The 121,896-nt window shown below is 46.4% G+C and overlaps 1 protein-coding gene across 3 annotated transcripts; it reads right to left on the bottom strand.

Moving 5' to 3' along the window:
- Nucleotides 1-14,749: 14,749 nt before the first annotated feature.
- Nucleotides 14,750-63,968, bottom strand: LOC115094422 (interaptin-like). 3 transcript variants are annotated; one of them, XM_029607462.1, is made up of 7 exons: nt 63,413-63,968; nt 32,762-32,927; nt 24,730-24,873; nt 21,519-21,647; nt 20,943-21,200; nt 18,664-18,789; nt 14,750-18,189 (listed from the first exon to the last, which is right to left on the bottom strand). In XM_029607462.1, the coding sequence occupies exons 1-7, from the start codon at nt 63,526-63,528 to the stop codon at nt 17,905-17,907; spliced, it is 1,224 nt and encodes a 407-aa protein (XP_029463322.1). In that variant the 5' UTR covers nt 63,529-63,968; the 3' UTR covers nt 14,750-17,904. The 3 variants fall into 3 exon arrangements, with proteins under 3 accessions (XP_029463322.1, XP_029463323.1, XP_029463324.1); XM_029607463.1 differs by lacking the exon at nt 63,413-63,968 and adding an exon at nt 47,439-47,582; XM_029607464.1 differs by lacking the exons at nt 32,762-32,927; nt 63,413-63,968 and adding an exon at nt 47,439-49,202.
- Between the last annotated feature and the right edge of the window lie 57,928 nt (nt 63,969-121,896).

Raw genomic sequence — 121,896 nt, 5'->3', positions numbered from 1 at the left:
TGTTTCGAAACGAACTATCCCTATGGAGGGAGGAGCGGCCTTAAAGGATGTGCATGATAGGCGGATGGAGTCCATCCTTAAGCAAGCCTTAGATGTGACAGCAATGATCTTAAAGATTGCTTCTTGCTGTGCCCTGGTGGCTTGCTCATGCCTGCTACTCTCTCTAGAGAGATGGATGACTTAGAGGCGTATTCTAGAGAAGATATGGAGCCTCTGCTGCCTTTTTAGCTGATGTGGGCTCTGACCTAGTCTGTACCTCGGCCAGCGGCATGGTCTCAGTGATAGCAGCCAGAAGACAGCTATGGCTGTGAAATTGGTCAGCAGATGTGACCTTTAAGGCAAACCTCACAAAGATGCCCTTTAAGAGATCTCTTCGGAAGCAAATTGGAAAAGCTGCCAAGTAAGTGGGGTGAATCTCCAGTGCCCTGGCTACCAGAAGATAAGAGAAAGCAGTCACAGCACCCTTTAGCTATGAGGAGTTGATTCAGGGGCACACAACTCTTTTGGCCCTACAGAAACTCAACATTTCAGAGGTCTCAGTCCTTTTGGAGCTGACAGCCCAAGAGGAGGGGTAGGTTCAGCCCGAACTCTCCAATGAAGTTTTGCCAACCCATCCACGGAATAAGGAAATAGGGAGTCGACTATCCCTCTTCTACCAGTGGTAGGTCAAGATCACGTCAAACAAATGGGTACTGGATGTCATATGAGAAGAATACCCACTCGAGTTTCACAGTACTCCTCGGGACAGGTTCATGATGTCTCCTTGTCACTCCTAGCACAAGAAGGAGGCAGTGGAGTTTACCTTGATAAGGCTCCTCAAATTGAGGGCTATAATCCTCGTACCTGTGTCCCAGGAAAATATGGGGTGGTATTCCATCGTACCCAAGAAGGGAGGGTTCCTTTCGCCCCATCCTGGACCTCAAGAGTGTCAACTAACACCTACAGGTAATTCACTTTCTACATGGAAACTCTGCGCTCTGTGATTAATGGCTTTATAACTGGGAGAGTTTCTAACCTCCCTGAACCTCTCCAAGACCTACCTTCATATTCCAATCCAGCAAGAACATCAGCGTTTCCTGTGCTTTGTGGTATTGGGCCACCATTATCAGTTCCAGGCACAGCCCTTCGGCCTGGCCACCGCCCCCAGAACATTTTCCAAGATTATGAAGGTTGTAGCAGTGGCACTGAGGAAAAAGGGAATCCTGTACTTGGTTGACTGGTTGATCCGGGTGAAGTCATAGGAAGAGAGTCTCTGGCTGACTAGCAGGGTGTTGTCCCTGCTTCAGGAGCTTGGTTGGGTCATAAATATGGACAAAAGCAGCCTTAAACACTCCCAGTCCTTGAAATATCTGGGAGTCCGTTTTGACACTAAGCAGGGCAAGTTCGTCCTTCTGCCTTCACAGGTAAGGAAGTTGATATCCCAAGTGTGTCGGTTGACAAAAATGATACGCCCCAAGGTCTGGACCTATCTTCAGTTCCTCTGATGGTGTCAACCCTGGAAGTAGTACCATGAGTGAGGGCACATATGCGGCCACTTCAACGCTCCCCCAGCTAGATAAATTATATACTATGAACATTTTGCCTCTTATGGCGATTACTAAGGACAAGCTTCTTGTGTGGCAGCATTTACTGCTTTCACTGACTGGGCGTATAAATCTTTTTAAGATGATATTGCTCTTGAAATGGCTGTACATCATCCAACTCTTGCCAATTAAGTTAAAATGTCCAGAAAGTGGAACATATGATTAGGGTTTGTTTTTTTATATGGAATGGTAAAAAACCCAGAATAGTTTTTCAGTGGCTTAAACAGAAGAGGACCTGTGGAGGTTTAAGTGGGCCAGACATGGAGCACTACAATCTGGCCAGTTTGTTATGGGTTGTCTGTGACTGGATCTTTGAGGATGCAAAATATGTTTTCATAAAAAGTGAGAAATTGTTGGTTAAGCCATTGGATTTAAAATGTGTTGCATGCTAATGCAAGTATAATAGCTAAAAGAAATCTGAATAATATTATGGCATCTCCCTTATATTGGGAGTGGCAGAAAGCAATGGGGTAGATTTTAAAAGCCCTGCGCGCCTATTTTGCATAGGCCGCCGGCGTGCGCAAAGCCCCGGGATGCACGTAAGTCCTGGGGCTTCGTAAAAGGGGCGTGTCAGCAGTCCGGGGGCATGTCCAGGGGTGTGGTGACGGTTCAGGGGCGGGCTGGGAGGGCGGTCCCGTGTCCCCCAGCACTGCGGCCTGTGCCGGGGGATGGCGAGGCGCCGTGCGCAAGTTACGCCTGCCTCAAGCAGGTGTAACTTGTACAACAAAGGTGGGGGGGGGGATTTAGGTAGGGCTGGGGGGTGGGTTAGGGAGGGGAAGGTGGGGGGACTCTGAGGGAACGGAGGCAGGCTGCGCGGCTCAGCATGCGCAGGCTGCCAATTTTGCGCAGCCTTGTGCGTGCCGAACCCGGATTTTATAGGCTACGTGCGTATCTTATAAAATCCTCGTACTTTTTTAAGATCTATCCCAATGCGTATATTGCATTTGGTTAACTCTAGCTCACCATTTTTACCAATTCAGGGCAACATGGATTTTTCTCCTGGTTCACAATCAAAACTATTTTCCTCTTGGTACACAAACACCTGAATTTTCAAATGCCGGCACATGTAAAATCCGGCAGATACATGCAGGGCTGGGCACATTTTAAAAATGGCTTGGCCACACGCATATCTGCTGGTACGCTCAGAAGTGCCAGAAGATCAAAACGTGGTGAGCTGCAAGTATTAAAACAAAAAAATTGGGGATAGAGAGGGGGAAAAGGTAGGAGGGGTAGTTAGGGGGATAGGGAAGTTCCCTCCAAGTCCATTCATTAATTGGAGTGGACTGGGAGGGAATTGGGGAAGTTCTACTCGCGTCACCGCACGTTGGTTTTTAAAATTCCACCCCCTTTTCTTTCATTTATGGAATTGCAAAATCAATTTGGATTGGAAGGTAGGCATGTTTTTCCATATATTCAGTTGATACATTGTTCTTTGCCACAAGGGTCTTGTATACAGGCACAGATTGTAAAAGTGTGAGATTTTTTTTTTATATTGAAAGAAGATCTGTATTACTGTTATGATTTACAATCGCAAAGAATACCAATGTGCCCAAAACATTTACCCCATTCACCAAGAACCTATGGAATAAGTGATCTTTTTACTCGGCTTCATTGACCATCATAATAGGCTTCATCATATAGCATGGTTTCACTTTCCCACTCCGCCTTATATTTAATCATTGGTCAATACCAAAGTGGTGGATGGAGTAAATGTTTGGTCAATACCAAAGTGGTGAATGGAGTAAATGTTTTGGGCACATTGGTATTCCTTGCGATTGTGAGTCAGTATTTACCAAAGGTCCATTCCAAAGTATAAGTGATCCAAGGTCTGTGGTTTTAGTAGTGAGTAGTCACTGTTATATGATACAGACTTTCAGATACTTGAAAGGTTTTAATGATCCATGGTCAATAACAGACCTTTTCCATTGGAAACAATTTAGTAGAACTAGGGGTCACAATTTGAAACTCCAGGGAGGAAGAACCAATGTCAGAAAATATTTCTTCACAGAGTGAGTGGTGGATGCCTGGAATTACCTTCCGGAGGAAATGGTGAAGACTAAAACAGTGAAGGATTTCAAAGGGGCAAGGGATAAACACTGTGGATCACTAAAGACTAGAAGATGGGAATGAATGAAAAACAGCATGGAGGTAGTGGGCCTGAGGGTAACCTGCACGGAGCGGCAGTTACTACCACGGGAAGCTTGCTGGGCAGACTGGATGGACCATTTGGTCTTTTTCTGCTGTCATTATTATGTTATATAATGATCTACAAAATTTGTGCAAGGTTAATGAATGTGAGGTTGTAAGGAATAGATAGGTTAATAAGGGTTCCTTTTATGTTACGATGAAAGAGATACAGTCCTGTTTCACTGGGTTGAAGGGTATTTTACCCAATATGTACTTGAGAGAATTGCAATTCAAATTCTTACATAGGGCCTATATTTCTGCATCAGTGGCTTTTCATGCTAAATTGGCTGATTCTGTGTTATGTGTTTAATATAATCAGTACAAAGGCTCACTAACCCATGTTTTTTGGGTATGTGATGCTACCTTAATGTTTTCGGAAGAGGGTCATACAGTATCTGGGCAAGCTAGTGGGTTATATAATATCTTTATTACCTGAGTTGATATTATTTGAAATGGATATTTCCAAACATTAATAAAGGGAGATTTATTTTTTTTTTTTTGCACGTAAAGCTTTTCTATTTGGGGAAAAAAAATCAATACGGTTGGTGTGGCAAGAAAATGTGTTGCCTTCTTATTGGCAATGGAGAAATTCTTTACATGATATGATGTATATGGAATCCAGGGTTGTAACTAATAATGTTAGTCTCGCAAAGAAGAAAAAGTGTCTAATGGTCTAGGAAAGTATATTCATAACCTGTCTCCTAGGGTGAGGAGTTTAATTCTAAACACTTTGTAAATTTCAAATGAAACATATGTATAGTATAACATACACTTCCTTAACTTTACTATGAATTGTGGTGGGGTGCAGGATGGGTAGGTGTGGGTATCAGTTGTATGTATATATTATTTTGTTATATCCGATGTGTTGGTTGACTCCTGAGTGCACAAGAATAAGGCACTTGGGTGTTTGTGCTAAATTAACTGTATTGGGATAAAAAGGGAATATTCTTTTGTCTTGTTTTCAAGAAAGGGTAACTTTACAGTTTGTGATTAGTTGGATGAGAAACTTGCCTTTGTGCTTTTCCTATTCTTTGTAGCAAATATGTCATTTTATGATACTGAGTATTCATTTTATGTTTGCCTATGTTGATTTTTCAGTGTTTAACCTGAATAAAAATATTTTCCTAGCATGTAGCAGATGGACTCAAGACCAATGGGTATAGTGTACTCCTGCTAGCAGTTGGAGACAGATCAGATTTCAATCTGATGTCAGCCTCTAATACATATACCCCTGCAGGAAGTGCAGCTCTTCAGTATTTTCCGTCTCCATAGCAGGAACTATCTGCATGCTCTCACAGCGTTAGAACCAAATTCAAAGGAGAAAATCCAAATTTAAAGAAGAAACTTACCTGAAGACAAGCTCCGCTCTCCTGCGGTGATACCCTCTGGTCCCTCCCCCAGTTGAGATTCCCGAGGTGATTTCCTGGTCCCTCTGAGGTAAGCCTCGGACTGGTGGCCGAATCGCGGCAAGGACTTAGCCCCCGATCCTCGGGCGCGGCGGTGAAGGTATTTGCCCTCTCCCCCCGCAGCCGGAGACCACCCGGGACGAAACTGGGAAGCGCCGAAGACAAGGTAAGGTAGAAATCCTCTGCTTGAATCCGGTCTTCGAGGATTGAGGAGGAGCACAGGGTCACCGGCCGGGACCAGTGCCACCGGGTTGATCCGCCCTAGCAGGGACAGGCCTCGGCTAGTCCAAGAGTCTACCCACGTGGAGACTCTGAGGGGGTCGCCATATTGCCCGCGTGCTCGCTGTCGCCATCTTGGGCCTATTCACTGCGCCATTCGCCGATTGAGAGCACACAAATCGAGCTAGGCACACAGAACCCTTGTGCTCATAATCTTACATGCACATAAAATCTTGCGCGCATAAAGTTGCGCGCACATCTACATGCTCATCTTGAGCGCACAAGCATTTACGTGCCGTCAGCCATGGCACCTCCAGAAACGGGGGACAAAAGCTCAAGGCCTCTGCCTAGCATGCCACATCAGAGCCGCACAAAGCGAGGAGGCAGACGCCCTGTGCATGCAGTGCGAAGAGGCCCTGGGAGACCCAGCCCAGGGCCAGTCCCACCCAGGGCAGAGTTCTAGCTCCTCAGGGGGTACCACAGACGGGGACCCCCAAGGAACCGGCGCCCCTCGGCTTTGACCCAGCGTTGATCTCATTGGTGGAGTTCTTCAAGGGGATTCACGCCTTTGTTCAAATGCAAACTGAACCTCAGGCTGACCAGCCACATGCTCCACAGGAGGACCCTCATGCCCCAGGCCCTTCAAGACCTAGGCACAGGCTTCCACTACCCAGAAGCCCCACCTATGGGGACTCGGACATCTCTGAGGAGGAATCTGAACCCCTAGAAGAGGGGGAGCTCCCCCCGGGGACAGAGCCTCACTGAACCATGAGACGCTTCTTCACAAAGGACGAGCTCCCGGACATGGTCAACCAATGCCTGACAGAGCTCGCTATCCTGAGCCCAGGTAGTTCGGGGGAACCTAAACCGAACCCCCTGCTGGAGGGGCTTCAACAGACTTCTCGCTAATTACTCTCAGTTACAAGCAGCACAGCAGCTGATCGACCTGGAATGGAATGCTCCAGAGTCCACCTTCAAGGGAGGACGAGCCTTGGAGGCCCTGGACCCAGCAACCAAAGATCTTCTTGCTTGCCCAAGAGTTGATGCCATGGTCTGCGCGGTCTCCAAGCGCACTACCATCCCAGTGGACGGAGGAATTGCGCTCAAGGATGCACATGACCGGCAGCTGGAGTCCATCCTCAAACAGTCATTTGACGTAGCCGCTCTGTCTCTACAAATTGCGGCCTGCTGCACCGTGGTGACACGTGCCTGCTTAGCACAAACCAGGAACAACACCCTGGGAGAAGACATGGAACCAGCAGTATCATTCCTCGCCGACGCTGCCTCCAACCTAGTGCGCACCGCGGCCAGAGGAGTGTACTCTGCGGTGGCAGCCAGGAGACAACTCTGGCTCCGAAGCTGGTCGGCCGACGCATTTTCCAAAACGCACCTCACAAGGATGCCCTTCAAAGGATCCCTCCTGTTCAGCAGCAAACTAGAGAAACTGGCCGACAAATGGGGTGACTCCCCATTGCTGCGCCTACCGGAGGATAAGACGAAGATAAACCAGCGACCCTTCCCCAGGTCCTCCAGAGGCAGAAGTTCACAGCGCTTCAATCCTTACAGGAGCAACTATCAAGCCCCCCACCCTGCAGGCAAGAACCAGTCCTTTCGGATCAAGCACAAGAGGGGGACCAGCTCAGGTACAGGCCCCAGCCGCACCCCACAATGAGATTCAGCTGACCCATCCAAGGGAAGAAGCCATAGGGGGCAGACTAGCCCTATTCTACCGCAGATGGGTCGAGATAACTTCAGACAAGTGAACTTTGATAAAATGAGAAACTTCAGACAAGTGAACTTTGATAAAATGAGAAAAATAGAAAAAAACTGAAAGGAGCAGCTACAAAAGTAAAAGGTATGCAAGAGGCATGGACATTGTTAAAAAATACCATCCTAGAAGCACAGTCCAGATGTATTTCACACATTAAGAAAGGTGGAAGGAAGGCAAAATGATTATCGGCATGGTTAAAAGGTGAAGTGAAAGAGGCTATTTTAGCCAAAAGCTCTTCATTCAAAAATTGGAAGAAGGATCCAACAGAAGAAAATAGGATAAAGCATAAGAATTGGCAAGTTAAATGTAAGACATTGAAAAGACAGGCTAAGAGAGAATTTGAAAAGAAGTTGGCCAGAGAGGCAAAAACACACAGTAAAACGTTTAAAAATATATCTGAAGCAGAAAGCCTGCGAGGGAGTCATTTGGACTGTGAGATGATTGAGGGGTTAAAGGGGCACTTAGAGAAGATAAGGCCATTGGAGAAAGATTGAAAGATTTCTTTGCTTTGGTTTTTACTGAAGAGGATGTTGGAGAGATACCTGTTCCGGAGAAGGTTTTCATGGGTACTGATTCAAATGGACTGAACCAAATCACGATAAACCTAGAAGATGTGGTAGGCCTGATTGACAAACTGAAGAGTAGTAAATCACCTTGACCAGATGGTATACACCCCAGGATTCTGAAGGAACTAAAAAATTAAATTTCAGATCTATTAATAAAAATTTGTAACCTATCAATAAAATCATCCATTGTACCTGAAGACTGGAGAGTGGCTAATGAAACACCAATATTTAAAAAGGGCTCCAGGAGCAATCCGGGCAACTACAGACTGGTTAGCCTGACTTCAGATCCAGGAAAAATAGTGGAAAGTGTACTAAATATCAAAATCAAGAGAACATATAGAAAAACATGGTTTAATGGAACAAAGTCAGCATGGCTTTACCCAAGGCAAGTCTTGCCTCACAAATCTGCTTCACTTTTTTGAAGGGGTTAATAAAAATGTAGATAAAGGTGAACCAGTAGATGTAGTGTATTTGGATTTTCAGAAGGCATTAACAAAGTTCCTCATGAGAGGCTTCTAGAAAAAGTAAAAAGTCATGGGATAGGTGGTGATGTCCTTTCGTGGATTACAAACTGGCTAAAAGACAGGAAACAGAGTAGGATTAAATGGACAATTTTCTCAGTGGAAGGGGGTGGGCAGTGGAGTGTCTCAGGGATCTGTACTGGGACCCGTGCTTTTCAATATATTTATAAATGATCTGGAAAGGAATATGATGAGCGAGGTAATCAAATTTGCAGATAATACAAAATTATTCAGAGTAGTTAAATCACAAGTAGATTGTGATAAATTGCAGGAAGACCTTGTGAGACTGGAAAATTGGGCATCCAAATGGCAGATGAAATTTAATGTGGATAAGTGCAAGGTGATGCATATAGGGAAAAATAACCCATGCTATCGTTACACAATGTTAGGTTCCATATTAGGAGCTACGAGCCAGGAAAGAGATCTAGGAGTCATAGTGGATAATACATTGAAATCGCTGGCTCAGTGTGCTGCGGCAGTCAAAAAGCCAAACAGAATGTTGGGAATTATTAGGAAGGGAATGGTGAATAAAACAGAAAATATCATAATGCCTCTGTATTGCTCCATGGTGAGACCGCACCTTGAATACTGTGTACAATTCTGGTTGCTGCATCTCAAAAAATATATAGTTGCGATGGAGAAGGTACAGAGAAGAGCGACCAAAATGATAAAGGGAAAGGAACAGCTTCCCTATTAGGAAAGACTAAAGAGGCAAGGACTGTTCAGCTTGGAGAAAAGACGGCTGAGGGGAGATATGATGGAGGTGTTTAAAATCATGAGAGGTCTAGAATGGGTTATTGTGAATTGGTTATTTACTCTTTTGGATAATAGATGGACTAGTGGACACTCCATGAAGTTAGCATGTAGCACATTTAAAAAACTAATCAGAGAAAGTTCTTTTTCACTCAATGCACAATTAAACTCTGGAATTTGTTGCCAGGGGATGTGGTTAGTGCAGTTGGTGTAGCTGAATTTAAAAAAGGTTTGGATAAGTTCTTGAAGTCCATTACCCACTATTAATTAAGTTGACTTAGAAAATAGCCACTGCTTTACTAGCATCAGTAGCATGGGATATACTTAGTTTTTGGGTAATTGCCAGTTACTTGTAGCCTGGATTGGCCACTGTTGGAGACAGGATGCTAGGCTTGATGGACTCTTGGTCTGACCCAGTATGGCATGTTCTTATGGTGCATTAGAAAGCACAGCTCTCTAGTAAGTTCTTTTATGTTCATTTTGGAGTGTTAGAGCATTTTAATTTGAATGTCTCATGAGGAGTACTTGCTTATGGTTGTCTGGTAGTTTTTCTAAAATCTGATATTTTTAGTTTAATGGAAAAATTACATACCTGATAATTTCATTTTCCTTAGTGTAGACAGATGGACTCAGGACCAGTGGGTATAGTGTACTCCTGCTAGCAGTTGGAGACAGATCAGATTTCAATTTGACGTCAGCCCCCTAGTACATATACCCCTGCAGGAAGTGCAGCTCTTCAGTATTCTCCTCGAAAAGCCTTGTGGATATATGTGTGACTGACTGATTAACTTAATAATTTGGTTAACTTGAATAACTTCATAACGTGGTTAAACATTCAAACTTGATTAACTTGAACTGGTTGATTGACTATAGCTGAAGACCGCCAGTGTACTCAACCGGAAAGCGTCGACACCTGGCAAGGTGGATGCCCTAGGTAAACGAAAACATGGCTTACCCTTGAATTATTTGAAAGACCGTGTGTAATGGCAGCCAAGGGTGGGATGCTGAGTCCATCTGTCTACACTAAGGAAAATGAAATTATCAGGTAAGTAATTTCTCCATTTCCTAGCGTGTAGCAGATGGACTCAGGACCAATGGCATATATAAAAGCTACTCCCGAACCGGGTGGGAGGCTGCCCGTGACCCACTTAGTATTGCCCTTGCAAAGGCTGTGTCCTCCCAAGCCTGAACGTCCAGACGGTAGAATCTGGAGAAGGTATGGATGGAGGACCATGTAGCTGCCCTGCAGATCTCGGCAGGGGACAGCATTCTAGTTTCTGCCCAGGATACTTCCTGGGCTCTGGTAGAATGGGCCTTGACCTGTAGAAGCGGTGGCTTGCCAGCTTCTACATAGGCTGCCTTGATGACTTCCTTGATCCAGCGGGCGATGGTAGCCCACGAGGCCGCTTCCTCTTGTCTCTTTCCACTGTGAAGGACGAAAAGGTGGTCCGTTCTTCGTACAGGTTCCGATATTTCCAGGTATCTGGATAGGAGTCTGCTGATGTTGAGGTAGCGTAGACTATGGGCTTCTTCCGAATTCTTCAGGCCATCCGTCGTTGGTAGCAAGATGGTCTGGTTGAGGTGGAAATGTGAGACCACTTTAGGGAGGAAGGAGGGAACCGTGCAGAGTTGGATGGACCCCAGGGTGTGCCTGAGGAACGGCTCACAGCAGGACAGTGCTTGCAGCTCCGAGAGGTGGCGGGCTGATCACACTGCCAGCAAAAACACCATTTTTAAGGTTAACAGGCGGGGGGACAGGCCTCGGAGGGGTCTGAAGGCGGTTCCCACTAGGAAGTCCAAGACGAGATTGAGATTCCATAGATTTATCGGCCATTTTAGTGGTGGGCGAGTGTTTGACTCCTTTCAGGAAGCGTGACACATCTGGGTGAGAAGCTATGCTGTCGCCCTCGCTCTTGGAGCTGTAGCATGACAATGCGGCCACTTGTACCTTGATGGAGTTGAGGGACAGACCCTTCTGTAGCCCATTCTGTAAGAATTCCAGGATCACGGGAACTTTAAATGAGCGTGGCTTGATGTTGTATTCTTCGCACCAGGCTTCAAATACTCTCCAGATCCTTATGTATGTTAACGATGGGGAGAACTTGCGTGCTTGGAGGAGAGAGTGTCGATTACCGCCCTTTCTCAGGCGGGCCCTCTCAATGGCCAGACCGTAAGAGAGAATTGAGCTGCGTCCTCGGGGAGGATCAAACCTTGTTGTAGCAGGTCCCTGTGTGGGGGCAGGGGTAGAGGGTTCCCTGCCAGCAGTCTTCTCATGTACCAGGGTCTTCTTGGCCAATCCGGAGCCACCAGAAGAACTAGTCCCTTGTGTAGTTGTATCTTGTGAATGATCGCACCCAGTAGGGGCCATGGTGGGAAGGCATATAGTAGAGTCCCCGGTGGCCAGGTCTGTACCAGGGCATCGATCCCTTGGGACTGCGGTTCCCGCCTGCGGCTGAAGTATCTGGGTACTTGGGCGTTGGATCTGTTTGCCAGAAGGTCCATGTCTGGTGTCCCCCACCGATTCACTATCAACTGGAAGGCTGCGGACAACAGCCTCCATTCTCCTGGGTCTAGACTTTCCCTGCTGAGGAAGTCTGCCGTAATGTTGTCTTTCCCGGTGATGTGGACCGCAGAGATCTCCTGGCGGTTTGCTTCCGCCCATGCCATCAGGGGGGTCTATTTCTAGGGACACCTGTTGGCTCCTGGTTCCCCCCTGCCGGTTGATGTAGGCAACTGTCGTGGTGTTGTCCAACATTACTCTGACCGCTTTGTTTCGGAATCTGTGAGCGAACCGCAGACAGGCTAGTCTGACTGCCCGCACTTCTAGGCGGTTGCTGTTCCATCCCGCCTCTTCTATGTTCCACTGCCCTTGGGCGGTTAACTCCTCGCAGTGTGCTCCCCATCCTCGTAGACTGGCACCTGTGGTGAGTAGGGTCCAGGTTGGGGAGGATAGTCTTGATCCCCGGCTCATGTGGCTGGCCTGCAGCCACCACCGTAGTTTGGTCCGAACTCTGCCCGGGAGTGATAGACATACGGTGTAGGTCTGGGACCGTGGGCTCCACTGTGATAGAAGTGAGCGCTGTAGGGGCCTCATGTGGGCTCGCACCCATGGCACAACTTCCAGGGTGGATGCCATCAGCCCGAGGACTTGCAGGTAATCCCATGCTGTGGGACGAGGATTGTTCAAGCAAGGTTTGCAGCCGGTTCCACAATTTTGATCTCCTTGTGGGGGTCAGGCTGACCTTGTCCTCTTTGGTGTCGAATCGGACTCCTAGGTATTCCAGCGACTGTGAGGGCTGTAGGGAGCTTTTGTTTGTGTTGACCACCCATCCTTGGCTCTCCAGTAGTCATATGACTCTGTTGGTTGCTTGGCGGCTTTCCTCCGGTGACTTTGCCCTGATCAGCCAATCGTCCAGGTAAGGGTGAATGAGGATTCCTTCCTTCCTCAGTGTTGCTGCCACTGCCACTATTACCTTGGTGAATGTCGGGGTGCTGTGGCTAACCCGAAGGGTAGTGCCCGGAACTGGTAGTGATGGTTCAGGACTTTGAAGCGTAAGTAACGCTGGTGTTCCTGATGAATTGGGATGTGTAGGTAGGCCTCCGAAAGATCCAGGGATGTGAGAAACTCTCCCGGTTGTATCGCCCTTATTACGGATTGTAGGGTTTCCATGCGAAAGCGGAGAATCCTCAGGTGGCGGTTGACTGATTTGAGGTCCAGGATGGGCCTGAATGTTCCCTCTTTCTTGGGGACGATAAAATATATGGAATAATGCCCAGTATTTATTTCTTGTGGAGGCACTGGGGTTATGGCCTCGAGGGCCAGTAGTCTGGACAGTGTAGCTTCCACTGCCGCCCTCTTGGAGAGGTTGTGGCAGGGGGACTCCACGAACTTGTCCTGAGGGGTTCATAGAAAATCCAGGTAGTACCCCTCCCGAATGAAAGTTTAACACTAGAGCTGTGGATTTGCTTACTGTCCCCCTTCCAGTCATTAATTCAAATTTGATCATATTATGATCACTATTGCCAAGTGGCCCCACCACCGTTACCTCTCTCACTAAATCCTGTGCTCCATTGAGAATTAGATCAAAAATTGCTCCCTCTCTCATCTGTTCCTGAACCAATTACTCCATAAAATTGTAATTTATTCCATCCAGGAACTTTATCTCTAGCATGTCCCAATGTTACACTTACCCAGTCAATTACCCCAATATTGGGGTAATTGAAATCTCCCATTATTACTACACTATCAATTTGGTTAGCTTCCCTAATTTCTCTTAACATTTCCCTGTCCGTCTCACCATCTTGGCCAGGAGGATGGTAGTATACTCCTATCATTATACTCTTCCCCAACACATAAGGGATTTTGACCCATATTCGATTGTGCATTTAGTCTCATGCTACCCCGCCTCCCAGATGCTACTCCCTGTCACTGCGATATAATTTGTACCCCGGTATAGCGCTGTCCCATTGGTTATCCTCCTTTCACCATGTCTCTGAGATGCCAATTAAGTCTTTGTCCCCAGAGGCAGGCAGAGCTCCGGAGTCTCAATGCGTGGATGAGACGATGGTGCAAGGAAGAGGGATTCAGTTTTGTAAGGAACTGGGGAACAACATACTAACTTCTGCTTATTTGCTCCCTTACTGACAGACTATTTAAAAATAAACACACTAAATTTGTGCTTATTAGCTGCCTTACTGACTATTAAAGCACAAACATACTAAATAATATATCCCAATAGTTTACTTCTTCTCAATACTTAAAAAAAAAATTTCCCAAGCAAAACTTACCGATTCCTTTTAGCCATCAGCAAGGTGATCCTCTCCTCAGTGCTCCCAAACTTAATGTTGCTGTCCCCTTATCGCTCTATGAGTGCATCACATATGACCCTTCCCCCTTCACAACACTATTGTCTCATTCAAATAAAAATCCTTCTCCTATGCAGAAACCATCTTCAATTTGCAGTGAGCTGCTGGCTATGGCTTCAGAACCAGAAGAGACACTAGGAATCCATTTACTGTGCAAATGCAGGGAGCAAAGAAACTTGGATCACTTTTTTTCCTTTGAATGAAAAGAGCATTCTGGGAAATGCTTTTTTTTTTTTTTTTTGTAATTTTATCTGTATGAGTCCCACAGCTGTTGCAGAGGATTTTGGATGTAATTATTTGCCTTTCCAATGCCATGCTGAAAGTGAGTTATAATTCAGGTACAGTAATTATAACTGAGCTAATGGAGCATTAAGTGACTTGCCCAAGGTCATAAGAAATGGGAGAAGCAAGATGAAATGAAATGGGGAAGCTTCTTTGAAGCTTCCTGTTTCAAATGAAAGCACATCCCTGCTTACTGGTGCGTGCTTGGTTATCCCGTGCTGCCTGAGTGGCAACTTCCTGTTCTTACTTCCTAGCATTAAGTCACTCACACATTTCCCATTCCCATCCCTACTTCTGCCCTGTCCCCTGCTGTAGTTCAAAGTCTCTTTATTTGTTTTTCGTTCTGTCTTGCCAGTTTAAGCTATAACATAAACATGAAGTAGGGGCTGTCTGTATTATATCTGTACAGCACTGCATGTGTCTGGTATGTGCTACACAAATTGCTAATTATTATAATAATAATGCAAGATTTGAACCCTGCCTTCCTTGGTTTTCAGCCTACCAAAGCCAGTACTTCACACAGCATTGCCTCTGGTGCATTGTATATGAATCTGCTGGTAAATGTGAAGCAGATTATGAGTGCAGCTCAACATACTGCTTTGTAAAAGACTTTATTTATATTATTTTGTATACCGATATTCTGATATCAGTCATAACGGTTCACAATGTCAATATAAATAAACCAACAAGCATAAACATAAAAGCTATGATAATACAGATAAGATCATTCCTAGGCTAAAAAAAAATAGAAATACGATGAACATTAAAACTATAATAATGCAAATAATCACTTAATTAAAAAGTATAAATCATTAAAAATTGTTATGTCATTAAAACAAAATGCATTAAAATACTAGCCTCTCAGTCCATCAAAATCTCAGCCCTTAAATAAGATAGAAACCCTCAATTACAATCATCTCCAAAAGCTTGTGTAAATAACCATGTCTTTAAATCTTTTTTGAATGTCTGATAATTCGATTGTAATCTCAAAGCAATAGGAAGGGAATTCCATAGCTTGGGCCCAGCCAAGGATATCGCCCCCTTCTCTGACTTTAGTCAAATGGACAGACTTAACAGACGGAACTACCAACAAACCTTTATTTGCTGATCGTAAATTTCACCGTGGGTATGAATCTGCAAAGAAGCATTTAACCATTCTGTTTTCTCATTAATTGATTTGTGTATTAAGCAGAGAGCTCTGGACTCAGTCCTGTACTTTGAGTTACTGGTATAAATCTTTCAATGTCGGTGTAATAGGATCATATTTTTTTAACACCAGCATTCTGTAGCAACTGCAGTGGCCTCAGAGTATTATATGGAAGACCAAGAAGAAGGGCATTACAGTAGTCACACTTAGAAAACATCAGGACTTGTAACACTGTTCTAAAATCATTAAAATATAAAAACTGTTTCAACCTTTTTAAAATATGGAGCTTATTAAAACTGTCTCTGATCATATAGTTCCTTTCATATTTAGTTCACTATCTGCAACCACCCCTAAATCCCAAGCAGACTTAACTAACCTAAGGTCAGAAAAACCAAATTTGTAAGGACATTGGGCTCATGTCTATTGCTTAAATACACTATTTTGGTCTTTTGATTATTTAATACTAATTTCATGTGGGCAAGCAGTTGCTGGATTGAAGACACAGATTTCCAGTCCCGACAAAACAGCAGATTCTACCTGATGTCCTTAAGTACATCTTATTGCCTCCTAGCCATCAGTCTTGCAACATATTTTAGCTGATTTACAATCAGCTTTTCCCCTTTCCCCATTCTTTTGCTAAGGAGAGGAAGGCTATCCTTCAAAGGCACCCTGCTGTAAAGGAGCCAGTGGAGCCGCTGATGGGACTCGGATATTGCACAGAGTTTGGTAATTCTCTTTAGCAGTGCCGATCCCCCCCTGTGCTCTTGGTAGGTGCCGTATCTGCCTTTCAAGAGATTATGTACCTTATCCAGTTTTACACACGTGCCAGGATTTGAAAGCTGTTAAGACCGAGCTATGGCGAGAGAAAGAGCGAGCTGGCTTAATCCCCACCACTGGCAACTACGAGAGGAAGGAAAATTCAGGCTCGTTTAAAAAAAAAAAAAAAAAAAGTTGATCTTATGATCAAAGAGGACCTTACTCTCCACTTTGTATGGCAAGAGAGTGAAACAAACAGATGATGTTCCCTTTTTATCACGTCACGTCACGTCACATTTGCCTTTGTTGTTTCCTTCTTACCCTAGTCTTGCCAAATGAAAATATATTTTTTCCCACAATAATTGTAAGCACTATGCAGAACCTCTATTGGTCAATTATGATATAGAAACTGTGTTGCTTCAATTTGAAGCAAAATTCTTTCAGTCTTTGATTATCATAACTAATCCACGTATCTCCTGAAGAATGAACTCCATGGTGCTACTTCCATTATATGAGCAGTAGAGCCTCTCAGAAGAATATTTATGGATTTGATTCTACCTCAAAGTATGAAGGTGGGGAGTTTGTTTAGTTTAATCAATTTGCTGTGCCACTCTTCCAACAACCATCAAAGCAATTAGTAATCAAAGTAGCTAAGCATGAGCAATCATTATGTACCCTGGAGTCTGCCAGAGCACTGGCTAAAGGCGCAGAAAAAAAACCCCAACTTGCCCAAGCTTTTATACACCCCAAATATGAGCAAACTGCACAGCAGTGATGATCTTAATACTTTTACAGAGTATCACATGGTCAAAAAGCCAAGTGCTTCACATAGCGGTGTCACAATTATCATGTCAGGGCTCAGAGTCTGGGAAAAACTCAACAGTGCTTTGGAGAAAACCGTTGTACTATGATGAAAATATCCTCTGTGTCTTATAGTTGCACCAAAACCAGTGAAACAAGACCCACATCTGCTATTTCCTGGCTTTTCTCCTCTCTTTCCGTTGCTCTTATGCAGCAGCGTGACTTCAGTAGCTACAACAGACGAGCAGTAATAAAGCTACTTTAAGGGTGGCGCTTAATAAATGTTCATCTCCTAGCACTTGCCAGAGAGTAACTACCCCAGATCCAAGGCTTGCTGCTCTGCGTACTCTTGTCCTTCATAAATGTTAGACTTAGACTAGATCTTTTCAAAAGGTGTTGAGATTCACATCCTCACAAATATATTCGAGACTCAAATCTACATGGCAGGGAGTTGACCCTTTGCCTCACTTTCCCCGAGGATAACTTGGGTGCTGGTGTTAGCATTTTCAGCCCCAAGTAGCGTTGCACTGAGAGTTCAGCTCAGAGCTGAAGAAACTCCTACCCAGTAAAGGAGGTAGCGTCAAATCCTGACCAGACCATCTCCCTATTGAGAGACTAACTCGTTTGCAGGGATTCAACCCTCTCAAACGGAAATGCTTTGTCAGATAACAATTGCCCCTTCATAGGCATCCTTTTCTTCAGCTGGAGTTAAAATATTGGCCACGGAAAGCTCTTAGTTACAGTCCCAGGTGTCCTTAAGTTACTGACTGATTAAAATTCTCTGTTCAGGTATAGCAAGTCTCAGCTTAAATGTTCTGAAAGCTGGGCCTGCAGTACTGAACTTGATAGTCAGTTGTTAACTTCTAGCACAAAAGAATATAGTCCTGTATGAGGCCTGGGTCGCAGAACGTGTTGGCCAGACCCGTAACTGTGTGCATGAGTTCTGTTATGAGCCAGGAGCTGCCTTCATTCCAGCAGCCCTCTATCACGTGCGTTCCTGGAGGGACTGTACATAGACACAAGACTGGTAATAAGCATCCTGAAGTTTACTTGTAGTCTATGGAGAAGGGAGAGGCCTGCACCTCAGCGTCCCTCAGCTGCCGGTACTTGGGACACTCGCTGCGCTTGTGGCTGTGCCTCTCGCGGTTGGCCGCAGGCGCTGAGGCGACGGGCATCCTCGCTGGCAAGACTGCCGCCGGCTTCTCGTGGTGCTCATTGTTACAGCGATGCACCAAGAGGGGGTCCTTGGGGTTAGATTTGCTCTTCAGGAGGCGCTGCAGCACCTGCTTGTCAGATCGTTCCTTCCTGAAGTCATCCTCGTAGATCTTAAGCTGCCAGGTAGGGGAACAGAAGGAAAGAAAGATGAGGGACAGATACAAACAGACTTACCAGTATTTGACATTAGAATTAATCCGATGCATGAGAGCCTTTGGCCTGCGTTAATTTCTGTATCACGCGGGAATAACTAATAGGGCCATCAACATGCATTTGCATGATGTGGGTGCTATTACTTTCGGGGGGTTGGCTGCATGTTTTTGACGCGCTATTACCCCTTACCGTATAAGGGGTAAGAATAGCGCGTCGAAAACGCGCGGGCTAACAGTGCGCTCCACCGGAACGCACTTTACTGTATCGGCCTGACAAGGGGAAAATGCAGCTGAGCCTCCAAAAGGCACACATCTAATCCCCAAAAACCATCTCCAACAGGTAACAATAGAAATCTAAACCAAATGCCCCGCCTGTAACAAATGCCCCTACACCCAGTAGAACCAAGTGGAACCAGTTGTGCGTTATACAGCGCTGACCTGCTCTTGCAGTAACAGCATCTGTTGCCTCATGTCTTCCTCCTTCTTCCGCAAGTGCTCGTTCTCAGCTGTGATTCGCTGCCGGTCCTGGTGCTCACTTTTGTAGTCTGCCTTGAAAATCTCCGTCTGTAAAGCAATATGATGAAATGAGGAGGAGGAGGACCATGAAAAGGGCAGCCTGCTTGCCAGAGGCACCATGGTAGCGTCCCTCTTTGGGTGGTGAAGGTTACATGACACCCCAAAATTACATGGGGATCAATTCCAAACCCCACATCACTCTCTAGAAACTCCCACCAGTGCAAGAGAGTTTTAAAAAATGTATATATATATATATATATATATATATATATATATATATATATATATATATATATATATATATATATATATATGAATGTATGTATACATTTATACACATACACACAGAAACTTTTTTTTCTGGCATATATAAGGTAGTATTTTTAAAAAAGTAAAAATCTAAATTGAAGGAACCTGGTTGCTAAAATGTTTTGAAAATGCCCCCCCCCCCCCCCCAGCTAAATAAATGCCATCCCAAATGAATAGTACACCCCATAGTCTACTCCAGGAGTGGCTAACAAACAGTGCTTGAGAGCCACCAACAGGCCAGATTTTTAGGATATCCAAAATGAATATGCTTGGGATAGATTTGCAAGAACTGCCTGCATTGCATGCAAATCTATCTCATTATTCCTTATGGATATCCTAAACACCTGGCCTGTTGGTAGCTCTCAAGGTCTGGAATTGACTACCCTGGTTTACTCTACGCAATCCTGGCTGCTCCCCACAAACAGACGGCAATTAAACGTTAGAGGTGTAGTGCCTTCTTTTATATACTGTCCGCTGAATGTTGAATGTGCACAGTTACATCTATCCTTCTCGATGAAGGGGTCAAGAAAGGAATCACAAAATGAGGGAGATTTACTCACTACATTAGCATGCATGGAGTGACAGTGATTACTGCACACCCAGACTGAGCTCACTCATCCATATTGTCTCCAGTAGTGTCCTATCATGCACTCGCCCTCGCAGAGTGTGTTGTCCACTCACTGCACTTTACTTATGATGTGAGCATATCTAGCTCCTATTAAGTGTGTTTATTTCCTATGAAATACAGCATAGTGCATATTCTATTTCTACCAAATAATATACTGACACAGTAGCATGTGCTTTTGAGAAGTTTTATTAAAGGCTGGATTATTTTTTATTTCTAATAAAGGAGACTAGGGAAGGCTACCGACAGGGCAGTTAACAAGTCATAAGCAACAGGCTGAGTCACTCCTGGTTTTTACCCCACTGCATCTGGGGACCTGTAGTCTTGCCTTTCTTGGCAACCTTAGCTAAAGAGTTTTTTGATCAGCTCTGAGCAAATTATTATGGAAGCCTAGCTAGTCCACGTAAATATGTAAAACTAAGGATGATGCCTTTTTATTGAACTAGAGCAATACATCTGTGATTGACTTTTGAGTGCCACGCGTCCTTCAACAGGGCATCTTTAGGGAGCAGAGCTCTCCAAAGCTAGTCACATGTATTGGGTTAGTCCAATAAAAAGGTATAGTATGGTACGTAATCTAAAATGTTCCACTGTTTGATAAAACCCTTCTCTAGGCATTTAGGCACTTTTTGTGAATGCAGACTTGTGATTTTTCTTCCTCCTGAAGCTTTTGTCTTGCTTTGCAGGTTTTCTGTGTTGCAGCATTTTGAAGCCCCACAGCCTGTGAGATTTCAAAAATATTTATTTAAAGAGCCAAGCAAGAAAGATCTCAATAAATAGTGCTGAGAAATACTTGCATGGAAAGGAAGAAAATTTATCCTTGAAAAAGTCAGACTATAGGTACATTAAGAACTTAGGGGGAGGAGGAGTAGCCTAGTGGTTAGAGCAGTGGGCTATGAGCCAGGAGATCAGCGTTTGAGTCCCACTGTCACTGTTTGTGACCTTGGGCAAGTCACTTTACCCTCAATTGCCTCAGGGACAAACTTAGATTGAAAGCTCTCTGGGGATAGGGAAATACCTACAGTACCTGAATGGAAACTGATGTGATATCTCAGATCAAATGTCAGTATATAAAAAATAATAAATTATTATCAAAATGTAAACATTTAGCAACACTGGAGCCCTCGTGCCTGGAGTTAATGAGCTGGGGAAGGAAGGTAGAGAGCCGAGTCCCCCTGTCATTAACAGGCACAGGTGACTTGTTTGATGACACTTATATTCACATATAGCACCTCTAAAATCTATGGGGAAGTCCGGAAAAGGTTACCTGGCATTTCAGTGCTTGCAACTGCTCCTTGAGCTCGGTGATAGCTTTCTCTTGGACGGGGCTCTCTAGCTGCAGGGCCTGGCTGGGCTCTTGTTGGGGCTTAGAGAACCTGGTTTTGGCAGGCTTACTGCATCTCGTGACCTTACCAGCTTCTTCCCAGGCCTGCACAGGCATCTCGCTGCAGCTGAGCCCATGATGAAGATGCTGTCTGTCCACAATGTCTTCTGACTGGCTGGATCGTCTCTGCCCCTCGGTGTTCTGGGAAAGACAACGGCAATTAGTGTCACTCGCGTGCTGAGATGCTGATTGTGAACCGCATTCTGATCTTAATGGCATAACTAGCAAGTAAAATGGTTTGTACTGGGAGGCAACGCATTCTTTTCTATAGGCCGTGCTGTTACCAATCAAAGCTCTGCTGCTGATCTATGAAACAAAATCTAAAAATAATGCGCTCGCCAGCCAATTGTCCAGCTTATAATTCCCCTCCTGGACCCTAAGCCATTATGCCCGCTTCCTCCATGGGCATTAGAATGTATGGACAAGGGGGTGCTAGAAGGGTTTTCGCAGGACACTCACGGCTGGGATCCTCCTCTCGCTGCTGCTCCTCCGGTGCAGTTTGGACTCCAGGTGCCTGATGAACTCCTGCAAGTGCTGGTTCTTCCTGAGCTCCTGCAGCAGGGTTTGCTCAGAGTACTCCCTCTTCTCCTGCCATGGCAGGATCATGAAAAACAGAGAACATCACTGGGGTTAGGATTTACAACGTCAAGCTATGGCATGCATTCTCCCGCAGTAATTCGATATCACCAAGCGGGCACAGGGTCATGGATTTTTATGCTTCCCCTGTCTCACCCGTTTTATTTTATTTGTGCCCTGCTGCTTAACACTCCTGTCTCCTACTTTCAGTCTCTCTTCCTTTATCCTCCTACCTACAGTTTCTCTGCCCTTCCCATGGAGGTGGAGGAGAGAAAAATGGTGGTGGAATTCAGAAAGACGTGGAATTAAAAACAGAGCATCCATAGTGGCAAGAGGATGGTAATAAAGCATGGGGGTAACCTGAAGCAGAGGGGCAGTTACAACCTCGAAAAAAGGCAGCGGTACAGCTTGAGAGAGACAGGGGAAGGGAGAGTGGATGGGTGCTAGGTTACATGTGGGAATTTGGGTGTGCATCTGACTGGGGTGCACACGTCCCGGCCGGGCAGACTGGATGGGATATTTTGGTCTTTTTCTGCTAACGTTTATCACGTCTCTGTTTATGGGGATGAATGACAGAACCAGAGATCATGGCCCCCCTAGCCCCGTGCAAGGTGTTGGTTCACAGCAACAGGGCTCCCCTTTAAGATGTCTGGATTTGGGGCATGTGATCTCTCCTGCTCCCTAATGTACCTGCTGACATCATCCTAGTGGCAGGTAGGCAGGAGCGTGAGGGACAATTTGCCTACTTGGACATCCTTCACAAACACTCCCCTCAGCTCTTTACGCTGTTTCAGCTTTCTGGAAACTAGAGCAAAAACTGTACAGAACTCTTTCTTAAAAGTAAAGTCTGCAAGGCTTTTCCTTTAAAAAAAAAAAGGCCATGTTGTGTTTAATAACCAACTCCCAATATCATGTTTGAATGCCTCGTGTTTACAAGGCACCTCTTTTATACTGATCACTAGGCGGGCCAAGACTCTCCCACTAAGGTGATTTTTGCAGGCTTGGGATTTACTAGTACATATTAAGGGGTAGATTTTCAAAGGGTTACACACGTAACCCCTGAAAACCTATCCCTGCGCGTGCCGAGCCTATTTTGCATAAGCTCGGCGGCGCACACACGCCCCGGGACGCTTGTATGTCCCGGGGCTTTCAAAAATGGGCGGTCCCGAGTCCTCCGGCACAGCAGCACAGCCGGCCAGCGTGCGCAAGTTACGCCTGCCTCGGGCAGGCATAACTTTGACAACAAAAGGTAGGGGGGGATGGTGGGAGGGAAGGGGGGGGGGGGGGGGGAGCCGAAAAAAAAAGTTCCCTCCGAGGCCGCTCCGATTTTGAACCGGCCTTGGAGGGAACGGGGAAAGCCATCAGGCCTCCCCTAGGACTCGGCGCGCACAAGTGTGCACCCCCTTGCGCGCGCAGACCCTGGATTTTATAACATGCGCGCCATAGCGCGCGCATGTTATAAAATTGGGTGTACACTGGTGCGCGCACAAATGTACCCTGTGCGCGTAAGAATACAAATCTGCCCCTAAACCTTCTGCAGCAGATCCTTGTCTCTTGGAGCTGGTACTATAGAAGTCAGAAGATGGTTGAGGAGCTGGACTTTCAGTGGTGGATACTTCCCCCCTCTCTTTAATTTTTTTTAAGCAATTATAAAATCGCTGTGTCCTCAGTTCTTTGCGGTGCACAGATGAGATGACCACACATGAAGAATATTAAACAGAAAATACAGGACACCAGGATAAAAAGAAAATATTAAGGCACCATACGTTCAAATGTATAAGGTAAAATTGAATTATCAATACGCAGATGTTAAGACCTGCAGGCTGCACCAGTTACAAGAATAAAGCCTGCAGCTCAAAAGCCTGAGAAAATAAAAAAGCTTTGGAAGTTTCTTATACAGACCTCCATCCTTAGGGCCAGATATTCGTACCTACGCCCAATTTTATAACATGCGCGCACAGCCGTGCGCATATTATAAAATCCGGGGTCGGCGCACGCAAGGGGGTGCACACTTGAGCATCTTGCGCGCGCCGAGTCCTAGGGGAGCCCTGATGGCTTTTTCCCCATTCCCTCAGAGGCCGCTCCAAAATCGGAATGGCCTCAGAGGGAACTTTCCTTCCCCCCCCCCCCCCCCCCCCCTTCCCCTATCTAACCTGCCCCTAGCCCTACCTAAATCCCCCCCACCTTTACTTTTTTATTTACGCCTGCCTTTGGGCAGGCGTAAGTTGCGCGCGCCGGCCAAGTGCTGGCGCTCGATCCCCGGCCCAGCGGCAGTGGAGAGGCCTCTGGCCACGCCTACACCCCCGGACCGCCCTGCCCCCACCCCGCCCATTTTTTCAAGCCCCGGGACTTACACGCGTCCCGGGGCTTGCGCGCATCACCATACCTATGCAAAATAGGCTCGGCGCGCACAGGAGCGGGTTTTCGAGGTTACGCGCGTAACCCTTTTAAAATCCACCCCTTAATGCCTAGAAATTGAGTTCCACAATAACGGACCTTGGCTTTGTTTCTGCCACTTTAAAGGTTGGTACGTTCAAAGAATTCCGAGCAGATGATCCCAATAAGCGTGAGGATCTGTATTTTTTTTTTTTTTTTAAAGGGTACAAAAAGACTGGGGGTGCGTCAGGGCTAAGCATCTTATGCTTTACAAGCGATTCAGAACTGAATAGGGAGTGAATGTAATGAAGCCCAAAACTTAATTTAGCCACAGACGGAATCCTTGTGGCCACATTTTGAGCCATTCGTAAAGCTTTTGTGGTAAACTACAGGCAGAACTGGAGTAACCTAAGGAATTAAGAATGAGAGCCTGCAGTATCGCTTTAAAAGCATCAGAGGGTAAAAAAGGTTTTAATTAAAGAGATGTAATTTAAAGAAAGCAGTTTTAACTATGTTCTTTACCTTGGGGCATGACAATAGTGACATCCTTTCTGTGGATGCACTCTCTGCGGTGAAATATCACGCAGGCAAGTGGCATGAATGCCATTCACGGGCGAGAGATACTATTGTATCCCCGTCTGTGAGAGCTTGAGCCCTATTTGTTTCTTGTTGTAGAGAGTTGAATTCCTTTCCCCCATCCCAGGCCTTGTAAGCTTACCTGTTCATGCTCCAGTTTTATGGACAGTCTCTCCATCTGCTTCTGGAGGCTCACTACCTCCTGCTGCAAGGCCCCTACCTCCTGCTGCAGCCCCTGACTGGTTGCATGGTAAATCCGGTCCCACTCCTGGTTCAGCTTTAAGAGCTGGAAAACAGAAAGAAGAGGAGATATTAACCCCTTGGGCTATCATTTCCACATGTGAGTGTAGCCGCTCAGAGGCTCCTTCTGAATGGCACGTCAGTAACAATACTGAAAAAGGGGTGCCAGAATATCACAGGAGACCTGGAGGATCCGTCTGAATACGGACTTGGGTGTTGCATAACCCAGGCTGCAAATCTACAGCCTTATGGTACAGAAAGTACTAAGAGAAAACATTTGCTAGTCCAATTCTCCATGTTTCTGTGGGCGACTCAAGAGTAGCCTTCCCTTCTTCTCAGCTGCTGGCTCCTAGATTTTGGGACTGGAGCAATAGAGTATTGACTAGGGATGTGAATCATTTTTCTAACAAATTGAAATATCGTATGATATTTTTAAATTAGTTATATATTGGATAAAAAAAAAAAAAGAAACGATCACTTTTCCCCCCGAATTTTCGTAAAAATCGTTTTTCGGGTTAGTGCGCGCTAACTCATGTTTTATTTTTGTATTTTGTTACTTTTTGCTATTTTTTGTTAGTGCGCTCTAACATGAGTTAGCGCGCACTAACCCGAAAACCGATTTTTCACGAAAACAAACGGGGGATCTGCGGGAAAACGAGATTTTCCTGCGGCCAGACGAACCCGAAATTGGGAACGATCGGGCACCCGATTCACATCCCTAGTATTGACAGTGCCACCACACAGGCACAGTTAGGAGAGAGGATCTTCATTGTCCTTGTCCCTGCTTCTCCTCAGTTATGAATAATTTCAAAAAAAGAAAGGAAGTGCATACAGAAGAGATGGAAGAGCAGCCCTGCAACAGTGATGAACAGATCATTCACTGTCCACACAGTCTTCTTCAACCTACAGCCCAGGTGGATGAAGGAGGGAGGGATGGTTAGGAAGGGTCAATGGAGATGAGAGAGAAGGCAGAAGGAATAATGAAGCTGCGTGAGAGGATGATGAAAGAATGGGACTGGCAATGGAGAAGTGAGGAGGTAGAGGTTAGGGATATCGAGAGGAAGAGAAGATGAGAGGAAGACAGAGGCGTGAAAGAGGCAATGGAAGACTGAGGAAAGAGCTGGATGCATGAGACAGAGAGATGGAGAAAAGGAAGAGGTGAATTATTTTATGGAAGGAAACGAGAAAAGACAGAAATAAGATGAGAGAAATATGTTGAAGAGAGATGAAAGAAGAGAGGTGGATGAGTAAGAGTGAAAAGATGGTGACAGAAATAAGAGTAAGTGAGACTAAGAAGAGAGTAATGGGCAGAATGGTTGAGATGTTTTGGTCTTTATCTGCCATCACTTCCTATGTTGCATTGAAAGAAGTAAGATACATAATAATAAAATACAAATAAATAGTGATATTGGAGAGACAAATGGAGAAACAAACAGGAACAATATTCTACCTATATTGCTGAGAAAAAGATTGTGAACCCCCATAGGATGATCTGTATTTTAGCACAATTCATGTTCAAAACATAATTACATCCTAAGCTAAACTCTGATAAGAAAGATAACCGCATTGAATAAATAATTCAGAAAAATATATTTTGATTTTTTTTTTTTAACAAAAAGATTCATGAAAAGGTGTGTGAACCCTTCATTTAGTAACTGGTGGCACCTCCTTGAACAGCAATAACTGTTGATCAGTCCTTCACATTGCCCTTGAGGAATTTTGACCCATTCTTTCTCTGGTATTTGAGAGCTTCCTTGTATGAAGAGTTCATTTCAGGTCTTGTCACAAGATTTCAAAAAGTTTAGGTCCAAACTTTGACTTGGCCAATCCAAAACACAAAATCTTTTCATCTTCAGCCATTTTGTTGTATATTTACTTGAGTATTTAGGATCACTGTCTTGCTGCATGACCCACTTTCAGCTCATGGATGGATAGCTTAACACTCGCCTCTAAAATTTCTGATTGAAGAAATACTCAGTGTTCCTTCCAAGTGGCATTGCAAAACGGAAACTTGGCTAAGCAGAGGACCTGTATTCATTGAAAGCAAAATTCATGGTTCCATCAATGATGCCACATAGCCCAGGCGGGGCTTGGTGTTTCCACCAAGCAAACTAGTTTTCCATCCTTTTTTGTGTCATGGCACCCCCAGCACAGGGTTCATTTCATTGTGGCACACCACCAACTTCACAATCATCTTCTCTTCCCTGTCCTCCCACCTCTGGCATCACCTTCCCTCTTCCCTCTATCCCTTGCTGTCATCACCCTCCCTTTCCTTTTCCCCCATCCCTGGCACCATCACCTTCTTGTCTTTTCCTTCAACCCCCCTAGCATATTCACCTTATCTTCCCTTCCTTCTTCCTTCTTCCCCACCACTCTGGCATCACCTTATTGTCCTTTCCCCCCTGACATCATCATTTTCTCTTCCCTTTTCTCTCCCCCACACCCTAGCATCATCACCACCTTCCCTCTCTCTCCAACCACATGACATCGCCACCTTCTCCTCCCTTTCTCCTGACATTACCTTGTTTTCTTCCCTCTCCCCCAACCCCCTCCCTCCACCTCCTGGCATCATCATCACCTTAATCTTCTCTCTCCCCTGGCATCATCACTACCTTCTCTTCCCTTGTCTCTCCACTCTTTTGGCATCATCACCTTCTCTTCCCTATTCCCTGACATCATTACCACCATCCCTCTCCCCCAACCCTTCTCCCTCCATCCTCTGGCATCACCACCTTCTGACATCACCACTTTCTCTTCCCTTCTCTCTCTCTCTCCACCCTTCTGGCATCACCGCCACCTTCTCTCGCCTCTCCCCAGACATCATCACCTTCTTCTCTTATCTCTCCCTCCATCACCGCCCTGGAATCATCCTCACTTTCTCTTCCCTTCCCTCCACGCCTCTAGCACCATCATCATCTTAATCTTCCCTCTCACCTGGGCATTATCACCTTATTCCCTTCCCTCTCCTTCTACCCCTCTGGTGTATCATCATCTTGCAGGCTAGGAAGGGAGAAAAACAGAAGACTGCCGGTTCCTCCTCTTTTCATACCTGGCTCTTCTCGCAGCACACCTGTTGGGAAACACTGATCTAGAGCGTCAAACCTCAGGGGGCAGCAAAATCACACCAGAGCAGAGCCATCCTACCGCGACCCAAGGAATAGAAGAGGCCTCTGTCGGAGCCCATCCCACTCATGGCTGAAGAAAGAAAGAGGCCCAGAGCCCTCCAGTGAAACCCATCCTTCTGGCACTTGAAGAGTGGAACAGGCCCCTGGCAGAGCCTATCCTGCCGGTGGCCAAAGAATGAAAGACGTCCCCGAGTTGCTAGTGGAGCATATCCTACTACAGCCTGAAGAACAGAGTAAGATACCCAGCCTGAAAAAAATAAGTGACAGAGAGAGCCCATGTGTGAGTGAGAGTGAGAGTGTGTGTAAGAGAGGGAGCAGGAGAGGGAGCAGGAGAGAACATATGTGAATGAGAGTGAAAGCCTGTGTGTGAGTAAAAGAGATGAAGAAAGCATACAGTATCTGAAGGAGTCAAAGCTTGTGTTTGTGTGTGAACTTGTGTGAGTGAGAGAGGTAGCATGTCTGAGTGAGAGAGAGAAAGTGTGTGTGAGAGAGGGAATGTGTGAACATGAATGTACTAGAGAGTGCGTATACATGAGAGAGAGAGAAAGTTTGTATGCCTCTCCCTTCCATCCACTAATCCACAACTGTCTCAGGATGACTGAAAATCAAAAGTTCCTAGGTATGGAGAGTAGGGGAGGGTTTGTTTTTTTTAATCCTTATTCATTTGAATTACTGGTTGTTTTTTGATGTGTCTAATATTTTGAAATATTTTATTGGTGTTTTGGGAAATTGTAAAACAATTTTAAATGAGTTTGTAATTATTAGATGTTATTCTATTTGTCAGCTGTTTTGAAATATTTATTCTTTTTATTAGTAAGGTTTTACTAATAAGATTACTATTTTATATTTCTCAATCTTATTTGATGTTTTATGAGGAATGGTTTGTTTTCCCTTGTTACCCTGCATAAGGAGTATGGCGTGTTGCAGTTTCTAGTTCAGTATTTGCATGTTTCTGTATATGTATATTGTCTCTTTATTCTGTATTCTGCATGGGTGACTTAAGGTTAGGTATTCTGCTAGCAGGTCATTTCTGTGCAGGGATCTATAGCAGCCTCGCTTGTTCTGTTTTTCTAATAGAATCTGTATTGATACTGTAGAACTTGGTGCAATATTTGCAGTGTTGCCTTTTCATAGGTAGGGTTGTTACTGTTTTGAGCGCTGGCAGTTTGTGATGTTTTAGTATGGGAGGTTTACTATATAGTAATTGTAATTCAGTTTATTCATGTCTTTCTGAGGACCAAGCACATGCCTGATATGCATTACAATAGGCCTAATAAGATATGGATGCCAAGTGTCTTTTTTGAATGGTTTTCTGGATGGCACTACAACAGAACATGTATATGTAATACATATGCTGTTGTAAGTTATATTTTTTATTTCAGAAGAATGTACTTTGGATGACCTTTTACATGTAAAAACTATTATAAATGCATACATTTTAATTGTGTATAGAGAGGATCAGGGTGAGGGAGTACAAAGCTGTAAGATTTGTCTATGGTGCCTAATACACTTGCACTTGCTCTGCATCCAGGTCATGATGCAACACAGCAGCTCCACACCATACTTCCGTCAACATGCTCGACAGTCAGGATGAGGTTCTTACTTTGGAAGGCAGTCTTTTGACAAAAAAAAAATTGTTATTGTGACCGAAAAGTTCAATTTTTAACTTGGACTTGTAACCCTATGCAGGCAGTGAGCATCAACTATTTTTTCATAGATCCTCTGAAATTTCTTTTGATCGTGGCATGATGACATTCATGAAGAACAAACTTAACACTTTCTGGACCTTTATATAAAAGACAGGAAGCAGGTTTACTCAGCAGGGTGGTTGCCTGTTATCCAATTATTTAAGCACTTGATTCTAATTAGAAAATTAATTTTGCTTAAGAAACTAAGGGTTCACTTATTTGGGGGGGGGTAATACTGAGCCGCTATCCGGCTGAGCTGGTTAGCTAAATAAAACTGTCTAGCAGGATATTCAGCTGGGTATCCCGGCTAAATCAGTCAGCATACCTAGGTAACTAGAAGATAGCCAGATAATATAAATATATATATACACACACTAGATAAGGGAGCCCTGACCGACGTGCCGCAAATGCGCAGTAGAGAGCAGCTCTACCGCGCATGTGCGGGCGAGCACGTCGGCCAGAGCGGAGCATGCCCGAAAAAAAAAAATGGCGCTGGGTCCTTAGGAGCAGGAGCGGCGGCTAGGAGCAGGAGCGGGAGGAGCAGTAGCCCATCTCTCGGTTGTGGATGAGCTGAAAGGGGAGGGGATTGAGAGAGGGGGGAGTGAGTGAGGGGAGGGAGGAGAGAGTGAGCTGAGGGGGAAGAGGAGAGAGTGAGGAGGGGAGGGGGAGGGAGGGAGGAGAGGGGGGAGGGAGGGAGTGGGAAGGAAATGGACCAAAAACTTTTTTTTAAATGTAGCCTGTTACGGGTTTAACGGTTAGTATATATATAAATAATCATAAAAAAATAGGATTAATAAGAGGTCATATAGTCTATTTTGCCCCTGTATAGGTCCCCGGTGAGACCTCAGTTGGGATACTGTGAATAATTCTGGAAACCGCAGCTTCAAAAAGATATAAACAAGATGGAGTCGGTCCAGAGGGTGGCTACTAAAATGGTTAGTGGTCGTCATTCTAAAGTATATGGGGACAGATCTAAACATTTATATCTTAAAGGAAAGGCGAGAGAGGGGAAATATGATAGAGTCATCCAAATATCTCAAAGGTGAGCCTCTTTCAATGGAAAGGAGGTCATGAGATGAGGTTGAAAGGGGGTAGGCTCAGGCATAATCTTAGGGAATATTTCTTTACAGCAAGGGTGGGGGATGTGTGAAACAGCCTCCCAGTCGAACTGGTAATAACAGTATCTGAAATCAAGAAAGGATGGGATAAATACAGGGGATCTCTAAGGAAGTGATGAGAATTATAATGCTAAATTAATTAAACGGATGGGCAGACTGGACGGGCTGTACGATCTTTTTCTGCTGTCATGTTTCTGTGTTTATCTCAGGTGTCTCTAGGCAGGATGTTACTTGTATCATCCCAGACAAATGTTTATCTAATCTGCAATTAGAAACCTCTAATGACAGAGACTCTACCACCTCCCTGGGTTTCATGTTCCAGTGCTTGACCACCCTAGGTTCACAAAGATATTCCTAGACTGCTATATTCAAAATTATTTCCCTGCGTAAACCAGTGCTTTACCATTGGAAATGACCTGGTATAAACTGCCACCCGATATGCGAGTAAAACTTATACACATAGGTATGTGCTTACCTGGACTGAATGGCGGTGTTCCCTAGGGCAGGGCTGTGAAGGAGTTTGCACTGAAGCACATAGGTTTTCCATTTCAAAAATATGTGCATAATGTTTCCCAAAACATTTCAGCGCGCACAGTTGTGTGCAGGTAGTATTGATGGGGTAATAAATTGGTGAGGTGCATTTGCTATATAATTTATGCAGGCTGTTACAAAATCACCCTCCTTAATGTCTAATTAGAATCTCCTCAGATGAAATTTAGGCCAATTAGTTCTTGCCATCTGCAGTGTAAGCCCCTCTGAAGACTATCCATCGTCTATTTCCCAGGCTAAAAAAATCCAACTCCTAGAATCCGTTTCCATTAATCGTATCATCTAGACCTTTAATTGCTACTTTCTTCACTCTGTCCAGCTTCTTTACATCCTTCTTGACGCATGGAACTCATGACGCCAATGAAGGTCTTCCCAGCAAGGGCAAATGCTTCATATGGGGATGCCCCTGTGCCTACACCCCAGGATGCTGTTAGCTTTGTAATGCCGCTGCATTGCTGCCTCTTATTCAGCTTGTGCTCTACCAAAACCCAGATCCTTTTCTGCAGTACCACTGCCTACCCAGATTCATCCCATTTTATATAGAATGCAACTGAGTTTTCCTTTCTAAGTGCAGTACTTTGCTTTTTCCCCTGTTGTATTCCATTCTGTTTACTTCTGACCACTTCTCAAACAAGTCAAAATCACTTCGATTGCTATTCCTGTCCATCAACATATTTGCAATTCCATACAACTTGATACCATCAACAATTTTTATGCTCTCTATTCCATCGTCCAGATACTTAATTTAAGAAACATATTGAACAGTACCAAACTCAGAACTGACCACTGGAGAAACCCAGGTTGCAACTGAACCGTTATAAAAAAAAAAAAAAAAAGGAGTTGGGAGAACACACAGACATGATGAAAGGCATGAGACTGAACTCAGTGCCATGATGAAAAAAATATATATTTTTATTTTAAATACTGGAATATATTAAGAAACTGAAGCTACGAGTCCACGGATTAAATCCAGGATTGGCTCAGCCTGTGTTCTGGATACCAGACTATACATGGTGGCCTTACTCCAGGGTCTTTCTTTAGCTGGGGAGATGCTGCTAGCAGTAGTGAGAGTGGTGGTGGTTGAAGGTGTGGGCCGGCCCGGCCATTGCTCAACAGTGACAACTACTGACCAGGATAAGGGCACCACAGGGAGCTGCTGCCTAACTAAAGTCTACCACAATTGAGGCCCGGTTCAATGGCATGAGGGGGGGGGGGGGGGGGGAGGGGTTAAAACCTGAGGAAGACATGAAGGCTCATGGTGCAGCGGCCCCAGCAGAGACTAGTTCCAGGTGAGCTGGACATCCAAAGGAGATTTGGTGACGGAAAGAGAAAATGTCTTAATGCCCCTCTGATATGCATGGACAGAAGCTGTTAAAGGGGGACATTAAGAGAAAAAGGGAAACCCTTCCGGAGAAGTGGGGGGGGAGCCGAAATCACTGTCCTCGGGCCCTCACCTCCTTGTTGAGCCTCCGGAGCTCGGTGTTCTTGTTCAGCAGCTGCAGCTTCTCCTCATCGGAGGATGTCACCGTCATGCTCTCTGAAATGAAGGTCACGTTCTCCTCCCAGTTACTCCCGTCAGTCAGCTCGGTGGGATCCTGCTGCATCCCAGGAGTAATTTCACTGCAGCGTGGGCAAGGAAAAAAAAAAAAAAAAAAAGAGGCAAGGTTAGCGAGCTAGTGACTTACCTAGGATTGCACGAGGAGTCTCCTACGATTAGAAATGAGACAAAGGTGACCTCGTAGAGGGCCAGAGAGGGAGAAGGCAGCTGAGCAGGGAGGAGAACACACATCCCAGGAGTTCTGCGGAGTCACAGTTCTGTGCTTGAGCCACAGAGCAGTGCTACAGCAATGATAAGTAGTAGTACTTGTAGCAGATCACAGCTCCATCCTTAAACTTGTTCTCCATCCTCAGCATAGAGTAATTCAAAATAATAGGATTCTGCAGAGGAATCAGCCAGCACTATTTTGCAGAGGTCTGTGGTGAATGGATGTACTGGCATTCAGTGAGAAAGATCTTAGGGAGGACGTTATTAGCACTATGTACAGTACTGTATCTATCTATATACCGTACTCCTATAAACCAAGGGCATGCCAATATACAAAGGTATGTTGTACACTCATCCTGGTATCCACACAGCACACAGACACAGTAACAAGCGCCTGTTCGAGCGAAGTATCTGGGAACCGCAGCACACGCTGTACAAATCAGTCACCGAAAACAGAAATAATACTGAAAAAAAATGCATGAGAAAAAGAGAGCAGCGGGAATGAAGAACCAGTCCTCCTGCGCGAATAGCTGAACATGTGCAGAAAAGCTAGAATTCCACTGCAGAGCCAAGCAATTAACTGAGAACGCAGCCTCCCTTCTGCCATTGTTTTATGGGGGTCCCAATTAAAATTAATCCTCGCATTCTTCCCACCGAAACCATGAATGAATGGAATTGTTTATCCACTTTTCCACAAATGTGTTTTACTCAGCTCTTGGACCTGACCAAAGGCAGTTCTAGGCTGATTAACGGATTGCGACGGTTCAGGGAATGCAGGGAACGTGCATGTTGACATTTTTTGATCATGGCCCGGGATTGAATTTAGAATGGAAAAATAGCGATCGATCTGAAAAGGGATAGCACACAAATATTCCAGGTTAGGGACATGCCCTCTTGGACTGTAATCACCAAATGCTTCTTTACTGAGATGGTAATGGTACCAGCAGAGCTAGTGAAAACCAAAACAGTGACCAAATCCAAGCATTTCCTGCACAGATAGAGGGAGCTGTCATAAAGAAAAGGGAGGGAGATGACTGAGACGGTGGACAAGAGCTACCGAACAGACTGAGTGAGCGATGTGGTCCTTATCTTATAATGATGGGTGAAAGTTGCAGTTTGGTTGGCCAGTAAAGTTACTTTGTCACGTCATACCTTTGTTGCAACAGGTGGGTAAAAGCGCTGGTATGACATCACAGATATTTCAAATTAAATGAAATTTTAGAAAACCAATGCTGTGCAGTCTCTCGGTGCCAAGGTTCAGCCTGCTGTGCAGCCTTCCTTCCACTAGGAGTCCTCAGCGAGCCTTGCTCATTACCTTGCCAGTTACCTCCTCACTGATCCTACTATGCCCAAGCCCCAGCCCTACTTTGTTCATATTCATATTTATTTATTTATATACCATCATTCTGGAACATACAAATGGTGGTTTACAATAAAATGATACAATACAATAAAATACAATAAAAATGTGTACCATAAAATTATTAAATAAAACAAAATAAAATTATAAAATCTATTCTCTCATTGACTCTGCTTTTCATTGTTTCTCTTGCTCAGAGTATGCCATATTACACAACCATGTTTTCAGATCCTTTCTGAAGAACGTATTGTCTTTCTGCATACAGAGTTTTTCCGGTAGGTTTTCCAAAGTTTTGGACTGGCGACTGACAATGCCCTTTCTCTTACTTCTCTTAGGTGTGCTGAATGTATAGATGGAATTTGAAGTAGGCCCTTAGTGGTAGATCTTAAGTTTCTGGCTGGCACTCATAGATATAATGAGGCGTTTATCCATTCCATATTATTGCTATTAATCACATTTTGAAGTATAGATAAATTGTACTCTGCATTTTATTGGCAACCAGTAGAGTGATTTTAGTATAGGCATTATATGCTCATATCTTCTGCTGCCTGATAATAATCTAGCCGTTGTATTCTGTAATATTTGCAAAGGTCTACTACTTAACACAGCCTGCTCAATGCCTCAGAGCCTCTTTATCAAGTCACCTTGGCTCCTTGACCTGGCCACCTTCTCATTACCCTCTCTTGCCTTGCAGCCTGATTACCTTGCTTTGTGGTCCCCTGGGCTTCTCTGCCTTACCTTATGACCTCCAAGCCTGCTAGCCATACCAGCCTTGTGCCCTATTGGGCTTTCCTGTTTCTTATTGCCTGCCCCTTGTCTACTCCAGTCCTGTCTTGGTTCCTATCTTTGCTGTGTATCCTGTATTCAGCCCCAGCCCATGCCAGCACTCCGTCTGATTCCAGCCCCAGCCAGTCTGTATCTGTATTCATATACAGCCAGTCCCTGCATTCAATCTATGTTTGTGTCCAGCCCCAACCAGTCCTTGCATTCAGTCTGTATTTGTACCAGTCCCAGCCAGTCCCTGCATTCAGTCTGTGTCAGTGTCTAGCCCCACCCAGTTCCAATATTCTCAGTATCTGAATTAAGCCACAGCTAGTGCCCGTCTCCAGCTTCCACTTAGTACCTATGTTCAGCGCCAGCCCATGCCTGTGTCCAGCTCACAGCCTGCACGATGTACAGCCAGAGATGAGCCCTATGGCCCCCAGAACCCAAGGGCTCCGTCTGTAGGGAAGGAGGTTGGATAGACAGAAGACAAGCTCCAGTCCTGCCCTACAGCCCTATACTGCCTCTGTGGAGGGGCTCCCAGACTCCAGCCTGCCAGCCCATGCTACTATCCCTGCCATAATAATATTAACATAGCTCTATACATATTAAATAAAACAAGTGCGTGTACCATTAGGGATGTGCTTTTGTTCTGAAAACATTAACATTTGTTGTTTTGTGTCACTTATAAAACAAAATGATAGAAAAAAAAATACAATTAATTTGTTCCATTTTCTCATTTTAGTGTGCGCTAAAACCATTTAATAATACGCATTAAATGGCTTTAGTGTGAACTAAATGTTTTAGCGTGAATAAAAAACAAATGAAACCGAAAAACCCCCCCCAAACGAATGACAAAACCGAAAGTTGTTTCCCTGCCCACCCCTTATCACCATGGCCTAGGGTTATAAAGCTTTTTATCACCAGGTCACCGGTTTAACTCTCTTAGGTCAGTAGTGCCCAATAAGAAATAAGTTGCCTGTCTTAGTCCCGTTCCCAGCGTTCACTCCGACTGGGAGCAACGATCACGATTTATCACTCATTGATGCTCCGGTTGGCTGAGTCAGCAGAAAGGCTTCAGAAATTGCTTGGGCAAAGAGGGCAGAGTTCCTGTCTCATTCCTACAAATGCTCCTTTCAGAGCCGGGCTGCGGCACGACGGGGAGGGTTTGTACTACTCTGGGCCCTGCAGTGCGGGTTCTGTGGAAAGACTTTGGTTTCCAGCGCAGCAGCAGCACTAGCCAATTTGGCCCCTTCCACATACCCTAAAAAATTCCCCGTTAAAAACAAACAAAAGTGAGCAAAGAGTAAAGTGCAGCAAGCCGATGAGATCAGATGTCTGTGAAGCAGAGCCAGGCACAGGCTTACAATACCAAGCGGATTGTTCTCCCTCCCTCCCTGGGAGGGAAACCATCTTGGCCAAACATTTTACTAAATATTTTACTTCTAAAAGTTCTCCTTGTCCAATACATTTCAACGGGAGATTAGGGCATCTCCATCTTTATCATCAAACCTCCTTCTTCAGAGCTTTAATGTAGAGTTCTAGTAGCTATATTTGTCCTGAGTTCTGATACCTGCATTGTACGTTGTGACTCTACAGCATCTATCTGTTGGTCCTTTGAGCAATCTATGAGCCCTCAGGCCTCATTGAATGTCTTCAGAGCTTTCAAAGACGGGTATTATGAAGCCCAAAGGCTATGTGTAGTAGAGTAACCTTTATGTTGGGGACTGCTCAGGGCATTGGGTTACAGGATCTTGCCCTGAGATGGTAGGGTAGTTGGGATCTCTGGGACATGTCAGCATGGTTGCAGCTGATAGTCACATTAAAAGAAGGAACACTGCCCAATCAATATCTGATACAAACAACTGCACCATGGCACAGCCACCTCATCCTGTAGGGTTTGCTGAACATGAGGGCCCAGAATGTGGAGCCAATCCAGTGTTTGGTGGACAAATGTATGAGTTTTACACCTTTTAGCTCAGAAGCTAACTTTCTAAACCCAAAGTCCATTGCAAATTGTTAAACAAGAAAGAGATCCAGGAGAAATCATTTCATATAACCTGAAGGTAGCAAGTCAATGTAATAAAGCAACAGAGAAAACCAACAGATTCTAGGTTGTATAAGCAGAGGTATCATCAACAGGAAAAAAGAAGTAATATTGCCCTCCTATGAGAACTAATCTTGAGTTCTGTGATGAATCCTGGACACCTTACCTTTATAAAGACATCAAGAGAATGGCAGTAGTTCAGAGAAGGGCTTCAACAATGATACAGAGCCTGCTAAACAAATTCTAACTCAGAAATCTCAAGGCACTCGAAATGTACTTACCGGAGGAACTGTTCAAATATTTGAAGGCTTTAATAAATTACAAGGAGGAGAATTTTTCTACCAATTTCAAGGATAAGGGGATCATCATATGAAGTTAATAGGAGGAAAGTTCGGAAAAAAAACATGAGAAAATGTGTCTTTACAGAAAGGATGCTGAGTGTCGGAACTTACGCAGTTTTAAAGACGACTGCTACTGTGGCAGAATTCAAGCCTGCTTGAGACAGATGGAGAGGACAGTGCTGGGAACAGGGTTAGGAGGTTGCAGTACCGAAAACAACCCACCCTTCACTCCCTGGAGAGGAAAGGGAAAGGGGAAAGATGTTAAGGAGGAAATAAATTGTGAATGAAGGAAACACATCCTAGTTCTACTGCAGGCCATGGGGTAACTGAGTTAGTACCAGGAGGCGACGACTCCCCAAAACCAACCAGGTCGGTGCTGGCAGGGCACCATCCAACAAGGCCAATGTGACTTAGGAGGCCGAACAGTAATGAAGCACTGGGGGTAGCCTGCACAGGGAATGGTGGTTATACTGTAAAACAGCAGTGGTATGATTGACCTGGGCCTCTGAGGACGTATTGGGGCAGCCCACACAGAGCAGTGGTTACAACCTTTAAAAGCAGTGGCAAGATTGCATTGGGCTTCCAAGAAAGAGCTGGGTTAACTGGTACGGGACAGCAGTGGTACAACCGCACTGCATTTCCAAGACAGTTGGGGGCGACGTGCATGGAGGGACCATAAATAAATCCCAAACCTCAGTGAGCATGGGGAGACTAGAACTTTATTTTCTATTTGTTTTTACCACAGCCTTACCAAACTTGGTGGCTGTGAGGATTATTCCAAAGCCTGGTAATAGACTTAGTGGAATAACTAAATAAACAGACTTTTGCCTGTTTGTAAACATTTCACAGTGCAAGATGGTAAATAGGAGTTCACTCACTCAGAGGTTGGCCAGTGGCCTTCAAACTTAGTCTGTGTCTGGGTGAAAACGCCGAATCCATACGGCCTAACCTCTATATATATCCTCAGCCAAAGTAACAAAAAATGACTTCAACAGCACAGTATTTGAGGATGGGATGGTCTAGTTTCAAAAAGCGATTTCGGCAGGTAAAAAAAAAAAAAAAAAAAGGTTCCCATGTAAAGGACCTGTCTGGAAATTGCCCTTCTTCAATGCAGCTGAAAGACAATGTGTTCCACAACGGGTGCACTTTCAGCTGCCTCGAGAGGCGGCCCGGGAACTGCGTTTAGGGCAGGGGAGCAGGACGCAAGCAGAGGGTGTTTTCAAATCTGCATGCAAAGTTTTCAAGCAAAATTCCATCTGCAGAAAAAAAAAGCAGGCGCAGGTGATCAGGCAGTTATCAAAGAGAAAGTATTCATGTCTTTTCATTTCAAGAACTGGTACAACGAGACGGCCCCCCTCCCCTGGGTAAAATGTACACACAGTCCTTCTCCCAGGGCAGATAGTTTGCAACTTGCCCCCTATGGTCCATCGCTGGCGTATTCTGTATAAACACATTTTAAAGCAGGCTGGCACACCAGCTTCCTCACTGGTGGGGGAAAAAGACCGCCACGTCAGCAGGGACTCACTTCTGCTGGTTGAGACTCACATGCGGCACGCCTCTGAATCCTGAGAAAGAGCTCGTGGAAAAAGCCGAGGTAGCTCAGGTGGATTTAAATGGAGAGCAGACAGGCAGGAATGATTCCAAGTTTCCCAAATCAACTGCTAATAATAAGCAAATGCCAGAAGTCTCAACAATGAGATTGGAGAGTTAGAGTGTAGGGCACTATAGGTATATCTGAGATTTCATGGAAAAAGGACAACGAATGGAGCACAGAAGTTGGCCGTAGAGGCAAAAACTCACAGTAAAAACTTTTTAAAATATATACGAAGCAGAAAGCCTGTAAGGGAGGAATGTTAGATGATCGAGGGGTTAAAGGGGCGCTTAGAGAAGATAAGGCCATCGCGGAAAGATTAAACAATTTCTTTGCTTCGGTGTTTACTGAAGAGGATGTTGGGGAGATACCCGTTTCAGAGAAGGTTTTCTTGGGTAATGATTCATATGGACTGAACCAAATCATGGTGAACCTTGGTGGTAGGCCTGATTGACAAACTGAAGAGTAGTAAATCACCTGGACCGGATGGTATACACCCCAGGTTCTGAAATTTCAGATCTATTAGTTAAAATTTTTAACCTATCATTAAAATCATCCATTGTACCTGAAGACTGGAGGATAGCAAATGTAACCCCAATATTTAAAAAGGGCTCCAGGGGCGATCCGGGAAACTACAGACCGGTTAGCCTGACTTCAGTGCCAGGAAAAATAGTGGAAAGTGTTCTAAATATCAAAATCACAGAACATATAGAAAGACATGGTTTAATGGAATAAAGTCAGCATGGCTTTACCCAAGGCAAGTCTTGCCTCACAAATCTGCTTCACTTTTTTGAAATAGTCAATAAACACGTAGATAAAGGTGAACCGGTAGATGTAGTGTATTTGGATTTTCAGAAGGCATATGACAAAGTTCCTCATGAGAGGCTTCTAGAAAAAGTAAAAAGTCATGGGATAGGTGGCAATGTCCTTTCGTGGATTACAAACTGGCTAAAAGACAGGAAACAGAGTAGGATTAAATGGACAATTTTCTCAGTGGAAGGGAGTGGACAGTGGAGTGCCTCAGGGATCTGTACTGTGACCCGTGCTTTTCAATATATTTATAAATGATCTGGAAAGGAATATGATGAGTAAGGTAATCAAATTTGCAAATGATACAAAATTATTCAGAGTAGTTAAATCACAAGCTGATTGTGATAAATTGCAGGAAGACCTTGTGAGACTGGAAAATTAAGCATCCAAATGGCAGATGAAATTTAATGTGGATAAGTGCAAAATGATGCATATAAGGGAAAAATAACCCAAGCTATAGTTACACAATGTTAGGTTCCATATTAGGAGCTACCACCCAAGAAAAAGATCTGGGCGTCATAGTGGATAACACATTGAAATTGTCGGCTCAATGTGGTGCGGCAGTCAAAAAAGCAAACAATGTTGGGAATTATTAGGAAGGGAATGGTTAATAAGACGGAAAATGTCATAATGCCTCTGTATCGCTCCATGATGAGACCGCACCTTGAATACCGTGTACAATTCTGGTCGCCGCATCTCAAAAAAAGATATAGTTGCGATGGAGAAGGTACAGAGAAGGGCAACCAAAATGATAAAGGGGATGGAACAGCTCCCTTATGAGGAAAGACTAAAGAGGTTAGGACTTTTCAGCTTGGAGAAGAGACAGCTGAGGGGGGATGTGATGAGAGGTCTAGAATGGGTTAATGTAAATCAGCTATTTTTCGGATAATAGAAGGACTAGGGGGCACTCCATGAAGTTAGCATGTGGCACATTTAAAACTAATCGGAGAAAGTTCTTTTTCACTCAACGCACAATTAAACTTTGGAATTTGTTGCCAGAGGATGTGGTTAGTGCAGTTAGTGTAGCTGGGTTTAAAAAAGGATTGGACAAGTTCTTGGAGGAGAAGTCCATTACCTGCTATTAATTAAATTGACTTAGAAAATATCCACTGCTATTATTATCAACAGTAACAAAGGTTAGACTTAGTTTTTGGGTACTTGCCAGGTTCTTATGGCCTGGATTGGCCACTGTTGGAAACAGGATGCTGGGCTTGATGGACCCTTGGTCTGACCCAGTATGGCATGTTCTTATGTTCTTGGGGTACAAAAGACATCAAGATGGGAGAGCAGATCAAGCTGATGGTAGGCTGGCGCTATATGTTAAAAATGGTACAGATGTAATATAGGGTGGCTAGGTATTATTTTGTATTTTAATATTTTGACTGTGAGTCACTTAAGATGCTTTTGCAATGGGATGGATATCCATTTTTAATCATCAAAAATATAGAATAAAGAAGGATAAAGTGCTGCAGCAAACAAACTGCACTGGAATATCAATGAATAAAAATTCTGTGCAAAAATGATAGAGAGGATGGAACGGCTTCCTTGTGAAGAAAGACTAAACTGTTCAGGGCTCTTCGGTTTGGAGAAGAGATGACTGAGGGGAAATACGACACAAGTTGATAAAATTATGTTTAGTGTGGAAGAAGATAATAGAACAGTTATTTACTCTGGTAACAGATTTAAAACTAATTTAAAGAAGGTCTTTTTTTCAGTCAATGCACAGCTAATCTGTGAGATTTGTTGCTGGGGGATGTAGTCAAGGCTAGTGGCTAATAGAGTTTAGCCAGTTAATCTCTGGCTCCACGAAAGAGCCTATTTATTTGTTTTATTCATTTTATTCGTTTTCTTTTATCCCAGTTCCTTTGCTCCAAGTTATTTTATCCCTTGTTTAATGTAAAGCATTCTTACATGCCTGTTATTGTTATACTGTTAACCGATGTGATTTGTAATTTTCTACATGAATATCGGTACATAAAAGTAATAAACAAACAAACAAACAAATAAATAAATAAATAAATAATTGGTTTAAAAAAAAAAAAAACTTTGGACAAGTTTCTTGAAGCGGGTCCTTGACAATTATTAGTCAGATAGACTTGGGGGGATCGTCACCTCCTACTTGTGGGAGAGGGCAAAAGGAAATGGACCCTCCTTATGAAGATCTGCCAGGTACTTCTAAGGTGATCCGGATTGGCCAATGTTAGAGCGGATGCTGGGCTCGGTGGACTATTTGTCTGACTCAGCAAGGCACCTCATATTCTTAATCTCTCGCTACAAGCACTGCATGCACAGCATCAAAGATAAGTAATGCAAACGTACAACAGTCAAACTAAATGTTAAACTAGGCTACTATGGAAAAAAAATACTATAGTGTGAAATTATTGATACTAACAGACATTAGGGGAAAAAACGCAGGACTGCTTCTACGACCAAGTCCATAAGCAATGCACATTCAAGCAGCACTGTCTGAATTATCAGGAAGGCTGCTCACCCGGTAAAAACGTTGCCAGCAGTAATTTTGTTATGGGTTTGACAGTTGCTTGGTTTTGTTTGCAATTATTACTACCCTTAACATAAGACTTGGGGATAATCTGCATGGAGTGGCAGTCACTGCCCTTAACAGAAACATGGGGCTTTCCTGCACGGGCAGACTAGATGGACCATTTCTTCTTTTTCTGCCGTTGTTACTATGCTATCACTTTCTCCAGTCTTTTTTTTTTTTTTTTTTTAATGCAGACTGTATACTCTGGACATGGTCAGCAGTGTGCTCAGACCCACTCACAGTCTCTGATACCTCCCATGAAAATGTTTTAATACAATGCAGATACAAGGATGCCCTCTAGTGGAAGTGAACAGAAGTGGATGATCACAATTATGCAGCAGAATGACTTTCATGTCACTTGTTCTTGTGCGTTCCCTGTGGATGAGTCTGTCTGAAGGTCAGAAGGTTAATGACACCATCAAGTCAGGAGTTTCTCTTCCCTCTTGGTAAGAGTTCCAGCCTGTGACTTCAGTCCCTCCACAACTACACACGGGGCCAGATTTAAGAGTTTGGCATTCATAGGCAGGGAGGGATGGGAGGAGAAGAGGGCCCAGGCAGAGATCAGAGAGCATGCTGGAGTCAGCACATGGCTCTGAAGTAAGCGGGAAGAGTCTATTCTTTGGCCCTGGTATTTAATGACTTCAAAATGTGGTACCCTGGGCAGTTTCTGTGTCACCTCTATCTAAATCCTGGCCTAACTGTACATATCAATGTGTAAAAGAAAGATCATGCCTTAAACTGTTATTGAGAAGATTTGGAGAAGAGCGTTTAGGAGAAAAATAGTGGGCAAACTAATATTTTTATTCAAGCAGAGGCTGTCTCCTCTCGTAAACAGAGCTGGCAACTTGCTTCAGGCCTGTGGATACTGAGCTGGGATGCTACTGCCTTGAGCTGACTGAGAACCAGATGTTAACTTAGATATCACGTACTGTGCAACATTGTTTAATGCTCCCATGGATAAGAAAAATATAGTTTCTATAGCCAGTCCATTCCATATTCTGCCTGCTGCTGCTCTCAAAATACAATCACACACGGTGCATGCCAGCTCATTTCCTAATCTACAGATATATTTCCTTACAGAAAAGGTGGGGGATGCCTGGAGCAGCCTTCCAATGGCGGTGAATTCAAGAAAGCATGGGACAAGCACAGAGGATGTCTGAGGGTGTGGTAGGGATGGTAGAGCTGAGCAGTTAAGTCTGGATAAGCTTTAAAGCCTTTTTCTGCCGCCATGCTTTCGTTTTGATGCTAGAGTGTTGTGGGATCATCTTGAATGACAATTTCCCTCTGGGCTGGGCTTTGACTTAGTGCTGCCATATACTTTCCCCAGTGTTTTATTTCTCTTCCTGGATACTGGAGATTTGCAGTGCAGTGCAGCGCTTCTTTTGTCTGCAGTCAGCCTTCTGCTATTGCCTCTCTAGTGATTTCTCAATCCAGCATCACTGTCACTGGACAGAAAAAAAAAACGAGGAGAGGGGACAGTTTCAGCGATAAACTTCCACTAGTCATGCCAAACGAACTAAAGAAAAGGGCCTCACTGTGAAATAAGCTTCTGCTCAAGCATACAAGTAATTCATATGAGTTTGGCTGAGTGTGGGCCGAGCTTCAGCGATACAGAAGAAGGGTTGCGTTCTAATTTTGGCTTCCTTTCACTTTAGGCTGAGCGAAGCAGAATATGACATTTAGCAAGTTTAAAGGGTATTTGTTTCCGGCATGGGGTTTTTGCTTTTGCAATCTGTCGATCTGAGTCCTTTAATGTGGGGCTGGCAGGAGCCATCCACGTTCCTAAGGTGTAGCGGGCTTACTAAGCTATTGCACCTCAGATGGGTGCCAGGCCATCTCTTTGTCTTTTCCCTTTCTGTATTCAGTGGTCAATATTGTTTCCATTTGTGGCTGAGACCACCAAACTAAGCAGAACATAGATGTGCTGAAGCCTAACTTTCGTCCACAAAAGGGCTTCTACCATGACACAAAAAAGATGGGTGTTTATTGGATAAACATCTGAAAAACTCAGAAGCACACATTTTCTTTCACAAGCCCACAACGGTGGAAAACTTGGCCACTGACTCTTTGATAAGAGACAGATTAATAAATTAAAGACCATTTTTATCTATGGAAGCTTTTACTATTACCAACTAAATAGAATTCTTATTCTTGTAAGGCTTTTTGGTTCTAGAAGAATATTTAATGATGTCTGATTTTATTTTACTTTAGTCTGATGTATGTATGTATGTTTTTTGTTTTTGTTCAATGTTTTATGTTATCTTTGTAATCTGCCTTGAATGTCTTGTGGAATATTGCTGAATAAAAATATTTTAAATTCAAAATAAATAAATTCACCACTGCCCCTTGTACCCTCTCACCCTTCCCCCTTGTTTGCCATAGATACTCCACTTTACTTTCAGCTGCTAGTGGGCCTCTATTCTTTTGCTGGCTCCTCTGCATAGCTGTTCCCAACTTCAAGCATATAAGAGCTGGTGGTAGGAGGGCCGAATGAGTAAGGGTGGGGAGTCTGAAGGGTCAGGGATGGAGAGAAAGAAAGCTGAGGGCTGGAGTTGTGTAGGAGAAGAAGTGTGGAGCTGGGTTGTATAGGGCTGAGAGGGAGGGAGGAAGCATGCTAGGTGGTAGGTAGCATGCGCTGATAGCTGAGGAAATGTGTGCTGGTGCTGGTTACTCGGGGGGGGGGGGGGGGAATATGAATATTGCTGTATATATTTGATTCAACTGTTTTTTTGTACCCTCCACGAACCTCTAAATAGTTGGAAAATAGTCTATAAACACCTAAAAACAAAGCCCTAATTATAATATGCAAATGCAGTGAAACTCTCTCAGAAACATAAGGCCTACCATCGATAATGATACATCAGTTTAAAGTTCATGATCTGTAGATTCTCCAATACTACAACTACCATATTGGGTCAGACCAAATATCTTGATTCTCACAGTAGCCAATCCAGTAGGCCACTCAAGCAGCATGCCTGAACGCACAAACTTTTGTGAATACATCTGAAATTATGACAGCATCCTACCATGTGCTTCACTCAAAGTAAGGATGGACATTCTACTCCCAGGGGGAGAAGTCTTCAGCAGACACTAAAACTGGAAGGCTAAACCCCGCTCTAGGCGAAAAGAGGTCTTGTTGTGATTCCTGGCCGAGACCCCTACCGTCGCAATGCAGCCAAGCAGGACCCTCTCCAGGAGTAGCGGATCGCGCGGGCCGCAGCGCGATGTCTCTGGCGCTTCCTCGAGTAGCATCGGGGGAGAGTGCGGCAGGCTCCACCCCTTAAAGGGGCCGCAGCGGGAAGATCTGGCCGGCCCCGGAAGATGACGTCAGCACCCGGGGAGATTTAAACCTCTCCCCAGGAACCAGCAGATGCCTTGCAATAAGGTTCTTGAGTGGCTGCCTGGTTGTGTACCTCCCTTGGTTTGTGTTGGAGCCTGCCTTGACTCTGCCTGGACACCGACTCTGCTTTTGCCTGCCGCCTGCTTTGACCCTGCCTGGACACCGACTCTGCTTTTGCCTGCCGCCTGCCTTGACCCTGCCTGGACATAGACTCTGCTTTTGCCTGCCGCCTGCCTTGACCCTGCCTGGACACCGTCTCTGCTTTTGCCTGCCTTGACCTTGCCTGGATTCAGACTCTGCCGTGCTTGCCGCCTGCCTCGACTCGGACTCCATGTTGCCGCCTGCTTTGGAGCTCTGGTTGTACCCGCTCCTCGGGGGCTTCCTGACGCCTCCAGGCCATCCGCTCCTCGGAGGGCTTTTAGCAGCTGAGGTTCGCCCTCGCCTGGACGGTTGCCCACACCACCTCCCGGAGAAGAGTTTCATCGGGACTGTTCCTCGGTGAGTTCACTCATTCTCTCCGGACCTTTTCTGGTCACATCAGTACAGGTCTCACTGCCAGCTTTGAAGCAGCAACAAAAGAATGATGTTTAAAAAACAGGAAGGGCAGATGAGGAATCATAGCTCAGCTTCCTGAGATTTTACAATAGATTCATCCCTATACTGCAGCATTCAAAAGCATGAATCAAGTTGCTGATGAAAAGGAAAGCTGTGCCGAGAGGATAGGAGAGCGGCACCACTCTCTGTCCAGAGGAAGGGGAAAGAAGGAGGGCCACCACCTACCTGGAAGGGGAGAAGGAAAAAGGGAAGACAAGGACCAGCACCGTCGCCTGGCCAGAGGGGAAGGTGGGGCCGCAGGAGATGAGCAGCGTCTGTCCAGGTCCCTCACACTAGTCCAAATGTGGAGCCCTCACTCTATCCTCTTCTGAGAGAGGATGGGCTGGAAACATTAAACCTGCTTCTCACCACACAACTCTGTCTCGGAACAAACGCCGGATGCTTGATTTTTACCAACATCACACTGCAGTATCATTCATGGCAGTGCTGACCTGGTCCAAGAATATTGGGTTTTGTCCTATGTTTTATTATAGTACTTCCATCTTTACACCGTATGAGTCTTGAATAATAAAAAAAGAATATATAACTAAGAAAATGTTTGTGTTCTCCTGATGGCGGTATTACTCTAGATTCCCCCCAGCACATGCAGTATGTGTATATGAAACTTCTAATGCTTCTATTACTTTAAAACTGAGCGTGTTCTGTTGGTGCAGAAAATTGTACTTATTTGTCTAGATGTAATAACCTGCTTTTTCCATATTTACTCAGAGCAGCATAGGTTGAACATAACATAAATAATAGATCGATGATAGACATCAGATATTAAGAAGTTAAAAATCAAGGTTAAAAACACTGCAAGTGGCACTGACAGATGAAATGACGAGTCCGAATCAATGTCGAATTATAGCCAAAGTTACCACCAAATGCCCCTGGAAATAGTCCCTACAAATTTCAGGCAATAATAACAAACAGCTGATATAAGCTTAAAATAGGTTTCGGGCTGGCATGCAGACAATACCTGTGAGTGTACTCCATCAGCAAACGGGAGAGAAATCGGTGCGAGGCTGCGCCTGTAGCTTTCAGATCTGCGCGCTCCCGTCCTCACGAATTTACAGGGGCAGTAGAATTCCGTTTCTGCACTCCGGATTGGCCGGGGATGCTGTGGAAGGGGGAGGAGGGGGGTCACAGCCGGAAGCCGCATTCAGGGGGTCCGCCTACCGGGAACTCGAGGGAGCCACGATCTGTAACCAACCCCTGCCTAAGGGCTCTTGCTGGGCTATATTGGCAAGGGAGAGAGAGAGTTAAAAACAGGGGAACACCCCAGGAAGCTAGGCATGAAGGCTCTTAGTGCCGTCGCTCCAGAAGCTCACAGTGAGCTGGAAGCCCCCACCCAAAAAAAAAAACACGAGCAAGAGGAATCTTCCAGGCTTAAAAAAAAAATATTTCTTCACCGGCTACAGTCTGGCAGGCTGTCCCAAGACTACTGTGTCATTGTAGATCCTACTCAACTGCCAGTCCCCGCCCTCCTTTGACCTTACCATCACCTTTTGCTTCTGTTCACGCATATTTGATTTCTGCAGGTTGGTACCTTGGTGTAAAAATCTGTGACGTGCAGGATCTGGCTCCTGAGGTGACTGCAAAAATGCCTTTCAGGGATTTTCCAATAAAGCATGCAAGCTTGGAGATTTTCCACGATTGCCTCATTATCAGCAGCACCATGTGGTGAAAGTGTGCCTGAACCTTACCCTTCCTCTGCCCTTTGCAGAGGGCAGCCTGTAAAGAGACGCGCTTGATTCATTTCTGCAAACAAACAGTGCTCTCCAGGGAAATGTTCTCTCTCTCTCCCTCCCCACTTCCTGGTCACTTCGTGTTTAGGCACTGACATGGAACTTTTAGTCTCTATAGGAAAGACTAAATCTCATTCCACTTCTTATCGGATGAAGGAACAGCAGGACTGCAGCTCGATACAGGAGAGGTACGGTAGGAGGGCAGGTGGACATCTTGGCACAGGCCCTATTGCTTACAGACGTCTTCTAAGCCACCCATTGCTAGCCGGCCTAAGATACCGGATGTGTTCCCAGCACAGCGCCCCCCGGGGCAGGGGTGGGGTACTTGCTCAGTACAGGCTCAGAGGGAAGTGGACCCCCTAATAGCAATGCTTTGCCACTAGTCCAGTACTCCTTGGACATCTCCCGTTCAGCAGCTGGGCAAGTGAGATCTTCCACAGCATGGACGGCATGGCTGCTGGAGTACTAGAACCACATGCCATTCATTGGCCCTGCCCACAGAAAGCACTCATCCCGAAAAAGATTGTGCCGAAAGCAGCCAAGTTCCTTCTTTGGTAGAACGCTCAGATCTGTTTCTGCAATTAGTGACACTGCAAAACCAGAAAAGTTGCGTAACCAGAGGTGGCTCAGCTCAAGGCAATCTGTTGTCTGAGGTAAGGGGTAAGATGGTTCCCCCCCCCCAGCTGCGGCGCAGGTCAAATCACTGAGACAGCTGGAGGCAGAGGGGAGTTCCCTCTTGGAGTTTGGCTGAGTGAGATTTCTGGGGAGTCTGGCTCTTTTGGTGATTTGAAATGCTGAGGAAGGGGGAAGGCAGGGTTCCCAGAGGAGTGGCAGAGTGTCTTGTGGTAATATTTCTGGAACCCTAGCACCTGCCTCCCACCCTTCCCCAGCATCTGGCCCTGGAGAAGTGGGACATTGGTGAATGGTGGAGGTCTGTGTGTGGCACACCCTCTCATACCCTCATACAATCTCTAGCTCCCTCTCTGCTTCTTTCCCTTTTCTCCTACTTGTCTCATGCACTCTCTCTCTCTCTTTTCCTTTTCTCTCTTTTAACTCACTCTCAGGTCGATCCAGTATCGTCCGCTCGAGGATTGCCCGTCTGTAACGTGCTCGTAGCGCACAATTCGGGCGCGCAAGGCAATTCGGCGATACAGTCTCCAGTTTCACGTGTCCGTATCGCTTCTGAAAACAGACGCATAACCTTTTCCGCACCCGGCATGTAAATGAACGAAAAAGCTGTATAATGAAGGAATTAGCTATTCCCCTGCGATACTGTAACGGGCGCTGATATTATCTCCTCCGTAACCCGCTGTTCTGCCGCGGCCTTAACCTGCTAGTTTACCGCCTCCCCCTAGTAGGAGTTAGTGTAGTGTAGTGTAGTGTAGTGTAGGGTAAAAACATTGCTTACCCGCCCTGGTCCCGTCCGGTCTCCTGCAGCCCCGTCCGGACCGGACGGGGCTGCAGGAGACCGGACGGGACCAGGGCAAAAAAAAACAAACGAAAAAGTAGCAAGGCTCGGGCCTGCTATGGTAAGTTTAAAAAGTGTAAAAAACAAAAAACCTGTGTGTTATATAAAAAAATAAAACAATTTTAAATACCTGTCGGAGGGCCGTGGGTCCCGGTGGGCGGCGGGCAGCCATCAGCGGCATCCGGTAGTCCCTTCTCCCTTCCTCCCTCCCTCCCCTGCCTGGATGAGCGCCAAAATCGCACGGGCGGGTCGGCAGCGGGGGGGGGGGGGGGGGGGGGGGCGGCAGCAGGATCCGGGAGCGGCGGGTAGGCGGCAGCGGGGTCCGGGGGTGGCAGCGAGATCCGGGGAGCCAGCAGCGGCAGCATGTTCAATCGGGCAGGCAGCTAGGTGGCAAAGTAAAGATGGCCGCCTGCACGGGAAAATCGTGCAATTGGCCGCTGAAGACGTGACGTCACGACGTTTGGCGTCACGGGGTGTGACGTCACGTCTTCAGCGGCCAATTGCACGATTTTCCCGTGCAGGCGGCCATCTTTACTTTGCCACCTAGCTGCCTGCCCGATCGAACATGCTGCCGCTGCTGGCTCCCCGGATCTCGCTGCCACCCCCGGACCCCGCTGCCGCTGCCCCCCCGGACCCCGCTGCCGCCCCCCCCCGCTGCCGACCCGCCCGTGCGATTTTGGCGCTCATCCAGGCAGGGGAGGGAGGGAGGAAGGGAGAAGGGACTACCGGATGCCGCTGATGGCTGCCCGCCGCCCACCGGGACCCACGGCCCTCCGACAGGTATTTAAAATTGTTTTATTTTTTTATATAACACACAGGTTTTTTGTTTTTTACACTTTTTAAACTTTTTTACACTTCCTGGTGCCTGTCATTTCAAATGTCATTTGAAATGACAGGTACCAGCGCACCCAGGTTACTGTATAGGCGCTGTTACAGCGCCTATACAGTAAAATGGGTTGCGCGGGCATAACCCTTCCCTAACGCTTCACAGCCGCGGCATGCATTTGCATGCGATTAGAGGAGAGTATCGGGGAGTTAGTGAAGAGAACTGTGCGTGCGGGGAGGAAGGGTGCGCCTGACACTACCTCACTGTTTTTACCGCGGCCTTACTGGATCGACCTGTCTCTCTTTCCATCCCCTTTTCCTTCCCTCCCTCATATGCCTTTTACTTCCCTTCCTGATTTCCTTCCCTCCTCTCCCTCCCCTCTCACTCACAACCCTCTATAATTTCTTCCCCTCTTTCACACCTCCCTTCCCTCTCACTCACTACCCCTTCTCTCCTTCTCCTCCCCTCTTAACCAGCAGGTCTTCTGCCTTCTACCAGTGGAGGGTGAGAACCCCGCCATCACCTTCCTTACAGTGCTACCATGTAGGGTTGTCCTGATGGTGGAGGGTGGAAATCCCACCGGCACATCATTATATAGCGCTGCAGCAAGGGTCTTCTTCCTGCCAACGGGGTGAGGGAACCCTGCAGGCATTTCATTATACTGCACCCGCTTAGGTCTTTCTCCTTCTGCAGGCGTCTAGATGGAATGGGAGGTGGCTGCCGCAGGGATGTTTTGGGGAGCACTCACTGCCCCCCCAGAATTTTGCCGCTTGAGGTGACTGCCTCACTCTGCCTAATAATAGAACCATCCCTGTGTATAACCAGCCAGTTCATTTGGTCACACACACACATAAATTAGATTTATATCGTTGTAGTTCTTTTTCAGGAGGGATAAAATGACTCTGTTAGTCCCTATGGTGATGGTGAAATGTAAAGCAAACTGATTCTAAAGAATATGAATCCTGCAACTCATCCCAATAATGCATCACCTTTAAAAGTACTAAAAACAGTACCTGTTCTCCTCGCCACTATAGTTAATCTATCCTTCGCAGAAAGAAAGGTGCCCATCTCACTAAAATGTGCCTCAGTTAGTATTGTGAAAGTGGACCCCTGTTTCGAGGTAGACAGCTACCGTCGAAGGGCGAGGCCGCAGGACAGAAGAAAGTTGAATGAAGACTTCACCCTGGAAACACGTAACCCCCCCAGGAGGAGCCTGTAGGAGTCCGGCCGCTGGGACTTAGGAGACTCCTCTGAAGACTGTAGAAAGGTCTGGATGCAGGCGCCTCCTGCAGGTCGTGGATTCCAGACGGCTGGCGCCTCCAGCAGGTCATAGCAGTTTGAGGACGGAGTCATAGAAGAGTCCAAAGCTGGTCCGAGGGTTCGATACACAGACGAGGTCCGTGTCCAGTCCAGGGTCTAAGCAGGAGAAAGGGTCCAAAGCTGTACCAGGATCTAGCCAGGAGAAGACACGTCCACCAGTCCAGAAGTCAGACCATCCGTTTTCCAACCCACGGGCCGTGGGCAGATTTTTTTTATTTTTGGGGCTTTGATATCAAGTCTGTGTACAGAAAAGCAGTTTTTTCTGCTTTTCTGTACACTTGCCCAGTGCCGTCAGGAGTTAATTTCTGAGAGTAAAATGTGCGGTTGGCCACCCATTTCACTTTCTGTATTGAGCGTGACTAACTAATAGGGTCATCAACATGCATTTGCATGTTGAGCGTGCTATTAGTTTCGGGGGGTGTTGGCCGCGCGTTTTCCACGCGCTATTACCCCTTTCTGTATAAGGGGTAATAATAGTGCATCGAAAACACGCGTCCAAACAGGGGGCTAACGGTGTGCTCGGCCTGAGCGCACCATACTGAATCGGCCTGACAGTCTCCTTAATGAGAAAAAAATGGCAAAGAAAATATTTACAGTCCGTTTACAGTTTTAAGGGGTAAAGTATTATTAGATTGGTGTTTTTGCTTGATTTTATTTGCTTTGATGTATTGTTTTGTTTTTATGTTTTAATCTTATTGTGTATATTTTTTAATGTTCACCACTGATTTATTATAAGAAAGGTTATTAATAAAAAAAAAAATTGAAAAAGAAAGCAAATCACTCACAAATTCAGATGCAGGTCTCATATAGACTATAAAGTTCCAGTTGCTAACACCAGCCAATAAGTACTCTCTTCCAACCCGGTTGATACAAACTTCAATCACATCTGTTGCCATAACAAGTCTCTCAGCTTGGGAGGAAAATATCTTGGGCTCCGAGCAGACAGAGCGCTTAGAAAGTTTCAGATGTGTGCCGATATCTGACAGCATTTCCAATTCTCTTGGTGCAGGGTTGGGGGGATGTGGATTCCGGGGGATAGGATAAACCTATAGGGCCCTAAGGGGATGACACTCCACCAAATAAACAGCCTGTACTCAAGGTGATGTGTTCCAAGCTGAAAAATTGTGGGACCGAAAAGAATTCAAAAGTTCAAGCAGGTAACAAAAACCAAAAAGATGTCCCAGGGCAAAAACTCCAAACCGAGAGTTCTCCAGGAAATCAAAATCACATCTGCAGACACAGTTCTTATGCTGCGTACGTCGCTTTGCAAATTAACTCTGGGCTCTCTTATTAATCTTTGGTCATCAGACCGCCCCCAAGACTGTTGGGAGAATCCGCCTCAGGTTTCCGCAGTTACTCACCTGGCTGGGGTTGACCCAGAAAAATCTCCTTTTCTCGCCGGGCTGGATCTTCCTAGGTTGGCCCTTTGAACTTGCCGTTGCGTTTCAGCTGGAAAACCCGAGGCGGCGTGCGGCCCCCTTACGCTGCCTCTCCCTCAGACTCCCTCCAACATGTACATCTTGTCCTTCCAAGACCTCCCAGAGTCCCCCTGCCTGGACCCACCCTTTGGGGGAATGGGCCAGCCTGGCACTCCCTAGGTGCTGGAATAACTTTCTAAATAAAATTATATATATATACACACATATACATATACATACATACATACACACACACATACACCTTCCACTTGATCCCCAATGGGGAAAAGGAAGCAAGTTCAAACAGGTTCCAGGTTGGTGACCTGGAAGAAAACCACCACTGCTCCTCAGGACCCTCCCCCCCACCCCCCCACCCCCAATACTGAAACATTCCAATCAATATCGTGTGTTCCAGAGGCAAAGGGTCCCTACAGCGTAGAACACCAGAGAAAAAAGTATCTAAAATTTGCAAAGTTACACAAGAAATTTGAAAAACTAAGAGATGCCGGGTGTATCAAGTCCCTGCCCTAAAATACTTTACATAAGGGTTTGGTGGGGGGTTGTAATTGGAAGCGTTAATCCCACTTTGGCCAGGGTTATCACCAATGGTATTGGGTAGCAATGTGTTAACAACCTCCCCTCCCCCCCATATTGTACAGGTTCTCAACCTCAGCCAAAAGGCCAAGAAGGGACCATCCTCAACTCATAGCTCACACCTTCCATTTGACCATAGCTAGAAAAAGAGGTAAGTACCGCAACTTTAAGGAGCCCCTCTGCTACAAGAATTACTTTGCAAAGACGAAGCCTCTGGATTGCCTCTGCGTGGGCCTGCACCCTGCCCTGTGACGTCCCAAGGCAGGTGCAAAAGGTATCAAGCACCCTAGGCATATCCTCCCCACCTTAAACCCCTGCCTATGGGCAGCAGCACTGGCACCATCCTCCTCCTCTCACCAAGTCCTGCATCCCCTTCCCCATTGTCCACAGTACTCAGCATCCCTTCTCTCTCTCTCCCCCAGCATCCTCCTCTTCCTTCCCTTCACTTCCTGCTCAGCACAGCAGCATCTCTGTCTCCACCCCCACACACACGCACATCTAGCCGGCATCCATTCCCTTCTCTCTTGTGGTGCGGTGCCTTAAAAATGGGTAGGCAGCAGCGAGAGAAATTTGCCATTGCCTGCTTCAGCTAATGGAAGAACTAGAGCTGCGATTTCCAGCTCAGATGTGGTCATTCCGCTAACCAAACTCACTCGTTTTTTTCTACACACCTGCAGGCCGGTACAGTATTGTGTGCATTGAGAGCCTGGGTGCTGGCTTTCGTCCCCGACAGGCAGAGTGTGCAGCGGCAGCTGCTGCCATTTAGATAAATAAGTACTGACTTTATCTGGTGAGGTTTGCCACTTAGACAGGTAAGTCAGTACTTATCCACGAAGTGGCTTTCACAGTTTCTCATTTTTACTGGTTTCAAGTGCCAATGCAGTAGCACTGGAAACTTAATTCCATTTCTAACCCTGGAGTTAAGTTTCCAGCACTAAGAAAATCCTGGCCGGGCCATTGCACCTCTCTGCACTGGGGAGTACTGCTAGGGTGCTAAGCAAGGTTTGGGATTTTTTTGTTTTATTTTTTTTAAGACGAATGTCGCTACTTTCAAAAGGGACTTTCCCAATTCTGTTTATATAAAAAGTAGCATGAAGTCAATACCACAAAAGGTTTAAGCCTTCAGCACTTTGTCTACAGAAGCAGAATTTCCCCCTATCTGCCAAACAAGTATTTATCTCTCTACGTTCCTCTCACTATGGAAACAGACAAATAAAGCAAAAGACAAGAGAGGTTGAGCTTAGCCCAAAACCTCAGAGGTAAATCCCAGCCTTAACGCTTGGCAGTAGGTCTCAGCTCTGAAGCTGAAAGGTGCAGGGTTGGGGGCGTGCAGATTTTGTGAAAGGGGGACAGGATAAACCTGTAGGGCCCTTATTCATACAAGTCAAGCATGAGTGAGTCAGAGTGCATTATTAAGGGGTACATAAAGCAGAAATTCTAGCACAGATCTAAAGAACAAGGTTCAGACAGGCCAACCTGTCAACTCACATAATCTAGGGTAACGACAAAGCCATCACATGTAACAATGTTTACGTGTGAAGCATCATTACACCAGCACAACATGACATCCTTACCATGAGCATAACTGGGCTGGGCAGGTACGTTAGATAAATCTGTGCGTTATGTGAATCACTCAGCTGTAACGCCCCTTGCAAACACAACCATAGATGGATCTTTTTCCACCTATCCATGCTTAGCTATTTGTGCACTCAACAAGGAGGATGACGGCTTCCAGAGCAACACTCCAGGCAGAGTTGGATTTAATTATCCGCATTTCCAAATCTGCTCTAGGCAAGTTATGATTCAGGTACTGAAGGTAGGTCATGGCCCCAGAGGGCTTACAGTTTGCTTTGGTACCTGAGGCAATGGAGGGCAAAGAGAGTTGTTCAAGCTCACAGGGAGTGTGAGTGGGAAAAGCAGGATCTGAAGCTGCCTTCCCGCTCTCCAACCACTAGGCCAAGCCTTAGACCCGGCAGGTTCCTCCTGCTCCTTTGGACATCACAGTTCAATCAGAATTTGCCTCCTTTGGGTTACGGTGCCAAGAGCCTTTATTCATAACTACCCAGGATATCCCCCTATTTTTATATCATCTCTTCCCAGCTATCACAGCAACAGCCAGGAGCCTAAAGCCTTAAGCCACAGCTCCTGCTGAAACCCGGCTAATGTGAACCCTAAGTCTGGTCAACAGCAAAGCCTCCCTCCCTCGGGAGCTATGAATGCCACCTAGACAGTATCCCCAGCTCCAGCTAGCCCAAGGAGCAGAAGCCAGGCCTGGGAATCGATTCCAGGCCCTCCAACTGGCAGTGTACGGCTCTGCCACTGAGCCAACCTATATGTTTTAAATACTAAGACAATAATTATCCAAGGCTTATTACACAGGCAAATTTACCTGCATAAAAAGACAGTTTGTAAATTCACCTCTACATCCAAGGATGAAAGACGGTGGGGTTAGTGTCAGAGGATTTGCTTTTCAAATATTATACACTGCACCTGCAAATTGCACAAGGAAACTGAAAATTGACCTCTGAAGCAGTGTTTCCCATCCCCATCCTGGAGGCACTTCCAAACAGTCAGGTTTTCTGGATAGCCACAATGAATATGCATGAGACAGATTTGCATACACTGGGTCTCCAATATATACAAATGCATCTCATGCATATTTATTACAGATATCCAGAAAAGCAGACTGGTTAAGGCATGCCTCCAGGACAAGTTCAGAAACCACTCTTCTAAAGCACAGTTTAAGGTGCCATAATAAACAGACATGAATAATATTAATAAGACAGATTTTATGTATTTATAATTTCTCTATGATTTATATTTATCTTGATGTTTGTATTTTTGTTTTAATCTATGTTTATGTACTAGGTTCCTCGCTTACAATGAGTGCTGTTGCGATAAGCGGGTTATAAGCAATTTTAAATAAAGATTTTAGAAATTCCAAAAAATCAGACTTATATCATGTCTTTCTTATAAACTCAAGGTGCGTTAAAGCAGGTCCTCTATGAGAATAACATAAGCTTCAAAATATACTATCAGTTAAAATGAATACAAAAACGAATCTGTACGGGGCTGCACATCAGAGCTGGTGATGGAAGGGACTGCTCAGGGCGCTCGCTGGTTGATCACAGTTCCTCCTCCCTAAGAACCTGTATTTATACAGTGTCACATCTGAAGAAGGGAACACTCAAACACCTCACCATTGTCAGCTAACTCTCATGTGATCCAGAAACAGGTATCGCAGCTTCCACTGGAAAAGCAGGGCTCAGCCTGCACGGGAAGCTTTCGTTTTGTGCGCGCCCACAGAAAAGGAGCAAAGCTGACAGCACAGCGAGACCGAAGAGGCTACAAAGTTCAGCTGTTTGACTTGGGAAAAGAAAAGAGGAAGGGTCCAGAAACACGCAGCTCAGGACCAGGTCGCCCCCCCCTCCCCCCGCCAATAGATCGCCACCCCAAAAAGAAAAACCTCAGCTCTTTCTGCTTTTCCACTGCAGAGAAAAATACAGATGTTGTTAAAGAAAAAGAAAATCTGAATTAAATCCTTCTGCCATTTATTTTAGAAAGAAAGGTAAAGGGATAAGGAATCCCAGGGTATCAAGAACAAAAAGCACTCTCAGGTGCCAACACAGCATCCGACTTTTCTATTACAAGCTCTACATAGCAAGGAAGGCACTACCACTGTCTTTTGTAGCTGCCTCCTTATCTGTAACATACGGGCCGATACAACTGGAAGCGCGTTTTCCCTTACCCCTTATTCAGTAAGGGGCGGAAAACGCACGTCCAACCCGCCGAACCTAATAGCGCCCTCAACATGCAAATGCATGTTGAGGGCGCTATTAGGTATTCCCGCGCGATTCAGAAAGCAAAATGTGCAGCCAAGCCGCACATTTTACTTTCAGAAATTAGCGCCTACCCAAAGGTAGGCGCTAATTTCTGAAAGTAAAATTATGGCGATAATTAAGTTGGAGGTCCCAAAAGTTAAAAATAATTAAAAATAAAAAAATAAAAAAAAAATTTAAAAATCAGCAGGTTGAAAACCGGACGCTCAATTTTGCCGGCGTCCTGTTTCTGAACCCGTGGCTGTCAGCGGGCTCGAGAACTGATGCCGGCAAAATTGAGCGTCGGCTGTCAAACCCGCTGACAGCTGCTGCTCCTGTCCAAAAAGAGGCGCTAGGGACGCGTTAGTGTCCCTAGCGCCTCCTTTTACCGCAGGCCCTAATTAGCATAATTTTATTTGCTGTATCACGCACACAGGACACTGGCTTGTGTGCGTGCCGGGAGAGCGGGCACTCACCCGCTCTCCCACGTTTCTTTCTGTATCGGCCTGCTGCAGGTTAGAAGGCACTACCACTGTCTTTTGTAGCTGCCTCCTTATCTGTAACATAGTGCAGCTGGAAAGGAGCAAGTGCTGTCAATCTCGCCCTCACGGCTAAGGTAGGAAGACCCTGCTAGAAAGACACTCACCCCCCTAAATCAAAGCACCATCCTGCTATGCATCCCTTCCCTCCATACAATTCAATGGCATCATTTCTTATATATCCAAAAGTCACAGAAATCTTGGTTCGTGGTGGCTGAGGAAGCTGAGGGGACAGGCAGCCTCGTTTCCTGCCTTTGGGAGATTCTGAGCATTGTTCGTTAGATTCCCAAGCCAGTTCCTTGTTACTGCACTCTTCTGTGGAAAAAAGAAAGCCACCGCATATGTGATAGTAAATTATGCCTTGTGCACAATGCCTATGTGTGCTTTTGTAAGGAGAGGTTCTTCACACAGATTCAGAAAAATGTGTTTGCAACAGGCAGACCTGGCGGCAGTCACAGAAAGCACAAAAGCCACGTGAAAACTGGAAGTGCCTCACCGTGTAGCCATGGCCCTTCCAGTGCTAGGTATGCCAATCTGCATGTTCATTAGCAAGTTATAATTACTAGTGTCAGGCTTGCAGGACCTTTGTCTTACTGACTCACTAACAGGCAACAGAACACAGTTCCAGGCTGCAGACGAACCACAGAGATTCTCCTCGGGTTTGCTGCACCAGTGTTCATATCCTGAACTCAGGGCCCCTGGGAAGCACCTCAGCTACTCCGGGGCAGGGGGTAAGTGGGGGAGGGAGGTCTTAAGTGGCCACTCCTGAATCCTTAAGATCAGGAATGTAACCTGAACAGATCCTTACAGCTCCCTGTCCACAGCACATGATTTTATTGCTTGGATAAGGAAGCAGCACTGTAACATTAAAGGGTGGCAGGGAGGGTCCCACCTGTACTGTAATGAAGCATGAATCCAACAAGGGCTGACCCAGGAATCCAAGGAAAGCCTCATGCCACCTGCTGCTTCCTATCACTGTTAAAATCAGGGAAATGTCTTTGGTTTTTTATCTGATCATTTTGGGGGTCAGGCAGCTTCCTTCTGCATCTTTTGGACCTCTAGGTTGATTGGAGGCAACTTCTACTGGGGCTACCGTAGCGTGAGCCTTCATCTGGAAGGGGTGTCACCTTTTTTAACCCTTTTCTTGTCTAGCCCAGCCATCACGGTTGAAGACTGTGGCTTTCTCTGGAACCCGGTACACATGCGCCCTGAGTGTAACCACTAAACGTCGGCTGGGACTCTCTCTCTCTCCTTAAAGCTGTGAGCTCTGCCTCTGCAAAATGCGTAAGCCCCCGGCCTGGCAAGCTCGGGACTCAAACTCTTGCTTTCTGCAGGGCGGTAGGCAAAACTACAACCAAGCCATCAGGCTGGCCCTGTATCTGATTTTTAAGGTTTGTAATGCAAGCCTAATGCTTTGGATTGGCTTTCTGACAACACTAATGCGATCTTAAACACTAATGCGATCTTAAATGGTTGATATTTAGATTGTGATGGTCACCACACAAAAGGCAGAAGGCCATCCAAAGAGCTACCAGAGAGACAGGCTTTTTCCGTTCATGATCACTGAGATTATTTCAGATTGCTAAAATATGATTGCGAACCACAATCCTCCCCAACTCCTCCCAAACGGGGCCCTGCCCCTTTGGACTGTAGTCCAAAAATCTGTTCTGGTACAGGGCGATTGGACCTGGCTGGCACCAAAAATTAATAAGTGGAGGGTAGGTTAAGTTTAATCCATCCGTTATTCCTGGAGACTCCAGTCTCTATGAAACCCAGCCAATAAGATAAACAGAAATTGGCCCTGAAGGAGCAAGCAGTGTAAGAACAAACACAGAGGTGTCACAACATGAAGAAAAACAACCAGCACTCTGTTAAACAGTGAAGTCTACGAGGAAAGACCTTTTTATTCAACAAATTGATAAAAACTGTCAAAAAAAAAAAAGTGGCCAGCAACAGCATATGAAAATGAAAACACCAGCTGGCTCTTTATCAAGTGACAACTTTTATAAATATTATAAGAGCCAAAAAGCATTAATTAATCACAAAATGTCTTCAAACTTATCTGATGTCACCCAAAATCAATGATTCTTTACCATTAAAGCACTCGATCCATTTCTGTATTCACATTTGTTTCAAACATGGAAATGTTAATATTAACTTATACTGATGCAAATATAAAAATCCCCCCAAAAATCTCTCTAGCCGATAAATGATTTAACCTCTCATCACCCCAGATGCTGATTTAATCTTTTCTTCTCCTACAAATGAATACCGCCCACCCATGACCTGCTACAGAGTGCCCTCAATCGTTTCTTCTCAACTGATGCCAAGTAATTAGATTTCTCATAGTACACTCAACATCCCTCTGCCCACAAAAGATAAAAATGAGCTACACCACAAACTGAATGGTACAGTAGAACCATGAATCCCAATATTATTTTCATTCTCACATTGAGTGTGATAATCTAATGTAATGAATCCACAAACATTACAGTGCCCACGTGGGTGGAAGCCCACTAAATTCCTCTGCAAGACATTAATGAGACTTGGCCGTGAAAGCCCTGTATAAACTGGGTGCCAAATCAGCTTTCACGTTCTTTTGTCTTTGGAAGATAAATTTAGGATTGTTTGCATATTTTAGTTACAGGATTTACAGACCGCCTTTCTAAAGAGATTGACCAAAGCATGTATAACAGAGTGAAAACAAAGACAAGATATAGATAATCCTAATGTACAATATATATATACTTTTATTCCCCATACAATCCTTTAACATAGGGTACAAAATGCAGCAACATCCATTATTGTTCTTTTTGGAATACTCTGAGTTGGTTATAAATCTCACAAACGTGTTTTTCTCTTTTGCTTTAACCCTATGAATTAACTCTGTTTTCGGTTACTTCCCATGTTGCTGGTTCATTCTGGCCATAATCTCTATCAATAAATCTTCCTTGCTGGTTCATCTGATTCAACTAAAACATCAGTGTCCGTAACGGCTCCCTCTCACGGGGAAAAATCCACCAGCAGCCATACTTTCTAATCAGCAATCAGCAAGTAAATATCTTGAGCTATTTTCTGTTTGGAGAATCAAAGTATTAACACATTTTACCACTACTACATTTCATTTCTATAGCACTGCTAAACTGTACTACACGATCTTCAAACTCGAAGGCGGGGTGAGCAAACTACGGCCCGTGGGCCACAACTGGCCCATCTTCTCCTTTTTTTTTGCGGCACGACTACCATGAACATGATCTCCATTATCCCTGGTTTGCTGATGCTCTGACCCAGCATCATCAGCGATATCCCATAGCGCGCCAGTGCATCATTTCGGGCCTTTGCAAATGACAGTAGGCAGGCTGCTGGAGGATGGTGGGGGCTCCAGGTGTGCTGCTGCCGCAGTAGGCAGTGAAAAGGTAGCAGTGCCAGGTGTAAAGGAACAGCACTGGCAGCATTTTTAATCAGAAGGGAATTGTTTTTTATTATTGTCTTTTTTTTTTTTATTGTTAGCATTGAAAAGTTTCATTTTTTATTGTTTAATAAAAAAGAAATCTGGGTGAGGGCATGCATGTTTTATGAGATTTCTTTTTTTTTTTTTTTTGCCTTTTTTTTTTTCTAGCATCGCAATAAAAAAAAAAAAAAATATATATGTATATATCCTGAGACTGTCAGCACCTCCATCTGAAACTATGACGATCCCCCCCCCACCCAAACTGGCGCTCCGAGGCCGATCCTCCCAACCCCTACTGAAGGCGAGAACCACAAGTGTGGCCCTGCACTAAAGTGACGTCCAAACATTAATGGACTTAATTTCATGAATCCCAAACCAAAACTTAAATGAATTATTATTGATTGCATTAATAAAAAATACTTTCAGCAGATTAACCCCTAGATGCATGGGCCACACCTCACACTATCGCCCCCACAGTGCCACGGGAAAAGGTAATGTTATTTCCCATGGTGCTGCCAGCGATAATGTGGAAAACATTATCACCAGCAGTGCTGCCGGGCCATAACCCTGCCCACACTCCTCCCCTAATTTGCATGGCATCGCCACAATGCGGCCCTAATGCACGTGATAACAGCCCATTGCAGAATAAAGAATGACCCTGTTAGTTACCATTCCAGACCATTATAATGTTATCAATATACACGGTAATTTTACCATGGGTATGTTGGCCACAGACTCCTCAGTTGTTAAGTGGTTGAGCTCAGTAGGTGAAAGTCTGACGTTGGGAAACCCAGCATCACCAATTGGCTAAGCGCTCAGAGGTGTAAGTGAAAGAGACATGGTGGAAAGAGGATAACCAATGGGACAGTGCTATACCGGGGTACAAATTATATCGCAATGACAGAGAGGAGCACTCGGGAGGAGGTGTGGCGCTTTATGTCCGGGATGGCATAGAGTCCAACAGCATAAACATTCTGCATGAGACTAAATACAAAATTGAATCTTTATGGGTAGAAATCCCTTGTGTGTCGGGGAAGACTATAGTGATAGGGGTATACTACTGTCCACCTGGTCAAGATGGTGAGATGGACAGTGAAATGCTAAGAGAAATTAGGGAAGCTAACCAAATTGGTAGTGCAGTAATAATGGGAGACTTCAATTACCCCAATATTGACTGGGTAAATGTATCACAGGTCACGCTAGAGAGATAACGTTCCTGGATGGAATAAATGATAGCTTTATGGAGCAATTGGTTCAGGAACCGACGAGAGAGGGAGCAATTTTAGATCTAATTCTCAGTGGAGCACAGGACTTGGTGAGAGAGGTAACGATGGTGGGGCTGCTTGGCAATAGTGATCATAATATGATCAAATTTGATTTAAAGAAAAGTTATTTCGGTTAATTATTTTCATTCTGATTGTGCCCTGCTTTTATTTTATTGGTGAAGTTGGACTTAACCCTCTGAATCTTTGTCAAGGGCAGAAAGTTTACCTGGAATAGGGTTTCCAAACTCAGTTCATGGGACCTTCGACGAGGAATGTTTTCCAGGATAACCGAAATATGCACATTAAACTATACTCAAATCTGAATATTCATTGTGAATTCCCTGAAACCAGACGCGGGGGCTGATTACTGAGGGAGGTGGGAGAGGGGTCGCCTGCTTGAGGGTCCCTTGCTCCGTATCTGACGGGCTGGAGACGTCTGCCTGGGTCCCACCTACCTCCAAATTATATGGAAGGAAGCCCGCGCGTCCAAAACTCCCGCTTCCTACCTGCTTAAAGGAAAGGCGTCCTGGGGGTGGCACCGGGTGCAATCCTCCCCCTCCTCGGGCAGTCCTTCCGCTTTCTGGCCACCCGGGAACGGCAGGAAGGGCCCTGCTGCATCCATCCTCCCAACTTGCAGCGGCGAGCGGTCACTGGGAGGGACCCAGCACCGAGCTTACACGTGCCCAGCGCAAAGAGCAGATGCAGATGCGCTAGCGCGAAGCTGTGCCTGCAAGTCAGTAAATACAAAAAAGTATCGGGGTGGAGAAGGTCACTGAATAAATGCAACAGAGGGGGGAAAGAAATCTGCTCCTCTGGGTCTGATCGGAAGCAGAAAGAAGGCAAGTGAATGCGAAGCGTCCCGGGAAGGGTACAATAAAGGTTTCTCTTCCTTCTGCGTCTCCGCCTTTATTCCGTCCGTGCTTCTTTCTCCTCTCGATCTCTCCCTGACCTTCCCCTTTTTCTCTGTCACTCGGTGCTTGCCTCGTTTGGTCTCCCCCCCTGCCGCCGCCGCAGAGCTCACTGGAGGGTGACCAGGAAGTGTCTGCAGACGCTAGCGGCAGCCCCGGGCAGGCAGAGCTGCGGGATCGGATCACGGGCTCGGACTTTTAAGTCTCTCGTCAGAGGGAGGGGGAGGGCCCCGCCTGCAAACCGTAACGCCTGTCGAGTTCAAGTGAAGGGGACAATACGAGCAGCATCATAAAAATAACTTTGGTTGGCAATGAAACTATAATCGCCGGTAATCCCTCGTTTTCCATTCAGAATTTTTTTTTCTCCTCATTCTTAAGCAGTTATGAGAATTAAGATTTTTGAAAGCTGTTCCTGCTTAGCAGAGACCCATGCCAGCCTCATACCATGCAAGTAAAATAGGACTGTAAGCCCACAAATCATGGGGCAGACGGGCATTTTCACGTTTAGCCTGAAGGCTTCTCCTTCACTGATTTAATTTTAGCTTACCTGAAAAAGAGGGCCAGGTACACATGAGCAGGTAAGCATTTTAATCAGAATTGTCATTTTAATACTCGGAAGATGGCAATCTAAAATATAAGGAGAGCTGCTTGGAATTTAAAGTGAAGCCTACTTAGCATTTGTGAAACAGAAGGGTGGGTTTTATTGGGTGGCGGGTGGGAAATGATAGACTTAAAGGTCATGTTCTTTCTAAAGAACATGACCTTTAAGCCTGTCATTTCCCCCACCCCCTCTCCCCCCCCCAAATGCTAAAAATAAAAACCCCAAATCTACCAGAATGAAATCCGGGGTCTGTTTACTAAGGTGCAATGTGCATTAACAGGCCTGCCATGATTTCTAATAGGGCCTCATCACTAATAACGCACGGGAATGCACATTACTGTGTGCGGCCTCTTACCAGATGGATTCCTTCCTAAATTCCATACCAACACCAACAACCTGAGGTTAAAGGACAAAAAAAACCGCTTAATCTCAATCTTCTTGCGACAGGAATCAAAGAAAGCTTTAGAAAGTGCAGCAGGAGTGTGGTGGGAAAAAAATGTTCACGGGCATGAGGGGTTGAGGGCATCAGTAACAGCACCGATTTTCAGCCAAGTGTAATGCATGTGTGGTAAGCAAACAAGAACATGAGACGCGCCATGCTGGGTCAGACCAAGGTCCATGGAGCCCAGCATCCAGTCTCTGACAGTGGCCAGTCCAGGTGGCAAATACCTGGCAGCTCCCAAAAGAGTAGATCTATTTCCTGTTACTCACTCCCATGTAAGAATACACAACACACTGCACAAGCTGTACTGTATTACAGCAAAAATACCATTTTAAGTCTATCATAGGTGATTGTGTATGTGTATATAGTCTTCCATTTTCTACTTTCATTATAGAGCTGCACCATAAGATTTTCTCTTAGCCTCCAGCTTTGCAGGTTCGACAGAATAAAGACCGTAGCTTCTGCTTTTTTTTTGCTGCCAAACTAAACTTCAGCTCTCTAATCTCTGCACTCTCTCTGTACTGTGTGTGCAGCATTTCTCCCAGTCATGCAGGGAACCTGCGCTCTTTAACCTTCAGCTGTCTAATACATTGAAATAAGGATCCTGCCCCCCCTATTCTGTACCTATTTGGATGGTTGTCTGTGCCAAAACCTTCCTTCACGTGACTGTGCATGGAAACCATGGTTCAAGTTGCAAAACTTCTGCTTTCTCTCTCTCTCTCTCTCTTCCTTTACTCTTTCCTATACTCAGACTAGCGCACACGGAAGTCACAGCGTGCATGTGTGTGTGCGTTGGTAACACTCTGCACTGCCTGGGAATTTCCCAGTGCTCAGCATAACAAAATAGAAATGAAGAACCAGAGGTGTCCAATGACAATAGTAACAACGAATGACGTTTCTGGCTCCAGAGACCCCCTCCTCCCGGACCCTGACGGGCCTGGCATTCTCACCCAGTTGATGCAGCTCAGGAAGAGACGAAAGTCACATGAGGATGGCGAGTTGCTGGAGTAATTCCCCATGCTGGCTTTTTCTTTAAAACTGACTTTTGAATGAGATCTGCAGCCAGCTCACTGAAATAACAGCATTTTTACTTTATTGTATAAAGCAGCAATAAAAGTCAACAAACAAGCTGTAGGTGTAGGTCACATCTTTTTACTGGATGAACTTAATACATTTCTGGCTAGCATTCAAGCTTTCACATGATGAAGGGACTGTGTCTCTCGAAGGCCAGTCAAATATGTATTAAGTTTTTCCAATAAAAAGGTATCACCTAAAATTTGTTTGACCCTTATTTATATGTATCTATGTCAAATAACATGGCAACCATACTATTTTATTCTTAGAAAGTAGAAAAGGAGTTCTATATTAGCCTTCCAGAATATGAAATTTATTTAAGCAAAAAAAAAAAAACCCCAACAAAATAGTTGGATGCGGATGAGAAATTTATTAGTTTAATGCAAGGGACCCAAACTATGGTCTGCAGTCCACATCCAGCTCCCAGAGCAATTTTTTGCAGCTTGCCAAACACTTCTCTGCCCACAGCCAAATCGATTCATGGAGCAGGGTTAACACTTTTCTGTTTACCATGTGCACTGGTGAGAGAAGCAGACAGTGCTGGAGGGGGGGGGGTCGCCATTCCCCTCCAGCGGAAGAGAAGTCCCGGGTGAGTGAGGGGTCAAGAGTGAGAGGAGGAGGAAGAGTGGAGGGAATAAAAGGACAGGGGAAAGGATGTGAGTGAGAGGAGGGTGAAAAAAAGGTGGGGAAGGAGAGAGCAGAGTGTATGGGCGTGTGTGTGTGTGAGTAGGAGAGTGTGCACCACAAATGCATCACTGCCATTCACACTCCTCCCCCTCCATGCACACGCAACCCTGGGGAAAAATGCAAATGCTGAAGAAGGGGGTGGGGCAGGGTCATGGCAGGGTTGCTCATTTCCTAGGAATATTTTTACTGACTTGCTATCTTTCATACCTCCGCAGGAACCCCACTGCCCGCTTCCCCCTTACGAAGCATTTCGGGTCACTGAAAGGACCAGACTCCAAGGGAGAACCCACCACTGTTGCCTCTTTCCTTACCCCTCCCCCTCCCTCTTGGTGATTGGAAATGTCACATGTGGCACACATTGTTTTAAAAGCTTGGGGACTCCTGGATTAATGGATTTATAAAACTGATTAATTTAATGTGTTTAATGAGATTGAGAATGGGCCCCTTAAAATAGTTTTTTTTTCCAGCCTGGTCCTGTGTCTTGGTGGCAGCACAGAGGTGCATCAGTTCAGGTAAGGTAAGGCTATATACATCACAGGTGATGGACCCGGGCCTAGGATGGAAAGGCAAATGCCATGGTGGGGACAAGAGCAGCATTGAGAACTTCAATTTCAAAGAATCGTTTCCCTTCAAGCCCCCAATAGCAAAGACTCAGTGGGAACACCTGATAAAAATTGTATTTGAAATACATTTTTATCCGCCAGAACATATATATATCAGAGCTTCCCAAACCTGTCCTGGAGACCCCACAGTGAGTCATTTTCAGGATATCCACAATGAATATGTATGAGAAAATTTGCTGGGTCTCCAATGCATTCAGATTTGTCTCATGCATATTCATTATGATTCTCCTCGGACAGCAGGATGTTAGTCCTCACACACGGGTGACATCATCAGATGGAGCCCAGCATGCCACTATTCGCATGTCCACGTGGGGTCCCTCTTCAGTCTCTTTTTTTCTGCGAAGTAGTTGCTGGTTCTGGAGCTCTGCTCTTCCTTTTTTCTAAAAGAAGTGTTCCCAGTCATTTTTTTCACGTTTTTTCCTGCGCCGGGGCCCTCTTCTCCAGTCGGTGCGGTCCAGAGGCGTGCTAGGCCCTTTTTTTTCCTTTCGTTGCAGTCGATTCCCAGCGTGTCACTCCTTTGTGGCCACTGGCCATCAACCACTCAACCGGCTGTTTTTTATGGCATCGTTCGGTTTTCGACGGTGCCCCCAGTACCCACGGACCATATCTATTACTGATCCACATAAGGTTTGTATCCTCTGCCTGGGGTAGTCACACAATGTCTGTGGTTGCCAACTGTGTGATCAGATGACCCTCAAGGGCCGTTGTGCCCGGCTGAATAAGATGGAAAAGCTTTTTGAATCCAAAAACTATGATCCATCCACTCTGGCATCGGGGGCATCGACTCCTAGAAGCCGAGGGGAACCATTGGATACACTGTCCCTTTCCACTCCCCCAGTGGGGCCCCTCTGCGAGAGAGGAGCCAGACATAGGCTGTCTCCGATGTCGTCGCATTCTAAGATGTTGGGTTCTTCAACTTTCTCCAAGGAAAGACCGGGCCAAGCACCACTGCAAACACCATCACCGGTTGTGTTACACGTGCCGGCTGCGGCAGATCCGTGGCCCGGCCCTCTTACCTCTCTCAAGCTAATCCAGTGCCTGGTTCCTCGTCTCTGGTGGCAGTGGGCCACCGGTTTCGTCCTCGGGCTTCCCCTGGTGCCTCCGGCTCAGTTACAAATCCTGGTGCTCTGCGTCGGGCCTCTCCGCGTGGCCCGTAGAGAGATGCCGCCATTCAGCGCTGAGTCCCTCCCTAGGCGCACGCGCACATCACTGCAATTTAAGTAGGGCCCGTGGCGGGAACCGAGCCATGGCCCTGGATGATGACATCAGCGGAGCTCCGGTACTTACGCCCAGGGTCCACTTCCTAAGATTGCCTTTGAAACAGGTCTCCTCGTTGGTTGAGAACTCGTTGCCACCTCATGATCCTCTTCGTTCCTGGTTCCTGTTCCTTGCTGACTTTGGTTCCTGTTCTCCTTGTTCCTGTGTTCCTGATCCTTAACCTATCCTCAGATTGCCTCTTCGGATCTTGACCTCTGCTTTGCCTGACCATGCCGTTGACTTTCTCCAAGCCTGGATCTCTGCTTTGCCTGACAACACCGTTGACGCTCTCCAAGCCTGGACCTCTGCATTGTCTGACTACTCTGTTGCTTTATCCAGACCCAGTCCTCTGCGTTGCCTGACTACTCCGTTGCCTCTCTCCAGACCCAGACCTCTGCATTGTCTGACTACTCCGTTGCCTTTCTCAAGACCCAGACCTCTGCATTTTCCTACTACACCTGTGTCCTTCTCCTTCAGACTTCAGCCTTGCTTGCCACTGCTTCCAGATTGCCGCCAGCCCTGACTTCAGCTTACCTCACGACGCCTTTTCAGTCTACGTCCTGGCCGTGGCCTATTCAGGCTTCAGCCTGTTCTTGCTTTGGCGCCCCCTGTCTGACTTTGTTCCTATTGGCGCCTGGGTCTCCGGGACCCCGCCTTGTCCAGTATAGACTCACATTTTCCTCTATTGCTGCCTCTGGGCTGACTTCGATCCTTCCATCGACGACATATGGAGGCCCACCTAAGTCCAGCCGGCCCCGGCACCCAAAGGCTCAACCCGCGGGGAACGAGGGCTGGTGTTGGTGAAGCGCCAACTGGCCTCCATCCATCAGCCCTCTCCGCCTACCGACGGTGGGGACCCATAGGCTCCTTCCTACAGGTTGCGTCAACCCCACCTCGGCCCAAGGGTCCACCTCCGGTGCAACAGATTTCTGTCGATGCACAGCTCTGGAACCGATATGGCATCAGTGACCACCGTGCCACCACCGAAGTGACTCCATGGGGAGGAGGCATCATCCTCTATCGGACCCGGGAGGTCTAGGCATTCCCCACAGATATCGGTGCTGGGCCCCGAGCCTCAGGGCTCCGAGGAGGCTCCGGTGATGCCTCCTCCTCCTCCTCCTGAATACTTGTCTGAGTCCTCCGAGTATCCTGAGTCTGAGACAAGTTGGAAGATGGTAATTGCAGTCCTTAGCCTGGCAGCGAAGATGGCACAGGAAGAGCAGATGAATAGGGAATCAGGATGTCCCAATCCTCATCCAGCAGCATGGAACACTGCATGAAGAACGCTGGAGGACTGATGGCGGCGAGTTCAGGATGCAGGACAACTCGCAATGATGGTGAGAAAGAGGAACAAGACGACATCTTAGGAACTTGGTATGGTGATAAAGGCTGGAATTCCTGCTTGCACAGAGCAAGGGCTGGACCGTAGCTGTAGATTTAAAGCGACGCGCCATGTCGAAGACATGGAGGAGAAACACAGCAAGGTGACGTCTCAGAAGAAGTGGAGTGGAATCCAAGGCTGGAATCCCCACTTGCACAAGCAGAGACAAGGTCTTGACTGTGGATGGTCCCAGGCAAGCACTAGAACAGAGCAAGCAGGGACTGAGTTGGAAATGATGAGACAGAGCCAGGTCTAGGGTGCAGGCAATTCCTGCAGGTCGTACAAACCCAAAGACCTTGAGTTGCTGTGGAGTATACTCTGATTATATACTCCCTGAAGCTTGAAGATACTTGGCGAAGAAGTCAGACTTGGTACTGGATGTGAAAACCTGGGCGCAGGCGCCTCCTGCAGGTCATATGGAATCCAGGAAGAAGAGCCAACATTGCAGTGGAAAGACCGGAGATGGTCCCTGGAACAGTGGCAGGCGCCTCCTGCTGGTCGAGAAGGTTCCAGGACCGGCCTGGACTTGGAGAAGATCTGGATGCAGGCGCCTCCTGCAGGTCGTGGGATCCAGACAACTGAAGAGGTGAAATAAACAGCAAAAGAAAAAAAAATTCAGCTTGAAACAAGATATCAAATGTCCAGGAAGCTAGGACAAAAATTCTCTGGGCAAGGAACAGGTTATCAAAGTGTCCAGGAACTCGAAGCAAAAAATTTTGGGCAAAATCAAGGCTAACAAAAATGATGTCCAGGAATTTGAGCCCATCACAGGCACAGCTCACTGAGCTCATGGCCTTTGGATACTGTTAGGAGTGCGGAGCTGCGGTCCTATCTCAAGGGGGGTTGTGAGCCCTTGGATCACGGCGCGGCTCAGGGAGGAGCCCCAAGACACACCGCGAGAGGTGAGCAGGTAGGAGCACAGCTAGAGCAGAAGCAAGGCTGGACTGCAGTCAAGGCAAGGAACATCTGGAACAGGAACAAGGCAGGCTCAGCCCTCCACTGGACCTACACACACCAATGATACCCAGCAATGCAATGCTGGTCTCGAGAGTAGCCCTCCGGCCCCTCGATAGCCCTTCCGGACTTCTCACTGGATCACTGCACATGGAAACCATTTCCTTCTTGATACTGGATAAGGCTATACACCCTGTAGTCCTTGGACTGCCATGGTTACAACTTCACACACCCCAATTCGATTGGAGCACTCTACAATTGTCCCACTGGGGCAACTCCTGCCATGGGAAGTGCTTGGAGGTTATGTCCCCGATGCCTTGCCTAGGTACAACAACATCCATTCCGGGTCTTACGCTGCAGCACTCCTACTTTAAAGACATGTTCTCCAAGAAAGCCGCGGACACTTTACCACCTCACCGCTCATTTGATTGCGCTATTAACTTATTACCTAACACTGAGCCTCCCTGAGGAAGGGTCTACACTTTCTCTGACTGAGACAAAGGCCATGTCTGTATATATATTATATATATATAAGGGAATTTGGCGAAAGGCTTCATTCGGCCTTCTAAGTCTCCCACTGGAGCCGGGTTCTTTTTTGTAGGAAAAAAGGATGGCTCCTTCCGGCCGTGCATAAATTACCATGGCTTAATGTTTAAACGATTTTTATTGAGTTTCCAATACAAAGTACAACACTGAGGAGAGTGGAATCTGATCTCTCCTCAGACCAAAAATACAATACTTCACAACTGTACAGAACAACCCCCCTCACCCCCCCTCCCCACCTATCCACACAGAGTGACATATACCACCATCCCATTATTCAATTGCCTACCTACAAAGTTAATCATTCACTACAAGACTTCGTGCTCTATGGGAGATTGATTGCAGATAGGCCTGCCACACCGACAGAAAGCGACATCTGCCTCGTGCCGATGTATGAGAAGCCAAAGATCCATCATTGCATGGAATAAATTCCTCCAGGTCCAATACGATGGAGGTTCTGTCGACCGCCAGACTGATAGTATCACCCTTTTCCCCATTAAGCAGGCTTTTTGTAATAGAAGGCATGACCCCGGGTCCCGTATCCTAATGGGCGATATGCAACCAAATAACATCCAGTAAGGGGTAACTGGGAATGCTACATCTAATATCGTCGCCAGATAATCTGCCACTTTGCGCCAGAAGCGTTGTACCCCTGGGCAAGTCCAAAAAGCATGGGACAACGTCCCCAGCTTGTCATGGCATCTGGAGCAGTTCGCTGACGATGTTATAGTTAATTGGGAGGCCACTTGAGGGGAAATATATGCCCTACTTAGAAATTTAAATTGCAACTCCCTGTAATACATATTAGAGGAGATCTTGGAGATTCGCCCAAATCCCACGCTCAAAATATCCTGGGTGATAGTGAAGTCGCCATCCCTCGCCCAACGGGTGACCAATTTGGGGTATATATCCACATCCAGCCCTTTTTTCAGGCGTTGGTAATACTGAGATAAGGAAGGTGTCTTATTTTCCGCAAACCGGAAAAGCTCATCCAGCCTCCGATACACCAAGGGATCGCTATAAGAAGCTGGTAGCGCACGTAAATAGTGGACAATTTGCATATATGGGAAGGCTTGCATGATCCCGAACCAATAAAGGGCCTGAAAATCCTTGAATGAAAGTATTTCTCCCGTGGTTGTCCACATGTGCCCCATATGCGTGATACCTCTCTCTGTCCAGACCCTAAAAGATGAGGATTGAGACCCCGGGGTAAAATCAGGGTTTCCCACCACCGGGAAAAAATAGGCACAGGATGTCAGCAGCTTTAAAAGTCGCATCAGCCGCCTCCATGTTAGCCTAAGTGGGCACACCAACTTTGTTGTCTTTATAAACGAGGGAATTGCCGGCGACACAGATTGTACCGCATAAGTCGGCGCAATGAGGTTCACCAAAGCAGCATCCGCATAGAACGGGGCATGAGCAGAGGAACCCAGCAGCCAATCCCTAACAAGCCTCAGATTACAAGCCATGTTGTATAAAGCCAAATCCGGCACGCCCAGCCCGCCCCTTCCCCACCTAGATTTCAACCAGGATAATGGCAGACGTGCTTTCCCTCCTCTCCATAGAAATCTCCCCAGCGCTCCTTCCAAGCGCTGTAAATCCTTCCGTCGTATGAGAATTGGCCAAGTTTGAAGGAGATAAAGCCACCTAGGCAATATCATCATTTTAAATAGATTTATCCTGCCAAGCAGAGACCGCGGTAATTTGGTCCATGTCGCTAACTGTGCAATGGTAGCCTGCAATCTCTGTGGGACATTAGTCTGATAAACAAGGTCAGGATCCGCAGGAAGATTAATACCCAAATATGATAAATTATCTTGGGCCCATTGTAAAGGAAAATCCCCCTGCCACTGGGCGGGGAGTGTGTTGGGGTAAGCCAAGACCGAGGATTTAGACTCATTTAAACGTAATCCGGAGAAACGGCCAAATTCCCCAATCGTATCCAATAATACCGGCAATGATCGTCGGGGTTCTGTTATGAAGACCAGCAGGTCGTCCGCGAAAGCCACCCCCTTAAAAATTCACGGGCCCAATCTCACTCCCCGGATATTCCTGTTTTGGTGTATTGCTAACATGAGCGGTTCCAATTGTAATATAAACAGTAGTGGGGACAACGGGCATCCCTGTCTTGTACCCCTAGCGACCACAAATGGGCTGGACAGCCCACTATTGGCCCAAATCACCACCCTGGGGTCCGTATATAATAGACTAATGGCCTGAAGGTAAAATCCCTCAAACCCCATTCTCCGTAGTATGTAAAACAAGTATTTCCACTCTACTCTATCAGCTTTTTTGGCATCGAAACTTATTACTAGGTTTGACTGTTCTGCCTACAAATGGTTTGAGCTATCAATACTCTACGTATGTTGGCTAAAGCATACCTCTGCGGAATAAAACCCACTTGGTGATCCCCTACCAACATGGGCAACAAAGGAGCCAAGCGTTCTGCCAGTATTTTCGCCAGTATTTTATGATCTAGATTTAGTAAAGAGATCGGGCGGTACGATTCCGGTCTCAAGGGATCTTTGTTTGGTTTAGGTATCAAAGTAATGAAAGCCAGATTTTCGTGTGGGGAGAAAGATCCTCGCTCTATCAGTTTTGTATAATTTGCCACCAGCGGTTCCGCTATCTGATCTACCACCCCTTTAAAAAATTCTGCAGTGTAGCCATCAGGTCCAGGTGCCTTTAGACTTGGTAGGCCTCTGATAATCTGAACTACCTCTTCTTTCTGTATGGGCTGATTTAGCCGCTCCCTTTGTTGTAGAGTCAGTGTGAAAACTGGCAAATCATTACAAAACCTGTCCCTCATCTCCTCTGACCCCCCCCTCCGAGGTATAGAGAGCCGAATAAAACTCTCTAAATCTTTCCAAAATACCATCAGTATCTTGAATCACCTGGGAGGATGTCATTCTTAGCGCCGGGATAAACCTCTTAGACCGTGCCGCCCGAATCATATTTGCCATCATTCGCCCTGTTTTATTGCTATATTGATGTAACTGAAATTGGTAATAAACAAAGCTTTTCTTCATCCGTTGATGTATCAGGGAATTAAGTGCAAACTGTATCGAGAGATATGCGGCCCGCGCTTCCTCCCCACCCCCTGCTATTAAGCGAATCCTAGCTCCGCGCATCTGATTATTCAATGATATTATACGACGATCCAAAACTCGTTTACTGTGTGAGACGTAGGAGATTATCTCCCCCCTAAGGACTGCTTTGGCCGTGGACCAAAACAGGGCCAGTTGAGCCATGTGTAATTTATTGTGGGATTCATATTCTGTCCATTTAGCGCGCAAGAAGTTCCGAAATTTCGTGTCATTGGTCAAAAAATAGGGATATCTCCAGATACGCGCTGGCGAATAGCCTTTATTGAATTGCAAATCAACCCAAACAGGTGCGTGATCTGAAATTACTATATTTCCAATCTTTGCATCTGTGACGAAAGAAAAGGCATGATCACTAATTAAAAAATAATCAGTCCTGGAGTGAGAGGCATGAGCTCGGGACAGGTGTGTAAAGTCCCGTTCCGTAGGATTAAGCACTCGCCATACATCCAACAAATGAAATGCTTGTTCTAACAACTGGGGTCCTCTGCCCACTCCCCGCTCCCGTACGCACGACGCTGAAGAATCCAGATCAGTGTCTCGTATGGTATTAAAATCCCCCCCCAATCAACAAAATCTCATTGATATAAGGAAGTAAATGGGAGTAGATACTACGATAGAATAGTGGGCTATAAGTATTGGGGGCATATATATTGCATAAAACCACTGTCTTACCATAAATCTCCGAGATCAGAATAATATAGCGGCCTTGAGGATCCGCTATTTCCTTGCTAATTTTTATGGGAAGTGTCTTGTGAATGTGACCTCGATGACCCTGCGGCAAAACGAGCCTCCCCAACCCAATCCCATCGTAATTTAGCATGCTCTTCCACAGAAAGATGAGTCTCCTGCAGATAAGCTATCTTAGTCTCCTTTTTTTTTAGCAGAGAGATTATTTTAGAGCGTTTAATTGGCGAATTTATTCCACACACATTCCAAGAAACCAACCTAATGGGATTACTCATAGCATAAACCGAAGGAAGTCTTTGTCGATGGAAAGAGCCCCCCCAGCTAGAGCTCCCCCCAGAGAAAACTTTCCACAGTTCCATGACACCATGCAGGCAGAAGCAGTGATTTAGTAGAACAACAGCATTGCCTTCACTCTGTGCGATTACCCCCCACCTTCCCCCCCCAACCCCATCATTCGTCTTAACCATGTTCCCCAACCAAACCTTTGTTCCCCCCAGTTCCACCCCCCCGCCCACCTCCCAAGTCCCTTTGACTCATCCCCCAACCACGTACTTTCTTCCCTTGTTCCCTCGCTCCCATAAGGGGAGACCTGAGATCACGTATAGATGTGCCCCTAACTTCGCCCCACCAAACATCAGATAACCATACAACTAATGGGAACTAACCGTCTCCCCACCTTCCCCATAAAGTAAGCTGTTGAAAAAAAAAAACGTAAGCGAGTGGCACGCTCTGTATTACTATTAAAAAAACAAAAACAATAAACAAAAGAGAGAGGAAGTCTTACAGGCACACTCTGCTCCCCTATGTGGTGCCTCTAAAAACAAGGCCCAGAGGCGCTATCACTTGTTCTCTGTGGTTCCACTAGAAACAATTCTAGCTAACTATTCTTGTGCCTGTATTAAGTTACCAGTAATAGAAAACAATTTAAATAAAATGTGTTTGAGAGATAACAGACAATCAGTACCACCCTTCAAGTTATGAGAATTCCCCACAGCCCAACCCATTTTTATGAGAAATCTTGTAATATAGAGTGTACACCATATAAAAATGTTAGTAAGGAACTCTGGCTGCACCATCCGCTGGATCTGCGAAGGGTCCTGCTGTAGCGTTTCACTCGGTGTTCACACCCCTCTGTTCAATTCCAGTGGATCTAAGCCCCCAGCATCCACAAGAGTGACCTCTCTCACAGCCGACCCGAACTCCAAATGTTAGAACAGACCCTGGGGCCTTGTGCAAGTGTGATGATCAGTCTTGAGATTAAAACATCCCGCCAGAAAGTTATCATAACATAGTCAAGTTATAGCCCAAGTACTGGTCACAGGTCCAGGGAGTCTCCAGTCATTCAAAGGGAAATTCCAAAGAAAAAAAATTAAGAAATATCTGAAATGTCCCGCCGGGTGCTGTGCTCTTAGGAATCCAATGCTGGCAGCTAACCCTATTTCTGGGTTCATTCTAATACCTCCCACTGGAGACTTGTAAATCCAAATCTCTGTATTCTCTAAGTATTCTCTAAGCGAGTACCACCATCTTCTCCCACTCTCAGAGTTAAGGCACCCAGGTTCTGATACAGTCACTCCCTGCATCCCACTGCTGCCCTACATCAGTACATTTTATTGTAAAAATAAAGAAGAGAGAAAAAAAACAAAACTGCAGAGTATTAAGTAAGCAATGAGTCCATGAAACGTTTTGCAGAGTCCACTGTAGTGAAAGTTTGAACCGAATCCTGGGCCCAGATCCGTAAACGTGCCGGGAAGAGTAGTGCAAATTTAGTTCTCCCTGCTTATGCAACTTGGAGAGAGAGGTGAAAAAGCACGCCTTGCCTCGGATACAGCCGCTGAAAAATCTTGAAAAATCCTGATGGTGTGTTCCTTATAGTGCAGGTCTCTTTGTTTTTGGGATGCCCTCCAAAGCTCTGCTTTATGTGCGGAGTTTAAAATCTTTGCTATCACCAGTCTGGGCCTTCCCCCGACCGAGGTTCTTGCTCCCGGCCTGTGAGCACGCTCCACAGTCGGCTTCCCCCGCAGATGAGGCAAGGCAAGCACCTCTGGGAGCCAGGATTCTAATAGAGCACACAGAGACTGCTCCTCTATTTCCTCTGGAAAGCCCAAAAATCTTAAGTTATCTCGACGAGCCCTATTTTCCAGCTCTTCTACCTTGGCCTGCAGGGCCTGTATGCTCTTATCTCCTGCCTCCATTCTGACACGTGTGTGCCCCACAGACTCCTCCAGCTCGGAGATCCTGGTCTCTGCATTCTCCAGCCTAGGAGGGATCGCTGCTAGTGAGTCTCTCACCTCCCCCAGCTGCGAGGTAAGCAGCGTCAACTTTTCATCCAAAGCTTCTCGGATAGCTAATTTTATTTCTTCGATCGTTAGCTGTGAGTGGGGGGAGGGAGACTCACCGTTCGTCACGGCTGCCATCTTGTCCTCGGAGACCAGCTCTTTCTCTTTTCCCTTTTTCACGCTCCGTGCTGTCATCAAGGACCGCGGCTGTCCCCGAGTTGAAATCGCTGACATGTACTCTGTCCCCTGCTCGATTTTAGTGCTTTTTCAATTCGTTTTTCCCCACGAATTGTACGCGATTGGTGGGGCAAAGCTGGAGCCTGGAAGAAACGCTGCCTTCCGGCTACCACATCACGTGATGTGGTAGCCGGAAATTACCATGGCTTAAATGAGATTACCCAGAAGGATTGTTACCCCTTGCTATTAATCTCTGAACTTTTTACAGGCTCCAAGGGCCCAAGATGTTTACCAAATTGGACCTCAGAGGAGCGTATAATATGGTTAGGATATGCCGGGGCGACGAATGGAAAACCGCATTTAACACCCGTGACGGCCATTTTGAATATCTGGTAATGCCGTTTGGCCTCTGCAACGCCCCAGCGGTATTTCAGAATATGATGAATGAAATCTTCAGAGACATGCTCTACAGTTGTGTCGGGGTTTATCTGGATGACATCCTGGTATTTTCACAAGACCTTCAGAGCTATCACTTGGACGTCGCCAATGTTCTACAATGCTTAAGGGATAACCAGTTATATGCCAAACTGGAGAAATGCTCGTTTCACCAGGAATCTGTCCCTTTTCTGGGCTATGTGGTCTCAAGCCAGGGGTTCCAGATGGATCCACAAAAAACCAAGAGTATTCGGGATTGGCCTTAACCAACGGGACTTAAGGTGCTTCAAAGATTCCTTGGTTTTACTACTATAGGTTGTTCATCCACCATTATTCAACACTGACCACCCCACTCACAGCTATGACTCAGAAGGGAGCCAATCCCTCCCAGTGGTCATCTGAAGCCATGACCGCCTTCCAAGAACTCAAGGAGGCATTCCTACGGGAACCATGCTTATGTCACCCTGATCCCCAACGACCCTTCATCGTTGAAGTGGATGCTTCAGACGTCGATGTTGGTGCCGTCCTCAGCCAGCACTCAGCCAATCACATCTTGCACCCATGCTCGTTCTTCTCCCGACGCTTCTCTCCGGCGGAGCGTAATTATGGAATCGGGGACAAGGAATTACTGGTGATTAAACTGGCCTTTGAGGAGTGGTGTCCCTGGCTCGAGGGAGTGCAGCACCAAATCACGGTATACACTGACCACAAGAATCTCAAGTACTTACACCATGCTCAATGCCTTAATCATAGGCAGGCCCGATGGTCTCTCTTTTTTAACCGGTTCAATTTCCTCTTGTGATACTGGCCAGCCAATAAGAAAAACCGAGCTGATGCACTCTCCTGTTCATTTACCACGGAAGATGTTTTGGACGTTCCACGGCACATCATCGACCCAATGAGAATTCTCCTCTCCGCCATACACACAGTGCTATCTGGGAAGACGGTGGTTCCCCGACCACTCAGAAGGAAAATCCTTCACTGGGCGCATGATTCCTTGCTTGCAGGCCACCCCGGACAAGCTAGAACTCTTTCCTCTCTTCAGAGATTCTACGGGTGGCCAACCATGAAAAAAGACGCTCAAGCATATGTAGAATCATGCCCCACTTGTGCCCACCAGAAGCCACCGGCAGGCCGCCCTTGGGGGCTCCTTCAACCTCTTCCTGCACCTAGTGAGCCATGGACACACATAGCCACGGATTTCATTGTGGATTTACCCCCATCTAGTGACAACAATACCATTTGGGTCACCGTGGACCGCTTTTCGAAGATTGCTCATTTCGTGGCGTTACCTGGTCTACCTTCGGCTCTGGAACTAGCGAAATTGTTCATTCGCTACATCTTTCGCCTCCATGGACTCCCGAGACATATACTCTGTGATCAAGGGGTTCAATTTACGGCGAAATTCTGGAGGTCATTATGCAAAAAATTCAACATATCCCTGGACCTCACATCAACTTACCATCTGCAGGCCAATGGACAGACAGAGAGGACGAGCCGTACCCTAAAGCAGGTTCTCCGGGCATATGTGAACTCTCGGCAGAATAACTGGTCCAATTTACTACCCTTGGCCGAGTTTGCCTTAAACTCTCACCAGTCTGCATGTACTGGATCATCGCCCTGCCAAACAGTATAAGGTCGCCAGCCTCTGCCTCCTTTTCCAGTACCCCTGTCTGTGTCGTCTCCGGCGACACAGGCTTCTGCGCAAGAGTTACACCAACTTTAGGAACATACCAGACAACTTCTACAGCAAGCTGGTCAGAAAGCAAAGAAGTTCTACGATGTCTATCATCGGGTAGCTCCTCAGTTGAACCCCGGAGACAAAGTGTGGCTCAGCACCTGCTTTATTCGCTTGAAACCGCCTTCAGCTCGCTTCGCTCCCAGATACATCGGGCCTTTTCCCGTACTTCGCCGGCTGGGCCCGGTCATTTACAGTCTTTGTCTACCCACATCGCTCAAGATTCATAACGCCTTCCACATCTCACTGTTAAAGCCACTCATTCTGTCTGAATTCTCTAAGAAACCACCTGAACCCCAACCTCTGGCTGCTAAAGAGGATATAACATATCAGGTTGAGGACATCTTGGACGTGAGGAAGCGCGGTAAGCGTTGGGAATATCTGATCTTTTGGGAAGGATTTGGTCCCTAAGAGAACAGCTGGGAGCCTGCAGTCAATATCCTTGACAAAGAGCTGATCAAACAGTTCCATACTTCTCACCCAAGAAGACCAAAATCCACGGGGAGGGGCCCTAAGAAGGGGGGTACTTTTACGCCCGTCAGTCACAGATGGCTGCAATCACTGTTGCTCACTTTCTCCTTTGCAGCTTTGACTCGGTGGGGAAGACTTGCGGCCTGCCTACCTCTCCCGGGCTTCCCTGGACGCCGAGGATGCTGCCAACCGCCATCTTACCCTCGGAATCCCTTAGGTGCGTGCGCACATGGGCCAGTCTTAAGCACGTCATGGCAGGAACCTCTGGGGCGACCCCTCCGGATGACGTAATTCCTCTTCAATACTTAAGCCGGCTGGCCTTGCCTGTCAACACTTGGCAACGAGTTCCCTCATTGCTGAAACCGCTTCGCTCACTACGGACTTCCCGTTCCTGTTCCTGCTTCATTGGCATGAGATGCTCTGGGTACCCGCTCCTCAGGAGCCCTTCCCTCGTCTCTGGCTATCCGCTCCTCGGAGGGCCTATTGCCTTGGACTACTGCTTGCCCCATTTCCCAGGGCTTCTCCTGGAACCTTCGCCTACTGTGAGTACCTCCGCTCTATGGACCACTACCTTACCATCTCTAGTGACTATCCCTCATCGGTGTACCCCGCGCTGTGGACCACTACTGTATAATCTCTTCTGAGGGCCTCTCACCGGTGTGCCCTGCTTCACGGACCTACAGTATCACCTCTACTGAGGAGCCTCATTGGTGTACCCCGCTCTGCAGACCATTGCTGTATCTTCACTACAGAGAAATTTCCCTTGGGTATACCCTACCTCACAGACTCTGTGACTTTCTATTGCACTCCCCGCTCCATGGGCAGTGCTTCTCTAACTCTCTAATAAAGACTCTATTCTACAGCTGTGTCTGACATCGGCTGAGACCTCACCTCCCGATGGTGAGGTTCACAGGGCTTCTCCCTGTGGGAGGTACCATCTCTCACCTCAGCCCAGGGCCCACATACCTACAAATCCTAACACCCTCAGCCTCCATCTGGCCTCACACACTCGTTGTTCCCAAGCGGCAGATCCGGAAGGGCTATCGAGTGGCCGGAGGGCTACTCTCGAGACCGGCATTGCATTGCTGGGTCTTATTGGTATGTGTAGGTCCAGAGGAGGGCTGAGCCTGCCTTGTTCCTGTTCCAGACGTTCCTTGCCTTGTCTTCAGTCCAGCCTTGCTTCTGCTCTTCCCATGCTCGTACCTGCTCACCTCTCGCGGTGTGTTTTAGGGCTCCTCCCTGAGCCGTGCCGTGATCCAAGCACTCACAACCCCCCTTGAGAAGCGACTGCGCCTCCACGCTTGCAACAGCAAAGGCATCCAAGGCTGGAAGTCCATCCATCCTGAACAGGGAGCAAAATTTGCTCACCTTGCAGTTGCAGGGGGAGGCAAAGAAATCCACATCGGCGTTCCCCACTGGGTGAAAATCCGGGCCACCACTGCTGGATCCAATGATCGCTCATGTGGCTAGAACGTACAACTCAGACAGTCCGCCACCACATTCATTGCTCTGGCCAGGTACATCACTCTCAGGAGCATGCCCTGCGATAGAGTCCATGACAAGATCTGCACTGCCTCTTGACAGAGGAGGAATGACCCCGTTCCTCCCTGCTTGTTGATGAACCACATTGCCACTTGATTTGTCTATCCAGATCAGGACTGCCTTGTGGGACAAGCAGTCTCGAAATGTCCAAAGGGCATAACAAATCGCCTGAAGCTCCAGGAAGTTGATCTGACATAGAGATTCCTGAGCTTTCCACTGACCCTGCGTGTGGAGGTTGTCCACATGCACCCCCCTAACCACGGGGGGAGGCGTCAGTGGTAAGCACCACCTGAGGCGGAGTAAGCTGAAAAGGAATTCCCTGCTCCAGGTTGGAGAGATTCTCCCACCAGGACAGGGACACCTGCAGAGGTGGCATGATGTAAACACATGCCTCAAGGTCCTGGAATGACTGCTGCTATTGCGACTGCAATGTCCATTGTGCCCTGAGCATGCAGAGGCAGGCCAAAGGGTGACATGGACAGACACAGCCATGTGGCCCAAAAGACAAAGCAGCAGTCTAGCAGAAACCTGTTGATGGCTGCGGACCAAGCTCACCAGCGATGACAGAGTAAGCGCCAGATCGCGGGGCAGAAACACCTTGGGCTGAATCGTGTCCAGCCTGGCTCCTATGAAGTACAGGTGGGGCGACAGGCAGAGGTGGGACATGGAATAGTTGAAGACAACCCCAGAGATTGCAGCACTTGGATGGTCAGACAAAGAATGAAGCACCCCCTGCTGGGAGGTGCTTTTGACCAGCCAGTCATCCAAGTAGAAAAACACATGTATCCCCTGATGCCTGAGGTGTGCCCCCACCACTGCCAGGCACTTGGTGAAGACTCAAGGGGCTGAGGCCAGGCCAAACTCAATACTGGAAATGACCTTCTCCCACCATAAAGCAAAGATACTTCCTGTGACCTGGGAAGATTGCAATGTGGGCGTAGGCATCCTTCAGTTCAAGGGAACAGAGCCAGTCTCCTCCTCTGAGGAGTGGGATCAGGGTGCCCAGAGAGAGCATTTTAAACTTTACCCTCTGAAGGAATTTGTTCAAGGTTCTGAGATCAAGAATAGGGTGTAGGTCCCCAGTTCTCTTTAGTATCAGCAAATACCTTGAGAAGAACCCTCGGCACTGCTGGTGGAAAGGAACTGGTTCTACCACTTCTGCCATTAGAAGGGTGAAGAGCTCTGTCATAAGTATTTCCTGCGGAGCGAATGAAACCCACGATGGACATGAGGAAAAGTTTGTAGGGACGTCCCAGAAATTCAGCTGATACTCTTGGATGATTGTGAGAACCCACCAGTTTGATGTCACGCGGGATCAGCAGTGGGCAAAGCAAAGCAGCCTGCCCTCAACCGGAGGCAAGATGCCGGGAGTATGGCAAACTGACTCACGCTCCCTCGCTCCCAGTCAAAACCCCATGGCGGGCTGTGCTGGGGGGCTGGCTGATGCTTAGGACTCTGTTTCTGGCAAGAACGACCCCTGGAGCCAGTGCGGGGCATGCAAACCTGCAAGGCTGGAGGGTAGTAATTCCTCTGACAATAGAAGGATTTCCTTGAGCCTTGTGGCAAGGACTTCCTGACGGAGGATTGTGGATCGGAAGCGCTAGCCAATAGCTGTTGAAGGGTCTCATGGTGATCCTTCAATTGGGCTGCCGCATCCCTGACCTTATTCCCGAAGAGATTCTCTCCCGTGCAGGGCAGATCAATCAGCTTTTCCTGGACTTCTGGCTGGAGGTCCCAGATGCAGAGTCAGGCTTCACTGAGAATAGATACCAATGCCCACTACCGTCACTCTCTCCGCTGTCTTGAAAACATCATAGGTGGACCTCACCTCATGTTTACCTAGGGCGCCAAATGCTCTTTCACCAGCCCTGCATCTGGTCCAAGTGATTTGCTACTCTTTACTCTGTCAGTTTGCCTTATTACATCTTCCAGGTTCAGTGAGATTTGTTTCATTTCCTCTGAATCATCAACTTTAAATGTCACTTTTGGTATGGGCTTCTGCCTTACATCTTCCTCAGTAAAGACCAAAGCAAAACATTCATTTAATTTCTCCACTATGGTTTTGTCCACTCTTTGTGCCACTTTTACCCCTCGATCATAACAAGCTTTTTGCTTCAAAATGTTTTATTATGAGTTTATGCTTCCATAGCAAGCATCTTTTCAAATTCTGCCCTTTCCTTCCTTATCATGCTTTGCAACTAATTTGTCAGAGCGTATGAGGTTTCTTGTTTTCTTCATTTAGATCCCTTTTCCATTTTTTTGAAAGATGTTCTTTTGGCTAGAATAGCCTCTCTCACATCACCTTTTAACCATGTCGGCAGTTGTTTGGCATTCCTTCCACCTTTTTTAATGCATGGAATACATCTGTGGTAATTTGAACTTCCAAGATGGTATTTTTAAACTCTAAACCTTTGCATTTTCTCCTTTCATTGTTTTTCCTAATCACTTTCCTCATTTTATCATAGTCTCCCTTTTGAAAGTGAAATGCTATTGCAGTAGATTTCCTTAATGTCCTATCTCCAGTTATCAAGTCAAATTTGATCAAGTTATGATTACTATTGTCAAGTGGCCCCAAGACTATTACTTCTTGCACCAAATCAAGCATTCCACTAAGGATTAGGTCTAAAATATCTCCCATCTTGTTGATTCTTGTACCAGCTGCTCCATGAAACAATCATTTATTTAATCTAGAAGAGAGATTTTATGTCATGACGCAGATAACGACTTCTGATTTGTTATTATTTTCTCCCTAAATCTGCAATATTTCCCACTTTAATGTGTGATATTATACCATGCAAATTGGTAACCCTCCTTCATCACATATTTTGCATTTGTTGTGCATATTTACATAAAAATTAGCAAAAAATGCTCTATTTTTTAACATGCAATGCTCTATTTTTTCACACAAAGCAAAAATATTTCTTGCAAAATCGGGCATTTAACGTGCAATAAGGCTATTTTTGCATATTAATGCCCTATCAAAGTTTAGTGAATGACCTCCTCAGTTCTGTCTCTCTGTGTATAGATCCCTCAGGCTGGCAAGCACTAGGACAGGGGTGGCCAACTGTGGTCCTCAAGAGCCACAAACAGGTTTTCAGGACATCCACAATGAATATGCATAAGATAGATCAGCATGCACTGCCTCCATTGTATGAAAATCTATCTCATGCATATTCATTGTGGATATCCTGAAAATCAGGCCTTTTTTTGACTCTCAAGGACCGCAGTTGACCATCCCTATACTAACTTTTAATCCCAGGTTGTGGAAGCATGGCTCCCAGAACGAATGGAAGTCATGCTTCCAAAACCTTCAAAAAGTAGAAGTAGTACCTATGTTCACAGATATTCTCAAAACTCCACGTCTCCTAAGCCTTTCTGTTCCGGGAGTAGAGAATCTTATGGGGATTTTGCAGATGAAATCCTTTGTACTTCTCCACTCACTTTTCAGATGTTGATTGGATGTTTCTGGATGAATGTTCCAACTATTTGCACAACAGTGAAAACTCCTTTCTCTCAACTCCTGGACAGGAAGGGTGGACAAAAAAACCTTCCCAAAAGTCTTTAAACAACCCCAAAACACTCTGAGACACTTTACTAGCCAGGTCTTGTACTGGAGAGCTATGTTCTCAGTTTCTGTTCTGCATAGCCAGGGGTGCAAGATCCATCCACACTGGAACAGGAGATCAAAGCAAGAGAACCTTCTCCTTCAAAAGCTGAAGTAAAACGCCACACAGTACTCTACACCCATCTGCTCTTGAGCAGGCAGGAGCCACGCAGGGGTGCTGTGCAAAGTGGCAGGCCACGCTTCAACTCCTGCACCTTCTGCAGCTCCTAGGCTAGGGCATCTACCAGTGGAGATCCCAAGGGGTATCTGTCTGCATGCTTGTGCCTGAAAAGTTTCTGGGACACATGTCATCAGCTACGCTGGAGACCTTAATTCTAGATCCTTTAAGTCGCACTACCTGTCCGTGCTTCATGCTCTGACGGAAATGAGGGGATTCTCACTTTTGATCCTCCAAACAAATTATGTCCTTAAGCAATCTAGTGCTGATGGGTATTCAGTCTATTACTTAGACAGTTTGGGAAGTTTCCCTTTGCATGTCTCTTTGTAGCAGGTTGTGCAATATTGTTCTTGTTTTCTGCCTTTGAAGTAAAATGAAGAAGTTATTTCCTTTGAACAGCTTTTAGCTGTTAGGAACGTTTGTGTTACATTTTTGGTAGACTTTCTAAACCACGGTCTGCATACCTGCCGTCTCCTTCCAGCTGCAAGTCCCGAGACATGCTGCCTTCTTCTTCTTCTTCTTCTTGCTGGGGGCCCAAAGCAGGCCACCTACTTCTTTCATAGCCTTAAGTGGTACACACACCACCTCCTTCTGCCTTGCACAGTCCATTCGAATTCAGCTGACCCTGTACTCAAACATTTACGATGTTTTCCCGGAATCCTCAAGATTTATATAAACTGAAAATCCAAGAATCTCCAGGTAAATTCGCGTATGCTCTTGGGAGTACATAATGCGGTCCCTGACCCATTTCACCATGGCCCTCAGTACCTGACTGAAATGCCTTGAAAACAATGACTGGTTTATTTCACCTACTGCCACCACTGTACTCTGGAAAGAGCAAGTGGCAAGAGCATGCGAGGTACTGAGAAGCTTGGCCAAACCTGGAATGGCATGTCCAGAAATCAGAGGATCAATATCATTTCTAATCTCTGTGCAGAAAGTTCATTCTGTACTTTCAGACCATCTCTGGCTCCAGTAATCCCAGCAATTCTGCCCTCAGGCAAAATATACGCTGCCTGCATGCCCTTCTGCAATGGCTCAAGACAGGATTGTCTGCTCCTCTTTCTCTCTTCTCTCTTCTTCACTTTTTTCTCTCATCCCTCTGTACTTCAACTTATGCTGCTCTAATTCTTGTATTTTCATGAAATAATGTACCAACACATGAGGAAAATTGCACATAAATTATGCTGGCACAAGAGAAGCACTACACACTATCACAGAAGAAAAAAAAAAATACCCGAAATGTGAGTTAAATTTTGCTCCTGCTCTGAGCCAGGAGTTAAATTGCAGTAGGAAAGGTCATGCTAATTGCTAAGTTGTCTCCCCGCCTCTAACAAGCATACCCACATTGCCTGGCATTAACTAATAGGGTACTTTTCATTATGTACCCATGCTAATCCTATAGCAAATAGGATAATTTTGATCCTAGCACAGGTTTTAACTCCTGTTTTACTGCACGTTTTTCAGTGTTAAAACCCCTATTATATACCAGGGTGATGTTAGCCTCGAAAAATGCATGCAAAAAACAGGAGTTAAAAGCTGTGCTAGGGTCTGCGCACCTTATTACATCAGCCCTGCAAATGATCTCCTCGGAGTGATTTACACTGCAAGCAGTTTAACAGTTTGACCCTCTCAGTTATTGTCTTTTCTTCAATCTAACAGTACTTACCATTGAGATCATAAAACAGTTCCTGCTTGCCCAGGAACCACTTCGTGTACCTTCTTAGATCTAGCAAGGGACCTTTGCAAACTCTAGTCTAGTTCCCGGTACACAGAGCTATACACTCAAATTCAGAGTGTGAATCACTCAGAGGAAATTTTTTTGAAGTATTTTGTTTGTAGTAATTGCCTTAGAAGCATAGATATATATGTGGCCCCTATGTGCCACAAAAAGGATTGCAGCGTGTACAATGTGCAGAGAGTTTATTGTGGTTAATATGATTTCCTCCTATAGGAAGTCCTGCAAAGTGCAAAAGAGCAGGATAGTTTCCAGCTAGTAAAAGGATATCTGTTGGTCAGGGGGTGGTTCTGAATCTCTTGAGTGCAATCACACCTTGAGCATCGTGTGCTGTTCTGGTTGCCCCATCTCAAAAAAGATATAATGAAACAAAAAAAGGTACAGTAGAAGAGGACAGCAAAAATGATAAAGGGGATGGAATTGCTCCCTTATGAAGACGGGCTATTCAAATTAGTGCTCATCAGCTTAAAAAAGAAATGGCAGAGAGAGGACATGGTAGAAGTTTCTAAAATCATACGTGGGAAGGAATGGGAAAATAAAGGATGGTTATTTACCCTGTCAAATACTAAAACATGGGGACACTCCATGAAACTAACAACCATATTCAGAAGCATACTCAGAAGTTATCCAGCTAAAAGAATATTTGGCAACTTAGTGGCTGTATTTTAGCCAGCTAATAAGTTAACCAACTAGAATGTAGCCGGCTAAGTTAAGGATGTTCCAGGGGCATAATTGGAAGGAGCTGAGTTAGCCGCTAAGTTATCCAGCTAACTCCAATATTCAAAGTTTGCCGGCTAAGTCTGGTCAGGCCAAAGAACTATCCTAAAGTTACCCAGATAAAATCAACCAGCTAAACCGGCTATATTCCGTAGGGCGGCTGCTGGATAAGTTTATCCAGCTAACTTTGCTATCCAGACAGTGTGAATATGAACCTTCTGCAGATTTGAAACAACTCATTGAAAGTACTTTTTCACTCAGAGCCCGATATTGAAAATGGAAATTAGTCGCTTTAGTGGTGCCACTTAATATCCAGCTATGGTCAGCAGGTGCCACTTAGCTGGATAAGTGGCTTAGGCTAAATTTTTACCTGGCTAAGACAGGCGCATGGATTGGGCAAATTGTGGAGGAGTTGTGGAAGAATCGAGTTGGCTGGATACATTAATTGGCTAACGTGATGTTCAGAGTTAGCCAGCTGATTTACCTGGCCAACTCTGGTCAGGACAAAATGCTGCCCTAAAGTATATCCAGCAGTGGCGGCTGTGCTGCTGAATATTTATTTATTTATTTATTTATTTATTTATTTATTTATAACTTTTATATACCGAGGTTCAATTAACAAGATTAATTATCACTTCGGTTTACATTACAACCACCAAAATTAACAGAGACAAGGGGAAAGTCATCGCTATTCCTGGAAGTGAGTAACAAGAAATAGATCCACTTTTAGGGTTCTGCCAAGGTTCTTGTGACCCAACTAGCAATGTGTTGCGAGCGCGGAGGTACACGGTCACCAGCTCAAGGGAGATTGTGAGCCCCTGGGGCATGGCGCAGCTCAGGGAGGAGCGCCAAGACACACCGTGGGAGGTGAGTGTGTTCAGGCATGGGCAGAGCAGTAATAAAGCTGGACCAGAAACAAGGCAAGAAAGATCAGGAACCGGAACAAGTCAGGCTCAGCCCTCCACTGGGCCTACTCGCACCAGAGAGACCCATCAATGCAATGCTGGTCTCAGGAGTAGCCCTCCAGCCACTCGGTAGCCCTTCTGGATCCGCCGCTTAGAAACGACGAATGCATGAGGCCAGAAGGAGGCTGAGGGCAGGAACAAGACGAGACATGGAAGACTCGGACGAAGACTCAGGATACTTGGGAGACTCAGACGAAGACTCAGGATACTTGGAGACTCGGACAAGATTTCAGGATACTTGGGGACTCGGACAAGGTTTCAGGATTCAGGTACTAGTACAGGTTGAGTACTGCACCGCACCGCGCCCTACACAGCCGTCCATGGCTGGTTGCAGACCACGCTGGAAGCGAAGCAGACTCCAGGCGAGACAGTAGAAACTTGTAACTGGAGACATTTCGAAGATTCAGGAGAAGCCTGCACCGATGTGTGCCTTACACAGCTGCCCGTGGCTGGTCGCAGACCACGCTGAAGCGGAGCAGGTTCTGGCTTGACTCTTGAGCATGGACGGAAGCAGGCACAAGGTACTCCGAAGACCGGGAACAGGATTCAAGACTCAGGATTCAAGACTTCGGTACTCGGATTCAGGAACAGACCTCGGAATTAAAAACAAGGAGCCTTTCAGAGACTTGCGCTGCAAACATGAAGACAGGCCTTGTGCCACAAAGTGCCCTACACATCCCCTAATGGGCTGGTCACAGACCATGACGGTAGCACGCCAAGAGAGGTGGATAAGCAGTGAATCTGGAAGCAGGACAGAGCCAAAGACGAGGACATCAGGACAGGACTGGAACACAGAACATCAGGAACTTCAGGAACGCAAACATGGAACATCAGGACTTTTGGACAAGGAACAGGCGACGAAGGAGCTTGACCAGGAACAAGACCAGGAACATCAGACGAAGGAGACCAGGAACATCAAGAACATGTAATATGGAACCATCTGGACAGGAGCAGACCACGGAAGACCTTGACCGGAGAAGAGGAACATGGATGACCATGGAACCAATTCGAAGGCCCCAAGAAAGTGAATCTGAGCCCTTTTATAGGGCTGGAAGAGGAAGTAGACTGATTATGACATCCAGTGGGGCTGCGCTCTTTTCCCACCGCTGGCCCTTTAAATAACATTAAGAGGCGCACACCTGCGCCTTGAGGGCCTGTGGGAAGATTGGTGTTGGTGGCGTCCCAGCCACAAAGGAGCAAGGCTGGAGGCGGCTTCCTGCTGCGAAAGCAGGAAATGGCAGCGGTGTCCTGCCACATGATAGAGGGATCCCGACAGCATCCTCCCCGCCATGAAGGTGGAGTCAGCAGCGGCGGCTTTTTGCTGCGCAGATGTACAGTGGCGGCAGCAGCATAGGCAGCAGCGGTCTGGGGTGGCCCAGGCCGCACAAAGAGATCCTGCAGCATCGGCCAGGCTGCGAAGAGGGCAGCGGCAACTAGGGGTGTGCATTCGTTTTCGACGTATTGGCAATCCGCAACATATATATGTCCCTATTCGTTGTATTCGTGGGGTCACGAAACATATGGCGAACCCTCACGAATACACCGTATCTAACGAATAAACCCCCCACCCTCTTGACCCCCCCAAGACTTACCAAAAGTCCCTGGTGTTCCAGCGGGGGTCCTGGAGCCATCTCCTGCACTTGGGCCGTCAGCTGCCAGTATTCAAAATGGCACCAATAGCCTTTTCCCTTACTATGTCACAGGGGCTACCAGTGCCATTGGTCGGCCCCTGCCACATGGGAGGAGCACAAGAATGATAAGGGGAATGGAACAACTCCCCTATGAGGAAAGACTAAAGAGGTTAGGACTTTTCAGCTTGGAGAAGAGACGACTGAGGGGGGATATGATAGAGGTGTTTAAAATCATGAGAGGTCTAGAACGGGTAGATGTGAATCGGTTATTTACTCTTTCGGATAGTAGAAAGACTAGGGGACACTCCATGAAGTTAGCATGGGGCACATTTAAAACTAATCGGAGAAAGTTCTTTTTTACTCAACGCACAATTAAACTCTGGAATTTGTTGCCAGAGAATGTGGTTCGTGCAGTTAGTATAGCTGTGTTTAAAAAAGGATTGGATAAGTTCTTGGAGGAGAAGTCCATTACCTGCTATTAAGTTCACTTAGAGAATAGCCACTGCCATTAGCAATGGTTACATGGAATAGACTTAGTTTTTGGGTACTTGCCAGGTTCTTATGGCCTGGATTGGCCACTGTTGGAAACAGGATGCTGGGCTTGATGGACCCTTGGTCTGACCCAGTATGGCATTTTCTTATGTTCTTATGTTCTTAAGATGGCACCAGCCGTCCATTGCTCCTACCATGTGACAGGGGCCGACCAATGGCACCGGTAGCTCTGTGACATAGGGAGGGCAAAGGCTATCAGCGCCATTTTGAATACTGGCAGCCAACAGCCTGAGTGCAGAAGCGCGCCAGGACACCTGCTGGACCACCAGGGACTTTTGGTAAGTCTTGGGGTGGGTCAGGAGGGTGGGGGTTCTAGTTAATTAAATTTAAAGGGTTGGGATGAAGCTTTTTTGGGGAAACGAATACATTCATAACTAATGAACAGATCGGGGTCCCCCGAGAATGGATGCAACAGATTTGGTGCCCCACGAATACGAATACCGAATGGGACGAATCCGTCCCTGCTGCACATCCCTAGCGGCAACAGTAGTGTCAGGCCGGAGAGCAGGGCATCTGGCACAGCATGGCATTGGACAATGGTGAGTGGAGGGCTTGCTCAAGGGATGGGCTCTGCGAGCAGGTTCGTAACAGCACCCCTCCTCAAAGTTCCCCAGCTGGCATCTCTTATGCCAGCTGGGGAACTTGGGGGTCCAAACACAAGATCTTCAAGATGCTTGGAAGGAGCTAAAGCAATAAGGCAAAGAAACATACTGAAGTCTAGACACTGACACAATGAAACTCAAAAGAGGGCATGACCCAGATTGAAGGCACAGGTGCAGTAGAGCATCTTGAAGTATTAGTCTGGTATTAGTCCGGTTTTTAGTTCTTGTTTAGTCGAGAAGGAAGTGAGGAACACATAAGCAAGCACCATCTTCCTATGGATAGCCATGGCGTAAGTAGTAGGCCAGGGCATCATTACTGGATTCCTAGATGCGAGTGTTATGGATCTGAAACTATGAGTTGCTAGAGTTAGCAGTCTGTTGTAGATCTGATGCCTGATGGGTGGAGCAATCAGATAGGAATAGCAATCTGTTAGGAATCTGATAGACTGCGGGCTCCTGAAGAGGGAGAAGTTAGCAATCTTGTTAGGAAAGCTCTGTGTAGAGCTGAGAGTAGCAATCTGTAATTCTGATATAGTAATGGGTGGATTCCTGGGCCAGTGGCAGATGATCACTCCTCCGGGAGGATATCCCGAGAGGGACCACGGCTAGGCTTGAGTATGGAGACAGACACATATTAGTTCTTTTATTAAACAGGTTTTTGAAACCACCAGAGGTGGCAGTAGTGAGCTGATATGCTCAGCAGGGCTGTAGTCCCTCAGGTACTGGAACAGTGATCCAGGATGTGTGAGCTGTTGAGAAACTGTAGAAAGTGAGTAGGCAGAGTTCATGAACAGCACTAGATGACAAAACTCACGTAAGTTCTCAAGGAAGCTCAGGAGCTGGAAAGGTTTAGGCCCTCGAGGAGCGAGTACCTGGTTCCTATCTGTAATCTGAAAGTAAAGAAAAGAGCGAGGCCCCCGAGGAGTGGGTACCTCTGGTAAATCCGAGGAGGCAGAGTAGCTTGGATAGCCAAAGCGAGTCCTTAGCAAATCCTTGCTAACTCAGCTAGCGATAACAGAGACCTTTAAATATTGGAAGCAGATGACGTCATCTCAGGGGGACGCCCCTGAGGTTCGCGCCCTTGCTGGTACCTCTATCAGAGCGCGCGCACACCCTAAGTCTTCAGGCAACATGGCAGATCTGCAACGTTGAGCCGGTATGTGGACGCCGGAGGGAGACGGCATGGAGACGCCATGGCAGCCAGCCGTCCATCAGACCTGGAGGGAGTCGCCACAGAGGTAAAAAGGGTGGAGTGAGGGCGTCGAGCAGCAACAGTTGCAACAGCGAGGGAGGTATACCAGGCGAGTAAGTAGACAAGCTTGTAGATTGCCTCTTGTTCATAGGTTGGCATTGGTATACAGAACACCAGGTAGGACTAGGAAGCCCAACAAACATTACTCAGAATGTGGAAAGCTGATCTTAGAGGCATATTTTTATACCTTTTGAGGATAGATGATACATGACTTGAGGTAGACAAGTGGAGAGAAGCTATGGGTTACTGACCCCAGACTTTTCCAAAGCCAGATGGGTGAGAGAAGTCCTTTTAATAAGGTCAAGGAGGAAGTTGCATCTCAGGTATAATCCGCATGTTAATACAGGCTCCCATATGGTGGTGAAGTTGTTCCCAAAAGGAGCTTGATAGCCGATAGATATAACTGCTATACTTTATGCAGGAAACTGTTTTCCTTGTAAGGGATTTCCCAGAATGGCTGGATATAGTATCCCTCAGGCTCGAATCAGACGAGCCGCTTCAAGGTAGGTGGTAAGGCTCAAGGAGGCAAAGCTTGAATATAGCAGAAGATACCAGCAGGTGATTAAAGAAATGTTTTTCCACTATCATGGATGGTTTCTAAGTGCTGCCAATGGCAAAAATCCTTGCAGAGACAACTTTTACAGGTGGAAAACAATTTGAGAGGCTGGTAAATTCTTTTAGTTATTCTTGAAGAGCCGTTCTCATTTCCAGAAGTGGATCTCCAGGATTTAGAATTGATGGTAGCTCCCAGAAGTACAGAGGATACAGAACTCAAGGAGAAGATGGCAGCAACAGCTCTCAATGGATCCATGGGCAGTGATGTTGAATCCTAAGGGTGGTTCCAAAAGGAAGTCAGGCTTCTTCCAGGAGGATTTAGAGCAAAAGGAGCTATGTAGACTTACCAGACAAGCTGGAAGATGGCAATTACTGTCCTTTGCCTGGCAGCGGAGATGGCACCGGGTGAGCAGATGAACAGACAAATCAGGATCTCTCAATCCTGAATCTACTAGCCCCAGAAGCTGCGTGAAAGACACTGGAAGGATAATGGTCTGCAAGCTGTAGATTCAAGGTGACTCACCACATTGGAATTAAGGAGAAGAGAATCAAGGTGACATCTCAGAAAATCTGGAATGAAATCCAGGGCTGGAATCCTCACTTGCGCAAGTAGAAACAGGGTCCTGGCTGTAGATGGTCCCAAGGCAAGCACCAGAGCTGAAAAAAGGAGGGACTGGATTGGAACTGGCGAGAAGGAACCAGGCCTAAGGTGCAGGCGCCTCCTGCAGGTTGTTCAAACCCAAGGAACTGGAGTTGCTGTGGAGTTTAATTTAAGTGGGTATATGCTCCCTGAAGCTCGATGATACTTTGAGGAGAAGCAGTAATGAGGAATGTGGAAACCTGGGCGCAGGCGCCTCCTGCAGGTCGTATAGAACCCAGGAAGAAGTGCAAGCATTTCTGTGGATTGAAGAGAGATGGTCCCTGGAACAGTTGCAGGCGCCTCCTGCAGGTCGTGAAGAGTTCCAGGACTGGACTAAACTTGGGGGGAATCTGGATGCAGGCAGCTCCTGCGGGTCAAGAAAAATCCAGACATACTGAAAAAAGGCAAAGAGAGCAAAAAAAAAAAATTGTTGACTAGGAACAGGAATCAAAAGTCCAGGAAACTTGGAGCAAAATTTCTGGGCAAGGAACAAGATTATAAAAAATGTCCAGGAACTTGAGCCCATTGCAGGCACACACTCACCGAGCTCATGGCCTTCAAATCCTGCTGTAAGCGCGGAGGCACTGTCGCATGCTCAAGGGAGATTGTGAGCCCTTGGGTCATGGCGCGGCTCAGGGAGGAGCCCCAAGACACACCGTGGGAGGTGAGTGTGTTCAGGCACGGGAGGAGCAGGAACAAAGCTGGAACAGAACAAGGTAAGGAACGTCAGGAACTGGAACAAGGCAGACTCAGCCCTCCACTGGGCCTACACGCACCAGAGAGACCCAGCAACACAATGCTGGTCTCAGGATTAGCTCTCCGGCCACTCTGTAGCTCTTCCGGACCCGCTGCTTGGGAATGATGAGTGCATGAGGTCAGATGGAGACAGAGGGCAGGAACAAAACAAGACATGGAAGACTGAAACGAAGACTCAGGATACTTGGAAGACGGATGAAGATTCAGGATACTTGGAAGACTCGGACGAAGACTCAGGATATTTGGAGACTCGGACAAGGTTTCAGGATATTTGGAGACTTGGACAAGGTTTCAGGATACTTGGGGACTCGGACAAGATTTCAGGATTCAGGAACTAGTACAGGTTGAGTACTGCACTGCAGCGCGCCCTTCACAGCTGCCCATGGCTGGTCGCGGACCACGCCAGAAGCAAAGCAGACTCCAGGCGAGACAGAAGCAACTTGGAACTGGAGACATGTCGAAGATTCAGGAGAGGCCTGCACTGAGGTGCGCCCTACACAGCTACCCGTGGCTGGTCGCAGACCACGCTGAAGTGGAGCAGGTTCTGGCTTGAGTCTTGGGCATGGACGGAAGCAGGCACAAGGTACTCCAAAGACCAGGAATATGATTCAAGACTCAGATTCAAGACACGGAATTCAAGACTTCAGAACTTGGGTTCAGGAACAGACCTCGGAATTAAAAACAAGGAGCCTTCCGAAGACTTGCGCTGCAAACATGAAGACAGGCCTTGTGCCACAAAGCGCCCTGCACAGTCCCCCATGGACTGGTCACGGACGACGGTGGCCAAGAAAGTTGGATAAGCAGGGAAGCTGGAAGCAGGACTAAGAGTGGGAGATGAGGACATCAGGACCAGGACTGGAACACGGAACATCAGGAACTTCTGGACATGGAACATCAGGACTTCTGGACAAGGAACAGGCGACGAAGGAGCTCCGACGAGGAACAAGACCAGGAACATCAGATGAAGGAGAGCAGGAACATCAAGAACATGGAACACAGAACCATCTGGACAGGAGCAAACCATGGAAGACCTTGACCGGAGAAGAGGAACATGGACGACCATGGAACCAATTCGAAGGCCCCCAGGAAGTGAGCCCTTTTATAGGGCTGGAAGTGGAAGTAGACTGATGATGACATCTGGTGGGGCCATGGGCTTTTCCCGCCGCTGGCCCTTTAAATAACATTAAGAGGCGCGCGCCTGCGCCTAGAGGGCCCGTGGGAAGACCGGCGTCGGCGGCATCCCAGCCGCAATGGAGCAAGGCCGGTGGCGGCCTCCCTGCCACGAAGGAGGCTTCAATGGCAGCGGCTTCCTGCCACACCTGCGTACGGCAGCAGTGGCAGTCTGGGGCAGCCCAAGCCGCACAAAGAGGTCCTGCGGCATTGGCCAGGCCGCGAAGAGGGCAGCGGCCACGGTGGCGTTGGGCCGGGGAGCAGGGCATCTGGCACAGCACTGCATGGGGCAACGGTGAGTGGAGGGCCTGCTTGCGGGATGGGCTCCGCGAGCAGGATTGTAACACAATGGAAACAGGATGCTGGGCTCCATTGACCTTGTTCTGAGTCAGCATGGCGTATCTTTTGTTCTTATGTACAGCATAGGCAGCAGTAGTTCAAGCTCCGCCCCCTCCCCCCGCCCCACACACACACACACACACACACACACACACACTGTCTCACCACAGAACAGGTAGAACACCTTGCAGCATGAATGCAAGCATCCCTCACATACTGCTGCACAAGAGAATAGATACAGCTCAAACAGTAAAAGCAAAAGTATCCCCTGCATAATTCCTCATCACTGAATAGGCCCATACAGAAAGCATGAAAGGGAACGTCTGCAACCGTGCCCTACCAGCATACATCAATCCAGCTCTGGAGGAATCTCTCCTGTGAGTGGGGTTGAGGCGGGTTCTCTTCCTATACAGTGTTCTGTGCTTGGAAATTGACATTTCAGGTGCTAATAAGTGTGACATGAAATGGGAATCTGAGTTCCTATTACAGGCGCACGCACATGAATGTGTCGATTTTATAGCATGCACGTGTCATTGTGCATGTTATAAAATACAAATAAGAGGGTTTCAGCTGGAGGGGCAGTGGTTAAGAGAGGGGGTATGCTGGAGTGGTGGGTGGAGGATGAGAGGAAATCAGCGGGAGTGCGCTAAGGAAGAGAATGGAGTGATTGTTGGCAGGGGACCATACCCCTGCTAATTTGGTCATCCTCTGAGGTCATGTGAAATCCCAAATGCTAAAATGGAGTCGCATTGGCTAAAAGTTTGGGAAGCTCTGGTCTAAGATGTGAGAGCGCAAGCAGGTGGAGTGACTTGCATAGGGTTGCACAGTTGGTGGGGTTCTCAGCTCTGTGCTTCGACTCCTGTGCTGCCCTAACAGTTTCCTCTCAAACACGCAGAGCAGAAGGTTAGAGCTGGAACAGTTCTTACCATAGTGCAAATGCATCTTTTACAGGATGGACCTTGTGACCAAAAGCAAACTTTTATATTTATAGCTGCCTTCCCTCAGCAAAGAGATAGACTTCTCTTTTTCTACTCTGACTGGTGGTTGGTTGCTAGCACTGATTAATCAGTCCCTTTGGTAGCCCCTGACTTCTGGGCTGGAGTAAAGTGCAGGTCATTCAGTGAGAGGCAGTGCAGTGTCTGGATGCTTCCTCTTTGTACCAGTCACGCCCTAGCAACCTTCTCACCTCGGGCTGCAATTCCCCGCCTCTCCTCTCCAATGGCCTTCACTTGCCTGTGCTCTGCTTGATGAGTGAAGCCCACTGTGGGTTAATGCACAGCTGAGCCCAGTTCCTGGCTTTCTAACTGACCGATGTTATCCGCACTGGCATCTGTGGTGGCCACCGTGAATGTATTTGCATCTGAACTTGGAAACAGCAGAGTGGGTTTTTGTTTTTGTTTAGAAGGGATTTGCCCATGCTTGCTTAAGAGGTAAGGTGTTTGAAAATGGCTGGACCCAGTCTGTTTACAATGATGATTTTTCTCTGTCATGGGATGCAGACAGCTTTTTTTCTAAGCAAATCAAGTTTCTTTCTGTATCTAGAAGTTCCTTCTTTTTCTCTTTGCTCAGCACTCTGCATGTTACTAAAGAAGGTGGTGCCACCTAATGGATTTTCTGAGTCTTTACTGTGACTGCAATACCATGCATAGAAATAAAGATTAACAAATAAAAACAAAATATATATATATATATATATATATATATATATATCAGGTGATGCTTCTTTATTGGACACTCCTAATACATTACTTGTCTAGCTTTTGAGAGCTAAAATTCTCTAAAAACATAAGAAATTTCCATACTGGGTCAGACCAAGGGTCCATCAAGCCCAGCATCCTGTTTCTAACAGTGGCCAATCCAGGCTACAAGAACCTGGCAAGTACCCAAACACTAAGAAGATCCCATGCTACTGATGCCAGTAATAGCAGTGGCTATTTTCTAAGTCAACTTAATTAATAGCAGCTAATGGACTTCTCCTCCAAGAACTTATCCAAACCTTTTTTAAACCCAGCTACACTAAGTGCGCTAACCACATCCTCTGGCAGCAAATTCCAGAGTTTAATTGTGCGTTGAGTGAAAAAGAACTTTCTCCGATTAGTTTTAAATGTGCCCCATGCTAACTTCATGGAGTGCCCCCTAGTCTTTCTACTATCAGAAAGAATAAATAACTGATTCACATCTACCCGTTCTAGACCTCTCATGATTTTAAACACCTCTATCACATCCCCCCTCAGCCGTCTCTTCTCCAAGCTGAACAGCCCTAACCTCTTTAGTCTTTATATTTTCTGGTAAAAGTCATCTTTTGCTCAGCCGAATTCTGACCTGAAGAAGAGAGATTTTGCTCTAGAAAGCCAGTCAAGAAATGTATTAAATTAACCCAATAAAAAGGTATCACCTGATAGCATGCAGTCTATATGTTTGTTTTTATTCATTATCCTATATTTATTTGCATTCAAGTGGACTAGCACATCAACCAAACTACTTTTATCTCAGATCAGACTGAAAGGTCAAAGAATGTGATGGCAAGCGACTACAGAAAGTGCCTCTGAAATCTACCCCTTTCCTTTCGCAGCTGCAGCATCACAGACCCTGCTGCATCTTCACCCTTACCACCACGAAGGATCCTCTATGCTTGTCCCATGCTTTCTTTAATTGTTTTATGGGTTTTGCCTCCACCACTTCCAGGGGAGGCTGTCTCATACCATAGTTGACACTGACAATACCCAGATCAGGGCCAGAAACCAAAACCAGACTCCCTTGTATGCCACAACGCTGGAGAAAAACCTCACAGTCTTTCACAACCCTTTTCTGGAAGATGGCTTGACGTTTTCCTTGTAACCATAAAAAGATTGTGGCCTTAGACCAGGGATTCCTGGGGACCCCACAGCCAGTCGGGTTTTCATACAGCGAGTCTCCAGGGTATGCAAATTTATCTCGTGCATATTCATTGTGGATATCTGAAAACCTGACTGGCTGTGGGGTCTCCAGGACAGGTTTGGGAGGCCCTGCCTTAGACAGTCTAAGCTCCTTTCACTAGCCAAGAACTGTAGGGGAAGCTCCTCATAGATGGCGTCCTTCTGCTGATTTTGAGCCATTGGGGTCACCCATTGGTCCCTCACCTCCACCACTACCACCTTTCTTGGCCTGAGGCCTACAATTATCTATAGTAAAGTTCTTATTTCAGGCACCATCACTTTGTGTGTATGTTTCCTACGAATTTTGTTCAGAACCATAGCTGCAAACAATAGCAGCTAGGCAAGGGTTGCCTTCAGCTCCCTTCTTTTCCTTCTGTGTTTACCCTTTCTCAGATGGCTGTGCAGCTCCTGAGGCCACCCCTGTGTGGTTGGACAGATGGTACTTCTATTGGCCAGCACAAGGAGCATATAGACATGTTTTGGGGAGTGGGGGAAAGATATAATAAGGAAGAGGGCCAGGCATATATTCAAAATGGCATGCCCTCTGCCCCCCTCCTGGGTTGGAATCTCCACCTGCCATGCCAACTCCTTGAGACAGCCCTGATTATGTATTAAGAGGCATGCCTGTGTGCAATGTGCCCGTACTATTAAATAAAGCTTTGTTGAATTTGGGAAATATGTCAATAAATTTGTAATTGGGGCAGGGGGTGGTGGAATCAAATGAAGGACAGAGGGTAGAAAATAAAAGAAGAGAGATATGCCCTGTGGTTTCAGCAACAAGCCTCCGTAGAGAGGATTACCAACAAAGTCGACATTATAAAAGACAGGCCAAGCCAATCCTGGGTCTGCCCCATTGTAGTTCCAATTTCCTAAAGGACTCATCCTGCCCCTTTTGGCTTGTTGGTATCCCTGGACTGGCAGCACAAAAGAGAGGCAATAAGCTAACCACAGGAGAAAGAACTGTTGGAGAAGAGTGGTGGCAACAGAAAACCAATAAATTGTTAATCAAAGATAGGCTGAACACTGTATCAACAATTTTTAATAAATAGTGAAATAATTATATCAAACATGAAAAATATAAATCATAAAACATGAAAAGGTAACAAAGAGCTCTAAATACCTGACAATGCCACGGCCATGTTTAGGCAAATATTGTTGTGCGTCCCGTCTGCGCTCGGCCCGCGCCCAGGCCTGCTCACCTCTCCAACTCCTCCTGGGGTCCCGGGTCGTCCTCCCCTGCAGCAGTGGCAAGCACGGCTAGGCCTCAGCATCCCGCAGCGGCGGTCGCCGGGCCTTCCTCCTCAAGTCAGGCCTCACGGCGGGGCTCGGTGTCCTCCGTAGCATTGGCCCCGCCCCTAGGCGCACGCGCGTGGACCGCCCGGCACCTGAAAGGGCCAGGGGCGGATCCCAGCTCCGCGGCGTGCCCTGATTGACTGGACTATAACAGGAAGCCTGTACCCTCACTTCTTTGCCTTGACAATCGGGTCGATCCTAGTGATTTCTAGTTTGCCTCTGCATTCCAGTCTCGCTCCAGCCTTTGTTCCAGTCTCATTTCAGCCTTTGATCCAGTTCTGTTCCAGCGTCCTTCTGTCTCCCTGTCTCCCCAGGTAGTACCTTTCGGACTGTCTTCTCGGTACTGACCTCGACTTCCCTTTGACTAAGTTGATCGCTGCCTGCCTCTGACCTTCTGCCTGTTTCTATGACCACGTCTGCACGCTGCCTGGAACCGACCTCTGCCTGATTACCGACCACGTCTGACTGCCTCCTGGAACTTGACCTCTGCTTTGCCTGACTATCTACGGACTGATTATTGGCTCTGACCCTTGCATTGGCTGACCACGCTTCCTTGAATCTGGCCTTGATCCTTGCCATACATTTACTCTCTTCTGGCCTTCTCAGGCACCAGGACTTTCGGCCTGAGTATCGACCGCGCACCCTTGATCGTGGTGGGCACACCCCTGAACTTCCTATCAAGGAGACCCTGCGAGGCCCACCTAAGACCAGGTGGCCCATGTACCCAAGGGCTCAACCCGGGGGGTGCTTCGGGTTGCTAGTGGGGAAGCTCCAGCTAAGCCTCTGCCTCCTCCTGTGCTCCACCTCCTGGTGGCAGCGCTCTCTGGGTCTGACCAGGGAGCCTACCAATCCTGCACCAGACCAAGGGTTCACCTCCTGGCGCAACAAATATGTCAACAAACTTATAACCTTCAACTGACACACGATTCCTATTCGAGCTTGGGAACGATCATTACTTAGTAATTATGCAAAACCCCCCCACTGCTCACATTACACCACCTTTTGGCGACTCACTCCTTGCATGACCTTCATAATAGGCATCATTGTGCGGCAACTTGTACCATTTTTTCACTCTGCCTTATTTTTAATCATCGGTCAGTCCCATTTTTTTTATTTTTCAGTGCTAAATAATTAAAGTGCTCTGTGCTTATTCAACTGTTTCTACGAAGAAATTCTCCTCATTCAATAATATAATATCACTTAACTTTGTAATTCCAGTATGTAATGCTGTTAATGCCCAAGTTGTACATCCGATAATGTGTAGCAACGTGATGTATCTTCACATTGCCGTGTCTGTGCCCGACACTGTACGGTGTTTCGGACGGGATCGTCCTTCTTCAAGGGCAATATTCTGCGCCATAAAAGAACTTTCATCAGACTCTGAATAGCTGTATTAACAAAATCCAAACATGCATCGCTACTTACTCAGGTTTTCCACCATTGTTACTCTCAGCGTTTTTTACGATCTTCTCTTCCGGTTTGCCACTTCCCGCCTCCATTTTTAAACCCCCTTACGTAAGTGACGTCAACTCGCGTCACTCTGTTCCTACAGAGAATACCACTCAATCATGCTATTCAACCCCATCGGGCTCACAGTGCGCATCCAAAATATCCACTGTTGCTCCTTTAAATTTAACAAAACATTCAGATCACCACCACGTTGTAACGATCTAACTACTTCTAAAACTCGCCATGTCAGCTGTTGAAAGGCATGCTGTTTCTCTAAGCAATGGGCCACCATTGGAGCCATCATTTTACCTGTGGCTAAACAGCTCCGATGTTCAATCAAACGTACTCGTATTTGACGTTTTGTCCGTCCTATGTAGTACAGGTTACAGGGGCACACGATGATGTATATCACATGGGATGTATCACAACAAGAATATTGTCGTGATTTATGTGCTTTTCCATATTTATCAATCCATACTGCACCCTCAATAACCTGGCTGCATAGGGAGCAGTGTTTACATTGCCAATGCCCGATGTTTTCATTTGTGCTGCTAGCATTTACAGTAGTCAAGAAAGAGTGCGTGACTAGATCCCCCACATTTTTTCCTCTACTATACGCAATAATCGGAGGTTCTTTAAAAATGTCATGAATCTTCAAAACTGGCCAATGATGATGAATCAACGTGGCTATGTTACCTGACAAATTGGAGTAGGGAACAGTACACACAATCCTTGATTCTTCACTTTCTGATGGTTTATCAAGGAGCAACCATTGGCGTTCCGCGTTGTATGCACGCTTGTAAGCTTTCTTGATATATCTCACCGGATAGCCCCGTTCAAGCAGGCGAGTTTTGAGGATGTCTGCTTGACGGACGAACTCAGCTTTTATGCTGCAGATTCTTCGTAACCGGAGAAACTGCCCTATTGGCAGATTATTCCGTAATTGTTGAGGATGAAAGCTGGTATAATGTAAGAGGGTATTCCTCTCACATTCTTTCCTGTACAACGTGGTGGTGCAACGACCTTTAACCAAACTAATGGCAATGTCTAAAAAATTGATGTCTGTTTTGTGGAACGTACTAGTGAATTGTAGGTGCTCATCAAGCGTATTCAACCACTGCAGAAACTGTTGTAATTCTTGTGTACCCGAGTGCCAAATAAAAAATACATCATCAATGTACCGCGTCCAATCGGAGACTGGACTAAACTGTGTGTGGGGATACAATTTTTCTTCTTCGAATTGTCGAACGTACAAATTGGCCAGGCTTGGGGCCATTGTTGCCCCCATTGCCGTGCCACTTATCTGCTTATACCATTTATTCAAAAAGATAAAGAAATTCTCACACAATGCTAGTCTAGCTATAGACATTAAAAAAGGTGTCGGTATCCGATGTGGCCGTTCTCTATTCTCTAGATATTTTTCTAAAATTGCTAGAGTATCTTCCTGCGGTATTGATGTATACAAAGATTTAATATCTAAGGTCACTAATATAACTGAATCTGGCACTCGGATATTCTGTAGTTTCGATAGCATATGCTTGGTGTCTTTGCAATATGATAATGCATCTTCTACCATCGGGTGTATAATCACATCAATAAGGGTGGAAAGTGGTTCCAGGAGAGACCCTATCGTAGTAACAATGGGGCGCCCCGGCGGATTCCGCAAATCTTTATGTACCTTAGGAACCATATACAGAGTTGGTGAAATGGGAAATTTTACCCGCAAAAATTTAACTTCCCTGTTAGTTAAAAAACCCTCAGCAAAGGCATCTTCTGTTAATTGCTCAATTGTAGATTGTAATTGTGCAGTCGGATCCTGAGATAATCCTTCATACGTGGACTCATCTTGCACATGTTCTATTACCATGGCCTCATATTTACCCCGATCTAAAATGACCACCGATCCCCCTTTGTCGGCTTTTTTAATGACAATGGTGTCCTGAGATTTCAACGTGTGTAGAGCCTCTGTTTGTTCGCGACTTAAATTGTAACGTGGAGATGTTTTTAATTGCTCGATTTTATCTAGATCCCACAAAACCAAATCAATGAATGTCTTTATTGCAGCATCTATGGTACCAGACGGCATCCACTTTGACTTTGGAAATACTACTGAAGGATCTTTCTGCGAGTGTATTTTAGAAAAAAACAGTCTTAATTGTAACTTTCTGAAAAATTTATACAGGAACCGGCGACTGGTGAAAGCATCATACGATTTATATGGTACAAAAGAAAGTCCTTTCGACAGAACCTGGGATTGAAAGTTAGTCAGAATAGTATTTGACAGATTAATTATGTTGGATGGGACTGACCGATGATTAAAAATAAGGCAGAGTGAAAAAATGGTACAAGTTGCCGCACAATGATGCCTATTATGAAGGTCATGCAAGGAGTGAGTCGCCAAAAGGTGGTGTAATGTGAGCAGTGGGGGGGTTTTGCATAATTACTAAGCAACAAATATGTCTACATCAGGGGTTAAGGCTTATGAACATTTACGATAAAGCATATTTTAAAAATTGTATGTTAATAATAGTATAAAAAAATAAAATATGTACAAAAAATCAACACATTAAGAGGTCCATTTTCAGCTGCAGTGTGGCTCTGCTAGTTACACCTTCACTTAGAGTCCCCTCGGCAGAGATGGTCTTTCTGACCTAGCTCCCTGAATCGCCAAGTAATGATTGTAAGTTATAAGCCTCTCAATGCTATCCACTGAAAATTTGAATGAACTGTGATTGTAAATGACCTTCAACCAATGTACAGAAACTATTAGTTAAAATTTGTTTTGCATCGCGCCCTGAGGCCATTTGTAGAAAAATGAATATCACATACAGAATCCATAAATAAATAAATACTTAAATAGTTATGAACCTGCAGCATCTCAGAATATACTAATGTGGCTTGTGCTACAAATCATGCAGTCATAAGCCTCATGTTAGAGCCATGGTCCTACTTTGATTGTTCAAAAAAAAAATTTTATTTTTTTTTTAGACAAGCTCCCCGTTTCTTGACAGCACTGGTTCCTTTATAAGTTTCATTCTTATTTCACCAAATGGTTCATTTGTTGTCTTTTGTTTTTACATATTTTATTTTAATTTTAAGGATTGCACGTTATGGCTTCAGGTCCCATAATTAATTGAATCTACTCCGAGGATGACAAACCTAATCCCAGTAGCAGGGATTGAGATACCAGGCTAAGTAATGGGGTAAAGGAGAGAGAGAGAGAGAGAATGAATCATTTGTGCCTGTGCCAAATATAAGAGGATCCATCAAACCATTCCTCAGATTGCTGGACAGCTATCTGCCCTCACCTTAGGGGGCACCAGTGAGCAGTTTGCTGCTTGTGTGGAGACCTGTACAGCACAGCAGCCGGAAGAGCTTGGGAACAGCAAAGGATTTTGGTCAAAACAAGAAAATACTAGCCAACAAATTCATTCTCCCTGGTCGGTAATCTGTGTGAGAGGTGATTTATTTTTTGGAAAGCTTACATGGACTCTGTCCGTGCGAGATGACGATGAGCAACAGTGATGATGACTGATGATGAAAGTATGAAATCAAAGGGCAGTAGTACTGGCAATTAGAAAACATGTTAAAGTCAACCAATTAGCAGCCAGATGTGGGGGGAGGGGCATTAACTGGTGGTAGAAGCCTGACGGAATCTGTCTGCTGATACATTGGCTGAGATATTCATTTCAAACAAAAATGACCAATAAACTGAGGGGGTTTGTTAAAGCACATTTCACGGCTGTTCAGTACCACCATGGTCTGGACAGCTCCAATGATGGACAGAGGGCCACATCAAAATAGAGAGGATAATTTTCAGACAGCCCAGGTAGTGGTAAAGTCTGCGTGTATATTGTGCATATGCACATAAAGTTCGCTATGAAAATACTCAGACAATTGGCAGAGTATGCGCACACGTTCATTCATGTAAAGTTACACCTCCTCCTGGGCGAGCATAAATCACTAGGGATGTGAATCGTTTTTTGACGATTTAAAATATCATCCGATATATTTTAAATCGTCAAAAATTGTTAGAGGCGATTTAATAGGAATTCCCTCGATTTATTGTCAAAAATCGTAAAGCGGGGGAAGGGGAAGGGGGAAGGCGGGAAAACCGCACACTAAAACAACCCTAAAACCCACCCGACCCTTTAAAATAAATCCCCCACCCTCCCGAACCCCCCCAAAATGCCTTAAATTACCTGGGGTCCAGTGGGGGGGTCCCGGTGTGATCTTTTACTCTCGAGCCTCCGGTGCATTGTAGAAATGGCGCCGGTGCTACCTTTGCCCTGTCATATGACAGCGCCATTTTGTACGGCAAAACGATTCGAGTGCAGGAGGTCGCTCCCGGACCCCCGCTGGACTTTTGGCAAGTCTTGTGGGGGTCAGGAGGCCCCCCCCAAGCTGGCCAAAAGTCCCTGGGGGTCCAGCGGGGGTCCGGGAGCGATCTCCTACGCTCCTGACAATCTCAGGGTGAATGGAAATCAAAGGTTCCCAGGTATAGAGAGCGTGAATTTTTTAAATCCTTTTTAGTTTTAATTTTCAGGTGTTATTTGATATCTCCTGTTTTGAAATATTTTATTGGAGTTTGGTACATTTTAAAAAACATTTATATGAGTTTTTAATTTTTGATCTTTTATTCATCAGCTTTTTTTGAAATATTATTAGTATGTTTTTAGTATTATGATTATATTTTTATTTTATTTCTTGATTTTATTGTATGATGTTTGAGGAATGATGATGGTTCTGTTTCTTCATTGTTGCACTGCATAGAGTGTCTGGCTTCTTTTGGTTTCTATTTCAGTTTTTGTCTGCATGTTTGTATTTCTACTTTATGGTTGCTCTGTTCTGTATTTTATGAGGGTAGATTTATGCTCTGCATGTGTGACTGAGGTGAGGCTTTCAGAGGGTCAAGCCCACACCCAACACACATCACAATAGGCCCAATACCATATAGGTTCCAAGTGTCTTTTTTGCAGGGATTTCTGCTTTGCATCACAGCAGTGCATGTTAGGGATGTGAATTGTTTTTTGACGATTTAAAATATCGTCCGATATATTTTAAATCGTCAAAAATCGTTAGAGCCGCGATACAATAACAATTCCCCCGATTTATCGTCAAAAAATCGTAAATCGGGGGAAGGGGGAAGGGGGAGTGGAAGGGGGAGGGCGGGAAAACCGGCACACTAAAACAATCCTAAAACCCACCCCGACCCTTTAAAATAAATCCCCCAGCCTCCCGAACCCCCCCAAAATGCCTTAAATTACCGGGACCCTTCCAGAGGAAGGGTCCCGGTGTGATCTTTTACTCTCGGACCTCGGACCTCCGTTGGTTGTAGAAACAAAATGGCGCCGGCGCTACCTTTGACCTGTCATATGACAGGCCGGTGCCATTTTGTTTTTTTGTCCCCCGACGTCAGGAGCATAGGAGATCACTCCCGGACCCCCGCTGGACCCCCATGTTGCCGAATGGCCGGCGCCATTTTGCGCAAAATGGCGCCGGCCGTACGGCAACACAAATCGACTGCAGGAGGTCGTTCTGGACCCCCGCTGGACTTTTGGCAAGTCTTGTGGGGGTCAGGAGGCCCCCCCAAGCTGGCCAAAAGTCCCTGGGGGTCCAGCGGGGGTCCGGGAGCGATATCCTACGCTCCTGACGTCGGGGGACAAAACAACAAAATGGCGCCGGCCTGTCATATGACAGGTCAAAGATAGCGCCGGCGCCATTTTGTTTCTACAACGCACGGAGGTCCGAGGTCTGAGAGTAAAAGATCACACCGGGACCCTTCCTCTGGACCCCAGGTAATTTAAGGCATTTTGGGGGGGGTTCGGGAGGGTGGGGGATTTATTTTAAAGGGTCGGGGTGGGTTTTAGGGATGTTTTAGTGTGCCGGTTTTCGATTTACACGATTTACACGATATTTAAAAAACCCAAACTGCGACGATCCAATTCCCTCCCCCTCCCAGCCGAAATCTATCGTTAAGACGATCGATCACACGATTCACATCTCTAGTGCATGTATATATAATGTAAGTGATATTTACCTCAGAATATTGTACTTTGATATATTTCATGTAAAATATAAATGCATAGCTCTTAACTGTGCCTAGGGCATCTAATACCATTGCACCAACCATGGTTTCGGAGTGTGGGGGGGGGGAGGGAGGGGGATGTCAGTTTTTAGTCTGTATCACTGAAGGGAAATTGCGCTTGTCTTCTGTCCTGCAGGTTACTTCTGACTTTCCTACCAGAACGTCTCTTGCTCACGTGACTTACAGGTTAGGAAGGCAGATGTTGTGAGACGTTTCTCTCTCTCTTTCACTTATGCTCACTCTTTCACATAAGGCTCCCCTAGGTTTTCATGATATTTACACTCACACAGGAAGCCTCAGACGCTGCAGTTCTTCTGTTTAAACCTTGTTTGGGACAGTATTCCATGTTAGGAGATGGGCAGGAGGAATGGGAGGGTAGGAGTGACCTTGAACTGAAATGCATATTGCTTTAGTTTATGGGTGCACTGCTGGTCCTGCAGGAATCCTAGGCTTACTCATGCGATTGCACACAGCATACATCATGTGGAATTATAAAGTCAGCTGAAGTCACTTTTGTTCCGAGCAACCACGGTGCATGCACAGCAAGAGAAATAACCAGGAAAAAGAGAGGAGGTGATAATATCTCTGTACATGTCAATGGCAAGACCTCAACTCTAGGGGAATATAGTGGAGAACCTGCATTGTGTTGCGCTCACCGGCCGTGGAGTTCTGTGGCCAGCCTCGCTCGCCCATTGCCGACACCACCCTTCCTCTTCACTGCCCAGAGTTGCCGCTGCCGCCGCCAACTTCCCATACCTGCCGGCACCTCCTTAGGCACGCGCCTCTCTTCTTCATTTTAAGGGCCCACGGCAGGAAAACCTCCGTGGCCGTCATTGATGACGTCAGCACTCTAGGACTATTTGAGGCCAGTCCCTGTCCTTGGTCCTGGCCTCTGCAACCGGTCGAACTCTGTGAGAGTAGCTGGTTGCTTGACTCCGTGCTCCTGTCTCCATGCTCCTGTCTCAGTGCTCCTGCCCTTTTGTCTCATCTTCCCCTGGATTGCTTCTTGTCCTTGACCTTGGACCTCCTCTGGACTCTGCTTGATCGCCGCCTTCTCCTGACCTTTGGTACATTTCCTGGATTTGCTTGATTGTCGCCTGCCTTGAACCTGGGCTCATCTTCTGGACTCCATTGCTGGCTAACTGCCCCGAACCTTGGAACATCTTGACTCTTCTTTCGTCTGCCAACCTTTGTGGGAATCCTCGTCACCGGAGACTTGGGCCTAAGTCCAGCCGGCCCCGACACCCAAGGGCTCAACCTGCGGGGATCGAGGGCTGATATTGGTGAAGGGCCTGTTGGGTCTCCGCACCAACCAGTACCGCCTGCTGATGATGAGGACCTACAGGGCTCCTCCCTGCAGGCAGCGTCAACCTTGCCTCGGACCTCAACATGTTGGATCTCTCTGAGGTGAGAATGCCTCACCTGGAGGAGAAAAGAGAAGGGATATGATAGAAGCTTTGAAAAAACTTCAGAGGCATAAATAATGCATAAGAGGTAAATATTTTTTCACTGGATGGGAAGTTCCGGAACAAGCAAACCGGTCCTAATGTTCCCCTCCCCTCCCCGGTTTGCATACACTTTCTGCAATGTGTGCAAATATATGTCATGCCTGAAAAACCCGACTGGCTACAGGGAAGGAATGTGTGGGAGCTAGGATAGGTTAGCACAGTGGTTCTCAGTCCAGTCCTTGGGAGACACCTAGCCTGTCAGCTTTTCAGGATGTCCAAAATGAATATGCGTGAGATAGATTTGCATGTAGTTTCTACTGTATTGAAATCTATCTCACGCATATTCATTCCGGATATCCTGAACGCCTGACTAGTGAGGTACGTCCTGAGAACTGGGTTGAGAATCAAGACCATTGCTTCCCATTAACTCTCATAGAAATTGTGCAGCTGGCAAAGAAAGGAAAGTGACTGGGGCTGACCACTTTAGAGAAATAATTCTCCCCCAGCTAATTAAACTAATAACTAGAAACCAGGGATAGGCATTGGCAACTCTGGCCCAGGAATGCCACAAACAGGTCTGGTTTTCAGGATACGCACATCGAATATGCATGAGATATATTTTTATACCATGGAAATAGTGCATGCAAATATACCGCATGCATATTCAATGTGCATATCCTAACATCAAACTTGATTGTGGTACTCCAATCGGGCCGATACAGTAAAAGTCACGGGAGAGCGGGCGAGCGCCCACTCTCCCGGCGCGCGAACAGGCCACTCTCCTGTGCGCGCGATTTGGTATCGGCCCGCATGCAAATGAGGGCCCGCGGTAAAAGGAGGCGCTAGGGACACTAACGCGTCCCTAGCGCCTCCTTTTTGACAGGAGCGGCGGCTGTCAGCGAGTTTGACAGCCGACGCTCAATTTTGCCGGTGTCTGTTCTCAAACCCGCTGACAGCCACGGGTTCAGAAACCGGAAGTCGGCAAAATTGAGCGTCCAGTTTTCAACTCGTGAGCCGCAGGCTGATTTAAATTTTTTTTTTTTAAATTTTTAATTATTTTTTAACTTTTGGGACCTCCAACTTAATATCACCATGATATTAAGACAGAGGGTGTACAGAAAAGCAGTTTTTAGTCTGTGCACTTTCCTGGTGCCGGCAGAAATTAACGCCTACCTTTGGGTAGGCGTTAATTTCTGAAAGTAAAATGTGCGGCTTGGCTACACATTTTACTTACTGAATTGCGCGGGAATAACTAATAGGGCCATCAACATGCCTATACTGAATAAGGGGTAAAGCTAGTGCAGGCCGTTACAGTACAGTGCGCTCCACCAGAGCGCACTGTACTGTAACGGCCTGAATGTTTGTGGAGCAGCATTCATTGAAAATCTCCTTTGATCCAAGGTATTCTGTGTGTTAGTAGGCTCTGATATCAGAAGTAGACTATTAATGAAATAGAAGAAACATGTCTCTGAGGTCTCTAGAATGAAATCTAATAATATGAGGCTTGAAATTGCTTGTATTTACATGCCTTTCGTTTAAACTATTGCTGCCTGAATGTCCCAAGACACTCTGGCAAATCAAGTGGCACAGCCACACTGTAATGGCACCATGGCTTGCCACTCTTGCCTTGTAATGAGTCTCCATCTAGTGGTCATAAATAGGAACTGCCGCTGATAACCATTTTCCATTCCTTGACCTATCAGGCATGAGGCATCGATCAGCGACTTCACTCATTCCTAGTGCGTGAGTTATGTCTCACAACAGTTCATTTCAACCAATTTCTAATTCACTTTGTGGTATATTATTCTTTTGAAATAAACCTCAGTTGGTCTATAACAGCAAAATAGTTTCTAATGCAGCTGGTCAGGATGAAGAAATGCCGCTCTGACGTTACGAGCTGAAGTGAAAGACAACTGCGGAAGACTTCTGCAAACCTCCGTGCACGTGAAAGGAAATGAACGCGCAGGGCGGGGTAGGGAAGGGTAGAGGGACTGTCATACCCCACTCCCCCCCCCCCCCCCAAAAAAAAATGAATTCGCTGATCCAAGTGCATGGAGGGGAAGTTTAATCTGATAGGTACGCAGATCAGCTTCTGGGATTTACATTATATCCTTGTTTTGTTCTGTTTTTTACTTCAAGGAACTTAAGAAAATGGGACGCTGGAGAGTTGTGGCACTATCCCAGGATAAAGTCAACAGGCACAACTGGCATATGAAAGATGTCGTCCTTACTGCCAGGGTGACTGCTGCTTTAACCTGTATCCTACATGCATCATATCTGTGAAGCAGGAATGTGTAAATTAATGGAAGCAAATCAATGCAAACTGAACTGACGCTTAATGACACTTTCCCATGACATTTTTCACTCTGATGATGAAGGCATATTATAGCTATCAGATTTGGCTACCGTAGTTCACTTAGGATATCAAACTGGTTCTGTCTCACACATATGCGATTTGTACACAGCTAAGAACATAGAATACAGGAGAAAGAGGAATTAGAGGTGTTCTTAATGCCTGCAGATTAATTATTAACCAATACTACGCATCAGTCAGTATTTGTACTTTAATTATCACATGTCGTTCATTTGTTTTTCATTTGATCTAAGAGTACTTAGACATCTGCAATGCAAAAACGTCCCAGAAGAGGAAGATGAATGGAAATGTAGCCTGCAAATGACTGATGTGCATCGGATTGAATCTGGTACTGATTTGCATGAAATATCATGTCATTATTGACAGGAAGGATCCAAGAAACTTGGCCAGCATATTAGCACCCATATAGGAAACGTAATGTACAGGAATTGAAAGCTCTTCTCTTCTCCCACTTTTTCTGTTCTGTAGAGGGATTTAGCATGTATTAAAATATGTAGATCACAGCAAGCAGGAAACATTTGTACCACCTGAATCCATTTATTCATCCTTTCCCTTTTATAAAGGCAGTTTTAAGTGTGCACCATTGTTGTATCGTATCCACAATAAAAGTTTTTGTTGCCAAGATATATTGATCAGGGATTGATGTGTTGCCACACATCAGTTCATGCTGCATTTGCTCTGTGTGTGCGCTGTTTACTCCACCCTTCCTGTGTGTGCCTTCACCTCTCAGTGATGACCCTGACTCAGGGCTGTGAATGCTGCCTCCACCACATGCCCAGGAATGAAGACCCAACTCAGGTATCAAACAAGGGACCTTCCCCATGGCAGTGCTGAGCACTGCCACTAAGCCACCACTTCATGGTTGTGTTTTCTGTTATACTCAATCATGTAAAGGCTGAGGGACAGCGTCCACCCTGCACACCATTAACATGGTGGCGGGTTGATATTCTGCTCCCCAGTTTACCCTTGGAATGTGGTTGGGTGAGGGGGGTGGTGATGGGTCCCGAGTTTGTTTAATATATTTTTTTTTAATTTCATTTTGGAAAGGCCTGATTGGTAGGGCCTGTGTCATAGGGACTTATGGGTAGTGGGATCACTGCGATCGAGGAGCTGTTTTTTCTCTTCAAATTCCTGGAGGTTTTGGTGGTGTCGTCCCAATTTTTTTCCTCACGGCATTTTTGTCCCTCGGGATGTCTTCCGTGCTATAGGCAGTCTGGTGGCTTGGCTGGCGGTGGTGTTTGCATCCAGTGAGAGTGATGGGGAAGACACGCGATGAAGGAGCAGTGAAAGAAGGTGGAGGAGGCTCAAACAGGATGTCGGACCCAGTAGGTGAAAGGTTTCAGGCGGGGCCTGTGGGTCATTGTTCCGTCTCTCGCAGTGGGGTTCTCAATCCTGATTTCGCAGGATGGGTGGTCCAGTGGGGTGGCCAAGGGTTTGATTACTGTATTGGGCTCAGGCAATGCTAGGGGCTCGTCTGGGGGCAGGGGGGGGGGGGGGGGGGGGGGGGGGGGTCTGCGTGCGAGTTCCATGGGGGTGGCCGATGTTTCTGGAGGGGAAGTAAGGAGGGTGCCCATTGTTGCCAGGGATTTAGAAGTGAGGGCACTATTAGTAGTGGTGAGTATGCTGTAGATATTGATGCAGAAGCAGTCAGGCCTGAGGGTCCTCCATGTGCTCTCCGTGCTTATTTATCTGGGCTCAGGGTCAGTGATAGCGGGGAATGAGTTGCGACTTCGGCACAGAGGGGCAACAGGGAGGTGCAGGTGGTTGTGCATATGCACAGGGGGGAGGGGGCTATTGGCCGGGGGGGGGGGGGGGGGTGCAGGCAGCAGAGCGTGCAGTGCTGGGGGTGGGAAGGGAATACCTAAAGGAGGACAAAAAGGGGGTAAATGTAAAGTTAAGGCATTGCTTTCTGGGAGTGGAATGGGAATAGGAAGTGCTGAGGGTCGTGATCCTTCAGCAGCGACTTTACCTTCAGGTTTTGGGGATGCTGGGAAGGCCCCATTTCCTTTTGATTTGTCAGTATCCTGGAGTGGGGAGGGGATGCTACTCATAGTTATGGGGATTGGGGTAGGGGCTGGGGTTCTGGAGCAGACTGACCAGGGTTTCGTAGGGGTGGTTATGGACCAGGGTGGAAAGGGAGTGATGGGATGGGCTCCGGGCGATGGGTGGTGGGTGGTGGAAGATGGGGTTGGGGGGGATGTTGGAAGTTGGCCAGGATATTTTGAGGGTAGTTGGGATGGGATGGGTGGAATCACCCCCTTGGTTGGAGAATAGAGATCAGGATTTAGTGCAGTGAGGACCAAGGTCAGGTGTGGGTCGCAGAGTTGGGGGAGTGTTCTGGGGTTTGAGGGAGTAGAGGTGGAAGGGGTCATGGTTCTGGCGAGGGGTGCATGCACTGTTTCTTCAGTTGCAGCCACAACAGGGAATGAGGAGCAGCCGGACACATCGCAGTCTAAAATGTGGAGGGGGAGCAGCGCTGAGCTCCAATCGTGGAGAGCAGGATCCTCAGTTGCAATTGTCATCGAGGCTGGCCAGACTTGAGCGGAGTAATGAATGTTGATGTCAGGTCTGCGTTGGGTGAGTCCGTTGGGCTTGGGGGACAGGAATCTCAGGGTGGCGCAGGAAAAAGAAAGAACTAGGAGGCATTCTTCTTAGTCCTCTTCTTCCTCCTTGTCTTCATCATCTTCCTCGTCAGCTGTCAGATCTACAGTGTGTGGGACAGGTGGGGACAGTGCAACAGATCGGGGGTCCCGAAGGATTTGAGGAAGAAAATTAAGAAGAGGCATTATATTGATATTTTTCAAATATTGGAGGAGGGGTGGGGGGGGGGGGGGGGGGAAGGAGGAGGGGGAAGAAAGGAAAGAAGAAAGGAAAAAAGACAGCGAAGGACAGTGGGACATCCAATAAAGTTCCCAGGAATATTTTGAATTGGGTTCATTGTTTTTTTATGACTTGCAAGTGTGGTGGGGCATTTTGATCCATTACAATACGAGGCTTTGTTGACTTATGGAGATAGCATTCTGAGAGCTTATAAGGATTATGAGGGGTGGGCATGGCTTAATTACGTTGAAAGGTTTTGGATTAAAATAGAGGGAACTTAGGACATTAGTAGTTTATGGCTAACTCAGATGACTAAATGGTCAAGGGGTAATAAGATGGTGATGGTGATTTTCAGGGGGGATCCCAAAGGTCAGCAATTTGGCAAAACCATTGTCAGGGCCTTCTGATATATGTTGGAGATTTAACAAAATGTCATGCTTATTCCCTGATTGTAAATTTAGGCATGCTGGGCACCCAGCTAGCAAGTGCGATAAGAAACCCTTAGGACCAGTTGGATGGAGCCAAGACTTAAGGGAGCTTCAGAGTTTATTTAGGGAAGGGTTTGGTAAAGGGTTTATTATTCCTTATGAGGGTCCGGGGTTCGGGGGTGTGGATAAGAATGCAAGGTCTGCTAGCATTTTGCATCGGTGGTATGGAAGAAATTAGAGTTAGAGATATCTATGGGCCATATTTTGAGGCCTTTTGATTCTCCTCCATTTTGGTTGATGTACCTTTCGCTGATAGCAGTAGTATCTAATAGAGATGTGAATCGTGTGATCGATCGTCTTAACGATCGATTTTGGCTGGGAGGGGGAGAGAATTGGATCGTCGCCGTTTGGGTTTTTTAAATATCGTGAAAATCGTGTAAATCGAAAACCGGCACACTAAAACATCCCTAAAACCCACCCGACCCTTTAAAATAAATCCCCCACCCTCCCCGAACCCCCCCCCCCCAATGCCTTAAATTACCTGGGGTCCAGTGGGGGGGAGGGCGGGAAAACCGGCACACTAAAACAACCCTAAAACCCACCCCGACCCTTTAAAATAAATCCCCCACCCTCCCGAACCCCCCCAAAATGCCTTAAATTACCTGGGGTCCAGAGGAAGGGTCCCGGTGTGATCTTTTACTCTCGGACCTCCGGTGCTTGTAGAAATGGCGCCAGCGCTACCTTTGCCTTGTCATATGACAGGTCAAAGGTAGCGCCGGCGCCATTTTGTTTTTTGTCCCCCGAGGTCAGGAGTGTAGGAGATCGCTCCCTGACCCCCGCTGGACCCCCAGGAACTTTTGGCCAGCTTGGGTGGCCTCCTGACCCCCACAAGACTTGCCAAAAGTCCAGCGGGGGTCCGGGAATGACTTCCTGCATGCGAATCGTTTTTCCGTACGGAAAAATGATTCGCGGCAGGAGATCGCTCCCGGACCCCCGCTGGACCCCCAGGGACTTTTGGCCAGCTTGGGGGGCCTCCTGACCCCCACAAGACTTGCCAAAAGTCCAGCGGGGGTCCGGAACGACCTCCTGCAGTCGAATTGTGTTGTCTACGGCCGGCGCCATTTTGCGTCGCCATTTTGCGCAATATGGCGCCGGCCATAGACAACACGATTCGACTGCAGGAGGTCGTTCTGGACCCCCGCTGGACTTTTGGCAAGTCTTGTGGGGGTCAGGAGGCCCCCCTAAGCTGGCCAAAAGTCCCTGGGGGTCCAGCGGGGGTCCGGGAGCGATCTCCTGCCGCAAATCGTTTTTCTGTACGGAAAAACCAAAGGTAGCGCCGGCGCCATTTCTACAAGCACCGGAGGTCCGAGAGTAAAAGATCACACCAGGACCCTTCCTCTGGACCCCAGGTAATTTAAGGCATTTTGGGGGGGTTCGGGAGGGTGGGGGATTTATTTTAAAGGGTCGGGGTGGGTTTTAGGGTTGTTTTAGTGTGCCGGTTTTCCCGCCCTCCCCCTTCCCCCGATTTACGATTTTTTGACGATAAATCGGGGGAATTGTTATTGTATCGCGGCTCTAACGATTTTTGACTATTTAAAATATATCGGACGATATTTTAAATCATCAAAAAACGATTCACATCCCTAGTATCTAAGAAGGAGGTCGCGAGAAATATATTGATACTTAACTTGTCATTTCCTCCAGGACATTCAGTGAATGATTTTGTGCCTAAGGAAAAGTGCACAGTCCGTAATGCATCTTTTGACGCATTGGTTCAGAGGGCGGGTCAGGGAATTCTTATGGCCAAGGAGAACATAGAATAGTTCTCCACTTGTTGCCCATTCATCCTAGATGTTTCCCATTACTAATTTTTGTTTTTCAGGGCAGCTACTTTGTTGATCGTTGCTTGCATATAGGCTGTGCAGTGTCGAGTGCTTTGAGGTGTTCATTACATTCATGCATTGGGTGACAGTTCAGGTGATGGGCTTGCACAGCGTTTTACATTACTTAGACGACTTGTTTGTTGGTGAGTCAGGGATGAGTACTTGTAGTAATCTGTTGAAGGGGGTTCCTGGAAGTGGCTCAGAGTTTTGATATCCCAGTGGCTCATGGGAAAAAGGAGGGTCCTGTTTCATAGATTACTTTTTAAGGCATAAAGCTGGATTCTGTTGACATGGTGTCTAGATTACTGGTTGAAAAGGTGCAGAGACTTAGAGAACTAGTTGGTTTAGATGGCGCCGGCCGTCCATTGCTCCTACCATGTGACAGGGACAGGACAATGGCACCGATAGCCCATGTCACATGGTAAGGGCAAAGGGCCACCAGCGCCATTTTGTTTACTGGCAGCCGATGGCCCGAGAGTGAGAGATCGCTCCCGGGACCCCCGCTGGACCACCACGGACTTTAGACAAGTTTAGGGGGGATCAGGAGGGTGGGGGATTGTAAATAATTAAATCTGAAGGATCGGGGTGTGTGCTAACTATTCTAAACGATTCTATAAGTAAAAAAAAAAATGCCAATCCGCGGGAATACGAACTTTTCCTGTGGCTACACGAAACCGAAAGTGGAAACGATCGGGCATCCGATGCACATCTCTACTGTGCAATGGGGTATACCCAAAGAGGATTCCTCTGTAGAGATGATACGGCAATGATCCGCAGAGCGGGGTACACCAATGAGGGTTCCTCAGTAGCGATGATACGGCAATGGTTTGCAGAGCAAATGAGGGTTCCTCAGTAGAGATGATACGGTAGTGGTCCGCAAGTGGAGTACTCACTATAGAAATAGCGATGGTTCCAGAGGAGGCCCCAGGGAATGAGGCAGGCAGCGGTCTTAGGCGCAAGGCCCTCCGAGGAGCGGATAGCCAGAGATGAGGAAAGGGCCCCCGAGGAGCCCTTTCCTCATCTCGTCTCACGCCAAGGAAGCAGGAGCTGGAACGGGAGGTCCGTAGTGAGCGAAGCGGATTCAGCAATGAGGGAACTCTTTGCCAAGTCGTAGCCAGACAGGGCCAGCTGGCTTAAGAGTCCATGATGAATGACATCATCCGGCGGAACGCCCCCAAGGTTTCCGCCATGACTGGCCCGAGGGCGCATATGCGTGCTTAAGGAACTCCAAGGGCAAGATGGCGGTCATCAGCATCCACACCATCCAGGGAGGCCCGGGAACAGGGGCAGGCAGGCCAGCGATAGCTGGTGGAAGCTACAAGTCTTCCTAACGAAGTTAGTGCAGTGAGGCAAGAGGTGAGCAACAGCGGTCGCAGCCGTCTGCGACCGACGGGTGTAACAGAACCCCCCTTCCTAGGACCCCTCCCCGGGGGTTTGGGCTTTCTTGGGTGAGAAGCATGGAACTGCTTGATCAGTTCTTTGTCAAGGATATTGACTGCAGGCTCCCAGCTATTCTCTTCAGGACCAAATCCTTCCCAAGAGATTAAATATTCCTATCCCTTCCCGCGCTTCCTCACATCCAGGATGTCCTGTACATGATATGTAATGTCCTCCTCTGGTGCCAGAGGTTGGGGCTCAGGTTTCTTGGAGAACTCGGACAAGATGAGAGGTTTTAATAGTGAAATGTGGAAGGTGTTATGAATCTTGAGCGATGTGGGTAGGCGGAGACTGTAAGTGACCAGACCCAGCCGGCGAAGTACAGAAAACGGCTCGAAGTATCTGGGGGCGAAGCAGGCCGAAGGCAGTTTCAAGCGAATAAAGTGAGTGCTGAGCCACACCTTGTCTCCAGGGTTAAACTGTGGAGCTGCCCGATGATGGGCATCGTAGAACTTCTTTGACTTCTGGGTGACTTACTGTAGAAGTTGTTTGGTGTGCTCCCAAAGTTGATGTAATTCTTGTGCAGATTCCGCAGCATCAGTTTTGCAAATTCTGTGGCAAACTTACATAATTGTATAGATATTTGCATATTACTTTTTTTTTTTTTACTGTATAAAAAGTCATTTTCTGACATTTCTGAGTCCAGTTAATTGAATTGGTTCTTTATTAGAGGGAAAGGGATCTTAGTAATCGGGGCTTAGGGGGAAGGGATCTGGGAATAAGGAATGTTAGAAGAGGGAAAGGATCTCAAAGGAGGGAATTCAAGGAGGGATCTCAGGCAGGAGGGGTAGTGGGATAAGGGATGAAGGAGGATAGAGGCACAGCGGAAAGACTGGGACTAGGGAGAGGGGAAGAAAGGGAGAATTGGGGATGGACTAGAAGAGGAGGGAAGATCAGGGTAGGGAATGAGGAAAGAGAATTGGGGTGGGGGTGGGAGAGAGGAAGGAAGAAAGATTGAGGGTGTGGGGAGAGAAGGTCCTGGGATCTTTGGGGAGGGAGGAGATCCAGAGAGAGGAGTGGGAAGTGTCCCTCCCCTGGCTCCAGCCCTGCTCCCACTCACAGCATAACACCTAATCCCTACCCTCTCTCCCCCCCTTTCCTGTTTCTATCCCATTTATATTATTTTCCCCTTATTCTTCCTGCCCTTATACACCCACACACACCCATCCTCCCTTCCCCAGTATCACTTTCACACAGACCCTGATTCCCCAATCCCCAGCCCCCAACTCCTCCAACCTCTCTATCACAGTCCATCATCTTTCTCTTACCCTCCATCCTGCTCCTCCCATGTTTGACACAACCTAGCCTCCCCTCATCCCACCTCTCTAATGAATGCCTACCACCACCCTGCCAGCACTAATCATGCTTCAAGGAGGAGGAGAGCAGCAGTATGTTGGCATGCATCTTCCTCCTCTGCCAGCCAGGCCCGATTACTAGGGCTTAGAAGTAAAAATTGTGTTTTGTTTTTCGTTTCCTTTTTTGGGGGGAGGGTGGGTTCCCCACAAATTTTGTTCTGTTTAATGTTTATTTCATTAAAAAAAACCCAAGATAAACATTAAACAAACGCTAACTCCAGCACATCCTCCTCAGCAGAGGGCATCCTTTTGTCGTACAGCCAGGCCTTAGTGTTGGGCCTGGTCTTGGGCTAGGCCTTGGCCTAGGCTAGGCCCAAGCCCTAGCCTAGGCCAAGGCCCTTGCACTGGAACCCAGTCTATGGGCCGGGCCATAGCATCGGGCCTGGACTTGGGCTGAGGCCCAGATGTTGGGACCAGGCCTAGATGCGGCATCAGATTCCCAATGGATAAGGGCAGTGGGGGTTTCGAAATTTCCCGAGCCTGGACATTTGCTGGGGTCTCAACCTAGGCCCTGGCATCATGCTTGGATGTAGACCGCAGGCCCTGCATTGGCCCGTGCCCTATGCCTAGACAAGGCCCCAGCTTCAGGCTTATTCCTAGGCTGAGGCACTGGTGTCGCGCTTGGTCATAGACCAGGGACCCAGCTTTGGGTCTTGGCCTATTCCATTTTGAAGGTGACCTGAAACGAATTGTAAATTTAGTCTCACTTCCTATTTCATTTCTCCTTAATGCCCATCCCTTCTGATTACTGCTTCAACTGCAGGAGAGTGTCTTGTCCCATGGTTGAAAGTAGCAATTGAACTCAGTTGGCAGAGGAGGTCAAGAACAACATTCTGCTGCTCTCCTACTCATTTACATTTCTTAAAATGTATGAATCACCTAATACTAAAAATAGGTCTAGGTGTGTACAAGGAAACATACATATATTAAATGAAATAAAATAATAATATGAAATAAAATATACAATATGATAAAAAAAATAAATTAACAAATTAAAATTAAAGTCAGTTAAAAAACAGCAAACTAAAATAATAAAACACTAAAAATAAGCTGACTGGAACAGGATCGTCTTTAAAAACCATCTAAAACTTTTGACCGAATCACACTGACGTACCTCCATTGGTAAATAGTTCCAGAGAACTGGACCGGCAATTGAAAATGAGCATTCCCGAGTAATGTGTAGACGTACAACTCTAGGGGATGGAACATCTAATAAGCCCCACTGAGAGGAACATAAATTTCTTGAGGGTTGGAAAAATTTTAAAATAGCGTTAGCCCATGGACAAGTTTGATCATTAATCAATTAAAAATCATCACAGCAATTTTGTATTAATCCTTTCACTACTTGAGAGCCAATGTAATTCAATCAGAGCTAGGGTGATGTGGTCAAATCGTTTCAAACCATTGATGAAGCGAGCGGAGGAATTTAACAAAAACTGTAATGGTCATAGTGTTGAATGCGAAAGCCCAACATAAAGACTGTTACAGTAGTTGATGACAGGAAATATTGAAGCTTGCAGTACGGTGCAAAATTCGGAGGCGTGTAAAAGTTTCCTCAGACCAGAAATAACATGTCGCCTAAAGAATCCTTGTCTGATTACTTGATTGACTCAAGGTCGAAATGAAAGGGTGCTATCTAAAACAACACCAAGGCTTTTGACCTGACTCTTAATTTGAAATTTTGAATTATCCAACTGAATAGTTTTGGGTTTTTTTTTAGTAAAAATGGAGTTTGGACTAAATACAAGAAATTCTGTCTTTGATAAATGTTAAGGGGTAAATAAAATAAAATTGGTTCTACCTGATGCCCTTTTGATGCCCCTTGTAGTCCATGCCTAGGCTCGTGATGTTAGAGAGCAGGGGAAGGTAGCACATGGCTGGTGTGGTCAATGAAG

Source organism: Rhinatrema bivittatum, chromosome 6 (assembly GCF_901001135.1).
Source record: "Rhinatrema bivittatum chromosome 6, aRhiBiv1.1, whole genome shotgun sequence".
NCBI classification, from domain to species: Eukaryota; Metazoa; Chordata; class Amphibia; order Gymnophiona; family Rhinatrematidae; genus Rhinatrema; species Rhinatrema bivittatum.
This window is presented reverse-complemented; position numbering and strand designations above follow the sequence as displayed.

Excerpts from the sequence above, each read along its gene's own strand:
- LOC115094422 (XM_029607462.1), bottom strand. The coding sequence starts at position 63,528 with ATGGATGCAGCAGGGCCCTTCCTGCCGTTCCCGGGTGGCCAGAAAGCG. Across the intron at positions 21,648-24,729 it reads TAAAACTGGAGCATGAACAG|GAGAAGAGGGAGTACTCTGA; the intron begins GTAAGCTTACAA and ends CTGCCATGGCAG. Across the intron at positions 21,201-21,518 it reads GCGAGAGGAGGATCCCAGCC|AACACCGAGGGGCAGAGACG; the intron begins GTGAGTGTCCTG and ends TGTCTTTCCCAG.